This window comes from Microtus pennsylvanicus, chromosome 4 (assembly GCF_037038515.1).
Source record: "Microtus pennsylvanicus isolate mMicPen1 chromosome 4, mMicPen1.hap1, whole genome shotgun sequence".
Lineage (NCBI taxonomy): Eukaryota > Metazoa > Chordata > Mammalia > Rodentia > Cricetidae > Microtus > Microtus pennsylvanicus.
In genome coordinates, this window is record NC_134582.1 from 129,585,265 (window position 1) to 129,697,216 (window position 111,952).

General features: G+C 42.3%; 3 protein-coding genes across 5 annotated transcripts; 2 read left to right on the plus strand and 1 right to left on the minus strand.

Annotated features, from left to right (window-relative positions):
• The first annotated feature begins 4,013 nt into the window (after positions 1 to 4,013).
• Suv39h2 (SUV39H2 histone lysine methyltransferase) lies at positions 4,014 to 19,082 on the plus strand. Its single transcript, XM_075970481.1, has 3 exons — positions 4,014 to 4,351; positions 6,239 to 6,384; positions 18,192 to 19,082. The coding sequence occupies exons 1-3, from the start codon at positions 4,099 to 4,101 to the stop codon at positions 18,870 to 18,872; spliced, it is 1,080 nt and encodes a 359-aa protein (XP_075826596.1). The 5' UTR covers positions 4,014 to 4,098; the 3' UTR covers positions 18,873 to 19,082.
• Positions 19,083 to 23,064: 3,982 nt separating this feature from the next.
• Dclre1c (DNA cross-link repair 1C) lies at positions 23,065 to 66,238 on the minus strand. 3 transcript variants are annotated; one of them, XM_075970479.1, is made up of 15 exons: positions 66,075 to 66,238; positions 64,658 to 64,709; positions 61,481 to 61,565; positions 58,319 to 58,378; positions 54,968 to 55,023; positions 54,385 to 54,486; positions 53,815 to 53,887; positions 53,359 to 53,499; positions 50,277 to 50,378; positions 38,502 to 38,638; positions 37,931 to 37,985; positions 35,071 to 35,159; positions 32,138 to 32,232; positions 29,490 to 30,353; positions 23,065 to 23,376 (listed from the first exon to the last, which is right to left on the minus strand). In XM_075970479.1, the coding sequence occupies exons 1-15, from the start codon at positions 66,181 to 66,183 to the stop codon at positions 23,339 to 23,341; spliced, it is 2,058 nt and encodes a 685-aa protein (XP_075826594.1). In that variant the 5' UTR covers positions 66,184 to 66,238; the 3' UTR covers positions 23,065 to 23,338. The 3 variants fall into 3 exon arrangements, with proteins under 3 accessions (XP_075826594.1, XP_075826593.1, XP_075826595.1); XM_075970478.1 differs by having other exon boundaries at positions 23,065 to 23,401; XM_075970480.1 differs by having other exon boundaries at positions 23,065 to 23,401; positions 58,324 to 58,378; positions 66,075 to 66,235.
• A 4,873-nt stretch (positions 66,239 to 71,111) lies between these two features.
• On the plus strand, positions 71,112 to 89,438 carry Meig1 (meiosis/spermiogenesis associated 1). Its single transcript, XM_075971101.1, has 3 exons — positions 71,112 to 71,175; positions 86,437 to 86,603; positions 89,258 to 89,438. Exons 2-3 carry the CDS (start codon positions 86,466 to 86,468, stop codon positions 89,384 to 89,386), a joined length of 267 nt encoding a protein of 88 aa, XP_075827216.1. The 5' UTR covers positions 71,112 to 71,175; positions 86,437 to 86,465; the 3' UTR covers positions 89,387 to 89,438.
• Positions 89,439 to 111,952: the final 22,514 nt, after the last annotated feature.

The window sequence follows — 111,952 nt, forward strand, 5'->3', positions numbered from 1 at the left end:
AAACCCACCCCTAGTGATACTTCCTCCAACAAAATCACACCTCCTTATCCTTCTAATCCTTTCAAATAATGTCACTTCTCCTCGTTGACTAAGCACGCAAATATATGGGTCTAAAGGAGCCCTTCTTACTCAATCCACCACACAGGTATGAGCTACCAAATGACTCTTTTTTTAAAAAGTGGGTGCTGAAGATCTGATCTCAGATCCTCATAATTGCATAGCAAGAACTTTACTTGCTAAAGCCATGTCTCTAGCCTGTCAAATTATAATTTTGCCAGAGCATATAACACTGTCAAAAGAATACAACCTAATACAGAAATAGGAGAAATACAACTCCTAGTCTTATAATCAAGGGTCCTTTTTATAGGGGTGCTAACTCCACTGAGGCCTTTACTTTTGTGATACAGTTACATCCCAAAGGCTCTGCCTCCTAAGTGGGATTTCAGCATACAACTTAAGAGATGAGGGTATCCAAACATTCAATCCATACTTCATTACATTTTGATAGATTTGATATGTATGAAAATTTCTAGATGTTAGAAAGAAAGTATGCTCACAAAACAGGTCATTTGAAAAAATGTCAGGTTATCTAAAATGACAGAGAGTAACCATGATAACATTTATCCTGCCTTAGTCAGGATTTCTACTGCTGTGACCAAACACCATGACCAAAGAGCTTGGGAGGAAAGGGTTTACTTGGCTTCACTTCCACAGCACTGTTCATCACCAAAGGAAGTCTGATGTGGGCTGCCCCTCTGTATGCTGTGAATATGTTTTATTACCATTGGTTAGTAAGGAAGCTGATTTGGCCAAAGGTTGCTAAGGGATAGACACCACTTCTCAGAAAACATTCAAGTAGGAAAAGATAAACTCCACAGTTCCTTGGAGATTGTGTTTTCAGAGATGGATCCTTCTACCTCAAAGAATGTGGTGTCTATCCCTTAGCAAGTTTTGATTTGCTTCTTCCAAAGCCGTCGCTAGTCAGTGTTTATGAAGATCTTCAGTTTAATCTCAGGACCCTTTCCCCACTTAAAAAATCTTGTCACCAAGCAGTATGGCATTCCCCTGCAGTCCCAGGTATTTAAGAAAATGAGGGAAGAGGAGAGGATCACTTGAACCTAGGAGTTTGGAGACAGCCTGGGAAATATAGTGAGATCCTGTCCTTCAGGAAAATGTACATAAAGTTGATAACCCAGAGAGCTTTTGTTTATAATATATATAACTATGTATACAGTTGAGAAAGATATTTATTTATTTATTTATTATTTATACAGTATTCTGTCTGCTTGTATGCCTGCAGGCCAGAAGAGGGCACCAGACCTCATTGCAGATGGTTGTGAGCCACCATGTGGTTGCTGGGAATTGAACTCAGGACCTTTGGAAGAGCAGGCAATGCTCTTAACTGCTGAGCCATCTCTCCAGCCCCGAGAAAGATTTTTTAAAGTTACTCAATACATTTTAAAAGTAACTTTAAAATGTAAAAAGTAGCCAAACATGTTATTCATGGGAATAACAATTTATGAAAAATAACTTTTGAAACAAAGCTTTAGCTTTTAGTAAGTGTGGTATTGTATATGTTTTCAAGTCTCTTAACATCTGGCTTAACCAGGAGACAGCTATATTTTGATATATGCTTTCCTCTGTCAGTATACGATATAAGTTCTATGAATTCTGGGAAACTCCAGTACACCAATGAGAAAAAAACAAAGAAGGCAAATGACAAGGCCTTCCTGGTATCTTCTTGATGATGCTCAATGCCAATTTGTGAGACAGACATGTCTGAGAATTGTATTTTGTGGCTGGTTACTGTGCATGCATCACAGAACACTTGCGGAGGTGGTTACCATCTCACCAGGGATACAGCCTTGTTTCACAGTTTAAGACTGCAGTTTTGTGCTCATGGGTTTCCTGAAGGGTCTCAGGTCCACTCTTCCACACTCTGAGAGTTGACGTTCTCGAATAGATAACAGACACTGATGAATGTTGAAATGGCTGGGCCTACTCTAGATCTGTTCTGTGCCTCAGAACTGATGGGATTCCTGACAGATAAACAAAGGAAACACTTCATTTATAAAATAGTAATTTATAAAAAAGATTTTTTTTCTCAGGCCAGGTGGTGGTTGGTGCCTGCCTTTAATCCCAGCACTCAGAAGGCAGAGGCAGGCAGATCTTTGTGGGTTTGAGGCCAGCCTGGTCTACAGAATGCGTTCCACGACAGCCAGAACCCTGTCTCAAGAAACAACAAACAAACAAGCAATCTCAGTGTTGTGATCAAACCCAGAGCCTTGGATATATCAGACAAGCACTACGCTACCCAGCTATTGTCCTGCCCTCAGCCTCCTTTTCTAAATTTTCATTGAAACTTAGCAAGACCAAAACTATTCTTTAAATTCTACAGACACACATTTTAATAAATGCTTTAAAGAAAAGATAGAGAGTGCCTAAGACGCCTCTCTGAAGAAGTATCATTTGAGTCCAAACCTAACTAATAAGAAGATAGCCAAATGCAAGGGGGTAGAGTAGGGCCTTTAAACTCGAAAGTGACCTATTAGAGCGGTTTAGAGGGTTTATTAGAGCAGTGAGTGTTGGCTCACATCTGTGGTCCCAGCACACTAAGGAGGAAGCAAGAGGATCAGGAAGTCAAGGCGATTCTCCCATACAAAGCAAGTTTGAGTCCAGCCTCAGCTATGGGAGACCCTGTCCCCCAATTGACAATAGGGTTGCTAGCTTATTGTTCGTTCTTCCCACCAGGAAAGAGGCTCCAAGAGGACAGACGCTGTTTTCCTTTCTTGTCTAGCAGATGCCTAGTAACATAGGAGATACACATGAAGGCACATAGGAGATACACATGAAGGCACATAGGAGATACACATGAAGGCACATAGGAGATACACATGAAAATATTTTTGAATATGCCTATGACATTTGAATTGTATGTCTATTGTATTTGAATTGTATATGTATTGTGGTTGACTATGTACATAAAAATTTGAAAAACCATAGAACATAGTGGGTAAAGGGGAGAATGGTCCAAAGTAAGCGAGGAAAACAGACTTTTCAGGAGGTCTCAGGCACGGGAAGGTGTGCTGTGTGGGGAAGTTTTTAAAGCAGGAGGGCACGCATTTCCTTTGTTTCACTTTAGTTTCAAGGGAGTGGCTGGAAGCTGAACAAAAGAAGAGGTCAAAGCAGTTAGGCTTCTTTGGCTGAGAAATGAAGATGTGGAGAAAGGCCACGGCGGTGGAAATGGAGAGGAGACAGGCAGTGTGCACCTCCTATTAGCACTGACATGACTTGCTAATGGAATTACAGAAAGACTTTTGCGCTCAATGGCTCTCCTTACAAGCTTCCAGATTTACAGTGATGTGAAAACGACAGTCACCCAATTCTCCCTCAGTGTACTTGGCTAAAAACTGAACCCAGTTTAAGGCGGGCAAGAATGTTAAATAAAGTAAATCCTTGTTACAAGCGTACCTTGTAAGTTTGCTTTCACTAAGTGAGCTGTTGGCAGGGTTGGCTGGATTTTGACAATTGTCAGACCCTGCCTTTGAGTTCAATTGCTTGCTACACGGCCATATCAACTCACCAGAATCTCTTTGAGTGATCCAAACAGACCACGTCTCTCCGAGCGAGCCCATGTGCATTCAATTTTGAGATCCTGAGCTGTAGTGACTCGGAGAGAAAGAAAAAATAGGGCATGCTTGGGTTGAAGTGCTGAGGAACAAGAGGTAGTAAAGAAGCTATCGGTGCACACTAAGCCACACAGCACATTTTGCATTTTATAAAGCGCATGCCATGCCTCTGTGAAGAGACTCAAAGCACCCGACCAGGGAGGGTACTCTGGTTTGCAGCCTTTGGCACCAAAGCAGGTGTGGAACCAGCGAGGGGCGGGGCCTCATCAAGCTCCCGCCAACAGACCCCGCCCCCTGCGGGTCGCGCATGCGCGGTGTCTCCAACGGCTGGGGTCGGCCTCCAGTGACGTCAGGACGCCTCGCTCCTTGCAGCCTCCCAGCTCCGGAGTCCCTCGCGAGCCGGGGCGGGGCGTCCGGCCAGCTGAGCTGCTCAGGCTGACCGCGCCAGTTTGAATGAAAGCTCCGCAAGATGGCGGCGGCCGGAGCCGAGGCCCCGAGAGGTGAGGCTGGAGCGCAGTGTCACCGGCCGCCAGGTCCGCTCCCGAGGCCCAAGCCCAGCCGGACGGCGATGTGGGCGGGACGCCTCCGCGCGGACACCCCGAGCGCGGTACCCTCGCGGCCGGCTACGGACCCGGGACACGGCGGCTCCGTGCGAGCGGGGGTCCGAGTCCCGCGGGCCCGGGTCCTGGGTGGCGTGTGTGCACGCGCCGCCTCTTTCAAGGGTGAGCAGGAAAAGGACGCGCGCGCGCTGCCGCAGCGGTGGGAGCGGGGCTGAGGTGCGGTGCCCGCGTCCGGGCCGGCCGGCCTGGCATCGCTGTGAAGTGTTTCCGTGAGAAAGTGGGTGTGTGCAGACACAGCCCTGAGCTCCTGGAAACTTTGGGGGGCCCGGCTGGAACTTGCGGGTTATTTATGTGGATGCTGAAGCCGGGGACACACAGTGCGCGTGCGTGCGCCCGAGTCGCGCGCCCTTTGAAAGTCCCGGGTTTGTAAAGCAGCCTGGAATGAAAAGGTGGTTCTCCAGCTTTCTTTCCTCCGCCTCACTCAGATGGTGACACTTTATTATCCCCCGCAACTCTGCTTCCTTGAAGCGTGGCGGGGGTGGGGTGGTGGAAGGATTTTATAAGCGGGATGTCATAAAATAATCCGGACAATGAAACTTTGTTTCCTCCATCGTTATAGGCTGTGGAATATTGTAAACCAAATGATTGCAGGTTAAAAAAAAAAAACTCGGAAATGCTCAAAGTGTAGCATTTCTATTGAGAGGTGCCTTGTGATATTACACATAATGGTCTTCGTTATGACGTTTTCGTATTCAAAACCACCTTCCATTCATTGTAGAGTTGTGTTTTTGGATTCTCAGCTAGGGATAAAAAATTTTAAAACAACAAACACCTTGGGTACGTAACCAAGAGGATGCCCCTTTGCAGATGATTAGCATAAGGAGATTAGCCTTACACAAAACAACCTTAGGATATTTAGATGGAAGCGACTTATAAGACTTTTTATAGCTGTCTTACTCCCAAACCACCACACCTAAACAATCAATGTATTCTTGCAAATTTGGGGAAAAGACTGCCTTTTGCTTGTGCCAGAAATAGTCTTTTGCAGTGACTGGAGCCGGGAAATGATGCTTAACAGTTTTCTGCAATGAAGTTCTTATGTGGGGGGGAGGGGGATGAGTAAGGGATGTGGGGAAGTTAGAGCAGCTGTGTTCTCCCTTCCTTGACCTTCACCTCAGTACAGAACTGCGGACAGCTTGATTGATGCCTTAGTGATACATTTTGTTTGGTCACCTCTGTTTTCACCACTTTTAATGGCTCTGTACCCAGAAAGATTGGGCCCTTGCTAACGTTAATTTCCGGATGGAGCCCAGTTCATTGCTGGCCTCTGTAAAGTTATTCTTAGTATGTCTGACTTTTAAGTCTTGTTTATGGATTATTTACACTGAGTATAGTTTTGTATGCTGGTTTGAGAACAGGGCAGGAAATAAGCATTACTTACGGTGCTCTCCTTTTCAAGTAGATTTTTCTGGTTTATGAATATTGATGATACATTTTACCATGGGCAAAATAAATGAAGCTCAGATTCCTCTTGTAGTATTCCAAAATGGAAAAGGTAGGGTATGGATTTAATTGCAGAACTATATTTCAGATTTAAAAGCTTACTTTGCTATTAAAAGAGATTGAAAGAAGAAAAGGTTACTTTTAAATTGTAATTGTTTTAGAATATATATTAGATATGTTTCTAAAAATATGTCATAGAGGGCTGTTTATTATTAAGAGAACAATTATATTCTGTGTAGAATATAATATAACAGTAAAAAAATTACTGCTTTTTACTTTTGCCTTTATATGTAGTCCTAAGAAAGCCTAGACATGAAATATTTTAAGTGGTCAAGCAAGAATTAGCCATTGTCAGTAAAACAGTAGGATAGAAGTCCAATTCACCAAAAATAGCTCCTTGTCATGTAACTTTTTCTTAAATACACATAATTGGCTTCTTGTTGTGTGCGTTTCTAGACTATTAAATTGTCAGTTGAGAGGTTTTGATGTTTTTGTTTCCTCCTAGTAGCTATTTTATTAGTAAAGAATTCTATTTTCTTATTGTAGCCTGGTGTGTGCCTTGCCTAGTTTCACTTGATACTCTTCAGGAATTATGTAGAAAAGAAAAGCTCACATGTAAATCGATTGGAATCACCAAAAGGAATCTAAACAATTATGAGGTGGAGTACTTGTGTGACTACAAGGTAGTAAAGGTAAGGCAATATCTAGCCCCTTGACAGAGACCTGTTCATACTCAACTATTTCATGTTTCTCTGACATAAAAATAGCCTGAAAAATAAGCAAAGCTCTTCATACTGTTTAAGGTTGTAAGTCATAGATTTTTGTCAAATAACTCTGAAGGGATTTTGAAGTATAAGTGCTCTTACATTAGAGTATTTAGGGTATTTATATCATTTTACATCCAACTCTTGATTATCTCCTTATGGATTACCAGAGCAAATGTTTTATGTCAGATTGACTTTTCCTGTAATTCATGCTGTTCCTGGATCACATTTCCCATAATCACCTGGAAGGAACCTGAGGTTTCAAGCCAGCTGTAGAATTTACTGACTGTCCTCCGGAAGCATCCCCGTTTACATTTCCTGCCATCCTGTCAAACTGGGTTACAAGTTACGGCGTGATAGAATGGGCAGGCTTTCGTGGTCATTTCAAGCCTTTATTTCATATCTTCAACTTCAGCAACTAATTGTACTGTTGCTTTGTTCTTCCCTTTATTCATCTTAAAATGTGTTATTCCAAGAAGCTCTTTGATCTAAACCCTGTAATTATATTTTTGGTAATTCTTTTGCTTATAGCTTTCTGCTGGCCATTAATCTCAGTTCTTGCAGATAAACAATCAAGAATGTATTTAATGTGATTTTTCCATCTCTGCTGAGCCCCTTGGTAAGTCCATTTCTTCCTTTGAATGCCTGTCTTCCTGTGGTAGCATTGCCTTCCCCATGTAGGGATCTTAGTCAAGCTTCCATCTCTACCAGCACCCTCAGTACCCTACCACTGAAAGAGCCTAGCCATGTGCCATCTTTGTTTAGAAGTCCTAGCCTGATCAGCCTAGCTAGGCATATCATCTGATCATATGCAGTAGCTCCATTAGAACATACTTTTAAGCCATGCCTGGTGGCATAGACCTGTAATCCCAGCTGCTAGCAAGGCTGAAACAGAAGGCTCACAGCGAGTTCAGGCCCATCCTGTACAACTTAGACTCTTTCCAGTCCATTTCTGAAAAGTTGTTAAAGGGAACTAAAGCTCAGTGCAGAGCATGTTCCTGGCATTCATAAAGCTCCAGCAGTCCCCCCACCCTGGGAAGAAATACCAAACAAACCAAACTCCTGCAATTCTCATTGTTTAGTTCTACTTGACAAGATTTTTACATGCTTCTTTGTTTTCTTGTATCAGCGGTTTTCCCAATATTTAGTACTGTTTTGGACCTTTTCCTCTTCCCTTGCTTTCTCCTATTCAACTGAAGACTCCTCGCCTTCTGCCTCTATGAATTTAAGCCTTTAGCATTCGATCTTCGTTCACCATGAGTCATCTCTATCTTTGGTCTTTCAAAGGTGTCACCATGTTTTCCTGGTGACTCCCCCAGGACTTTATCTGAACTTGCGGTTTCTTTTTAATTAATTTAGACTGGTTTTTCTATTTAGTCCCAGGCTGGCCTTGAACTCACAGTCATCATGCTCTGGCCTCTTCAGTGCTGTATAAAATACATTTTCCAGCTTTGTGTCTTTTAAATATTAAGCTCTTCTTTTCACTCATTTGTGTCAGTAATATTCACATCTTCTCTAACCTTTGGCTTCCCCTCTCTACTCAAACAGGTATTTTCTTGTATATTCTTTCTTATTTCATTAAAAAACTTTTATTGTGATAAAATTTGCTTATTTAAAGTGTTCAGTTCAAATCTTAGTATACTCTCAGAGTTAGTTTTAGAACCTTTTTCATTAAATTTTTTCATCTTTATTTTTTATTACTGTTTAAATTTCAACCACCAGCCCTAAGCAACTGCCAAATCTATTTTCTTTTTCTGTTGAGTTATGTGCCCCCTCCTTCTTCCTCCCTCCTTAAGGTCTGTGCACCAGAGAAGGACCTCAGATGTCCTGCTCTGCCACTGTCGGATTGCTTTAGACTGGGTCGCTAGCTAAACTTTGGGCTAGGCTGGTAGGCAGCAAGCCGCAGTGATGAGCTTGTTTCTGACCTCAGTAGCACTGGGGTTACAGGTGCATGTGGTTTTGACGGATGTTTTATGACTGCTGGTACTTGAACTCATGTCCTCCTCCTTGTGGAGCAAGTGCTCTTACCTGGGATCCATCTCATCCCAGTTGTTTCCGTCTGGGGGCTATTATAATTAATACTGTTATGTATGTTCGTATGCTAGTTTTTGTATGGACATCGTTTTCTTTTCTCTTGCAGTGGAATTCCTAGGTCATAAGATATTCTTATTTAACTCTTTTGGGAACTGCCAAGCTTTTCCAGAACTCAGCACCATTTTACTTACATATCAGCAGAGTATAAAAGTTTTAGTTTCTATGTAGCTATCCTTGTGAGAAGTGCATTTCATTGTGGGTTATATTTATATTTCTCTAGAGATTAATGATGTCCAACATCTTTTTATCATGCTCTTACTGGACATTTGTAACTGTTGTGGTGAACTAATTATTCAGATCCTTTGCTCATTCTAAAAATACTCTATTTATTTACTTATTTGTGTGTATGTGTGTGTGTGTGCATACATGTGCATTGGTGTGTAGTGCCTGCACATGAGTGTGAATGCTTCTGTGGGCACATGTGGAAGCCAGAAAAGGTCTGTCCATCTTAGCCTTATTTTTTTTTAAGACAGAATCTCTTATTGAACCAGATACATTTTATTTAGGCTAAGGTGAGTGGTCATTGAACTCCCAGAGTCTACCTCTCTGTTCTTCCAACACTAGAACTGCAGGTCCTTGCAGCAGTGCTCAGGTTTTGTTTTTGGGGAGGTGGGGGACGTACTGGGGATTTGAACTCAAGTCCTTATACTTTGCATGCCAAGTGCTCTTACTTACTGAGCTGTCTCCCATCCCTTACTCAGTTTTTAAAGTTGTATTCTATTAAGTTTTTTAGTTATATATTATACCTACAAATCCCTTGTCAGATATATGATTTGTATTTATTTTATCCTGTTAATTTTCTTTTAACTTTTTGGCCCATTTTATTCCAATTTGTGTGTCCCTATCACTGACCACCTATTGTCAAGTTTGAAGACCTTAAAGTTGTCTGGACTAGTTTGTTACATTTACTGTGGTTGATTTTCTTCTTTGGGACTCTCTTGTCTATGGAAGACTGCCTAGATGTAATCTTTAGCAACTTAGCATCTCTGTCCTCCAGTTTCTTTATGAAATAAGGGTAGTGACAACAACACCAACAATTAATTATAGTGCATAATTAATATTGAATGGATTAATATTAATTTTTTTACAATAGATACTGACCTTTAACAATTCAATGACATCAGTGTTTACGGTTAGAGCTATTTGTTTTTATGCTATGTACTTGTGCCCAAGTGTATGTATGTGCATGATCATGCAGGTGCCTATGGGAGGCAGAGGATGCCAGCTCTCTTGGAAGTGGAGTTCCATGTAGTTGTGAACCACTTGATCTGGGTTCCGGGAACTGAACCCAGATCTTCTGCAAGGGCAGCAAGTGCTCTTGATATATGAGCCATCTCTGTAGCTCCTCATTGTTATTCTTTTCACCAACCCCCCAATCTATTTTTCAATGTTCTTCATACTCTCTTTGCTTCTCATTTTTTTCCTCTAATGTAGATTACTTCTTGGTCCTCTTCTCACTAAGAAGCTGCTCTCTAGGTAACCTTTAGCATTTTTTATTGGGAATATGCTAACTCATAATTAGTGAGATGACTACTCAGGGCAGAGTACTAAGTTCCTGTGCAAAGTACTTAATTACAGTGAAGGTGAGTGTTGGCATAATAGAAGGACCTATTGTGCAGAGACTGGGCAGTTATCTATGGGAAACATGTTTTGAAATGAAAAGATAAGGGGGTGGGATCCTGATACAGAAGACAGCCCAACTCCTTCAAGGAATAGAAAATCTGGATAGAACATTGGCATAGTTAAGATGAGCTAGAAGGAGTGCAACTCTTTACAGGCAAAAGGACTTTAGGATTCATCTTGAGGGAAGCACAGAACCATGGAGTCTTTTAAAGTACAGAAATGGCATGACGAGAACGTTACTCTACTGTCAAGTCTTCAGTGGGTAGAGCAGTCAAAGCAAAACAGATGAAAAAGAGCACAAGGACTGGATGAAGAATCCTGAAGAGTAAGCCTCCTGCCATTAACTGGCAGGAAAGATAATAGGGAATCTGGAGGTGTGACTAATGGGAGCTGAAAGAAGAGATAGTAAAAGAGCACTGAGCAGTTGATAAAAGAAAAATCTGTGAAGAATATACTGAAGTTAGCAGTCAAAGGGCTATTCATGCCCTGCAAGTGGTTTCTGTATTGCCATGAACAGAAGAGCCAAAAGAACAATGTGAAGAATAAGTAGGAGGGATAAAAACACAGAGTCAAGTAGTATGGACTCTCAAAGCAGCCTACTCCTGGAGAGAAAAAAATGGTATAATGGCATTTATAGTTTTAAAGTTGTGTTAAAAATTGAGTCATAGTTGTATGCTTTAAAACTTTTTTAATGTTCTAAAGAGCTATATGCTAAAATATACTCTATGACCTCAGAGATTCCTTAGCTATGCAAACATTTATATGTCCAAGGAAGCTTGGTTTTATGTTGCTTTTGAAAAATGGGAGGTGTTTAAATGTTACTTAGAACTAATAGTGAGGCAGAAACCAAAGAGTTGGACATTAAAGAATAATTGGTAAAGTACATCTCTTGTATTATAGCTACATTGACTTACAGTTTAATATCTGTAGGATACTGGCAGTTAGGAACAAGGGCCATATGCTACTAAAAACGAAGTGGGATAGAAGACCTTGAACCTAGAGCAATATGAAGTAACCAGCTTGAGAAATGGGAAAATGCTATCTGATGTCACTCAGTGGTATAGATGAACTCAATGTAGATTGTAGTTGTTATGATTGTTTGTACAAGCCATGCCTACTCCTTCCTCCATCCGCTGAGGCAGGCTGATCTTCAGCTTCTGGCCTGAGCTCACTCTCTTTTTACGTCTTCCTCTGGGAGAGACAGCTTCGCTTCTGCCTCTCTCTCCACTTCTCTGTTTCCCTCCCTTCTCTGTCTCTCTCTGTCTCTGTCTCTCTTTCCCTCTCCCCACTCACCTCCCCTTTTGCCTTCCCCTCCATAGCTCCCTGAATAAATATTTAACCTCATTCTACATGTCCTGTCTATCCATGTTTATGTCTCCTGCCCACCATGTGTCTCCCTGCCTGGGACCAGTCACCCTTGGGGACCGGCAGCTGCCTGGTACTGGCTGCTCCCAGTGCCTGCTGTGTGCCGCCACATGGCCCGCTACCACCATTTGGGACCTACAGCATTTCTGCTGCCTACTGCTGCTGGGGATCTTGCAGCATTTTTAAAAAATCATAACAATAGCCCCACTCCCAATGATAGGCTTTGTCCCTTGGAAAACTTCTTAAGGTATATCAGTATCTCTGAATATCTAGAAGTACTAGTGTATTTACTACCTGGCTCAAACAGAATAGTCTGTATCTAACAGTAGATTAATATTTTTGAAAGACAGCACATCTGAAGTAATTTTTTAGAAATTAGAACAGCAGAAATCATTAAACTGCAACTACTATTTTTCCTCCCCACGACAGGGTTTCTCTGTAATAACTCTGGTTGTCCTGAAACTCACTGTGTACCAGGCTGGCCTTGAACTCACAGAGATCTCTGCCTCCTGAGAGCTGAAATTAAAGGCATGCACCAGCACTGCCCAGCAACCTCAGTTTTTTTTTTTATTATTTTGTGTATGTGAGTGTTCTGCCTGCATATATATCTGTACCACACATGTGCCTGGTGCCCAAGGAAGTGGTGAGCCACTATATATGGGTGTTGGGGATTGAATCCAGGTCCTTTGCAATAGCAATAAGTGCTCTTAACCACTGAGCCAACTCTTCAACCATATAATCCAAATTTTAAGGACTATAAAAGTAGAGCTTTCAGAAAGGACTTTCCTATGGTTGCATAGATTTTTTTTTTCAAGTTTAGGATCTAACCAGGTGTCAGATTCATTTCAACCAACCACCCATCCATCCGTCCATCCATCAATCATCTGATTTATGTTAAGTGTTTTGCCCCCATGTATGTAAGTGTGACATGTGTGTACAGTGCCTACAGAGGTCAGAAGAGGATGTTGTATCCCTTGAAGTTGGAGTTATAGGTAGTTGTGAGATGCTGTGTGGGTTCTGGGAACTGAACCTGAGTACTCTAGATGAGCAGCCAATGCTGTTAATTGCTGAGCCTACACTGGAGTTCCTTTTCTGTTAGACCTTCTGTTGATAATGCTGGTTCTCAACTATTTATATAATAACACTGGTGTTGTGGTATGATATGGACTATGATGGTTATCACAAAAAATGGCAGAAATAAGGAATAGAAATGTAGAAAATGTTTTTCTGCTGGGCACATACCTTTAATCTCAGCACTCAGGAGGCAGAAGCAGAGGCAGGTAGATCTCTATGAGTTCAAAGTCAGCCTTTTCTACGGAGCCAAGGCTACACAGAGAAATCCTGTCTCGAAAAGCCAAAAAGAAAGAAAGAAAATATTATTTTCCTATATTTTCATGTATACGTAAAAGCTTAGATATTCATTATCATATGTTAGCTATAGTCAGTTAAAATTGATAAACATGCAGGCTGGAGAGATGGCTCAATGGTTAAGAGCATTGCCTGCTCTTCCAAAGGTCCTGAGTTCAATTCCCAGCAACCACATGGTGGCTCACAACCATCTGTAATGAGGTCTGGCACCCTCTTCTGGCCTTCAGGCATACAGACAGAATATTGTATACATAATAAATAAATAAATATTAAAAAAAATTGATAAACATGCTGGGTGGTGGTGGCGCACACCTTTAATCTCAGCACTTGGGAGGCAGAGGCTGGTAGATCTCTGTGAGTTCAAGGCCAGCCTGGTGTACAAGAGCTAGTTCCAGAACAGGGCCTGTTACACAGAGAAACCCTGTCTCAAAAAAAAAAAAAAAAAACCCCAAACAAATGAACAAAACAAAAAACCATGACTGGCTCTCATTTTTTTGAAAGTTCATAATATTGTTTTTATTTTTATATTGCATTAATTCTAGAAATTTTTGTTGCACATATAGAAGTATTCAAATTTTGATAGAAGTATTGTGCGTGTTTTGAGGCTATGAAAAAAAAATTCCGTCCCTTCTCATGAATTGCTCATAGTTTAACTTAGAAATGGAAGCATAGGCAAGTTAGTGCTCAGTTCTTGGGCAAGAGAGGCAGGAAAGATGTCACGAAAGAGTTGTTCTTTGAGCTATTTTAAAAGATGAATGGGGGTTTGGAGAGATGGCTCAGTGGTTAAGAGCACTAGCTGTTCTTGCAGAGCATGTGGATTGGGTTTGCTGCACTCGAATGATGACTCAAAACTGTCTGTATTACCAGTTTCAGGGGATCTGCTGCCTTCTGGCCTGTAAGGGCACTCTACACACATGGTGCATATACATGAACATAGGCTTACACACATGCTCATTTTCTTTTAAGTGAAAAGGTTTCTCTACACATAAGATGAGATTAAAATAAATTCTCTAGGCAATTGTCTTATAGCATTCTAATCATGGAGAACTTCGTGAGCAAGCAGCAGAAAACTGGCTTTCAGGTAAGTTCAGTGTGGTTAGAGAGTAGTTAATGAATGGGTTTATAGTGGGATGTTACAGTGAGAGCTATCAGGAACCAATCTCAAGAATGTTGTGTTATTGTTTTTTACACGTATTTATTTAGCATGCTGTGAGTGGGGAATGTACCCTGGCATGTATGTAGGGGTCAGAGAATAACTTTGAGTTGGTTCTCTCCTTGTACCATCTGAGTCCTGGAGATCAAGCTCAAAGAAAGCATTAGAGCTCAAGTTCCAGTGACCCAAAAAGTTGCCTATATGACATATAGATTCATAGCTTTTCTCAGATTCTCAAAAGGATAAACACCCGTTTATATAAAAAGGGGCCAAGAAGCCATGCCAATAAAGAAAGTAGAAAAGATTAGAGAAAGTCATGCCTTGAGCGCTAAGGAATGTAAGGTCGTGACTACTGTTATAGAAGAGAGGTCAGATTAGCTGAGAACAGAAGACTCAGCTGGTTTGGTAGTTAGGTTGTAAGTGGAGTTAAATGCATATGTACTTAAGCTTCACACAGACCATGGCTTCTAAGAATTGTAAGAAGTACTGGAGTGCCCAACAGTAAATAGGGTTTACTGTTTAGTAAATAGGGTTTAGAGTTGCCCACAGTTACTTGTTAGCATTAGCATTGCAATTTTCCTCTCCCTTCAACATTCTCGACTGCAAACTGAACAGATCCATCTTGTAACTGGTTTTGTTTTTTTGATGCTTTATTACAAACCACAACTTTTGCTTTCATCTTGCCTACTGTGTTCCATACATACACACAAAAAGGCAGCCTTTGATAGTAGTCTTTCTGCTTTCTTTGTTCTCTTTTCTAATTGTCTGACCCCTACTGATTACCATCTTTCTGTTTTAATAGTATTGGTTATGTTATTTTGGCATTTAAAATTGAATTGACCTCCACTGATATTTATTTCACATATTGTCTTTTTATTTGTTTGTTTGTTTATTTCATATATACATCTGAGGTATGCTAAAAGCCAAAAAGGTTTTTGGCTTTATTTTTGAATTATAGGTTATTGAATTAATTAAATTTGCCTTATAAGTCCGTGGTTTTTATAAAGTAATCTTATTTTTCAAAAATAAAGTCTTTTTTTTAGATTTTAAAAATGAGATATGCTTATAAAAGACTACAAACCAGAAATAAAATATTAATATTTTCATACTGTTTTGCCAAAATCAATCTTGTTTTTAAAGTATATTTCCTGTACAGGAATTGATTAGTTACCAATGTGGTTGATATATGTATATAAAAACTTCAGTCATTTTAAATACAAGTGACTTATCTAAGATTAACCATTACAGTTATTTGGGAAGTGAACTTCAATGATGTTTCTTTTCATTCGAGTGGTAATTTAATCATGCAGCCTAGAGCCAGTACTTGTCTTTTATTATTTTCTGCAGTAAAAGTGTTGTGTTGCTTTCTTCTGCTATCAAAAGTCAAAACTTAAGAGTTATAGGGAATAGATGAGTTCAGAAAATGCTAGTTGGATCTCATAACTAGTTTTATGTAGGTAGATCTGGTATCAACAGTACTAAATTATCATTACTTGACTGAAGGAAAAAATCTTTAGGCCTTAGGCCCAATTAGACACACTTTGGTGTATATCCAGGCTTTCTATTTCTCCTTTCTGTAATGACCATACATACATAACATACATACATACATGCATACATGTATTATGATCATATAGTTTGTGTACTATATATCGTCAGATCATAATTAAATACATTTTAATAGAAAAAGCCCAAACATATTTTGAACAGTTTTCAAAATGAAACAGTTCTTTTAATTCATATGAATTATGATAGATGAATAGGACATAAAAAATTAAGGTTCTGATAATGAGGATAAGATAAGCTCACTTGTGGGAGTGCAGCTGTTCTTGAACTGAGTTTGTACTTTAGCAGTATACCAAAGACCCCGAGTCATTTGTGTTGAAGTCATGGGCTAGGGATGGGGTTATAACATGGTGTAATGCTTGTCTGGCACGTGTCAGTCCAGAGTTTGAGCTCTAGTACTGTGTGTGTTTTGGGCAGGGGGATGATTAGTAGGTACTAAAACAACTATTATATTCATTCCTACTTAATAGTAAAAGTTAACTGAAATTTTCATAGGCAAATTTATTGCAATAAATAAGTAATTTTTTTAAATATCCACAAATTAAGAAAACACTGGACAGCAAGATGGCTTAGTGCATAAAGGCACTTGCAATCAAGCTGGACAAGCTGAATTTAATCCTTGGGACCCACCTGGTGGAAGTAGAGAACCTACTCTTGCATGTAGTCATCATTCTGCACACATGTATTATGGTACATGTATATGTACCATACAAATATATACATATACACAAATATATATATGTCGTGGGAACTCCTTTAACCAATAACATTTAAGATACAGGCCCACTTTGGGCATGGTCTATGTGTGGCCCTTTTTCTGCTACATTCAGTTCCAGTTCCCAGCACACACAGAGGACTATGGATTGCTACCCTTACTGCTAGTTTATCCCCAAATAAGCCTTTGTTATACTCCATTCCAGGCTATTGTGGAACTCTTTAGTACAACTACAATTCAGGTCCCACATTGGGCGCAATTTTCAAAATGAAGACTACCTTTGTTTCCTGACTGCCAAGATCCGAATAATCATACATAAACTATATTTATTACAGCCCTGCTTGCCCAGCATCTTAGGAGTATTCCTACCTAGCTCTTATATCTTAAATTAACCCACTTATATTAATCTGTGTATCACCATTAGGCTATGGTTTACCATAAGGTTTCAGTGTCCTCCTTTTGCAGCTACATGGCATCTCCTTGACTCCGCCTACTCTCTGTATCTCTGTTCTGATTTCCCACCTGGCCATATTCTGCCCTGCCATTGGCCAAAGCAGCTTCTTTATTAACTAGTGTAATAAAACATATTCACAGCATACAGAGAGAAATCACATATAAGATGTCATGTAAAAAAGTTAAAAATAACAAATGTTTAATCACCATAGTTATTTATTTTTTTAGTTTTATGTGTGTTGGTGTTTTGCCTATATCTATGTCTGTGTGAGGATGTCAAATAACTAGAGTTATAGGCAATTGTGAATTGCCATGTGGGTGCTGAAAATTGAACCCAGGTCCTCTGGAAGAAGAGCCCTTGCTCTTAACTAGTGAGCCATCTCTCCAGCCTCCCACCCACCTTGATATTTTAGGAGCATTTCTGAGCTTACTTTACCTTAGGGTCCGTGGTTATGTGCTAGCTGTTCTAAGACAAGAAATTACTGAAAGACATCACTTTAGAATTTACTATTATTGTACACGAACTGCCTTTAAATTAGGCCCTTAGCAGAGTCAGCTGACCTTAAGGAAAGAAACAGTCACTGTGTGTAAAAGAGACTTCAGAAACCATGGTGGACAATAACATTCTAGGTGATAAGTGGATCTTTGCTGTCCTTCATGCCTCCTACTTAAGCTACACAGGTTTCTCTAAATGAGGTCTGCATTTATTAAAATGTTAATATCTGGTAGAAACAATGATGTGAACTGCAGTGTTACTTTAATTTCTTGGTAACCACATACAAAGTAGTAATTGGTTTCAATAATATATTTAATTCAATATCTGTAAAATGTTTCAACCTTACAGGCATTTTTAAAGGTATATTTTTGCACCTCCCATTCTTGAAATTCAGTGCAGTATTTATGCTCAAAGAACATCATTTGAGTATAGCCACATTTCAGGTTCTCAGTAGCTACATGTGGCTAACAGTGATTATCCAGCTTATCTTTAGAACATCTAAGGGATGTGTGACCATGACGTTGAGGATATAAATTCCCACATGTCCAGTGAACATTATTATAGCCCTTAGAGAATACATGGTACTATGCTGGCCATATGAGCCACTAGCCTAATGTTTGCTTTGGGACCATCTGTTTCCATGATCAAGGTAAATAATTTTTTGTTTGACCTAATACTGTTTGAAATCATAGGTTTCTGTGCCTTTATCTTTCTCTAGATAGGATGCTTTGGTCTCTTGTCAGATGTTACATCCCATTAAATAGTGTGTTTCAGATAGCATACAAAAGTTCTGTTTATCTGACTTACACTTTACTTGGCTCTTCATATATTTTAAATTATTAAGAGAAATGCCACTATAGAGACTGTCATAATCTGAATTATATTTTCTTTTCTATTTTAAGGATGTAGAATATTACCTTGTAAAATGGAAAGGATGGCCAGAGTCTACGAATACTTGGGAGCCCTTGAGCAACCTCAGGTGTCCACAACTGCTGCAGCAGTTCTCCAGTGACAAGAATAGTTTCTTATCTCGGGTAAAGAAAGGGAAGGCAATCACTCCAAAAAACAGTAGGAAATCCTTGCCACCTGCTGTTGCTGAGTACATTGTAAAGAAAGCCAAGCAAAGAATAGCTCTCCAGAGATGGCAAGATTACCTCAACAGAAGAAAGAACCACAAAGGGATGATATTTGTTGAAAATACTGTTGACTTGGAGGGCCCACCCTTAGACTTTTACTACATTAACGAATACAGGCCAGCTCCAGGAATCACCATAAACAATGAAGCTACCTTCGGATGTTCGTGTACAGACTGCTTCATGGGAAAGTGTTGTCCTGTTGAGGCCGGAGTTGTTTTGGCTTATAATAAGAACCAACAAATTAAAATCAAACCTGGCACTCCCATCTACGAATGTAACTCAAGGTGTCAATGTGGACCTGATTGTCCCAATAGGATTGTACAAAAAGGCACACAGTATTCACTGTGCATCTTTAGAACTAGCAATGGTTGCGGCTGGGGTGTAAAAACCCTTGTGAAGATTAAAAGAATGAGTTTTGTCATGGAATATGTTGGAGAGGTACATTAAATTTCTCCTATGGATATGAGCTATATACTTTCAAAAAGTTACCTTTCTACCTTATTAATGTAAATACGTGATACGTTTTGATGTTATCATTTGCAGATATGTAGAAATTCATTCTCAGGTTTAGGAGAAAGGTTCACTGGTATAGTTAAAAATGTAAAACTTTTTATATGAGCAAATAGATAATAAAATAAGTTAATAGTTGGCATTCATTCATAACCACTGAAGCATATTTTTTTAAATTTTTTTATATGTATGTGTGTGTGTTTAGTTTTTCAAGACAGGGTTTCTCTGTGTAGCCCTGTCTGTCTGGAACTCACTCTGTAGACCAGGCTACCTTGAACTCAGAGATCCGCCTGCCTCTGCCTCCAGAGTGCAGAGTGCTGGGATTAAAGATGTGCACCACCACCACCTGGCGCCCATATTTTTTAAAATTAACTATATTTACACAGAAGTCTTAAGAAGAAAGTCAGGCCTACCTACATAAATGCTGACATTGAAACTTTGAAGTTCCATTTATTTCATTATTTGGTCCAGTATGATTAAATTTCTTTTCTGTTTTGTATCAGTATGAAGGACATTACTGAGCAGAAAATATTTTTAGTATTATCAAATATGTATAAAGCATTTATTGCCAGGCGGTGGTGGTGCATGCCTTTAATCCCAGCACTCGGGAGACAGAGACAGGTGGATTTCTGTGAGTTTGAGGCCAGCTTGGTCTACAAGAGCTAGTTCCAGGGTAGGCTCAAAAGCTACAGAGTAACCCTGTCTCCAAAAACTTTTTTTTAAAAAAAAGCATTTATTATAATAATAACTAAATAAACACTACCCTGAACTGCAGAGCATTCTCTGATTACCAAATCCTAGCATATTTCCTTTGATAACTATCATATGCATAAGTGTTAACATAGTACTCATCATGGGCCACAGCTAAGCACCTTAGTATATTAGCCCCCTAATCTTCAAGTTTCTGAAAGAGGACTTATCTCCACTATTACAAATGAAGAAACAGGCACAGAGAATTTTAGCTAAGAATATACATCACTTTGGCTAGTGTTGATGTCTTCAGCTGAATACTGACCAAGCTGTGACAGATTCCATGGTAACAGGGATGTTTGGAACCTAGCCAGTGCCTGATGCTTGAAGCTGAATTACATCCCCAGCCCTAGGCCATGATTTTGAGCTGAAGCTTCTGTACTGAAAAACAAAGCTTTCCAAATGGCTCATTGCATGTATAACATAAAGCCTGTTGTATAACAAGTTTCCATGTGTTATTCCTCATAGGACATTGGTTCTCAACCTGTGGGCCGCAACACTTTGGGGATCGCAAAGCAGATATTTACATTATAGTTCCTAGCTATAACAAAATTACAATTATGAAGTAGCAATGAAAATAATTTTATGGTTGGGGTGACCTCAGCATGAGGAACTGTATTAAAGGGTCGCAGCACCAAGAAGGTTGAGAGCCATGCTGGAGAGCCTTTTGAGACTGCATACTCTTGTGAAGGTAACCTTGTTCCTCTGTCCTGTCGAGCATAGGTGGGCAGCTCTTTGCACACAGGATTATAATGCAGGTAGTACAGAACCATATATCAGTTTATATCAGATTTCATTTTCAGTAGTCCTCTATACCATCACTTTCCCTCATTTCTATACTGTTTTTCTATCTAGTTTTTAGTTCATATGAATGTTTGTTTTGATGACACTTGAATTTCTTTTTAAATATTTGTATCAATGTTAGTAGCTTAATAATGCTTCTTTGGCTCCACAGTGGCTGTATAATATTCTGTGGTTTTACAGAGCACTGTGTCACCTGTAGTCCAAGCTATGCAAGAAATGGAGGTAGAAAGATCTTTGGAGTTTAGAAGTTTGAGAGAGCCTGTCACAAAAAGAAAAACATAAAACTACAGTTCTGTTGTTTCTCCCCACCTTAGGTGATCACAAGTGAAGAGGCTGAGAAGCGTGGACAGTTATATGACAACCAAGGAATCACCTATCTTTTTGATCTGGACTATGAATCTGATGAATTCACAGTGGATGCAGCGCGATATGGAAATGTGTCCCATTTTGTGAATCATAGTGTAAGGAGCAGTAAGACAAATAGTTCAGTTTAGTGCTGTTTGGATGATTTCTCCTTAACTGGAAGATAACTTTTTATATAGCCATTCATAGTATTTTAATATGAGGGCTTCTATTAAGTCAGGACATTATTGCTATAATATAACATACATATTGAGGTATTTACCAATTACTATGTTCTACTAGTCTTTATATCTCACTTCATTTAAACTTTCCAATAACTTTATAGGGTAGATAGATAACTTCATAGCAGAAGAGAGCAATTAATAAGCAAAGGAGTTAAGCAAAAGTTTTGAAGACTGAACAAAGTTATCTTATAGAAGTTAATACTACTAAATTGTACTGTGTGCAGTAACCCTTTATCTTAGCCACATTTTATTCTCCATATTTTCAGTTTCCTACTTAACTGTAGTCCAGAAATACCCAGTGGGAATTCTAGAGATAATCCATTCTTACTTTTAAGTTGTTTGCTATTCCTATAAGTAGGTGAAATCATCTGCTGGAGACTTGACCCATCCTTTTGTTCAGGGTATATACACTGTAGATGCTACCTCTCTGGGTTATCAGGTCAACCATTACAGTATTATTTGTGTTCAGGTGACCTTATTTTACTCAGGAATTGCCCAGAAGCACAAGATTAGTAATGCTAGCAATTTGGATTTGCCCAAGTGTTTCCTTTAAGCAACAAGGCTAAAGTACAATAAGATAGTTCCATAGAGACACAACAGTCATATAACTTAACATTGTTCCATTTTTGTTATTTGTTAATCTCTTACTGTGTCTGAAAGTTATAAGTATATATGTATAGGACAAACCCCTACAATATAGGGTTTGGTACTATCACCAGTTTCAGTCATCTGAGGATAAGGAAGGACTACTGTACAGTTTAAGGTAACAGAGTTGTTTTGTTTTGTTTTGAATGTCAGTGTGTTAATACTACATTAAAGCATTTAGGATTATTTCCCTAAATTATAAATTAGTATTCTTTAATTTTTAGTTCATGTTTTAAAAAGTTAGATCTGCAGTCTTTTCTTTTTAAGATTTTATTTGTGTATGTGTGTATATATGTGCATAGGTGCCTGTGGAGGTCAGAGGGGCAGGAATCAGACCCCCTGGAGCTGAAGTTACAGGTGTTTGTAAGCCTAATGGGGGTGCTCAAAACTGAACTCAGGTCCTCTGCAAGAGCAACAAGTGAGTGCTCTTAATTGCTGAGCCATCTGGCCAGACCCCTAGAACCACAATTCCAGAATCTTCTACTTTATAAAACTTGTTTCCAAAACTAAGGACAATAATAATTATTGGGCACCTTCTAAGTACCAGACAATAAGCCCAGTGAGGTTAGTACTTTTGGCATTTATATATATGTGGCAGATAATAAAAGAAGTTATGTCTTAGATAGTATGACATGTAGCCAAGTTAAAATGTGTGGTGGATTGCTTACCAAGAATTGTATGTGAATCTCAGTGAAATGTAAGAGACTGTCTAGACTTCCTTTTTGGTTGCCTAATTTGTTTAAATGTTTGTAAAATAATTTCTTAACGACAAATTTGAGATTTAGCCATCCTCAGTATCTTAGGGGATTAGTCACGAGACCCCCTGCAGGTGCCAAAATCCTTATTAGTTCCTTATGTTAAATTTGAGACATATATAATAACTCATAATCCTCTTTTATCCATTAAATCATCTGTAGATTACTTCTAATGCCTATTAGAATATAAATAGTTGTATTCACAGACTGAGGACAAGATCACTCAGCCTGTACATATACAAGACTATGGTAGGATTTTTCTTTTCTAGTTGACTCTGCAGTTGGTTGAGTACAGACGTGGAACCTATGAGTACAGAAGGCCACTCTACCACCAACATATACTTCCTCTTTGGGGAAGATTAAACACCAATTTAAATTTCTTGGTTTGACTCCCTAGATCTTTTTTCTTGCATATTCTCTAGTTTAGTGTTCCCAAAATACTGAACAAGTCCAAATAAAAGTTTAAGCAATGAAACTATGTAATATAAAATTTGAGTTCCATGGTGCTGATTTTATTTTAAAATAGTTATTTAAAGTATCTATACACACATATTATTGAAATAGTTACAAGGAAAATGTTCATGTTATAGATGGATTAAAATTCTCCAGAAAAAAAAAGCTATGACAAAAGTGAAATATTGGATACTTGATTTACCTTTTTCTATGATTGAGAGCTTCTTATATATGAAAAGTGTATTTTGAATGTGCATGCCATCGGGAGCGCTTGGTTGGCAGTTGAGTGTGCATGTGGGAGGCTAGCTCACCCTGTGCTGTGGAGCGCAGACGGCACCTCCATGCCAGTCTCACCTCAGCAGCTTTTCTTCTCTTCAGTGTGACCCCAACCTTCAGGTGTTCAGTGTCTTCATCGATAACCTTGATACTCGGCTTCCCAGGATAGCACTGTTTTCCACGAGAACCATAAAAGCTGGAGAGGAGCTGACTTTTGATTATCAAATGAAAGGTATGGTTTTCAAGAATAATTTCATTGGTATTGGTTTCAGTATGACAATGAAGGCAAGCCAAACTAACGTCGAAGGTAAAAGAAATCGGGCAGGGGGAGGACACACTAAATAAATATAAGTGGAGAAGATGGAACACATTACTCTGTACTAATTTAAAAATCTTTAAAAATGAAAGTAATTGGTGTGTGTCTGTCATCTTAAGGTCCAAAGCCCATCTGACAACTAAAGCTGGCTCACAGTCTGTCCTCTACGTCACTGCAGACTGATTTTCTTAGGACTTCCATTTTGGAAGCTGATTTACAACACCTTTTCTCAATACTATTAATATTAGTAAAAATAAAAAGGTTTTCAATTTTTATTAATAGATAAATATTAACAAGATTAAAAGTATTATTTCAATTACATATGAATTCCTTCTTGAATATAGCTTTTTAAAGTATTTAATTATATTGCCTATATTGTGATTATGAATATTTTCTATGAACAATGTGCTTTATGTGCTATTCCTACTTGGCCTCACTGCCTGTGCTTTTCATGGTGTATAAAAAGAATAATTATATGGGGCTGGAGAGATGGCTCAGAGGTTAAGAGCATTGCCTGCTCTTCCAAAGGTCCTGAGTTCAATTCCCAGCAACCACATAGTGGCTCACAACCATCTGTAATGGGGTCTGGTGCCCTCTTCTGGCCTGTAGGCATACACATAGACAGAATATTGTATACATAATAAATAAATAAATAAATACTTAAAAAAAAAGAAAAAAATGATGCTGCAGGTTAACCTTTAAAAAAAAAGAAAGAATAATTGTACATTGGACTTTCTCTTACACTCTGGTTTCTCTTCGGATTGTATAAATCTTTCACCTTTTTTCACTGAACTTTCTCAGTGAATGTCATCATGGCAGATAATTCACATTAGCCTATCCCATTGTTTCAAGACAACTCAGAACAAATTGTCTTAGGATTTCACAGAAGTACAAAGCTATTTCCTTGAAAGTTAACCAAAGCCTTGAGAAAGTAATCACCATTGCTAGCTTCAGTAAAACCAGGGTTACACAAAGAAACCCTGTCTCAAAAAACCAAAACCAAACAAAACAGAAGATTGAAAGTCTATTCTAAAGTATCTTTTATGGTTGGAACTGGGTCTCACTATACAGCCCTGGCTAGTCTGGAACTCACTGTGTAGACCAGGCTGGCCTCAAACTCAGATCCACCTGCCTCTGCCTACCCAACCATGCCCAGCTAAAATATCTTTTTTAAAATAAAGATTTGTGTGGTATGTTCATGTGAATATGGGTACCCAGAAGGGGGCATGGGATCCCCTGGAGCTGGGGTTTGAGGCAGAAGTAAGCTGCCTGACATGGGTACTAGGAACTAAATGCTGGTCCTCTAGAAGAGCATGGACTACTCTACCTGCTGAGCCATTTTCAAGCCCCTATTCTAAAATGTTTCCCTCTCTTGTGTTTTCAGGTTCTGGAGAATTGTCTTCAGATTCTTTGGACCACAGCCCTCCCAAAAAGAGGGTCAGAACTGAATGTAAATGTGGGGCTGAGACTTGCAGAGGTTACCTCAATTGAAACTTCAGGAAACGGAGCACAGGATTGTGTTTTGTTCTAAGAACTGAAAAGGTATTTTCTATTATCAAGGTTATATGTATGTTAATGTACAACTTGTGTCTCAAGATATTTGCAAAGTACATTACTGTTGCTTTTGAAGAGGACTCCAGGGGCTGGCCACACAAACAGAATATATTTGGTGGTTACATACTAAACATGGAAAGTGAACTACTTCTTAATAGGCAAGTATCCCCTTTAGTGTCTGAAAAGCAATGAGGCAATGGCTGTTGATATAAAACCTTTTACCATGATTCAAATAGATAATTCAGTTTAGGCAAATGTACAAATTTTATTTTATTTTTTTACTATATTGTTCCTGCTTAATATTCACTGATCTTGTATTTGAGACAAGCGGCACTGAATTTTTTTTACTGTATTTTCTACTTTTACATTAAAACATCGACATCTTAATGATATATTTCAGGTATAAAAAGAAATGTGAGAGATACTCTTTTAGCTTGATAACATTCTAAAGCAATAGAGACCATTACAAAGACTGTATGTCTGAACCTGAAAGTCTTAGATTTTTAATCCTGCTGAAGAAAAATCTCTAATCACCTTCTCTAGAAGTCCATAGTGGCTGGCCATTATGCTTCTTTGCAAGGACATAGCAGTGTGGCTAAGAGGACCCGCTGGGAGTGCCAGGCAGGGCAGATGAGTACAGAATGAGCCACAGCGTGAACCGAGGTCACACTAAGTAACTCTCATCTGAACAGAAGTGCAACAGCCTCGGAGAGCACTTGTCCCTAATGGCAGTGTAATTCACATCACATTACTTCCACTGCCTGGCAGTTTTAATAGTTCCTTTCCACTAAATTTAATTATTTTTGCATTTTCTGTATGTCCTTGAAAAATAACCTATATTTGAACAGATATTGTTTTATACAAGAATTTTTAAATGGATAATACTGAGTTTGGCCAAAGTTATGTCTTATTGAACTTTTATTAATCTGTGGGGATTAGATGGGATTTTCCCATGTATACAACACAATAAAGAAAAAACTTACTTTCATCTCTTTGGGTCTGGGAATTCTAATCATGGTGTCCAGTGTGAAGACCAAAAAAGAAAAAAAGAAAGAAATGGCAGCAAATAATCCTTTCAGTGTCCTGATTAAGATTTACCTAAACTCACTGCTCTGGGCCTTAATAGGCTGTAATAAGCTCAAGTAAAATGAACTGAATCCAGGAATTCAGCACTTCCTTTATCTTCTCTTAACCTGTTTTGGGAGAAGCTACAATGTTATTCAGAATATTGCCTTCACAAGGCTACTCGTTCACAATACATAGAATACACTGTTTGCATATTTGAGATCTCATTCTATGTTTGCTACCCAGAATTTTCAGAATGTGTCAAGAAAATATATATATATTTTTTAAATTGCATTTTTTTTTTTTGGTTTTTCTTTGAGAATCTTAAAAGCATTCTAGGTGTGGTTTTCTTCTCCCCGGATACCAAACTCACTTTTGAAGTATTCTCAGGCTTAAAGACCAGATTTTTAAAAAAAAAAAAAATCCAGTGTTTTGATTTCCAAGATATTTGGTCTTATTTACATTCAGGTTAAAAGAAAAGAGAGGACAGAGGGGAAAGGATTATGTTTAATAAACATGTGGCTTTGTTTTGTCCTTACTAATAGAAATTTAATGGGTCCTGATTTTGTGGGTTGGGGGTAGGTCTTGAAGTAGGGTAGCATGTGGCTCAGGCTAGCCCTGAATTTTCTGTGAAGCTGGAGATTATCTTGAACTATTACTCGCCTTCCTCTACCTCCTGCTGCTGAGATTACAGGCATGTGCCACCATGCCCAGTTTAAGATTTTTACCTTAAAAAAAAAAAGACAAAACAAGTACACAGAGGTTTCATTCTAAGTTCCACACGTGTAATGTACTGTGCTTCTATCCACACTGTTCCATTACCTTTTTACCCCCCATTCCTCCACTGTCTTCCTTTTATACCTTCACCTTGTGATAGCTGTTTATCTAAAGAGATGTGTGTATGTAGACACCCTTGTGGCTGTGATAAAGGTCATCAGTTCATCTCCAGCTTGGTTCCTTCATTTCACATGTCCTGAGTGTATAGTGGCTTCAGCAACAGGAACTTGGAAATAGTCCTGACAGGAAGTTAAGCAGGAGCAGAGACTGAACTCTGCTCACTGGCTTTCTTACACAGCCCAGGCACATGGGCCCAGGGATGGGATTGCCCACAGCCTTTAAGAAAATCCTCCACATACCACAGGCCGATTTGATGGACACAGTTCCTTAATTGAGGTTCCCTCTTCCAAGGTGACCCCAGGTTTCTCAAGTTGACAGCTGAAGCAAACTATGATAATGTATTTTGCATATTTGACTCTTCGCTAAAGTCAGTGTGGCTAGCCACTAGATTTCTTGATGTATCTTGGCACTTTAAAGCTCTTTAACCTTCGATACTATATAACCTTTGAAAATGAAGTCAGCACCACACTTTTGTTTTGATGCTGTTGGTAATGAGGTCTCATCATACAGCATCATAGAGTGCTCAAGAGCCCTGACACTGGAAGCCCCCGTTGCTCGTGTGTGAGTCCTGGCTTTATTGCTTACTAGCTTTGTGAACTAATCTGTGTGCCTTAGTCTCATGTCTACCTCAAAGTGTGGCTTCACAGATTAAAGCTTTGTAAAGTGGTTTTTATCACAAAATAAACACCATATATGAATGTTTCCTATTGTTACTCTGTATTCAAAACATAACCTGTAAAAACTGATCATGTAGATTGATCTAAATCTACTCTTTTGTTCTTAGCTCTCTAACTCCTTCAGCCAGTGTTTGTACCAGGCTTAAGACCTAAAACATGAACATTACAGTTATAAAATATTAGACATACATTCAGAACAATGGTGGCATGTTTTGAATGCTTACTTTGGATCAGCCCAAATCTTGGGCTGAGATTTATGGCTCAGTTAAAAAACAAAACAAAAATAAAATTAAAGTATTAGTGAATATATTCAAATGCATAGTTATATATACATATATTCTAAGTCATATACCCACTAGGTTGGGACTAGTAATTCCTGATCTAATTGCCATGTAGCACAGTGATGATCTGTGACATTCAGTTTAATCTGCACATTGTGAGACTCCATTTAAGCTTATTTTAAGTGGTATGCCTATATATATCTTTTTTTTTGACTTGTAAAATGTCAGCATAGTAAAGTGCTTATGAAGATGTTTATAAAGATTTATTAAATTCATATACATCAATACAAAAGCATTGTACTTTAAGGCAATTTCACAATTCACAGAGCATATATATGTTAGCCATTCTAAGCATTTTCCTTTACATTGTAATTGTTGTAGTTTCAGTTGTATCATGGTATTGGTGGCCTTTGTATTTACTAAAACAGTTCTTGAGAAGTTGCCCAGGCTTGACCTCCTGTCTCAGCCTCCAGAACAGTGAGAACACAGCCTTGCCTAGCTCACTGGTGATTTATAAGATTTTTATTTTATGTGTGCTTTGCCTGCCTGTATGTACACACACCACATGTGTGCCTGGGTCCTCCAGGATAGAGTTACAGACAATTTTGAGCCACCATGTAAGTGTTGGAAATAGCAAGTGTTTTGCTGAGCCATCTCTCCAGCCCTGCCTCTGTGCTATCAGTTTACTTTAATAGGGCCGCCTTTTCTTCTAGACTGCTTGTCATGATTTAGGATACAGTGTATCTTGGTAGAATGGTCTGCACATACTTGAAGAGATGTATTCTGCTGTGAAGTAAAAGTTTTATCAGATCTAGTTATCTGGTGGTGGTCAGTTTTTGTATTTTGTATACTGATTTAATGTATATATACCATTTTCTCTAAGAGAAGCATGTTAAAATTTTTATATTTGTGTATTATCTAGTCTCTTTTCTGGAGGGCAGTACTGGTGATTAAACCTAGGACTTCATACATGCTAGGCAAGAGCTCTATCATTCCATTGTCTTGGTGAGTTAGACAATTTGTCTAGGACAGTATCTGCTCTTATTATAGTCTCTCTGGCTTCATACTTACATTGTCCTTTTACTTTTAACTTTACATCACTTGAATTGCGCTTTCTGTAAACAGCATAGTTGACTTATATTTTTCCCTGAGTCTGTGTTTTTATGAATCTCTTTACATCATTTGCATTTATTGTGAGGATTAATGTGTTTAGATTTAGTTCTACAATCTCATGCAACACTGGTTTTGACCCTGTCATTTGAGCATACTTTAGTATTCCATTCTGATCCATTATTATACCAATGTATCGCTTTGTGTAGGTTTTTTAGTGGTTGCTCTAACAAGTGTGTCTAACCTGTAGGCCATATACATCCACAGCTATGAGTGTGGCCCAGAAATTTGTGTATGACATTGTGTTGCAGCATCAAAATTAGGGTTTTAATTCTTAAATATCTAAGAGTGAGCATTTTCTTTTCTCAACAACTATACTCTCACCTGTTGCCAGTTTTCCATATAAATACTGTAAATGCTCTGGTTTAGGAAGCTCAGCCTCTGGAGTTGAGGGGATTTCAAAATCAGAGGAGCTCTGTGAATCCGCCTGTGTGCTGGTTAGTAATGTTTTCTCCTCAGGTGGGGATTTCTTGCCACTCACAGTATCTGGTTCTCCAATGTGAGGACCTCCATTTACTTCATCTCTGCTTTTCGAATCACAGTAAGAATCCTGTGGACCATGTGCATTCTGTTCCATTTGAGAGGCGGAAATATTCTCTCTGCTTTTTGGTGTGTAGGCATCTCTGTTCAAAGATGTGCTATCCCCAGCCCTTCTCTCTTGGGACGATAACAAAACAGTATCACCCTGACTGTCCCAGCCTTGACTTCCTTGATCTGTTATGTGTGTTGACTGAGATGAATTCTGGGAAGAGATGTGAGTGGATTCTCCATCAGAGTCAGTGAGGAGCCTTGGTGACTGAGATTCCCTCGTCTCTATGGAGGAAGGTAAATTTTCCAAACATTCATCTGTGACATCATCTTTTCTTTTGAAGAACACTTCCCACTGTGGTGTGTCTGCATCAGCATTTTGCTGGGGGACTGTTGCAGGGTCCAGACCTCCCTGCAGTGAAGGCGGGGTTTCTAACTCTTCTTCAGTGTCACTGTTAGATTCTTCACAGTCTATGAAGTTGGCCAGAGAAACCTTCTGCATACTGTCTGCTTTGTAGCACCCAGGGCTTTGTTTCAGTTCAGGCTGGTCTTGTGGCAATGCCTTCACTGGAAATACCTCAGGATGAAGAGTTAGCTGGTATGGAACTTTGTGCCTTAACGGTATTGGTAGAGGGTCATCAAAGAGATCATCTTCCTCCTCTGAAAAAAACAAAAACAGGCATGTAGGGAACAAGGGAATGAGACTCCTCAGTGAGAGTTGGAGCTGTACCATTTACCTGTTTCAAATCTTGGAATGGTATAAACACAGGTGCCAGTCTGCAAAGAGGTAATAAAAGGCTGCCATCTGTTGAGAATATAGGTCAGTACTTCTCACACTTGTGGGACCACTTGACTCACAGGGTGACCTTTTTTTTCTTAAAGGATTTTGTTTTCAGTTATATGTATGTGTATCTGTTTGAGTATGTGCCCATGAATGACGTGCCTGAAAACATCAGCAGTGTTAGATCCCTGAAGCTGGAGTTAGAGGCAGTTGTGAGCCAACTATCGTGGATGCTGATTTAATTCTCCTGTGTGTGGACTATCCATGGAACATTTTAAGAACTAAGGGATACAAAGGCTTGGTCAGCAAACTTACAGAAAATGATCTATAAGCCCCCAAATCTAATTCTACGCCTTCTGCCCTTGAGCTGTCTTTGTGAGCCACCTTTCCTGAAAAGGGTAGCTACCACCCCTGAGCAAATAAGCCTCTCTTTCAGAAAATGGAGGCCATCACAGAAAACCACAACTGGACGCAATGCAGAAATCAATGGATAATGTACATCATAGCTCCCGCCTCTATGGCTGAGGGAATACTGTGGAAGAGGCGACAGACTGGAAATAAGTCAAAATACCAAGAAGTCTCCTGTGAAAGTTGAATAATGACAATATCAATTGACACATTAATGTGAAAGGGTGCAATTTTCCAGGGTTACACCCCTAGACAACGTGACTACAGGCAACTAATGACTGCTGGGAGAATTAGCTTCTCCAGGGATGAGCCCCCTTATGAGTCATCAATGCATTGTTATCAGCCCTGATACCATATATACAAACAACAAAAACCAGCACATGTTTCTCTGTGCATATACATAATACATGTGTGTATGCATAATAATAAAAGGTTATTAACTTGAAGGGGGATGTGGAAAGGGCTGGAGGAAGGAAAAGGAGGGAAAGTGATGATCATATTTTAAAACCCACTCAATAAAACCAGTGACATGCATGGACTAAAATATGCATATTGCTTATAAAATAAATCATCCTTTAGTTCCAAGGCCAATGCCTTCTGACTTTGGAGGGCACCAGCTACACATGTGCACAGATATACCTAAGAGCAAAACTCATATATATACATAAAATCTCAAAAGTAATTTAAAATTAGATTCTAAATGAGTAGAAATATGGAAGCTAAAATGGAAAACAGACCTGAGTTCAAATCCTAGCCCTATCACTTCCTGCTAGACTTCAGGGGACTTTCTAAATTGTCTAAATTCCAGTGTTCTCTTTGGCAAAGTCAGACTGACACCACTTGGAAGTTTGTTTACATGTCTAGTTGTAGCGTGTAGAAGATGAGGACTTGCCCTGTAGAAGTGTTCAATACACAGAATCCTTCTCCAGTGAGAATTCACTTCTGGCACTTCACCAAAGGATGCAAATCTGAAGTCGTAACCACCAAGTGTGGCTGCTATAAGCCAACAAGGCTTTGCTCAGAATTTGAAGTTCTCATTTCTAGTCAGATCTTATCTATGTTCTTAATTACAAAACAAAATAGCAGTATAAGAAAGTAGAATGAGTGGAGAAGAACTATTTGTGTAGTACCCCTGCTCTGTCTGATCAGAACCAAAGGAAGCTAAGTCTCTTCAGCATCCTAGCAAAAATTCTCTGGGGTGACAACACAGCCCTCCTGTCACAGGTGCATTTGGGAAGACTAGAACCATTCTTACCTGAGTCTACATAGATTGTTCTGGTTCTCTTCAGTTTTCCAAGTGGTTTGTACTTTGGTTCGGCACTTCGGGAAGATCGGCACAGAGGCTTTAAACTGATATAAATCAGAATATTTGACTTTTCCTTTTGGGAAAGTTGCTGAAGCATAAACATCACTTAGAGAGATTAGAACAAAGCCATAGGGCGACCAAGTGAGCATTTGTGGGAGATAAAGGCAATGTTTAATAAAGGTCTACAACTTAATGAAGTGGCCAGTGGAAGCACTTACATACAACGTTAGTAGATACCAATCATGTACAGCGGGAACCGTCTTAACAGATTAAAGCCAAACTTGAATCTTTGCTCTTAATGAGCTCTATCCCAAGACAAGATAAGTCACCCATTGAAACCTAGCATCCGGAGAGTCTAGGAGAGGTGCTTCTTCTCCGTTTAATGGCATTTATTTACCTCTTGCAAGGATCCCACAAAGTTGATCTGATTCCAGAGTCACAAGCTGAAAGCCAGGTCACAGAAATAAGATCTGCAGGGGGTCCACCCTCACTGAGGGCTACACTACCTACTTTCCTTCTGCCAGCTTGCTCGAAGCCTTGAGGATCAGAGCCAACACAGCAGATGGTGGCAGCCATGAAGCTCCCAACCTGACTACAGCCAGACTTCTATTTGTCATCTATGTTCTCATGTCTGTGATATTCCCTGGCTCAGTACCATGTGGCACCTCCAGAATCTGCTGTTACTGCTTCTCTCTGTAGCCATTTCATGCATTCTCTTTGGGTAACTTTTACCAAGTGAAGGTCACTCTCCACCTACCTACCCACAACAGATTGCCCAATAGAAATGCAAGCTAGGAGTACAAGATAGGATAACAAGCACTCCAAATGATTCTAAGTATATTCCCATTTAAATCTATAAGACAATCTTAAATCTCAGTGATCCGGATTAAGTTCTTAACTCTTGCCTTACTAGCCAGCATGTTGCTTTCTTGACACTACCATGCTTTCTGGCTTTTAACTAACATTTTTAGTCTACTAAAAATGGTGTCAGCTGGCACAAATAACCTTATACCAAGATAATCTAGTCCCTGCACTAGGTCACTCTAAAAAGATTGTGTTTTTATTTCTGTATTCATGTGTCCATCACGTTTGAGGTGAATATGTTCCATGGAGGTTAGAAAGGGCATTGGGTCCGCTGGAGCTGGAATTAGAGCTAGTTGTGCAGCTTTGGATGTGGGTGCTGGGAACCACACTCAGGGCCTCTGGAGAGCTCTTAATCACTCAGCCATCTCTCCAGCTTACCAGTTCACATCTTAAGAATTGGCCACTCAGGGAGGGTAGAGGGAGAGAGGAGGAAGGGAAAGGAGTGGAGAAAAATGTACAGCTCAATAAAAACAATAAAAAAGAATTGGCCACTCATAAGTAGATATTATATGTAAAGCAAAGGAAAACCAGACTACAATCCACAGGTCCACAGAAGCTAGGTAACAAGGAAGACCCTAAGAGGAACACATGGATCTTCCAGGGAAGGGGAGTTAGTTGAGATTTCCTGGGTAAACTGGGGACAAGGAGGGTAAAGGGGAGGGGATGGGAAATGAGAACATGAGGGAATGATGGTCAAAGTGGGTAGGGAGAGCAGTGAAAGAGAGATCTTGATAGAGGGAACCACTATGGGGTTAGAGAAATTCCCCAGAATCCACAAGGATGACCACAGCTAAGTCTCCTGGCAACAGTGGAGAGAGAGCCCAAACTGGCCTTCCCCTGTAATCAGATTGGTGAATACCCCAACTATCATCATAGAGCCTTCATCCAGCAACTGATGGAACCAGATGCAGAGATCCACAACCAAGCACCAGGAATCCAATTGGAGAGAGGGAAGAGAATATATGAGCTAGGGAGGTCAAGATCATGATGGAGACATCTATAGAGGCAGCTGAACCAAGTTTGTGGAAATTCAGGAACTCTAGACTGACAGCTGTGGAGTCTCCATGGGACTGAACTAGGCCCCCCACATGTGGGAGACAGTGGTGAAGCTTGACTGTCTGTAGGGCACCTGGCGGTAGGATCGGGATCTATCCCTGGTGTATGAGTTAGCCTACTGGAGCCCATTTCCTATGGTGGGATGCCCCAACTTAAAGTGCCAGACCTTTTGTTGACTTCCTATGGGAGCCCATACTCGTTGGGAGGAGGGTGGAGGGGAACTGTGGATGGAATGTAAAATGAAATTAAATAATCAAAGAATCATTGCTTTGGAGTGAAGATGTTACAGTTGGAAAATGAATACAAAAGAAAATGTTTAATTACATGTGGGCTTCTAATAAAGCATAAACAAAATTGGCCACCAGTAACTTCCACTTCCACTCCTCCCGCCGTCAGAACATGTATCTTTCTTTCCCATTTGCGGGACTGAGCTCTGGCTCAGTCTAGCTCTTATTCCTCGTGCTTCCCTGGTGATTTTTGTCCTTGACAGCCTCCCACCTGTCTGGTCCCAAGAAATCTTTTTTCCCAAAGTCTGGCATTTGGACAAAACCCAGCATCCTCTTCGAGACTTGAGAAAGTAGCCTGTACCTGCTAAAAGGAAGCATTGTCCTTGTCTCTGGCACAAGGACCCTGGCTCTTCCGTTAACATACGCCTGTGGTGCCTATGGCATATCAAGCTCCTAGACACATTGAATCCCTACACTTCAAAGACCTCCACCTCAGTTTCTATTCCCCTTCTCTCAGGTACCTGTTCCTTTGAAAACCCTGGGCAGTGGTGGCTCACCGCCTAGACTGCTCCATAGCCTGGAGCCTGTTTCCCACTTGTCTCTCAAAGCTCGGTGCTGTATGTGTTCATCAGTCTCAGGCAGATTTTCAAGCATAGCACTCCCATGCCTCCCAGCCAGAGCCACCAATAGCAACCAATAGCACACAAGAAAGACCCACAAACAGAAGCTACTCACACGTCCATGACCTTATCCACGGTGAGGCCTACTGGAATGACGTTTGGATATGCATTCACTGGACAGATGTAGCTCAAAAAATCTTTAATCTAGAAGGAATATAAAATGCATCAGCTATCTCTGATGGGAAATTGAGGTGCCACTCTATTCCCAGTTCCTAGTATACAGACCAGTTGAGAGGCCTCTCCATGGAAATAAATGAAGAGGGGACATACAGACACAATGGAGTTGTGTCCAGCCATAAGGAACAAACTATGTCATTTGCAGAAAAATGGATAAAAACTAGAGATCATTGTGTTAGGCAAAATAAGCCAACTCAGGCAAATAGCGCATTTTGTATCATGTGGATACACACATACATGGTGCATGTACAGATACATGATAGGAAAGCGGGAGAGTAACTATGGGACAGGGACTATCAGGAGAGAAAGAGATAGTCTAGTCTGTTTTCTCTCATTTGTGGAAACTAGGTCTAACAATACATAATGGAAACAGATGGGGGACTGTTTCAGGAGAGGAAGGAGACCAGTGAGAGGGAGAGGAGGGACAAGGGAGGGTAATGGTGGGCAAAAATGAACAAAGTATGAAGATATATTTGTATGAAAATGTTATGATAAAATTCATTATTTTGTATGCTAACTAAAATATTAATTAAAAAAAGAAAACTGAGGGTGTCAGAAAAGAGAGGTATAGGAAAGGGCAGCAGAGCTTCCTTGTGACCCTGCTTCAGTGCTGGCTGCACATGGGGACCACCGAGGGACCTGCCAAACAAGACACACGCACTGGCAATGCCTTGGCCTCATTCCCCTAAACGCTCCCTGTGCTGCGCTACGTGGGAGTCTGGGAACTTGCACAGTTGAACTTTGTTCAGGTTTCTGCTCCACAGAAAGAGCTTGAGTTCCTAATTAATGGAATCTAAAAATGGTGCCTTTGTAAAATTCGACATTCATTTTTTAGTCCAAGGCCAGTTGCCTACACATTTGGCAAACCCTCTTCCATGTGAGTTAGAATACAGCTGAATATTGACCATAATAGATACAAGAAAAGAAGGTCTTGTACCTTTTTCCGCGTATAAATAGTCATTACCAGGGCAACTGCATCTTGGAGATCACTCGATTTGCTCTAATGCCTATTCTTATGGAATCAAATACCACGCAGTGGCTACCACCTTTGAAGACACCAAACTCTTCTGCCCATTACATCTTAGTTTGCAGTTACTAAAGTGAGCAATGCAGTCAAGCCTGAATGCAATAGCACTCAAGGAGTCCAGTATGACTGGGTCCAGTAGTGATCTCCGGTGGCCCAGGGCCTGCAGGTCTCTCCTAGTAGACAACTTAGGACAACCTGCTTCTGTGCACATTTCTCTAGTGCCAGAGAGAGGACCCCTTACTGATGTGGGATGCCCCTTTGTGTGCTGTGAATATGTTTTATTACTATTGGTTAATAAAGAAGCTGCTTTGGCCTATGACAGGGCAGAATAGTGCTAGGTGGGAAATCCAAGCAGAGATAGAGGGGGAAAGAGGGCAGAGTCTGAGAGACGCCAGCAGCCACCAGGGAAGCAAGCTGTGAGATGACAAGCCACAAGCTTTGTGGTAAAATGTAAACTAATAGAAACGGGTTATTTTAAGTTTTAAGAGCTAGTTAATAATAAGCCTGAGTTAACAAGCCAAACAGTATGTAACTAATATTAAGTCTCTGAGTGATTATTGTAAAAGTGGCTGCGGGACCAGGCGGGACAAGAAACCTCCAGTTATACCTTACCACAAAGTCTGAAACACTGGATGTTAAGGTGTCTGAACGCTGTTCACACACAGGTGGATGTGGACAGGGAGCACACACAAGACCGAAGCAGAAGGTGTCCTGAGCAAAGCTGCTAGCCACTGCAGGCTGCATGTACTCTGAGACACACAGCTCGGAGGAAGTGTTCCAGGCCCTTTGTGTGTGTATGACTCAAAAGACTGCACATACAAAGTCCTTTCATACCAATTCGAAACAATTACAGTTTAAAACATTCACAGTATGTTGATATTTTTTTTTTGCCTCTTCAGAATATAAAACAGAATTCTCCTTAAGAGTTCTACCAGGCAAATCTCACTTATTAGATATTGGTGAGCTGTGATCTCAGTAAGTTTAAGGCTCAGATTCTTCATCTACCGTATAAAGAAGATAACACCTGTGAAATGCTAGTGCCAGTACTCGCTGGCCAGTACCAGGTACCCAGTGAAATATCCGCTGCCATTATGCAGGACAGAGTTGGTAATGATAGTACAAAGACTTGGATCCCCTCTTTCCAAAATGGATGGCCAGGGCACAAAGCAATGAGCATCTAACTCTAACGCAAAGGACCAAATGAGGACACAGAGCCCCAGGGATTTCCAGTAACTATGAAAATGGCTACTCTAAACTAAAGGACACCTATTCTTTAGGAACTTTGCACAAACAACTTTTTTTATACCTTTAGGGAGGCATGCACACAAAAACCATTACTTGCCCCTAAAGTGCCCACCTTGCATGTATGAGGATCTGAGTTTGATGCCCAGAACCATGTAACAATGCTCGGTATAGTGGCGCACACTGGTAATCCCAGTGCCAGGAAAGCACAGGAGGGCCCCTGCCAACGGCCAGCCAGCCTAACTGCTGAACTCCATGCTGATGAGAGACCTGGTGTGGAAGAGTATGATGGCCTTCCTGAGGACGACACCTGAAGCTGCCTTCTGGCCTCCACCCAGATACACATCTACACTCGCCCCTTCCCACACGCATGCACACATATATGTACACCCCACAGACATATACCCTGCCCCGTGGTGACCAACCCCAAAGGCTGCAGTCAGCAGTAGGAGCTGATGGATCCTCTTACCTCACTGTAGGAGGAGTGAAAAGAAAAGCATGCTCTGTATGAGCTCTCTCCTGTCCTAGGAAAAAACAGAACACAAAAGGACACTTAGCAAAACTAAGTGGTACTATAGGGTTGAACCCCACTTAGGCTGTTTGGGTGTGAAGCCACGTGGATGTGAGGAACTGCTTCTTGGGACAGGAGGCAACTTCTTCAGACACGGAAACCTTCTGTAGACATTCTAAATAGCCCAAATCAAGGAGGCGTTGCTAAGGTATTGGGGCCGTTTGTGGAGCTGCCTCTACTGTACCGGTGCTTCTATTCTTTCCAATACCTGTCTGTATTGCAAAGCCCTCAGATGCCTTCACAGTTCAACCATCTTGTCTCTCACAGAGGAAGTCCCTGGATATATCAGCAAATGTACTGCCATAGTTTGAAAGCAACATCCCTTCGTTTTAAATAATGTTTAAATGAAAAACATAGTTCTTACAATTGTAACATCCTCTCCCTGGGCTCATGCTGATCTGAGTTTAAACTTCATTAAACACAATACTTCCCCTCTGGGTTTCTGAAGACCAGGCCATCGGTCCCTTACCTCACTATCACGTTGGTTTTTCTGGTTCTCTCTCCGAACCACATGGTGGATGGTTTGATGCTGATGGTATGGAGCGCAGTTTTGTTTTTGGAAGTAATCCCACAGGGTAACTTATTCCATTGAAAATACTCCTCTGCCTGAAAACAAAACAGAAACACATTTGTTTTAAATCCTAGCTACTATTTTCAACAAGGCTATTGTAGACTGGCATTCAAAAGCAATTGCAGGTGAGTTTTTGGATATGAAGAAACTGCAGATGCAAGGAAGGAAACAAGTTATTTTATTTATTTTTTTTTAAATAATTCTCTTTTTTATTTTATTTTATTTATTATGTATGTATACGGTGTTATGCCTGCATGTACACCTGCAGGCCAGAAGAGGGCACCAGATCTCATAGATGGTTGTGAGCCATCATGTGGTTGCTGGGACTTGAACTCAGGACCTCTGGAAGAGCAGTCAGTGCTCTTAACCTCTGAGCCATCTCTCCAGCCCGAAACAAGTTATTTTAGAATAAATAACCTGGGTGCTCCAATAATGCTGGAAAGTAGGTTTGTACTTACAAAGAGGACTCCCTGGCTTAGTGAGGTGCCACATGGCTGGAAGATCATGAGTTTGAGCCCAGCCTGGACTCCAGCAGCCTAGCCCTATCTACAGTGAAGACTCTCACGAAAATCAAAAGCAAGCTACTCTTTGGGCTGTGGAGGTGGCATATGATGGCTGGGGAAACAAGCAGGAAGATGGCAAGTTTGAGCCTAGTCCATGCTACAACAGCCCGAATCCGGGCATAACGGGAGACCTCCCGGTTTATTATTACATTCTTTTCGCCATCCAAGAGTCTACTGGATGGGTAGCTGCGTATGATTAAATAAATGACAAGAGTTAGACTATGTAGCCTACCTATCGCCAGTTATAGTCATGAGTTAGACTGTGTGGCTACCTATCGCCAGGAATAGTTTCTAACATGCAGCTTTCTTACTGAAAAAAAATTCTTTTTATTTGTCTGTATGTGGGTGTGCATGTGTGTGTATATATGTGTGTGTGTGTGTGTATGTGTACATATATATATGGGGTGTCCAAGGAAGCCAAAAGAGGGCATTAGATCCCTGGAGTTGGATTTATAGGCAGTTGTGAGCTGGGAACCAAATTCAGGTCCTCTGAAAGAGCAGTAAGAACTCCTAGGCGTGGAGTTAATGTGCAGTTCTCTTGTAAAGGCTTCTATTAGAACATTACATGTTGTTGATGAGAAAACGTATTTTCATGCATAGTTCTTAAGGGTTTGGGCACATGGAGCAGTGCTATTATGTTCTGCAACAGTGGTCTACATATATATGCATGTTGCTGAGGGTTCTATGCTCAGAGAGCTCAAATTTTAGGGGAAAATTGTGATCAGGCACATAATTGTATTTGAAGGTAACTAATTCAATTGTCCTTTTTTTTTTTTTTTTTTTTTTTTTTTAAGACAGTTTCTCAGTAGCTATAGAGTCAGTCCTGGAACTCACTCTGTAAACTAGGCTGGCCTCAAATTCACAAAAATCCATCTGCCTCTGACTCCCGAGTGCTGAGATTAAAGTGCCACCACCACCTGACTCAGTTGTCTTAATTAAATGTCAAAGACAGTAGTTGAAGCTGGGCAGTGGTGGCGCATGCTTTAATCCCAGCACTCGGAGGCAGAAGCAGATGGATGAACTGTGAGTTCAAGATCAGCCTGATCTATAAAAGTTAGTTCCAGGACAGCTAGGGGTGTTACACAGAGAAACCCTGTCTCAAAAAAAAAAAAAAAAAAAAAAAAAAACATTAGTTGGGAAAAGGATGGAAATCAGGGGGAGGGGGAACAGAGAATATGAAGAGCAAATGTAACTAAAAATATATTGTATAGGGTTGGAGAGATGGCTCAGAGGTTAAGAACACTGGCTTTTCTTCCAGGGGTCCTGAGTTCAATTCCCAGCAACCACATGGTGGCTCACATCCATCTATAATGAGATCTGGTGCCCTCTTCTGGCATCAAAGCATACACACAGACAGACCACTGTGTATATAATAAATAGATAAATAAAGATTTATTTTTTAAAAATATATAGATATAAGGAAGTGCAGGGAAAAGATGTATTATCAAAGGAAAACAAACGTCAAAGGCAAACTCAAAATGGAAGGCTGGTAACTCAAGGGTTCACAGTAGAGGTACAAAGAAAAACTGTGGCTGATCTCTCGGCGCCAGGAGAGCCAGCGTTGGGGTGAGTTTCTGGCCCGGTGGCGCAGCGCCAGCCTGGGACAGGGAGCTCAGAGGTTCCTTGGCCCCCTATCCTTCTTGGGCTCTCTGCAGGGCCTCTACTCCCTGCATACCGCCTCTTTCTTCCTATCCCACCCAGCTTCCATCCAGAACCCTCCCCACTTCGGCCCCACCGCCCTCTTTCGGTACATAACACACACCCAGCCCAGCCTGTCTGGGCACTGGGTCCGAATCCTCGGGGCACCCAAGCGGGTGGGAGTTCCTTTGCTTCTATGGCCTGCCTGCACCAAGCAGGGTAGGTGCTTTTGTTTGCGAGCTGCCCAACCAGCACGCCAGGAGAGCCAGCGTTGGGGTGAGTTTCTGGCCCCGCGGCGCAGCGCCAGCCTGGGACGGGGAGCTCAGAGGTTCCTTGGCCCCCTATCCTTCTTGGGCTCTCTGCAGGGCCTCTACTCCCTGCATACTGCCTCCTTCTTTCTAGCCCACCCAGCTTCCATCCAGAACCCTCCCCACTTCGGCACCACCGCCCTCTTTCGGCACATAACATCACCCAGCCCAGCCTGTCTGGGCACTGGGTCCGAATCCTCGGGGCACCCAAGCGGGTGGGAGTTCCTTTGTTTCTATGGCCTGCCTGCACCAAGCAGGGTAGGCGCTTTGTTTGAGAGCTGCCCAACCAGCACGGAGGCCTGATCTCTTGGCGCCAGGAGAGCCAACATTGGGGAGAGCCAGCGTTGGGTAGGCAAGGAGACCTGATCCGGTAAAAGAAGATCCATAAGGGAGCATTTGGAAGAAGAGATGGGCAGACGCCAAGGCAAGAATTCGCCCAACAAGCTGAAAAGCAACATGAAGCCACCAGAAACCAGTGACCTCACAACGGGAGGACATGAACACCTTAATCAAAAAGAAGTAGAAAAGATTGACTTCGTGAAAGTGATTGACGCCGCCCTTAAACAGCATGTAAAAAATGCCCTTATAGAAATGGATGAGAAATATAACAAAGATTGAAGAATTGAATAAATCAGTGAATGATACCCTAGAAAACCAAGGAAAAACAATCAAACAGATAATGGAAACAGTTCAAGACTTGAAAACTGAAATGGAGGCAAAGAAGAAAACACAAACAGAGGGCCAGCTGGACATGGAGAATTTAAGTAAACAAACAGAGTCTACAAAAACAAGCATAACCAACAGAATACAAGAGTTAGAAGAAAGAATCTCAGATTCTAAAGATACCATAGAGAAAATAAACACTATGATCAAAGAAAACAGCAAGTCCAACAAACTCTCATCACAAAACATTCAGGAAATATGGGACACAATAAAAAGACCAAACCTAATAATAATAGGAGTAGAAGAAGAAGAAGTGCAGTTCAATGGTCCAGAAAATATATTTAATAAAATTATAGAAGAAAACTTTCCCAACCTAAAGAAAGATATACTTATGAAGGTTCAAGAAGCATACAGAACACCGAATAGGCTGGATCAAAAAAAACATCCCCTCGCCATATAATTATCAAAACACAAAGCATACAGAATAAGGAAAGAATATTAAGAGCTGCAAAGGAAAAAGGCCAAATTACTTATAAAGGTAAACCTATCAGACTTACACCTGACTTCTCCATGGAAACCATGAAAGCCAGAAGGTCCTGGATAGATGTACTGCAGAAACTGAGAGACCATGGATGCAAGCCCAGATTAATATACCCAGCCAAGCTTTCGTTCACTATAAATGGAGAAAATAAAATTTTCCAGGATAAAAACAAATTTACACAATACGCAGCCACAAATCCAGCCTTACAGAAAGTAATAGAAGGAAAATCACTAACCAAGGAGTCCAACAATGACCACAATAACTCAGACATCTAGAGACCCTTCACCAACACAAATCAAAGAAGGGAAACACACAAACTCTACGACTAAAAAAAATGACCGGAGTTAACAACCACTGGTCATTAATATCACTTAATGTCAATGGACTCAACTCACCTATAAAAAGGCACAGGCTAAGAGATTGGATACGAAAACAGGATCCAACATTCTGCTGTTTACAAGAAACACACCTCAACCACAAAGACAGGCATCTACTCAGAGTAAAGGGCTGGGAAAAGGCTTATCAAGCAAATGGACCTAAGAAACAAGCAGGTGTGGCCATACTAATCTCTAACAAAGTTGACTTCAAACTTAAATCAATCAGAAGAGATGGAGAGGGGCATTTTATACTCATAACAGGAACAGTTCATCAGGATGAAGTCTCAATCCTGAACATCTATGCCCCTAATATAAAAGCACCCACGTACATAAAAGAAACATTGCTAAAACTCAAGGCAGCCATCAAACCGCACACACTAATAGTAGGAGACTTCAACACTCCTCTCTCACCAATGGACGGGTCAATCAGACAGAAACCTAACAGAGAAATAAGAGAATTAATGGAGGTAATGAATCAAATGGACTTAACAGACATCTATAAAACATTCCACCCAAATAGGAAGGAATATACCTTCTTCTCTGCAGCTCATGGAACCTTCTCAAAAATCGACCACAGATATAGGTATGAATAATTTGCATTGGTGTGGATTTTAAGGTCAATTTTGTTTTATATATATATATATATATATAATTTTTTTTTTTTTGATATTGATATTAAGGTATTGTGATTGTGTAGTTCATTATTAAAATGTAATGTATAATTAGGAAATATAGGTTGTTGATGGATAATCATAAATAATAGTCAAGTTTGTAGTCATGTTAGTTAATATTTTCTAGATGTGCGTAGATATATTTTAGATAGGCATTCTTCATATTTTTCAAAGATTATAGAATATGGCCTTTAATGTTTCAATAACTTAGGACTTTTCATGACAATGAGACACTCTGCTCCTGGCAGCACCAATCTACTTCAAGAAGAAGATGGGCATTAAAGAGGATCCTTCTGGAGTTTGATAGCCATTTGGGCAAGAAACTGTTCTTGCCTGGACTATTGCATAAACTGGACATAGAGAACCCGCAGAGAGAGGACTGCTGAACTTGCCTAAAGGTGAGATGGTCTTTTCAGGGGTCCTGACTCATGAAAGAGTCTGCGAGACATTCTGCAGGACACATCAGAAAGTGACTGAACTGTCTTTGGAATTTCCTGCTTGATGAAAATGTCTGCTGGATACTATGGGCCTGAAGGCTGAAGATGGATGCCCCAACGGTACAAAAGAACTTTGGGTGACTGTCCAGGCAGCGAGATGTCTCTGTCATTTCTAGAGTTTTAAAAGTTGCCTTTTTATTGTTTGCTTAGGTAGTATTGTATCTTTCTGGAGTCTTTGATGGAGTTAAGAATAGTTAGTTATAGTTATAGTTTTCCTTAGTTATGATAAAGATTATTGTAACTTTTACTTGATAACTGTTTTGTTATATGTAATTTTGCTATGTTAAAGCCTTTTTTTTTGTTTAAACCAAAAAAGGGGAAATGATGGAGGAAGGTCATTGGTTAAATAAAAAGAAACTGTTTGGCCCTCATTGGTTAGAAGATAGGTGGGAGGAGTAAACAGAACAGAACGCTGGAAGGAAGAGGAAGTGAGCTCAGACTCCACAGCTCTCCTCTCGGGAGCAGACGACTCAGAAGAGAGGCTATGCTCCGCTCTCCCGAGCAGACACACGCGCGATGAAGCAAGCCGCCAGGTCAGACATGCTGAATCTTTCCCGGTAAGACCGGAGCTACACAAATTATTAGAGATGGGTTGATTGGGATATCAGAAGTAGCCAGTAAGGGCTAGAGCAGAATGGGCCAAGCAGTGATTAAATGAATACAGTTTGTGTGTTGTTATTTCGGGGCATAAGCTAGCCGTGCAGGCGGCTGGGGTGTTGGGGACGCAGCCCCGCCGCTCCTACTACTACAATCCACAGTTACAAAAAAATATTAGTAACCACCTGTGTCTTATCAGATCACCATGGATTAAAGTTAGAATTCAACAACAATGCTACCCCCAGAAAGCCTACAAATTCATGGAAACTGAACAGTCAACTACTGAACCATACCTGGATTAAGGAAGAAATAAAGAAAGAAATTAAAGTCTTCCTGGAATTCAATGCAAATAAAGAAACAACATACTCAAACTTATGGGACACTATGAACGCAGTCCTAAGAGGAAAGTTCATAGCACTAAGTGCCCACTTAAGGAAAACAGAGAAAGCTCACATTGGAGACTTAACAGCCCACCTGAAAGCTCTAGAAAAAAAAGAAGCAGACTCACCTAGGAGGAGTAGAAGATTGGAAATAATCAAACTGAGGGCTGCAATCAACAAAATAGAAACACAGAAAACAATCCAAACCATCAATGAAACAAAAAGCTGATTCCTGGAGAAAATCAACAAGATTGACAAACCCCTATCCAAACTAATCAAACGGCAGAGAGAGAATTTGCAAATTAATAAGACCAGAAATGAAAAGGGGGACATAACCACAGACACAGAGGAAATTCAGAGAATCATTAGATCCTACTACAAAAGCCTATATACCACAACTGGAAAATGTAAAGGAAATGGACACTTTAGGCAAATACCATATACCAAAGTTAAACCAAGACCAGGTGAACAATCTAAATAGACCTGTTAGTCGCGAAGAATTAGAAGAGGTTATCAAAAACCTCCCTACCAAAAAAAGCCCAGGACCAGATGGTTTCAATGCGGAATTCTACCAGAACTTCCAATAAGACCTAATACCTATACTCCTTAATGTATTTCACAATATAGAAACAGAAGAGGCATTGCTAAATTCCTTTTATGAAGCTACAGTTACTCTGATACCAAAACCGCACAAAGACTCAACCAAGAAAGAGAATTATAGACCAATCTCACTCATGAACATCGATGCAAAAATCCTCAACAAAATACTGGCAAACCGAATCCAAGAACACATTAGAAAAATTATCCATTATGATCAAGTAGGCTTCATCCCAGGGATGCAGGGCTGGTTCAACATACAAAAATCTATCAATGTAATCCATCATATAAATAAACTGAAAGAAAAAAACCATATGATCATTTCATTAGATGCTGAAAAAGCATTTGACAAAATTCAACATCCCTTTATGATAAAAGTATTGGAGAGATTAGGGATACAAGGGTCATACCTAAATATAATAAAAGCTATATACAGCAAGCCGATAGCTAACATCAAATTAAATGGAGAGAAACTCAAAGCCATCCCACTAAACTCAGGAACACGACAAGGCTGTCCACTCTCGCCATACCTCTTCAATATAGTGCTTGAAGTTCTAGCAATAGCAATAAGACAACAGAAGGGGATCAAGGGGATTTGAATTGGAAAGAAAGAAGTGAAACTTTCGTTATTTGCAGATGATATGATAGTGTACATAAGCGACCCCCAAAACTCCACCAAAGAACTTTTACAGCTGATAAACAGCTTTAGTAATGTGGCAGGATACAAGATCAACTCCAAAAAATCAGTCGCCCTCTTATACACAAAGGATATGGAAGCAGAGAGGGAAATCAGAGAAGCTTCACCTTTCACGATAGCCACAAACAGCATAAAATATCTTGGGGTAACTCTAACCAAGGATATGAAAGATCTATTTGACAAGAACTTTAAGGCATTGAAGAAAGAAACTGAGGAGTATACCAGAAAATGGAAGGACCTCCCTTGCTCTTGGATTGGAAGGATCAACATAGTAAAAATGGCAATTCTACCAAAGGCAATTTATAGATTCAATGCAATCCCCATCAAGGTCCCATCAAAATTCTTCACAGATCTTGAGAGGACAATAATCAACTTTATATGGAAAAACAAAAAACCCAGGATAGCCAAAACAATCCTATACAATAAAGGATCTTCTGGAAGCATTACCATCCCTGACTTCAAACTCTATTACAGAGCTACAGTGATGAAAACAGTGTGGTACTGGCATAAAAACAGAAGTTGACCAATGGAATCGTATAGAAGACCCGAATTTTAACCCACAAACCTATGAACACCTCATTTTTGATAAAGGAGCCAAAAGTATACAATGGAAGAAAGAAAGCATCTTCAACAAATGGTGCTGGCATACCTGGATGTCAACCTGTAGAAGACTGAAAATAGACCCATATCTATCACCATGCACAAAACTCAAGTCCAAATGGATTAAAGACCTCACTATCAGTCAGAACACATTGAACCTGATAGAAGAGAAAGTGGGAAGTACCCTACAACAGATGGGCACAGGAGATCGCTTCCTATGTGTAACCCCAACAGCACAGACATTAAGGGCAACATTGAATAAATGGGACCTACTAAAACTGAGAAGCTTCTGTAAAGCAAAGGACACTGTCACCAAGACAAAAAGGCAACCTACTGACTGGGAGAAGATCTTCACCAACCCCGCAACAGACAAAGGTCTGATCTCCAAAATATATAGAGAACTCAGGAAACTAGACTTTAAAATGCTAATTAACCCAATTAAAAAATGGGGCACTGAACTGAACAGAGAATTCTCAGCAGAGGAAGTTCAAATGGCCAAAAGACACTTAAGGTCATGCTCAACCTCCTTAGCGATCAGGGAAATGCAAATCAAAACAACTTTGAGATATCATCTTACACCTGTCAGAATGGCTAAAATAAAAAACTCCAATGATAGCCTTTGCTGAAGAGGCTGTGGAGGAAGGGGTACCCTCATCCATTGCTGGTGGGAATGCAATCTTGTGCAACCACTTTGGAAATCAGTGTTTCGGTTTCTCAGGAAATTCGGAATCAACCTACCCCTGGACCCAGCAATACCACTCCTGGGAATATACCCAAGAGATGCCCTATCATATGACAAGAGCATTTGTTCAACTATGTTCATAGCAGTATTATTTGTAATAGCCAGAACCTGGAAACAACCTAGATGCCCTTCAATGGAAGAATGGATGAAGAAAGTGTGGAATATCTACACATTAGAGTACTACGCTGCGGTAAAAAACAATGACTTCTCGAATTTTGCATGCAAATGGATGGAAATAGAAAACACTATCCTGAGTGAGGTAACCCAGACCAAAAAAGATGAATATGGGATGTACTCACTCATAATTGGTTTCTAGCCATAAATAAGGGTCACGGAGTCTACAGTTGGTGATCCTAAAGAAGCTAAGTAAGAAGGTGAACCAAGGGCTGGAGAGATGGCTCAGAGGTTAAGAGCATGGACTGCTCTTCCAAAGGTCCTGAGTTCAATTCCCAGCAACCACATGGTGGCTCACAACCATTTGTAATGGAGTCTGGCGCTCTCTTCTGGCCTACAGGCATATACACAGACAGAATATTGTATACATAATAAATAAATATTTTATAAAAAAAAAAAGAAGGTGAACCAAAGGAAAAACATATAGTTATCCTCTTGGCTATGGGAAGTAGACAAAATTGCCGGGGAGAAAATTGGGATCTTGGGGGTGGGGTGGGATGGGGGTAAGGGGAGATGGGGAGAGAAAAGGGAGAAGGGGAGCATGGGGGGAACTTGGGGAAAAAGGAGGATTGCGATAAAGGAAGGTTGGACGGGGAGCACGGAACCACAATTCTTAGTTAAGGGAGCCACCTTAGGGTTGGAAGAGACTTGAACCTAGAGTGGCTCCCAGGTGCCCAAGCCGAGGTCCCCAGTTAGTTCCTTGGGCAGCTGAGGATAGAGAACCTGAAATGACCCTATCCTATAGCAATACTGACGAATATCTTGCATATCATCATAGAACCTTCATCTGGTGATGGATGGAGATAGAGACAGAGACCCACACTGGAACACTGGACTGAGCTCCCAAGGTCCCAATGAGGAACAGAAGGAGGGAGAACATGAGCAAAGAAGTCGGGACCACGAGGGTTGCGTCCACCCACTGAGACAGTGGAGCTGATCTATTGGGAGCTCACCAAGGCCAGCTGGACTGTTACCGAAAAAGCATGGGATTAACTGGACTCTCTGAACATGCGAACAATGAGGGCTGATGAGAAGCCAAGGACAATGGCACGGGGTTTTGATCCTACGTAATGTGCTGGCTTTGTGGGAGCCTAGCCAGTTTGGATGTTCACCTTCCTAGATATAGATGGAGGGGGGAGGACCTAGGACTTACCACAGGGCAGGGAACTCTGACTGCTCTTTGGACTGGAGAGGAAGGGGGAGAGGAGTGGGGGAAGGGGGAGAAGGGTGGGAGGAGGGGGAGAAGGGTGGGAGGAGGGGGAGGGAAATGGGAGGCTGGGAGGAGGTGGAAACTTTTTTTTTTCTTCTTTTCTCAATAAAAAAAAATGAGAAAAAAAAAAGTAAAAGAAAAACTGACAGTGAGCAGCAAAGACACCTGAGGTGCTTCCTTGGGCTTCCACCACTATGGTTTTGCCTTCAGAGTTGGAAGGAGGTTATGCCTAGATATTTAAGTGAGTAGAAGAAAATTACAGTTTTTTTAATAAAGATTTATTTAATTATGTATACAGCATTCTACCTGCATGTGTCCCTGCAGGCCAGAAGAGGGCACCAGATCTCATTACAGATGGCTGTGAGCCATCATGTTGTTGCTGGGATTTGAACTCAGAACCTCTGGAAGAACAATCAATGCTCTTAACCTCTGAGCCATCTCTCCAGCCCGAAAATTATAGTTTTCAAGCGTACACCTGTCTTAAGTCTCAGAAACAAGTAGCAATACACTGTGAACATGTTTACTTAAATTATAAGCTCGACATAGTATCATCCTGGCCTCCACATTGTATCTCTCTATCCACAGACCAGTATGGCTCTCAGACCTCATCAGAGAAGTTTCTGTGTGCAGTGGATGGTGGCGGACACAAAAACAGCTGGCCGAAATGCAGGGAGTAAGTGTGTGGGTGGTGCCCAGCCACAAGACGTCTCTAACACATCGCCACCCCTGAAGCTCAGAGGCCATCATGGAAGTGGGCACAGAAAGACAGAAGAGCCAGAGGTTATGGGGACAGGAGCCAAACTGTCTTCTAGCCATGACAGAACTGCTGCACACATGAACACAGAGTGGGAAAGTTCCCGAGCAGACCCTGCTCCTGGGGAGCTATGGACAGATGATGCCTTCCGGAAGACAGGGAGTCAGTTTTCTTTAAGGGTGTGGCTTCTGGCAGGTCAGCTGTTTCCAGTGGATGGCCCCACACCCAGGAAAATATGGGCAGCACAAACTGAACTCTATGGGTTATTAAAACTGACCAAAATAACAGAGCACACGCAGGTGGATGAACAGGGAGAAGTGGGTAGATCTGGGAAGAGTAGAGGGGACAAATATGACCAAAATTGATTGCACGCATTTTTCAAAGAATTAATATTTGCTTAAATTACAACTAGCACAGATTAATAACTTCATTACAAATAAATCTCCATCTTCATGTAGAAGAAGCAATTTTCTGTACGAATTTAAGAATCTGTGTGTGTTCTTCATTACGAGGTACGTGCTCATGGAATATAGGTATGTATAACTGCACGACCTCCAGCTAACAGCTTAGGATCATGAAGAGTTCCGAAAGGGAGTTTCTGAGGTGCCTTCTTGATCTCAATCTCTCAGGTCCCACAAAGAACAGGACAGATGTTTCTCAGTACCTTTGGGTGGCGGCAGGCATGGATTTGGGTGTTTCGGTCCGTGGTGAGATGGTGGAGGATATCAGGCATGTTTCTAAACATATCCATCTTGTCCACATGAACCTGTGTAGAAGAGCAGGTAGAAGAAGCACATTGTTTGAAATGCAGAAAGAGGACACACATTCCAGGGGACACTGTCCGGTTAGTGGATGAATCTTTTCTCTTGCAGTCTCGTTCTGAGCTGTGGTGTCCCTAGGCAAAGGACCCATCCCATAGATTGCCCCTGATTGTGTTAATACTGTCCTTCAAGAATCATTTGGTTCCTATTGAATATGCATCTCCAGGATGTCAAACAATTCTAAACTCTAGCACTACAGCAGACGCCAAAGCCAACAAAGACAACCAAGAAGCTCCCACTGGGCTGGTGAGATGGCTCAGTGGGGGCAAGTGTGGGCTAAAGAAGCTGTGGCCCTGAATTCCATCTCCAGAACCCACTTAGAGGAGGGAGAGAAGCAACTGTAACATGTTCTGTGTGGCATGCATGTTACCACTCTAATGGCAAACGACATGCCCCATAGGACAGCTGGTGTGGGGAAAAAAAAAGTAGGACCCAGATTGTCCTACCCCATAGAACTTCACATGGCAAAGAGGAGAGAAAGATCCAGAAAAACAAATACTCAAATGTGGCTGACCTGGAGAAATTTAAGGCTAGTAACAGTTTAAAGTATTAAAACCAATTATGTCACTTTTACTCCAAGCTTGTCTTCTGGGTCTTTCAAAGCAGATGATATTAGTGCCTAAACTGATATTAGGATCATGAAACAAAATTAAAACTGTAACACTCTCATGTTGGTGTGAGACTAACAAACACACAGAAATAATGTCAATTACTGTGCTGGCTGCTGCTAAGGCAGGGTGCAGAAAGAACTTAGGCACAACTGCTTACCCGATTGGCCTGTTGGACTTAGAGCTGATTTACTTATGACCATTGGAAGGAAAGATAAGAGATTGGGGAGAGGGGCAGTCAGGAAACATTGATTTGCAGGTATAAGGAACTAAGTTTGATCCCCAGAACAATGCAAAAAATCTGGCTATGGCGGCCTGAGCTTGTGATCCCAATTGGGAGGTGAGATCCCTGGGGCATACCTCTAGCCAGTCCACCTACTGGGTTCCAGTCCAATGAGAGACTGTCTTTAAATACAGAATCAGACCCATGCACACTGCACCGAGCCAATGAGAGACTGTCTTTAAACACAGAATCAGACCCATGCACACTGCACAGAGCCAATGAGAGACTGTCTTTAAACACAGAATCAGAGCCATGCACTGCACAGACACAGACACAGACACACAGAGAAAACGGAAGTCAGGTATAGTGATGCTTCTGTTATCGTAGCACTCAGAAGACTGAGGCAGGAGGATCATGAGTTTGAAGCCAGTCTGGCTATAGTGTGAGTTTCAGACAGACCTGGGCAATGCACCCCTTTATCCCAGGAAAGATGAAAGAAAATAAGGAAGAAAGAAAATAGTGAATGTGCCGTTCAGGCTCTCTGAGGAGGATGGGGAGGGCTAGAGTGAACCGTGGGAGAGAATCGGAATAGCGGTGACCGGGAAGGCAGACGCATATCATCCCTGAGGCACCTGAGTTGGAAACCTCACCACTTTTTCTTTGTAAACTCCTGATTCTAGGATTATCCCCATCTCTGCCAAAGGGATGTAAGGAAATTCTGGGGCCACCATCAAAAGCTTCTCCCTGAAGCCTCTCTGCCCCCCACTTCTCCCTCCAGGGTTCAGAGCTGTGGCTTCCACTCTTTACATACCCCTGAAATTCCCCCCAAATAACTGCCACCACTACACATCAGAGAGACAGAGTATGAAGAAGAATTTAAAAGACAGGTAATGTAAATGAGTCTGTGTGTGTGTGTGTGTATGCGCGCATACGTGTGAATATTATCACTACCATAATTTTATTTAAAAGCCCATTTTAATATCAAACACATAGGCAGAGTGACCCCCGATAAAACCAAATCTTTCTCAAAATGGATAATTAATGTCTTTACATCAAAATATTTGGTTAGAAGAACTTCCAGAAATAGACCTGGGAACTGGAAAGGAGAGACAGACATTTATAGAGAGTGAAGGTTAGAATTTTATAATTTCAAACAGAAAAACTAGATTCCCCCCACCCCCAGTGCTGGGGATAGAACCCACGGCCTTGTGCATGCCAGGTGAGCGCTCTGCCACTGAGTCACATGCCCAGCAAAACCAGATCATTTTAACAATGCTGAAGTACACTGTGGGTCACTGTTAGGGCCTGGGCACAGATTTGTCATCGGGTGGATCTGTATTTAATAGCACACAACTACAAATGTCCACCTGGTCCCAATGTTTCATTTTGTTCAGTGATTATCTCAAATCCATCTTCTCTCAGGCACAAAAGTTCCAGACACTTTTGAGTGCCCTGGAGGAGGAGGTGCATGCTCAACAGCCACCACACATACCCCAGGCTCTTCTGCCCTGGGTCTGAGCGGCCAGCATCAAACATCTGGGAAAGAGTGGTCGAAATGGACAAGTGGAAACTCCCACCATGCCTAGCACTGACCCATTGACTAGCTCCAAGTCAATGTACTTCATGTGCTGTTGGCCATGAGTCAAAGCAGGAAATACGATTTCCATAGCAACCTGATCAGCACACAATCAAGGAGAAATCCATATTCATGTGTATATGTGTGTTTCCAATCGGTTAAGTAAATGTTCACTGTCAATACCTAAGCTGCAAGCAATACAGCCAGGTATCACTGGATATTACTGGGTTCAAATTTACTTTGATACTGATCACAATTGCTATATTTATTTTATAACCCACACTTTGGGAAAAAATACTTTGCCCCTGGGGCATATTTTTGAGATGTTTTGAGCCTTTTTGCGAGGATATGTACCTATAAAGATGAGGTGACTTCTAAGAGGCAGCTGTGTTTTGGCAAGATGCTCCAACCCCCCACACCCCATCTTCAGTTATTTGGGGAGGAGGAGGGAAAGGAGTAGGGGAAGGGAATAGGGACGGGCAAGGCAAGGAAGGGGGGCTAGGAAAAAAGAGAGGTACCTGGACTCCCAGCTCCTCACTCAGGTTGGTGAACAAATACTCATAGCCATAAGCTGCTTTACAGTTCAGCCACACAGCGTGGTGTGGACTCCTAGTGATCCAGCTCCGAACCAGCTCCAAAATTCCCCTCAAGCACTCCTCCTAGATGGCCAAAGGGGAAAAAAAAGATACTTTGAAGGAACTCATTAACCTTTCTCCTCTTCAACATTCAGAGGCAATTGCTTCCCAAAGGGATAACTGCTGTAATAGCCTACACCAGCCATTCCAACAAGACAGGCGGCTACGTTCCCAGCTCACCACCCCAGGTGCCCCGTCACCCCAGGTGTCCCATCATCCCAGGCAGCCCCGCCACCCCAGGCAGCCCCATCACCCCAGGCAGCCCCATCACCCCAGGTGTCCCATCATCCCAGGCAGCCCCGTCACCCCAGGCAGCCCCGTCACCCCAGGCAGACATACACGACTTGGAATTTGATAAAACCTTGGGTCACAGAATGTGGTGTCTAAATATACACTTTGGATGTCCTTTACTCTGAGAAGAAGAAAAAAATACTGTTAGCTATTTCATGGGACATAATTGTGTATAAAATGATGTAGAACCTGAGTTATTTTCAAGTGTGTGCCACTCCACTTCCAAATCTATTGTCCATCAATTCCACTGGAACAATATTCATCCAATAAAATTCATATTTATGAGCCAGTTGGTGTTGGCACATACTTGTAGTTCCAGCACTCTGGAGGCAGAGGCAGGTGGGTCTCTGTGAGTTCAAGGACAGCCTGGTCTACAGAGCGAGTTCAGATTTTGGAGCAGAGAAACGACTCTGTGGGTAAAGACACCGATCACCAAGCCTGACAGCCTGGGTTCCATTGCCAGGACCCATGTGGTGAAACGGGACCCACTCCCACAAATTATCCTCTGACCTACACACACACACACACACACATAAACATACACATAAACACACACACACACACAAACACACACACTTATTCAACCTGCACAGACAAGAATTTTAGAAGGTCCTCTACCTGCCCCCAGAGTGCAGAAGCTCCATTCTAGAAGCTTCTCCTTTTGCCAGTCTGAAGTCTCCTGTGTATAAGACAGTTCCATTACTGCCCTGGAATAAAAACCTGAAAAATAAATGTATCTCAGTAACTTCCAAATCACAAAGTCCTAAGAAAGCTAACATGGCAGCAAAGGCCTCCTGCCAAACATATGCCTTACAAGGTAGTGTTAGAATTTTGGCAGTGCTAAGTCCTGGTGACTAGCACTTTTCCCCATGAGGAGCAAAAATAAATACGATAAAATACTCTAGCACTTCCTAATACACACTCAAATCATTGCATTCCAGAGAGAGAAACATCCCCGTGATACGACAGAGCTGAGACACAGAGGAAATCCCAATTTAAGGTATGTACACCAAGAAAGCCACATTGCATGGGGTCTTCATCTCGGTTTCCGAAGCTCAATTCTGAAGGAAAGATTAAAGACACTGCCAGAAAAAGGAAATCTATCTCTGTACACATACTACCCTTTAAATGCTAAAAAGTTATCTCTACAAACATAATACATACTTATATAAGAAGAAATGGGAACAGAGGGGCCCCTTACATAACTGATCCTGGGCAGTGACCAGCTGGTAAGAGAGTCACAACAACCTCTTCCTTCTAAAAAAAGAAAAAAGAAAAGAAAACAATAGTACAAAAATAGTACAAAAGTCATCATGGGGAGCAGCCTAATTCATAATTCATAGCGTCGCCTCTTTCAGTCTCTCACTCTTCAAACTGTGGAAGAAGTGGACTTGTCCACTCCCTTACACAGAGCTATGACAGGACTCGGTTCCTTTTCTAGGTACACACACAAAAGAATGGCCGCAAGAGAAAATCTGTGCATGGACATTCATTGCATAAACACTCACACCAGCCCCAAAGTGGAAACACTTCATAATGTCTAGCAACGGATGAATGGATAACCAGCATGAGGTTTGTCCACACCATGGGATACTATTTAGCCATAAAGATAAGATTCTATATATGCATGCCATCCACATACAGGGATGCCTATTGAAAAATGCTCAGAGAAAGAAGTCCCATGATGTATAATAATTCCACAGATAGGCAAGTCCAAAAAGATAGAAAGGAAAACAACAGCCACCAGGAGCTGTGACAGGAAGGGATGGGAGTGGCTGTAACAGGCACAGGGTTTCTGAGTGGTGAAAATATTCTAAAATTGACTACGGTGGTGTACGGATAGTTCTGTGAATGCATTAGAGCTATCAGGTCTTCAAGGGGGTGAATTGTGTGTTGATGAATACTGTAATAATGCTATTATTAACAGAAAAAAGGAGTGGGTGCAGCCCGGTCCCAGCTCATCACATGGCATTGTCCTTTTAAGACAGAGCCTGCCGGGCACCACTGACTCCCCAGCTCTCAAGAGAAGCGGGCAGAGCTCTGTCTGCAATGGTTCACTGCTCAGTAATAATTGCTCAGCCTCTTCTCACAGTACTCATCCTGCAGGCCCCTTTCAACGGGGGTCTCCAGGTTGGGGCTGGGGACACACTGCACAAAAGCCAGGTCACAGACAAGGCGTGTAAGCGGCACAGCACAGACAAGCGGCACAGCAAGACCCCAAGAGCCTGCCCGGTGCTCAGTGCTGGGCTTGGAGGAAGCATCTGCAGGTGGCAAGGCCAATGATAACATCCCTCCCAGGTCATACTTGCAAAATTCAGGCTTGCTCTCCTTCCCTTATTCTCTCCCTCTCCTTCCCTTCTTGTCCCCCCTGCTACCCAAACCTGGCTCTACCAGGATGAAATTGATGAAGAATACACCCTATGTTCTAGCATCTAAATGGTCACCTCCTGAGTTCCACACTGCAGAGCCACATATGATGATGTTATAATAGACTACAGAGCAAATACTAACTTGGTTGCCAGAAAACAGGCAAATCCCCCTAGCCCTTGGTGTCATTTAGATTGGGCTTTGCTTTGTTTTAAGGCCTACAGTTTATTTACTATTAAACAATACATCCATGAAGTACTAGCTCTAAAATTAAGGCTGAAAAGTAAACTTTATCACTTGGGCAGAGACTTTATTTGTAAATAAAAAAAATATTAAAAAAGAAGATAGCCATTGTACTTGAGTTTGCTTCAAAAATATTAACAAACCACTATTTTATATTCCATATATAAGAAACAATAAATATGACAACATTGTGTACTATTAACAAATAACATTCTTGTCATAAACATGGAGAGAGATTTGGCAAAAATTAAAAAAAATAAATATACCATGTTTAGTCCTTCTAATGTTTGAAATAATTCTAACAATCTATGACTGAATGTCTCCATTCCCTGAAGCTGGGGGTTCAAACAGTGACCCCTGGGAATTTGACTAAGAAGCTTTTGACAGGTGATTAGTTCTTGAAGTTAACCCCCAGAAAACAGATTAGTGCCCTTAAGGGGAACTCTTACTTCTCCCTGTGTGAGAAATAATAGCTAAGACTCCACAAAGAGAGAATACCAGGCTACTGTGAAAGAACTGCAGCCCATAGCAAGAGAGCCCACCCCACAGTGAGACAACCCACCCCACAGTGAGAGAACCTACCCCACAGTGAGACAACCTACCCCACAGTGAGAGAACCCACCCCACAGTGAGACAACCTACCCCACAGTGAGAGAACCCACCCCACAGTGAGAGAACCCACCCCACAGTGAGACAACCCACCCCACAGTGAGAGAACCTACCCCACAGTGAGAGAACCCACCCCACAGTGAGACAACCCACCCCACAGTGAGAGAACCCACCCCACAGTGAGACAACCCACCCCACAGTGAGACAACCCACCCCACAGTGAGACAACCCACCCCACAGTGAGACAACCCACCCCACAGTGAGAGAACCCACCCCACAGTGAGACAACCCACCCCACAGTGAGACAACCCACCCCACAGTGAGAGAACCCACCCCACAGTGAGACAACCCACCCCACAGTGAGACAACCTACCCCACAGTGAGAGAACCCACCCCACAGTGAGACAACCCACCCCACAGTGAGACAACCCACCCCACAGTGAGAGAACCCACCCCACAGTGAGAGAACCCACCCCACAGTGAGACAACCCACCCCACAGTGAGACAACCCACCCCACAGTGAGACAACCCACCCCACAGTGAGACAACCTACCCCACAGTGAGACAACCTACCCCACAGTGAGACAACCTACCCCACAGTGAGACAACCCACCCCACAGTGAGACAACCCACCCCAGTGAGACAACCCACCCCACAGTGAGACAACCCACCCCACAGTGAGACAACCCACCCCACAGTGAGACAACCCACCCCACAGTGAGACAACCCACCCCAGTGAGAGAACCCACCCCACAGTGAGACAACCCACCCCACAGTGAGACAACCCACCCCACAGTGAGACAACCCACCCCAGTGAGACAACCCACCCCAGTGAGACAACCTACCCCACAGTGAGAGAACCCACCCCACAGTGAGACAACCCACCCCACAGTGAGAGAACCCACCCCACAGTGAGAGAACCCATCCCACAGTGAGAGAACCCATCCCACAGTGAGAGAACCCCAATCTTCAGTCAGAGAACCCCAGCCCACAGCGAGAGAACCCCAGGCCATGGGTAGAGAACCCCAGGCCACGGGAGAGAACCCCAGGCCACGGGGAGAGAACTCCAGGCCACGGGGAGAGAACCCCAGGCCACAGGGAGAGAACCCCAGGCCACAGGGAGAGAACCCCAGGCCACAGGGAGAGAACCCAGGCCATGGGGAGAGAACCCCAACAAATAGGGATCAAAACACTCACAAATGTTGCGGTTGTTTTTCTAAAAATTTACTTCATTCATAAATTATTGTTTATGAATAAATGAGCATTCTAAATTAAAGAGAAATTTAAAGAATCATTTTAGCACAAAGAAAAAATACAAAATATGTATAGTTACCTCACCTGATGCCTCGTCAACTAAAGCTATCTGGGTAGGAGTTTCAATTTCAATTGCTATCTGGAAAGAGATTAAGTGAGGACGTTATAGACTCCATGTAACCATTTGTGATTTCAGTAAAATCAGTAGTTTAAGAAAATGGCATAACAAAACAAAAATACCTTTAATAGCTCAGTGTTACAGCACTTGCTTAGCGTGTATAGATAGGCCTTAGGCTCCAGGCTCAGCACACGCACACAGAGCACATATACACACACTCAGCACATATACTAAGTACACACACACACATACACTTAGTACATACACACATACAATACGGCGCAATACAGTAATCTCACATATGCACTCTCAGTACACACACACACACACACACACACACACACACACACACACACAGTAACTGGGGACAAATGTTAAAACATCCCATTTACAGATGAAGAGCATCAGCTCATGCTGCATCATGAAACCACTGGGCTGGAGACTGTTTTGAAGAGATTTTGGAGACCTTTCATTTTCTTCACTTTTCCTATCTGCGTGTGCATGGATGTGGGACATTAAGCACGCCACAGCTGAGCTGCAGCACCAGCTCTAGATAGATTTCCCTGTAGGGGACAAATGCGTACAGCCATTGTATCTGGCATGAACAGTCTTGGGATTGTTTCTAGGTGAACCTGAGCCCTGAGGTCATCCTTTGTATTCAGTCAGTGATGGTTTTCAGAGACTTATGATGTTTCTGAAGGAGCATGGTTTTCAGAGACTTACGTTGTTTCTGAAGGAGCTCTACAGCCCCTGCAGTACTTTGGTCACAAGAGGGTCCTGGACGTGCACATGATGAGGACTATGAAGCTGCAGGGGTGTGATATAAATATGCTTCTCCGTGGCTGTTTGAGGTTCAGCTCATTGAGGCTGAGCCTCCCTGCTGCCTCAGAGCCCCATTACATCCTGGAGTGACCCTCTTTCTTTGATCATCCTGGTCCTCAGAACAGCGACACCTCGTTGGTACGTATGTGTTCCTGTGAACATGCATGTGCGTATGGAAGCAGAGGCTGACGTCAGGTGTCTTCCTCCATGACCTTTTCCTCCTTCCAGACAGGGTCTCTCACTAAACCTGCAGTTGGCCAGTGAGCAGCAGCGATCCTCCTCTCTCCAATGCCCTAGCGCTGGGCTCACAGGGTTTATATACTCCCCTGAGTCAAGGGCCAATGTGACCGTAACTCACGCAGTACCAAAGCAGGCGGTCAGCACTAATCGAGGCTGCAAGGAGATGCTGACATGGCTTGGCTGCCCTCCCGGGCCCTAGATGCCTTTGTGAATTCCAGCTTATGTCTTTTCTTCCCCACTTCCTGACTGCCTCAGACTAAGGGCAGCGGTACAGCCTGGTCTAGAGGCGAAGGGAGAGCAGTGCAGCTGCCGCGACACATCTGCAGGGGACACTGACATCCTTCAGTGGGCAGGGGGATAGGCACGCATGATGAAAGGCTACTCCTAGCACGGGATCTCCTGGGTGCAACACCCAAGCAGGGTGAAAGGGGCTGATGTGGCTTTAGAGGCAGCAGATGTTGGCAGCTGTTTTTATTGAAACACAGACTTATTGGGTACAGAACAATAATCTGGTTTGTATGTGTCGTGATCAAATCGAGTTATCAGAGTTCCGTCCCCTTAACTATTTATTCATCATCCCATTCTTTGCGAATCACTGGATTCCTTATTATCACAGACTGTTGGAGGCTCGGTCTGTGCAAAGTTGTTCTTGTCTCGTTTCCTTTTTAAGAGATAATTGTTCACATTTAGTGGATTATTGTGGAGTGGAGGAGAAGTGAGCATACACGCAGAGGTCAGAAGCTCACTTGGAGTTCGATCTCTCTTTCTGCCATAGAGGTCCCGGGGTCAAACTCGGGTCATTAGGCTTGCTGGCAAGTCCTTTCCCTTTGAGCCACCTCACAGGCTCTTGTCTCACGTTCTGTTTTGTAGCACTGGGGACCAAACACACTAGGCATGCACCACCTCTGAGTTGCGCACCTGGCCGCTGTGGTAAAGAAGTTGGCCTGGGCTTGCTTTGATCTGGCCATTTTTGGCAGAGCCTGCCAGGTGTGGGGCAGGGAAGACAGAGGAGGCGGGGCTTGAAAGCTGTCACCTGTCAGACTAGACACTACCCTTTGTGCAGATGTCTGACAGTTACTTAAAGCCTGCCCTCCACAGCAATCCTAACCCCAACCCCACGCTCTACAGTGGACATGACAGATTCCAGCAGGCATCACTTTGAGCGAGAGGTATTTTGTTGACGGCATATATGTTCATGTCCTCTTGAGCTGCAGCTTCTCATCACAGCGGATGATCCTCCGTGGATCTTTCGGTTCTCTGGCCTTTTGTTTGGCTGGCTTCTGTGGCCTTCAGTTCTACTCCATATGATGGAAAACCACTACACTGGCACTTTGGGTTTCTGTTGGGTTTATGCTGTTCCTTCCCTTTCTTTTCTTTTTTCTTTTTAAAATCTATCCTTTTGCTTTATCTAGATCTAGGTTAGTATTGGCCTGTCTTTGAGCTTTCTTAATTTTTCTCACCTCCACTGAGAAATCTGCTCCTCCTTTAGATAATAAGGTTCATAATAGGACTTTGTCTGCCATGTTTACATTTATGTGTGCAGCTTAAAATTTTCTTTTGACTACCTTCTGGAGGAGAGATCCATTTCATTTTTACAGAATAAAAGTTATCCATTCTGGGTCAGACATGGTGGCACATACATTTAATCCCAGCACTCAGGTGGCAGATGCAGTTGGATCTCTGAGTTTGAGGTCAGCCTGGACTATATAGCAAATTCCAGACCAGTTAAAGTTACATAGCGAGATCCCTCCCCCTCCCGCCATTCTCTCTCTCTCAAATTATGCATTCTATATCTCATTCTTTTTTTGTCATGTAGGTCAAGTGTAAGACCTAAAGCACATTCTCGCGGAACAAGAAACAACCAGTTGCTGACTCCTAAACCGCTGAATTACACAGCAAATACCACTGTTCTAACTAATGGTGAATCTATAATGTGTGAAGAAAGGAGTTTTGAATAATTCCAAAGAGTTTTTCAAAAGGATGCCTCTAAAATTCCTCCCCAGGTCTACAACAAAGTAGTGCTATGCAAAAATTACAATTTAAAAATTACAAGCAACTTACAATTCGTTTTTCCCAGAATTTGTACTTTGTGCTAGTTAACAGCAGCTCCTTGGTAACTGGAGAACAGTACAGGAAAACCTTCAAACTGAAAGCAAAAAAAAACCAAAACAGAATGGAAGAAAAGCTGTTTCAGCAGAATTCACAACAAGTCACCTTGGTGGGTCAGCAATGCATTTCACGGGCTATGATCTTTCTTCAGCAAATCACAATCAGTTAACAGGGAAAGTGTGATGGCAGTGGCTGCCATGACTTGGCTATAAAAGCCCCTCTAAAACCCACGTGCTAAGGCTTGGTGTCCAGGACAGTGTTCAGAAAGAGGCGGGGCTTTGGAGGTATGGAAGGCCTCTGACCAAATGCACGGATAAACCCTGAGATGGAGTCATGAACCGATATGACAGCATTACTGGAGGCGGGGCTAATGGGGGAGGACGTCCCTGGGGACACATCCTTGGCAGGTAGACCTTATCCCTGGTCCTCCCTGTCTCTTCCTTTCTGCTTCACGGCAGGAGGGACCAGCTTTCATCTGCCATGTCTTTTGCCACATTTTTGCCTTGCTGGGAGCCTAAGAGCGCTGGAGCCACCAGGAAGCAAAGTAGATCTTCCCTCAGGCGCCTCGCCACAGCGACAAGCTGGCTAACAAAGTACCGGTATACCACCACCCATTTCAGTCCCGTCACCATGCAGGGTCCTCCCCTCCCTAAGAAGCGCATTGCTTCTCTTCTGTTGAAACCATGTGCTGGGGGCTTAATGTGTAGCCTAGCAAATGAGCCCCCATCATGAAAAGAGGAAAAAAAATAAAGCTTGTATGTGGTCAGGTACAACTAGGAAGGATACCACCAAATGTTAAGTTATTCTAGGAAACAGAAAGAGGGTGCTGGGAACAGAGGATTCTGCTTTTTGCTTCATATAAACCTACTTTTCTGTGTATGCTGAAGAGCAAAGCCAGAGCCTTGCGTAGCTGGCCGCGCTCTACTCCTGAGCAGCACCTCCGGTCCTTGTATTTACATTTCTAGTGAACAGATACTAATTTCTATGAAATTCTAAAAATGTCATGGTATAGCTTGGCGATTAGGAATACACTCCATGCTGAATTATATTTCCACACACTGTATACTCCATCTGTTTGCATTCTTTGAGGTACATAAGCCAGGGCTACATGGTGAGACTGTGTCTCGAACACACCTATCCACACCCACACATTTCCACCCTAACAGGAGCGGCTTATGAGCCCTCATTTTGAAATGGGCAGATATCTGTAACTGCCTTGACTACAGAATCTGATGGAAGTAATTGCAGGACTCTTTTTGTTTTTGTTTTAGTACAAAAGTATTTGTATTTAAAATACAAATACTGTATTTTTTTTTTAAATATAAAACCAGCACATGGTTTTAACATAAGAGAAGCGATGGGCTTCTTAGGGAGGGGAGGACCCTGCATGTCCCCTCCTCCTCCTCAATGACAGGTCTGAAATGGCTGATGGTATACTGGTACTTCATTAGCCAGCTTGTCACTGTAGCAAGACACCTGAGAAAAACCACTTCAAAGGGGGAAGATCTACTTTGCTTAAAGTAGATTTTGTTTTAATACCACGATCTACGTTTGAGACAGGGTTTCTCTGTGTAACAGCACTGGCTGTCCTGAAACTCACTATGTAGACCAGGCTGCTCTCAAACTCACATGAATCTGTCTGCCTCTGCCTCTCCAGTGCTGGAATTACAGAGGCATGTCACCACACCTGGCAACTGCAAGACTGTTAAAGCGTGCTCTCCAGACAATATGCCTGCCTCCTGACTCTCCCTTGGGATTTGTTTTGTTTATTTTGACAGGGTCTCACTATGTCTTCCTGGCTAACCCGAAATTACTATGTAGACCAGACTGGCCTCAAACTCACAAAGATTTGTCTGTGCCTCTGCCTTGCGAGTGATTGGACTAAAAGCCTACTTCACCATAGCTCTTCCAGGATGTAAAAACTAGCTATCCCAGGTTAAAGAAGCCTCTCAAGAGACAGACAAGCTCAGAAAGCCAGCTATTCTAGGCTTTGTTGCTGTCACACGCTTCCTTCCAAGTTTTAGACACTCGAGTCTTCAGATTTCAGTCCCACCAGGCAGGCAGAAAGGAGCAATCCCCACTGTACACAATTCCGGATGCAGAGGAACTGAGAGACTGGTGTTATCTTAAAACACTCAGTTACAAGGTAATGCTACAAGGCCATAGATAGCTGATCTGGATAAAAACCTGGTCCTGCCACTCACTGGACCTATGACACTGAGCAACTCATTTAATCTGTTTGGCTTCTTAGTTTCCTCATCTATAAATCAGGAATAACAATAGTACCTATTTAAAGGTTATCAAGAGGTTCTGATGAGCATAACAGCTCCACCTGGACGACTGCAGTCTCAATCTCCACCACACCTGGCCCATCACAGCAGCCGGGGCATCTTGTTAGTCTAGGATTCTCGAACAACCACTCATATACATAATCATACACACAAAAATGAAAGCAACACAGATGGGCCACAGAAATACAATGTTAAGACAAAGTTGGAGCTGGAGAGTTGGCTCAGCAGTTGGGATAGTTGCTTTTCCAGAAGACCCAGGTTCAATTCCTAGCACTCACATAGCCACTACAAATGTCTGTTACCCTGGCACCTGGCTTCTGTGGATACTGCACATATGTGGTATGCATATATACTATATACCCAGGCAAAAACAAGCATTTACATGAAACAAAAATAATGAAGTTTTGAAAAATGTTTAAGAAGAGTTTTTAATCTATAGAGTATATGATCCTATTTACTTATTTTTGTTTGTTTTTGACAAGTTCTTACTATGTAACCCAGGCTGGCCTTGAACTCACAACCCTCTTGTTTCCTCAGTGTGGGGGTTACACTACCACATCAAGTCTTCTACTTATATAAAATTCAAGAATAACCAAAGTTGAACCACCATGACAAAAGGTCAAAATAGGAATTAGTTCTGGGAGAAGAAGCAGCAGTGATAACACAGGGTTCCTGGGATATTGGTAGTAGTGTTCGATTTCTTATTGGTAGGGAAGCTAGATAGTGTTTATACAGGCTTATCAGGCTACCCCTTAAGGTGGAAGTACTGTTCTGTCTAGGTGCTATCTCTTAGTTAAGATGGCTGCTTATATGCAAATAAGTAACAAAAATCAATTACCTGCATTCCAGCCTTCTTTTCATGGAAGGAGCCCTCAATCCTTTCATGTGATCTACAAGGAAAATAATCAGAAATCATAAACACGTTTTGTTTCACTTTTTAAAAAGAGGATTCGTCAGCCCACGACAGCTGGGCTGTCTTTGTGAGCTTCCTATTGAGAGACATTACATAAGGCTCACTGTTATGAGAAAATTGATCCCACAGGTCAAAATGTTTCAGAGTACAGAGCAGGAACCACTAAAAGTTGTCCACCTGAGCAGATGAAAACAAGCCCCACATGGCTGAGGAGACCAAGGCAGGCAAGTGCTAGGAGGAGAACCTATGTGAACTGATTTGATGACACCAAGGATATGAGAACTCTGCCAGATAACCTAAAACAGTGATATAAGAAGAAAAATGAGGGGCTGGAAAGATGGCTCAGAGGTGAAGAGCACTGGCTGCACTTCCAGAGGTCCTGAGTTCAATTCCCAGCAACCACCTGGTAGCTCACAACCATCTATGAGATCTGGTGCCCTCTTCTGGTGGGCAGGCATACATGCAGACAGAACATTATATACATAATAAATAAATTAAATTAAAAAATGCTGTGAAGAAGAAAAAAGAAGGAAGAAGAAGAAGAAGAAGAGGAAAAGAAGAAGAAATGATAAGCTGGGCGGTGGTGGTACATCCTTTAATCCCAGCACTCAGGAGGCAGAGGTAGGCGGATCTCTGTGAGTTTGAGACCAGCCTGGTCTACAGAGTGAGCAGAGTGAGTTCCAGAATAGGATCCAAAGCTACACGAAGAAACCCTGTCTCAAAAAAAAAAAAAAAAAAAAACCCAAAAAAAACCAAAACCAACCAACCAAACAAAAAAACACCTGGGCAGGCCAGGTTGTGTGTGTGTGTGTCAGAGAGAGATAGAGACAGAGAGAGACACACACACAAAGAAATAGACAGATTAGTGTGTGAGATAGTGTGTGTGTGTGTAAGAGAGAGAGAGAGAGAGAGAGAGAGAGAGAGAGAGAGAGAATGACAGATAGGCAGGCAGGCAGGCAGACACAGATCTCAGGCTCTTGCCTAACGTCGCGGGGTGTAGAAGTTTTGAAACATATTTTCTTTACGCGTGACAAACAAGAGTTAGGGAGGTATGGGCAAGAGCTAACTAAACCTTACCAAACCTCTCTTAGGATAGCAACCAGCACTTCTAACAGCTTAGCCTTACCACAGGGTCCTGTCAGATTGCAACCGGAGTTGGGGTTACAGAGGTCGTACTGAACTCAATAAAGCAAAGGCGAGGCTAAGAGCAGACTGGGACCAGGGGTGCTTTCCAGTGCCTCGCTGGGTCTGCGGCCTGCTCTCCCCTTGACCAGGCCCCGACCTTTCGTACCATCTCCAGCCTCAGTGCCCTCGCAGTAGATAGCAAGAGGGGCTCACTCACCCTTGTGACAGTGCGAAAGGAAGTAGGCGCGGGCTTTCAGGTTCTCCCGGTCAAAGCGGTCAATAGAGATGGTTGGATATTCCACCATCTGTCCCTGGAAGGAGCTCATAGCGCCAGGAAGGCTAGCCCCTAAGCCCGCCGCGGAAGCCGAGAGGCACACTGACCCTGGGTGCCGCCACTTCCGGGAACCTGTGCACCGCCTCCCATAGGCCGGTCGAGCCCAGCCACGTCCAATCAAAGGAGCCTTGCGGCTGGGGGCAGAGCTAAAAACATCCAGTCCTGTCCCCGCTACCCAGGACTCTCGGTTTAAATAACTGCAAGAGCTGTGCACTAGCTTAAGTACAACCGTGAACAAGCACCAACAGACTCTATTAACGAAGAGTCAGATAACCTCGTGGTTATCCTGTAAAATACAAACTGGAAGAAGAGGAAAAAAGGAAAAAGAACCCGATCTTCTGTTGACAAGAGGAAATGCAAGGCTCACTGAGCGTGTCGCTATCTCACAGCAGGTCACTGGAGAGTGGCGTTCCTACCAGAAAGCAACAAAGAAAACCAAGTGTTTGGTGCACTGGTGCAGAGCTGCCCGCATCTGTGGAGTAATCGATGCAGGAAATAAAACACAGCTGGAAATAGTGGCCAGGGAGCTTCCCCTTTTCTAATAACACTGCCTTGCATTTCCTCTTGTCAACAGAAGATCGAGTTTTTCCCTTTTTCCCCCTCTTTTCCCAGTTTGTATCTTACAGGATAACCACGAGGGCTGGATGAGAAAACGACCTCTGACTCTTCGTTAATAGAGTCTGTTGGTGCTTATTCACAGTGTGCATAAGCTAAGTATGTCTTGAAGGCTACAATTCAGACGTAGATTCTTAGAGGAAAAGAAAAATAAAAGATCCTGTTGATCTGTTAGCCTCCAGTAATCATTGGAGCTGTATTTTTAGGAAGCCAGAAGGATGTCTATAAAGAAACGGAGGGAAGAGGACGATGTTTGAGAAAGTTCATGGTAACACTAATAAGATCCACCAAAGACTTTTGTCAGTGGTCTTTATTGTCTCCTTCCTAGCAAGTTCTTCTTAGACGCTGTTGTTCACAAACAACCGGAACCTCCAAATCTTGCTATGCTGAACACTTCGACAAGCCTTATGGAAGTGGGAAGGAAAATTCCCAAAAGGGCAGGGAGCTAATTCCCTTATCTGGGGCTACTTCTCACCCTTGGAAATGGCCATTCCTTGTCCACCTCTGTGTTGGAATTAACCTCTTGTGACTAACAGATGAGAACCTTTTGGTTCTATTAATCTAGCGGACCACTAGTTTCCACCAACCCAAAAGCTAAGAATGTTGTCAGACAGCACCTTGGGCCTATACAAGAGCTTCCCCACCTTCTCTGTATCTGCCTCTCTGGTGTGTCCAGAATTTTTGTTGTTGTTGTTTTGTTTTGTTTTAAGAGACGGGTTCTCTGTGAAACAGTCCTGCTGTTCTGGAACTCACTTTGTAGATCAGGCTGTCCTTGAACTCACAGAGATCTGCCTGCCTACTGGGATCAAAGGTATGTACCACCACAGCCCGGCTCAGAAATGCATTTTAAACATACCTTGATTTATGACTTTCTTTGTTATATAATACTTCACAAAGTTGTTTCCACATTGGAAAATAGAATTTAGGGTGACCTAAGTCTGTGTTCCTGGCCCATGGTCACTTAAAAGAACTCCAAATAAATGCTTCTTCCCTGTGAGATGAGAGCTACGGGTCCACAGCGGTTACAGCTGACTAAGATACGCCTTCAGAGTTCAGCACACTCGAAAAACCACGGAAGTGAAGAATATGCCAAACAGTATTTCTCAGAGAGAGAAGTGATCCTGGAATAATGCCAGGAATAAGTTATGAGGAGACAGGCCAGAATGCCACGATCAGATAACATTTGCTTGCTCTTGCAGCCATAACAGTTCCATTCCCATACAGATTTTCATAAAGAGGAATTGGGGGGAAGAGGGAAGGCAGGCAGTGGAGGGAAGTAGTCTAGACATAGTCACTGATGTACACATTTTACCACAGCAGAACTGACAAAGCCTTGGTTTTGTATGAGATGGTCTGTCTTAGGATAACGGGGACTATTGCTGTGGCTGGGTTGCCCATACAGAATAATAAATTCTGCATTGAGTTCTGGTTATCTGCAGAATTGTTCCTAAGTTGAAAATCCTCAAGAGGAAAGGCAAAATAAGGTTCTTATTCTTGTTTATTTGTTCACTTCTTTCCTCTTTATCATGTATACAGTAGGAAATAATGGTGAGACTCAAGTTATCAATGTAAGTTATCAATGTAAGTTATCAATGTAAGCAACATGTACACTTAGACTCTTACAGCTTAACTTTTCCACTCAAGAATCTTTCCTTTTACAAGTTTTTACACAACACCGAACACATATGACACAGGCAATCAAACCCAACATTCGCTTATAATAAATCATAAAGAGATCTATTTGAAAGCAATTCTTTGGTATGGCGTGGCGTGGCATGATAGCGTGTGTTATGCAGAGTGTGTGTGTTTTATGTTTAAAATTGAGACTGCTGGGTATAGCGGCACAAAGCAGAGGCAGGTGGATCTTTGTGTAATTGGAGCCGGCCTGGTCTCCATAGCAAGATCCAGGTCAGTCAGAACTACACAGTGAGACCCTGTCTCGAAACGACAACCAACTCTAGAACCGAGACTTTGGGAAATTAGGCAATTTGACACAGATGCACCTTGGTACAATCACCTGGAATTGATCATGTATTTGCTTTTGAGCTTATTTTCGGCCATCGTGGGCTCAGATTTTTTTTCCTTTTTTTACAAAAACAAGGCAGGGAGAAAAGGCATGAAGGGTGGAAGTGAATTGCTGGGATGTCTGTGGAGCATGGGAGGAAGGGCTGGATGTGGATATAATCAAAATATGTTGTCCATGGCTGGAGGAACAGCTGAGACATTGAGACTTCATACTGCTCCCGCAGGGAGATCAAGTTCAGTTCTCATGTCTCATATTGGGTGTCTCAAAAATCACCTGTCATTCTAATTCCAGGGATCCAATGCCCCAGGCTTCCAGAAGTATCCACATTCAGATACACACACACACACACACACACACACACACACACAGAGAGAGAGAGAGAGAGAGAGAGAGAGAGAGAGAGAGAGAGAGAGAGAGAGACTTAAAAATACTGTTTACATGTACGAAATCTATATGAAATAATACACAGCTCTCAGGAAAGGAACCAAAGAAGCTACTGTCATATTCCAGGAAATCTGATGGTCAAAATTTATTCATTTCTTCAACAAACAGTGACTCACTCTCTATCATGTTACAGACCCTGAGCTAAACACTAAGGCACGGTGTTGGCAAGTAAAGTAGTCAAAAAAACCTTTGTTTGTAGACTGCAGTAGTTTCTCACTGTCCCTTGTGTGGGTCCAGATGCCGTCAGTCTTCTGTATTTCACTTTCATAGCAACCCTAGCAGAGAGGTTCATTTTTGTTATTTAAGGTTGTGGAGGTTGTTATGGAAATTGTACAAGGTCGTTCTCAATAAGCGGAGTCCAGATTTACATTCAAGGCCACTGTGTTCTGAAGAACCTCCCGCAGAACTCCCTTGTTATCCTGCTTCCTTCATTGCGTCAGAGCGGAACCAGCAGCAGTGCGGTGGTGAAATGCATGTATTCATCCTAAGCATCCTCTGTTTGCATCTACTGCACGCTAGGAGCTGTTAGGCCATCTGTGATGCAGGACTACAGAGGAAGACAGCAAATCTGAATGGGTAATATGCAAATTCCTAAGTCTTTACTGGACTTGTAAATCTCTGAGAGGTTTCTTGTTGTTTTGTTTTTACTGAGAATAAAATAGAAAGCTATTGCAGGGACCCAAGCCAAGCCCAAGACTGACATAATCTGACTTAGGTTTTAAGTGGGTTGTGCTGACTATTGTGTTGAGTGGAGGTGAGGAGAGATGCTGGGGATTACTGTAATCACAAGAGAAACTGCAAAGATATGGCTTTTTGGACTTACATGGAGATCTCAAAGCCAACAGGTCTCAGTGATGGGTGGACTAAGAGAAACAGAGAGCACCGGGCAACAGCTATTCAAAGTGGAAGATGTGGAAGCAGCAGAATTTCCTTTGTTTGGGGGAAGAGGTTGGCTCTGGATGTAGAGTACAAATTATACAGATAAATCTAAAATTCAGAGATATATCTTGGCTAAGGAAATTAATCTGGGAGTTATATATAGATCCTTTTTATTTTTAGTATTTAGTGACTCCTTAAAAAGAATTTTGCAGAATTTAACCCGTGGGGGAAAAAAAAACAAGGCTTGTGTTTACCTGGCTCACAAAATTCTTACATTCTGGGAATTTTCAGTGAACTGGCTCTCACTCATCGTCCTTTTCCCTTTCACCCTCTACTTATTAGCAAATCATCATGGCTCTCCACTCAAAAATACCGACCTTGAATCACTTTTCACCGAAATAGGTGATATATTAAGTGTTAGTGAAGATGCTGTTGGGAAAATAAAGCTATAGACGTTAGTTAACTTTTATTTAGTCATTACCAGACACCATGGCGGATGGATTACTTGAATCTATACACATTGACAGTTATCTTTTATCAGGATCCAGAACCTCTGCGATCTCTACTCAATCAAAGGCTTTCATATAACGCCTCTGAGTCTCCGCCTCATCGCAGCAGTGAACAGTTCCCAGCTGGTGCATTCCACTGTACAGAACACAGATCTCCTCTCCCAGTCTAGTCCTTAAAGTGCACACAAACCCCAAGAGCAGGGGGCGGGGCCTGAAGGAGCTGGGCGTGGCCTACGCGAGCCGGCGGGGTGGCGTCACTGCGTTGCTAGGAGGCGAGCCGGCGGCAGCGGCCGCAACAGTTGGCCCCTGGCTGACTCAGCCCACAGATCCCGAGTAGAGAACGCGAGCACCGCAGCACCCTCCAGCGAGGCCGGCTGAACCAGGGTAACCGCGGATAGCGGGAGCCGGGCCTGAGCGGATGGGCAGCGAGGACCCGGGCCCTGACCACCGTGCCCCTGGCTCCGTCCCGCCCCGGGAGCGCAAGCCCCGCCCCTTCCGCCCGGCCACCCTGGTACCTGGGTTTTCTGTCTTTTAGGGCGGGTCTTTATTTGGCCCTTCCTACATCTTCGGATAGGCTCCCCAGCTAAACTCTTCTGCTTCCCGAGGCAGCTCAAGTAATGGCTTTTCCATGTAATGCCCGGGTTCAGAGGACTGTCTCTAGCCCTGCTTCTTCTGGGCAAATTATACCTTACAGAAATAGTGATTTATGGCAAAAAGAAAGTGGTTTCTGGCAGACAGAACGCTAACTGTGGGAACGCTCTTAAGGGTGGCTTTATGCTCCACAATCGCTAATTTGCACACCTGGGCTGTGGATCGACCATTGGGGAGTGCTTGGGGTTGGGGGGTGGCACTTTGACTGGGTTCAGAAAATGGTGTTCTGTTTCGGACACAGTGTGAGAACTGAGTTCAGATTAACAGTCACGTTCATTATCTTGGCCAAGGTTTACGTATAGTTTAAAGGGATCCTCAGTTATATTCTCCCACCTGCTTGGAGCACAGATAATGAATTAATGTGAGGAGAGTTGGGGCCCTTAGATTAGGCATGTTGTCATGTTGTGTTATTAGCGTTAAGGGACAGTAGCTTCAGCGACAGTAGGCAGGATCGATCCCTAAAACACTCATCAAAGAGACGCTCAACGTGAAAAGTAGAAAAAGATGTAATTAAGGTGGCACACGGCCAAGAGCGATAAGGAAAAAGGTCCTGGGATCCAGGTTTGTGAACATAAGCTTTAGGGTTAAGGAGAGGAAGAAACTAAGTAGGTCATAAGAGGGGGATGCATAACAAACCGTCTCATTTAAGTTGTGGGTTTCCTGTTGTAGAACTTGCGGTGACTGCTACATCGCAGGTGTCTGCTTTTACATTAGAGCCTTCATTTCTCAGGGACTTGGGTTTGGTGGCATTTTTTCCCCTCCCAGTACACATATAGCCCTTAATAGTGCTTAATGAAATTCAGTTTCTAAAACGTAGACACTCAAGCATTGCCACTTCCTGTTTGTAGTGATACATATATGTATTATAGAAAATATGTATTATATAATATTTTTTTATTCACTATTTTAAAATGCTATGCATAAGTGTTCTTATGTGAGCAAAACTAGAAAACGACTGTTTTTACACAGCCTTACAAAAACAGAAATATATACATACATACATACATATATATATATATAGTTATATATATAGTTATTGTGGTAGTGTCTTCACAGAGTAAAAATTAATGAAAAAGTATTCCTTTCACAAAAGATTGAGGATTCTTTTTTCCTGGCAACAAGTCTAATATTGAAGCATTGATATTTGTATATCCTTTACATCTGATGACATTGTTAGTCTTGCTTTGCAGTTATGAATTTTAAAACAACTTTGTGCTATTTCAAAGACTCACCCATTCTTTATGAAAGGCAGTAGAATAAAATGGACAAAAAAACCCCCAACATGCTTCACCAAAAATATTTGGGAGAATAGCCGTTTTTAAAGAAACATCAGGCCTGAACATCACCATTAATCAGGGGAGAAGACAGCTAAATAATATCCTCAATTTATTAGCACACATTTATAACAGCATTCCATAAAACTAGGTGTGATACAAATGCCTGAAATCCCATCTCTTGGGATGTGAAGCCAGGAGGATCAGAAGTTCAAGATCATCCTCAGGAGTTCGAGCCCGCCTTGGACAATATGAGACCCAGTGTCAAAGATAAAATAAGTGTCTTCTGGTTACAAACAAATTTATATACAAACCTCTTGCCTGGAATTTTACAAATCTCATCTCTAGCATAATAATAATGCCCACAGGTAAATTTCTCGCACTTCCATGTAGGCACTGTTTTCTCATTCTCCTTACTTTTGTGCACCCGGTTAGACTATGAGCTTAAGTTCCCCTGCATCAATCAATCCAAAAGTAGCAGTGAGCATCCTTACCCAAGAGAAGGTCCAGCAGCAGCGCCGCATTTGGATTTGCTCGTGGGTTCCTGGCTGTTCCCAGGTCAGCTCTTTGCATGTTGACTTCCTTCATACTACTATGTACGGCTTTAGCAGGAGCTGGGGTCGCAGACTGCAGGGATTCTGAGGTCATCTGCACTGTGCGTCAGCTGTGAGTTTCTTACTCATCTGTTCTTGCCTTGACAATGAAATATTTTGAAGGAACTCCAGAAGATTACACTGAACTTCCTCAGAAAAAGACCTGCTCAAAAAAATACGTTGATGGAGACTCCAAACCCTCTTCTTGAAGCGTTGAGTGTGGTGGGATGCACACTGGTCATGCTGAATGCTTTTTTTCCCAGACTACCCAATGTAGACCTTGCTCTGTGGACCACGGTAAGGACCATAGATTATCCCATGGCCATCTTACTCACGTCCCTAACCCTCCAGGGCTGCAGCCTGGTGTCTTTCTCAGGTTTTATCTGGAATGGTTGTGATATATTTTATCATCCGGACTTCAACAAGATGTACTTGTGTCCTAGCATGTTAAGTCTGGTCAGTAATTCCTCCAACGGTTTCTGTAGTTTTAACTGTTTCATGGAAGCTCGGGTTTGCCTCAATTCCCGGGAAAGAAGTTTCCTGTATGCTAAACTGCACTTCCATCTATGTTTCCTCCTTGGCCAAATAAGCCGCTTCTGGATCTAGCTATATATCTTTCTGGTAAACTTCATAATCAACCAAGGAACACTTGGGTGCCATAGTTTCTTCCACCTTCTGATTTGTTGATCTGTATCGCTTGGTTTACAAGTTCATTCGGGGCCCTCCCATCCCTCCTGGTCTTCTAGAAGCGGAAGTAAAGGTCTTCAGTTCAAGCTTTATCATGACAAGTTCCTGACTGGACAGAAATACTTGCTGAATTGACTAATTTGGATCCACGAAGAGAAACACCACAGCATTTCCTAAGAAGAGATGTGGAACTTTCTTTAGAAGTTGAGAAAAAGGGAAGAAAATCTGAAATCCCTATCACTAACCTAAAAGGTAAGGCTCCTCACTGGATAAATTGAATACTCCATGAGTACAAGGCTACATCTCCACAGGAGCAGGTACAAGGGAGCGACCACCGAGGGAGCAGGCCTGAGCCAGAGACCTCTTTGGGGCTGGGCCCAAGCCAAGGGCCTCCGTGGGAGAAGGCCCGAGCCAGGGATATCTGTGGGAACAGGTATGAGCTAGTAACCTCAGCCAGAGCAGGCTTGAGCCAGCTACATCAGCAGGAACAGCCTCAAGCAAGCAACTTCCATGGGAGCAGGCCAGAATGATCCTCGAAGAGCACGGAGACCAGGAACACCGAGTGACCTCTCAGGTGACTAGACCCGTGGCCTGACCTCTGGGGTGACTGGAACTGTGGCCCTGACTGCACCACAAGGAGCAACCATCTGAGTCTTGGATACCCTGGCACTTGGAAGATTGATCACCAGAGACACAGCCCAACTATATCAATTAGAGGAAAAGATTGATAGACAAGGTAGGAATATTCTCAAGACCACAAATAGCAACATGACACCAATGAAAACTAGTGACCCTACAACAGCAAGACTTGAACACCCCAATAAAGATGGAGCAGAAAAAAAATGACCTAAAAATAACTTTAGAAGAATATTTGAGGCCCTTAAAGAGGAAATGACAAATCCTTCAAAGAAATGGAGGAAAAGACAAACAAACAATTGGAAGAAATCAACAAATCCATTAAAGAAAACCAAGAAAAAGCAATCAAACCGATGAAAGAAACTATTTAGGACTAGAAAACAGAAATAGAGACAATAAAGAAAATACAAACCGAGGGAATTATAGAAAGAGAAATCATGAGAAAATGATCAAGAACCACAAATGCAAGCATGAACAGCAGAACACAAGAGATGGAAGAGAGAATCTCAAGCACTGAAGATACAATAGAAGAAACAGACTCGTTGGTCAAATAAAAAATTAAATCTAATAAAAGCTTAACACAAAATATGCAGGAAATATGATACATGAAGAAAAGACAAAGCCTAAGAATAATAAAGGATAGAAGAAGAAAAGTATAGTTCAAAAGTACAGAAAATATATTCAACAAAATCATAGAAGGAAACTTTCCTAACCTAAAGAAAGATATGCATATGAAGATACAAGAAGATTACAGAACACCAAATAGACTGGATCAATAAAAAAAAGCTCCCCTCACCACATAATAATCAACACACTAAACATATAGATTAAAGAAAGAATATTAAGAGCAGCAATGGAAAAAGGCCAAGTACCATATAATTGCAGACCTATCAGAATTATACCTGACTTCTCAATAGAAACAATGAAAGGTCCTTGTCAAGTGTTATGCAGACATTAAGAGACCAAGGATGCCAGCACAGACTACTATATCCAGCAAAACTTTCAATCACCATAGACAGACAAAACAAGGTATTCCATGGCAGAACCAGATTTAACCAAAACCTAGACACAAACCCAGCCCTACACAAAGTACTAAAAGGAAAACTCCAACCCAAGAAAGTTGACTACATCCACAAAAACACAGACAACAGATGATCTCACAGCAGCAAATCCCAAAAATGGGAAACACACACAATAACATCACCACCAACAAAAACTAAACAGGAACGAGCAATTACTGGCCACTAATATCCCTTACTATGAATGGGCTCACTCACCTATAAAAAGACACAGGCTAACAGATTGCATACGAAATCAGAATCCATCTTTCTGCTACACACAAGAAACACATCTCAACCTCAAAAACAGACATCATCTCAGAGTAAAGGGTTAGAAAAAATGGACCAATCAAATGGACCTAAGAAACAAGCTGGTGTAGCTATCCTAATATCTAGTAAAATAGATTTCAAACTAAAATCAACCAAAAGAGACAAAGAAGTACATTTCATATTAGTCATAGGAACAATCTATCAAGAGGAAATCTCAATACTGAACATCTATGCCCCAAATACAAAGGCACATTCATATGTAAAAGAAACACTTCTAAAGCTTAAATCACACATTAAAACCCACACACTAATAGTGGAAGACTTTAATACTCCCTTCTCACCACTGGACAGGTCAGTCAGACAAAAAATGAACAGAGAAATAAGGGAACTAACAGATGTTATGACACAAATGGACTTAACAGACATCTATAGAACATTCCATCCAAACATAAAAGAATATATCTTCTTTTCAGCACCTCATGGATCCTTCTCAAAAATTGACCACATACTCGGTAACAAAGCAAACCTCAACAGAAACAAAAACATTGGAACAACCCCATGTATCTTATCAGATCACCATGGCTTAAAATTAGAATTCAACATCAACACTAATTCCAGAAAACCCACAAACACATGGAATTAAACAATGATCACCTGAATCATCAATGGGTCAAGGAAGAAATAAAGAATGAGGTGAAAGACTTCCTAAAATTCAGTGAAAATGATCATACAGCATACCCAAATTTATGGGACACAATGAAATCAGTGTTAAGAGGAAAGTTCACAGCACTAAATGCTTATTTAAAGAAGTTGGAAAAATCCCACATTAGTGAGTTAACAGAGCACCTGAAAACTCTAGAACAAAAAGAAGCAAACTCACCCAGGAGAACTAGATGGCAGGAAACAATCAAAGTGAGAGCTGAAATCAACAAAAAGGAAACAAAGAAGACAATACAAAGAATCAATGAGACAAGGAGTTGATTCTTCGAGAAAAATCAACAAAATAGACAAACCTTTATCCAAACTAAACAAAAGGCAGAGAGGGAATATCCAAATTTAAAAAATTAGAAGTGAAAGGGGGACATAACAACAGACATGGAGGAAATCCAGAGAATCATTAGGTTATATTTCAAAAACCAGTACTCCACAAAATTGGAAAACTTAAAGGAAATGAGCAATTTTCTGGATAAAAATCACTTACCAAAATGAAATCAAGACCAGATAAGCAAATTAAGTAGAACTATACTGCTAAAGAAATAGAAACAGTCACCAAAGTCTCAAAATAAAAAAATCCAGAATCAGATAGTTTCAGTGAAGAATTATACAAAATTTTCAAAGAACTAATACCAATACCCCTTAAATGTTCCATGAAATAGAAACAGAAGGAACATTGTCAAACTCTTTTTATGAAGCTACAATTACCCTGATACCCAAACCACACAAAAACATTGCTAAGAAAAAGAATTACCAGACCAATCTCACTTATATACATTGATGGAAAATTACTCATTAAAATATTGGCAAACCAAGTCCAAGATCACATCAGAAAAATCATCCACCATGATCAAGTTGACTTCATCCCAGAGATGCAGGGATGCTTCAGCATACCAACATCTGTCAATGTAATTCACCATATAAACAGAATGGAAAAAAAATCCCACATGATCATCTCATTAGATGCTGAAAAAGCCTTCAACAAAATACAACATCCCTTCATGATAAAGGTGTTGGAGAGAGCAGGGATACAAGGGACATACCTAAACATAATAAAGGCAATATGCAGCCAACAGCCAACATCAGACTAAATGGAGAGGAACTCACAGTGATCCCACTGAAATCAGTAACAAAACAAAGTTTTCTACTCTCTCCATATCTATTCAATATAGTACTTCAGGTCCTAGCTAGACAATAAGACAACAATAGGAGATCAAGGGTATACAAATTGGAAAAGAAGAAGTCAAACTCTCGCTGTTTGTTGATGATATGATAGTTTACATAACTGACCACAAAAATTGTATCAAGGAACTTCTACAACTCATAAACATCTTCAATAATGTAGCAGGATACAAGATTAACTCGGAAAAAAATCAGTAGTCCTCCTGTACACAGATGATAAATAGACTGAGAATGAAATCAGAGAAACATCACCCTTCACAATAGCCACAAACAGCATAAAATATCTTGGAGTAACACCAACCAAACAAGTGGAAGACCTGAACATTAAATCTTTGAAGAAAGAAATTGAAGAAGACACTAGAAATTGGAAAGACCTCCCATGCTCTTGGATAAGTAGAATTAACATAGTAAAAATGGCAATCTTATCAAAAGCAATCTACAGATTCAATGCAATGCCCATCAAAATCCCAACAAAATTCTTCACAGACCTCAAAAGAACAATACTCAACTTCATATGGAAAAGCAAAAAATCCAGGATAGCCAAAACAATCTTGTACAATAAAATAACTTCTGGAGGCATCACAATCCCCGACTTCAAGCTCTGCTACAGAATTACAGTACAGAAAACAGCTTGGTATTGACATAAAAACAGACAGGAGGACCATGGAACCGAGCTGAAGACCCGGATTTCAGTCCAAGAACCTATGAAAACCTAATTTTTCACAAAGAAGCAAAAAAATATACAATGGATAAAAAAGCATATTCAACAAATGGTGCTGGCATAACTAGATATCAACATGTAGAAGAATAAAAACAGATCCATATTTATCACCATGCACAAAAGTCAAGTCCAAATGGATCAAAGACCTCAACATAAAACCAACCACACTGAACCTCATAGAAGAGAAAATGGAAAGTATACTTGAACACACTGGCACAGGATACCATTTCCTAAAACCTCAGTAGCACAGACACTGAGAAAAAAATTAATAAATGGGACCTCCTGAAACTAACTGAGAAGCTTCTGTAAAGCAAAGGACAGTCAACAAGACAAAACAACAGCCTACAAAATGGGAGAAGATCTTCACCAACCCACATTGGACAGAGGGCTGATCTCCAAAATATACAAAGAACTCAAGAAAATGGAGTACAGACCTAAACAGAGAACTCTCAGCAGAGGAATCTAATATGGCTGAAAGACATTTAAGAAAATGCTCAACATCTTTACCCATCAAAGAAATGTAAATCAAAACAACTCCAAGATCCCACCTTTCACCTGGAAGAATGACCACAATCAAAAACACTGATGACAACTTATGCTGGAGAGGTTGTGGGGGAACCTGCATTGCTGGTCGGAGTGCAAACTGCTACAGCCACTTTGGATATCAGTATGGCAATTTCTCAGAAAATTAGGAACCAACCTTCCTCAAGACCCAGCAATACCACTTTTGGGTATATATCCAAAGGATACTCAATCATACCACAAGGTCATGTGCTCAGCTATGTTCATAGCAACCTTTTTTGTCATAGTCAGAACCTGTAAACAACCTAAATGTCCCTCGACTGAATAATGGATAAGGATAATGGAGACTGTTGTTCCCACAACATTCCCAGGTCTTCCTTATAATTAAAAGCAGGTGACCAGGCACCACAGCCCAAAGGAACTGGGGCGGCGAACTCTCAAGACTGCTTCCGGCTGATTGTGGGCGTCGTCTTTGGGGGGGCACGAGAGAAGGCTGGGTGCTGGTCACATCCTGGCATAGCTGGTCTCTTTGCTTCTGACCGATGTCTGTGGCATGGGAATGTCTGGTGTCCCTAAGGTATTGGCAGAACAAAGAACAAAGTTAAATTAAGGTAAAAAAAAAATTTAGGACCAGGGAATTGAGAGGGATGTATCTGACCTGTTTAAGGTGGATTCTTTAATTCAGCTCCCTGGAACTCACAAGAACTCCTTGGGTTTGTGAAAACAGAAGTTTTAGACATGTAGTGACTGTAGCATAAGAGATAAATTTGGTTTGAAATTTGTTTGGTGAGGTCACCTTGCAAAACCTCTCACCAGTTTAAAATATATGTATTATTATGTATAAAAAGAACAAACAGAAATTGGGCGATGTGGACGACTCTGATGGGCCCTATCAGAGACATGCCATTGCTCAAAACACATTTAACAGAGTTAGCATGAGGAGTTTAGTGAAAACCAAGTGAAGAGGCAGGGTAAAACCAGGAGAGTGTGGTCATGTGATCTGGCCCTCAGCCAAGATGGCGGAGAAAGTCACCTGACCCATCTGGCCCTCAGCCAAGATGGCGATCGCCACATGTTGTCTGCTCTGTGGTGAGCCGCCATGCCATAACAAAAAGCCGCAGAGGGGAGGGGCAAAAGGCTGGAACCGAAAAAACGGCCGTTTAAATTTTTTTTAAGGTAGTTGGGGCCATTTTGGACAAAAACTGAGTAAGTGTAAGGCATTAAAGCATGAGGCCGGAGTGATAGGTCTGGATGGCTTGGCTCCCATGGTCAAGGCAGTGAAAACACCCACAAAAACCGTGGCACCTCAAGCCTACAACGAGAACGGCTCCCCGTTAAGGCAAGATGCAGATGGCACGAACACCCAGGCCCTGTGAACAGGCATCTGAGCTCACAGAAGGGGTGTTATAACCTGGCTGAATCAACTCAAGCCTCCAATGGGAGAGGAATTCCCGGGCAGGAGGGATTCAGCCGAGGTCAGGCCGCACCATAGCGGACGAACACCCAGGCCCTGTGAACAGGCGTCCGAGCTCACAGGGGGGGTGCTATAACCTGGCTGAATCGACTCGAGCCTCCAACGGGAGAGGGATTCCCAGGCAGGAGGGATTCAGCCAAGGTCAGGCCACACCGTAGCGGCGTGCTGCACCGTAGCAGCAGTTATGACAAAAAGAAGGAAGAAAAGGAATGAAAAAAGAAAAAGAGGGAGAACTGGAGACCCTGGGCCTCCAGGCACGGGTGAGCTGAGGGGCTGGCTAAGGCCACACCATCCCAGGCACGGGCTTAGCACAGGAGACAAGCCGAATTGAATGCCAGTGAAGGGAACAACCGAGGCCCTGAAAGCCCGCGGTTGGAGGTCCCCCATCCCTAGAAACCGTGAAGGGTTGCCGGGATCTCAACGGTCAATCCCTTGGGTTAAAAGAGATGGTTAAGCTGGCCGAGATGGGGACACTCATGATTAGTTGATTTGTTGTTTGGAGGAGCTGCGTCCAGGCAGATGGAACACGTGGGTCATTGTAGAGAAGGTCCTCGAGTCCTGATTCTGCCCCAGGAGGGAGCTCAGAGTCCCGGACAGCGCCTACAGCCAGCAAGTGGAAGTCTGGGGCGGGCGAATCATCCGAGTCACGCGGCTCCAAAATGTTGTTCTTTTTTTAAAAAATGCTCCAAGATCCCCATGGCAGTAGGCAGCAGAAATGGCTGCCGGTCCCAGAGCGGCGGCCCGAGCGGTGGCGGGAGGCCATGTGGCGGCAGACAGCGGCTGGTCTCAGAGCAGTGGTGGTGGGCCATGTGGCAGCAGGCAGTGGGCCCCAGGAAGAGATGGCTGCTGGTCCCTGAGCAATGGCTGGTTCCAGGCAGGGAGACACATGGCGGGTGGGCAGAAGACAGAAACATGGATAGACACGACATGCAGGGTGAGGTTGAATGTTTATTCAGGGGGTTATGGAGGAGGAAGGGTAAAGGGGGGACAGAGAGAGAGGGAGGAGAGAGAGAGAGAGAAGAGGAGAAAGAGACAGAGAAGGGGGGAAGCAGAGAAGTGGGGAGAGAGGCAGAAGTGAAGCTGCCTCTCCGAGAGGAAGATGGAAAAGAGAGCGAGCTCAGGCTGGAAGCTGAAGATCAGTCTGCCTCAGCGGATGGGGGAGGGAGTGGGCGTGGCTTGTCTCTTAAAGGGACCAAAACCATAACATTCCCAGGTCTTCCTTATAATGAAAAGCATGCACGTCAAGGAAGCAGAAAAGGAAGGGCCCAAGATGGTGGCGGGCAGGTCAGAGGTAATGGGAGTGGGCGTGGCTTGTCCCTTAAAGCAACAGGAAAAGCACAACAGAGACAGCAGAAAAAAAAATGACATCTTGAAATTTGTGGACAAATGGATGGATCTAGAGAACATCATACTGAGTGAGGTAACCCAGACCCAGAAAGACAAATATCATATGTACTCATTCGTAAGTGACTTTTAGACATAAAGCAAAGAAAATACAGCCTACAATTCACAATCCCAGAGAACCTAGACAACAATGAGGACCCTAAGAGAGCCATATGTGCATCTATTCTACATGGGGAGCAGAAAAAGACAAGATCTTCTGAGTAAATTGGGAGCATGGGGACATTGGCAGAGGATAGAAGGGGAGGGGACAGGAAAGGAGGGGAGCAGAGAAAAATATATAGCTCAATAAAAACAAAACAAAATAAAAGGGTCACATATCTTTTTTTTTTTTAATATCAAGTTCAGTCAGATGTGGGTTTTTCCACAATGTTTTTTGTTTGTTTGTTTTTGTTTGTTTTCTGGGTACTTTGGTTTCTTGTTTCTCTCAGTTTAATGTCTACCAGCTTTTATGATTTCCCTTTAGTCATGACTGAAGTTTTACAAAAGCCCTGTTCTCCTTTTCACTCCTGTTTGACTTCTTTCCCACCTAGAGATGTCAGGTCACAGTGTCTGAGACACTTCTTGTCAGAAAGACAAATGCATTTTTATTAGTCCCCCTGCCCCAATGGCCAAAGTAAAGCACTGCATTTTAAAGTCCCGAGTGTCACTATCAGAAGTAGCAATGGCATTGTATTTTCCCATAGTCACTGAAGTATTTAAGCAAGGAATGTTTATCTCTTCAAAACGTACCTCCCATTCCAAAGATAGTAAGTTTATCTCTTCAAAACGTACCTCCCATCCCAAAGATAGTAAGGGATAGTTAATTCTAGATAAATGTGAGCGTGGCCATGGCATGAGAACATGGATTCAGGTTCCTCTGCTTGCTATCTTCCACCACGGAAGAGAATAAATGAAGTTTGTTACCATAGAGCAAAAGTCAGGCGAAAAAATAATGCATTTGTCAATTACATTGACATAATTACGGACATAAGAGGGGCAGGTTGGAACAGAGCAAGGGAATAGCTTCTGTCGATTTTTGTTATTATAAAATTCTTACCTAGTGGTCTGCTAAGTAACAAATCTGTTTTCCTCACAGTCATAGATACGTTAGCTCAGAGCCGGAGGTTGAAAGTAAATGCTGTTCAGCACCCGAGGAAGTTCCTGCTGATGTTGTTTGAACTGCAGCACCTGCTCTGGGCAGGTGGTCTGTCTGTGCGATCCCGAGCACAGAATGCTTCACAGAGCTTCACGAGGCTCACTTTCCGTTTGCTTTTTCCTAAACTAGACACGAAATAGTCTCGTTCTGTTATGATGAAATTGGCGTTACATTTCCAGATGTCTGATAGATAATGTCTTTAAGATGGGCATTCCCGCTGAGAAAAACTTCCCTTCCTGAAGCTTTGCCTGGGTGTGGCACCCTTTTCCTCCTCCCGTAGCCTGCAGAAGTTTCATGTGTGTTGCTTACACTGAAAGTGGCAAAAGACGTGGCACTCAGGAAAATATCTTTTTATCTTCAAGGTTATTACTTTTTTTTTTTAAAAGATTTATTTATTAAGCATACAATGTACTGCTGGCAAGGAAGGCACCAGATCTCATTACAGATGGTTGTGAGCCACCATGTGGTTGCTGGGAATTGAACTCGGGACCTCTGGAAGAGCAGCCAGTGCTCTTACCCTCTGAGCCATCTCTCCAGCCCCAAGGTTATTACTTTTAATTAAGAATTTTTAAATACAATATTTTCTTATTTTACATCTATCCCTGTTCCCACTCCCTCCCCTCCTCCTGCTCCACCCCCATCCACTCCTCAGAAAGGGTAAGGCTTCCCATGGGGAGTCAACAAAAGTGTATGATTCTTGCTTAAGGCAGATATTTTTGAATGATACAAGCAAATCAAAGCATCCTATTGTCAAACAGCTAAGCCTAGAGTAAAAATGATGGGGAAACAAAACTAACCCCAAACCACAAACCTAAGAAAACAAGATTTGTCTATAGACACAGTAAAGTGATTCAGCCACTAACTTCATAGAAAATATGACTAATTTTGAATATTTTAAAAGTTTTTTTTATTATTTTAGAATTATTTTTATGACATGTATTCATGTCTTAAGAAGCCGTGTACACATGGGTGCAGTGCCCATGGAGGCCAGTAGAGGGTGCTGATGGGCCTCCTAGGGGTTGGAGGTTCTGGTGGCTGTGCGTGCTTGAGTTGGTGCTGAGATTAAACTTTGGAAGCTGTAGCCACTGTGCAATCTCTCTAGCCACTCGAGTGGGTTTACTTTGTTTGTTTGTTGTCTGAGACAGTCTCGCTGTGTAGCTTTGGCTGTCCTGGAACAAGCAGCTGGTCTCAAACTCACAGAAACTCAATTGTCTCTGTATGGATTAAACATGCGCACCACTACACCTGGCTTGAATGTATCTTTAATAAATGAATTCACATTTTTCCCTCTCTTGATTCTTCAAATCATATTTGTGTGTGTGTGTGTGTGTGTGTGTCAGCTTCCCTACACGAGTGGACTGCCAAGCTCTGCTACATCTTTTCAACTCACTTGTTAGTCATCGCTAGTGAATGGTGCCTTGGGGATGTAATGAACTTCACAGTGAAATGAATGGAATTATAAAATAAGAAACCTTTTTGCTTTGTCAGGCTTTCCCTATTTTAAAAAGACTCTCACAATACTGTAACAATGAAGTCAATAAGAGGCAGCATGAACCTAAATCTAAAAACACACACTCTAACAAAGGCCTAATCTTCTCTAGTCTAACCAACGTGCATGTCAGTTTGCACACTGGAAAAAATGCACAAAGCAGTCCCGATTCTTTATCCAGTGTGTGGTTGCTATTTTCATCAGAAGTAGAGCTATACTAGTCCAGTGATTTCATTTACATTAGTTTAACTCTGGAGCTAAACCGAACAAAGGTGGGACTGTGATTTCCAAAGAGAATGTAAACAGCCTTCTATTTAGAATGTGATAATGTAAGCAATGGGGCAAAAAATCTAGAGGACGCAGGGGGAGCGTAGACAAGCTCCTGTCTGTCCCAGGCCAGCCCCTTAGTACTCAAACCAGAAGCTAAACCAAGGCCTCAGTCTCCTGATAGCCTCCCTTTTACTAACCGTGAGAAGAGACTTGAAGGCTACATTTTCCACACTGAGGAAATAGTCAAGGAAATCCAGCAAGTCTGTCTTTCCCTTTTCCTGCTTTTCCCTTTTTAAAGCCAAATGTATTCCATTTGTAAAGGCATTTGCTGTGAGTCTGCTCATATGCTCCTGATTCATCCTATGTTTGGGATGCTGTTCACCCAGTGGCAAGGAGGGATATCTCTAATTGATATGAGGATAGTTTTTCCTTTCCTATCATTGTACTTTAATGTGTTTCTTGGCCTTTAAAATAATAACCTAATGAGAATTTGTTGCAGTGATCAAAAATACATAAATTCCCTTAAGGATCTTCTTTATGAATTATGTCAATGAATTTTAGACAAAATAAAATTTTTTTAATAGAATGGATTCAAGGAATCATGGTGAAAATTTTGGGTACTTAGTGTCAGCTAAATAATCTTTTGTAACAAAATAAGTATTTGAGAAAAACAAATACAAGGCAATGCCTTTGAAAAACTGACTGTGGTGTTGGGGTGTGTAGCTCAGTGGTAGAATGCTTGCCTAGGACTCATGAGGTCCTGAGTTCAGTCCCAGTAACCGGGGAAAAGCTCAGCAATAGAAGTTTGCTTTATAGACAGTTAATATGAATCAAGCTTGGATAGCTGAATGACCAGTAGTAACCCTGGAAGCCGTAGCATGGAATTGGTCCAGTTGTCCTCCCACGCTAGTCTACCAGAGGGCGGTGTGACACTGTGACCCAAGAAGATAGATTACGATGTCTTCAGAAATTAATGGAAGGTGCATCTCGGGAACAAGAAGGGGAGAGAAAGAAGAGTGATTTGTAGGCAGCGCAGAGCGGCCTCACCCCAGGTCCTCCTGCCTTGGCCTCCCAAGTCCGTCACCGTGCCTTGCTAAGAATGATTGTCCCGAGGTTCCTTTTTTAAAAGAGGGAGGAGGAAGAGAGCGAGACTATAAACCAATGGAATAGTGGTGGGATATTTTGACGATATATTGAGCAGATACAACTGACAGTGTGTTTTCGTAAATGTACACTATCTAGTGTCCAGAAACCAAGAATGGCTATTTTGGAACATTACTTAGCAACTCCAAATACGATCTTGATGGTGAAATTAGTTATTCTCTGCGTGTCTTCCAGGGCTTAAGAGTATTTTGGGTGCATTGTTTTGTTTTCCCAAAAATAACAGTCTTGGAAATGAATGTTAAAGTGTGAAATTTTACTGAGGTATTTTGTTTTATTTTATTATTATTTTTTTGAGAAAGGGTTTCTCTGTAACTTTGGTGCCTGTCCTGGAACTAGCTCTTGTAGACCAGGTTGGTCTTGAACTCACAGAGATCCGCCTGTCTTCGCCTCCCAAGTGCTGGGATTAAAGGCGTGTGCCACCACCGCCCAGCAAGGTTCTCTTTTTTTTTTTCTTGTTATTGTTCATTCTAAATGTTTTGAAAATTGCAGTCAGCATGTTACCTACTAAATTGTTCTAACCTCTTTCAGAAATAATTGCTAGGAAGGCCTCCGTAGCCATGGCGAGTTCTGACGTGAAACCGAAATCCATAAGTCGCGCCAAGAAATGGTCAGAAGAAATAGAGAACCTGTACAGATTCCAGCAAGCAGGGTATCGGGACGAGATCGAGTACAGACAAGTGAAGCAAGGTGCTATGGTAAGATTGATGGCTCTTCAAGCTTGCTAAAAAACCAGCTTCACAGAGGAGGAAAAGTATCTTAATAACAGAGTAACAAAACACCACTGAAAGGAATTCTCTGAAACTCCCGTCTCAAGAGAGGGAGACAAAAGCCCCTGAAGGTGGTCTATAAGTTGGGGGCCAGTGTGCTCCTTTGGCTAGGCACATTCACTTTCTGAACTACTGCGCTCTCTAATACAGGAGTCTTCAAACGGTCATTTTCCTTACTCTGGTAACTCTATTATCATATATTCAGTTGTGGTCAAACATTATTTCCCCTCTGCTTATTTTGACAGTAAATTAGAAAGGAGTTGTATATATTAGCTTCTTCTTTTCTTGTTTTTTTTTTTCTTGAGATAAGATCTCACTCGAAACTAGGCTAACCTTGAATTCCCTAGTGAGCACTTCAGATAAGCATCAGTCCTCCTACTAGTGCTTCCCAGGCTCTGGGATTACAGGAGCAAACATCACATCTGTGTAGCTACACTCTACAATTAACAACTAATTTAACATTAATGGATAGCAAGCTAAATAACTCACACCATTGGGTGCCTCCCGATTTGACCATTTACCTGACCGTGGAGTTTTCCCTCCTGCAATTCTTATAGTTGATGCTGACAGAGCGACCTGGAGTTCTCTGAAGAGCCAGTAGGTGTGTATACACTAACAAGGGTGTCTTTGGAACCTGGTGAAGGGATAAGAATTTGTCCCAGCATCTTGGGAACACCCCCTTTCCCTGTTGGTGGCAGCTCTGACTTAAGCGTTAGAAACAAGCTTTGTAGCTATTTTCCTACAAAGCAAATGCAGCTGGACCTGCCACGCTGACCAGATGTGTGGGGTCTGTTTCTACTGTCACATAATCAAAGCAGGCAAGAGAAGACACAAGGTCCGGGCATTGTGACACATGCCTGAGATCCCAGCTCTCAGAAGACTCGGGATCTTAAGCTTGGGCTACATTGGGAGAGTTTGTCTCAAGCAAAACAGGTGAAAGAGTTGGAAAGGAAAAGCGGGCAAATTTACCAGAAAATAGTAGACACGGTTCACCAAATAGTGCACTCATTTTTCCTTCCAGTTGCAGGCTGTGATTTATAGGAGGGCTGGGAAAGGGAAGGGCTGCCTGTATCGGCCCTCTTAAAGAAAAGGGTTTGATTTTCCAAAACTTGAACTTTTGATAATGATAAAGTGTATCTCACAAAATTTAGAAGGATCATTTTTATCAATAAAAAGAACACATTGGGTCCCAGAATGCACTGTGATGAGTTATGGACCAAAGAAAAGTTATTACTTGAGACTTAACAAGTTCCTAGAACACATATGTGTGTGCAAGCACACACACACACACACACACACACACACACACACACACACACACACTGTGGCTGGACATGTAGCTTTGTTAGTAGAGTGCTTGCCTCGTATGCATGAAGCCACCCTGGGCTCCATTTCTAACACCACATAAACCGAGCACGGTTGTAATTACACGCCTGTAATCCTCAGGTGGATGCAAAAGATCAGAAGTTCAAGGTCATCCTTGGGCTACTTGCCACAGACAGAAAATTACATGAAATATTGTCTGAAACTAACAACAAAGCCACCACTTACTAACCTGCTCAAGAAAGCATAATATTGAAGCTGGAGAGAAAGAAGAAAGCATGCAAACCAGATCAAGGCAAACGATAAACAAATGAGACAGAACAGGGACTAGTGGGGAGAAGAAAGGATTGCTGAGGGCTCTATAGGTTCAAGTTCTATTAAAAATTGGACTTGATCATCAACTTGAAGCTTGGGTAGAAGTGCATAGGTGCCTTCCGTTAGTCCAGAGGTTCTCAACCTTTCTAATTCTGTGATATTTAATACAGTTCCTTATGTTGTGGTGACCCCAACCATAAAGTACTTCATTGTTATCTCATAACTATAATTTTGCTACCGTTATGTATGAATTGTAATACAAATATATGATATGCAGGATATCTGATAAGCGATCTCTGTAAGGGTCCTTTAACCCCAAAGGGTTGTGACCCACAGGTTGAGAACCACTGCTTAATTCCTAGACTAAAGCCTGTGATCAGCATAGCTGTTAGCGCAGGGGCCTGGGCTCCCCCAATTTCCTCCAGCAGCACTCATTGTTGAACTTGCAATGCTTCCAATCACTCAGAAACCTAAAAACAACGCATTTTAAATTATTTGGCATGTATCTCCAATCTTGGCGGTGGTGTAGACGCTGAAACCTCGAACCTGGCCTGTAAAGAGAAGCACATTTCAGTGTTGTGTCCTCCAGAGTAAGGCCGGAAACTGACGTTTGCTTCATGTGAGCACACAGTGCTCTCCCCAAAAGCAGAAGGATCTTAAAACTTTACGTCAGCCTTTAATTGATCATTTATTTATTGTCTATCTAGTGTTCTGCCTGCCTACATGCCTGCACGGCACACAGATCTCATTAGGGGGTGATTGTGAGCCACCATGTGGCTGCTGGGAATTGAACTCAGGACCTCTGGAAGAGCAACCAGTGCTCTTAACCTCTGAGCCATCTCCCCAACCCCCAGACTTTAATTTTTGATACAAGTGTTTGATGGTAAAATGATATGAAATAAAACTGGCGTGACCACATTCTCATTCTCGCCCTTCCTGTGCAGGTAGACCGCTGGCCAGAGACAGGCTATGTGAAGAAGCTTCAACGGAGGGACAATACTTTCTACTACTATGACAAGCAGAGGGAATGCGAGGACAAGGAAGTCCATAAAGTGAAAGTTTACGCCTACTGACCTTCTCATTCCTTTGGCTTGTCAATCTTATTTTAAGAATTCATTGTTAACACTTTCCATCATGTAAATGTCATTTTACAAAACAATTCAAAATGCTGTCTTTAATTCAGTGTCTTACAACATAAACACCATGGAACCTGGTACTGGCCAGACTGGTCATCCTTGCTGGTTCTGAACAGTTCTGCAGTTGCACAAAGTCTTAGCTTTGGGCCCTGCCCCTCAACCTCCTTCTGAGCATTTTAGTGGCTCCATTGGGAATCCAACCCTTTGGAAGCCACTCCAAGGGTTAGACTATGTATTTATTTATTTTAGTGGCTCCATTGGGAATCCAACCCTTTGGAAGCTGCTCCAAGGGTTAGACTATATATTTATTTCCTTACAGCAGATCAATACTTCACTTAGAGCTTGCTCCTAGCCTTTCTCTGTCTACAATAGCACTTGCATTTTCTAACCTGAGGGTTTTGTTTTTCCTCTTGCATCTTTTGCCTCTTGCAGAACATAGTGGAAATACAAAGTATGATACCTACCCTGGAGGAGCCCTCCACAAATGTAGAAACGTGCAAATGTAGACATGTATCTAACGTGCATGTGACTGTACGTAGGGTTAGTCCAGCATCACAAGAAGAGCGAGAACACACACACACACACACACACACACACACAGAGGGAAGGAGGGAAAGACAGAGGAAGAGGGAGGGGCCCTGAGAAATTACACATCAGGCCTGTAATCTAGAAGGAGGAAGATTTATTCTGGCTCATAGTTTCCAAGATTTTGGTTTGATGTTAAATGGCTTCGTTGCTTCTGGGCATGAATGTCATGATGGGAAGTGCATGTTGGAACAACACAGCTCACCTCATGACAGCCAGAACACAGACAGGAGCCAAGGACAAGGTAGATCCCCCAAAGGCAGACTTCCTCCAACAAGTCCCCCCGCCTTTTAGTCATCTTCCCATAATGCCATATTACAAATCTATCATGGGATTAATTCATTGATTAGGACAGAGCCTTCAGGACCCGGTTACTTCTGGAAGTCCAGCAGACAACCAAACCCCTTGCATATGGACCTGTGAGGGATGTTTCACATTCAAGCCATATTGTGCATCTAGTGATGCCAGGGGATGTGACAATGGTTTGGTGGCTTTCTCACCCCACATCTAACCCATCAGTGGGAATGATAACACTTCTCTTACCCAGTTATCGCAGTTTTTGGATGTCACAGCAACTGATTTAATTATGTGGACCATATGGCTAGTGGGAATTACCCCCTGTGGGCCCCAGTATTTGCATACTTGGTTCTCAGCTGGAGGTCCTGTTTGGGAGATTAGAAAGCCTACTTCTGCTTTGTGTGTTTTTGAAGATGTGAGCTCCTAGTTTCCTGCTGTGGTCTCTTGTTGCCATGCCTTCCCCATCATTATGAACCACTTCCTTCCTCCTTGAACCAAAAGCCAAAATAGGCTCTTCTGTAAGTTCCTCTTGGCTATGATATTTTACCACAACAATGGAAAAGTAAATCATACAGATCACCACACATTGGTGCATGGATTCAACTCCTGATCTGACATTCAAATCACTCAGGCAGGCTTTAACAAGGATAGCCATCTCCTCACTCTGTTTACCAGTCAACCTCCTAGGCCTCACCTAAATCCATTAAAACACTAATCCCGCTTTCCCTCCCTCCCTCCCTATCTTTCTGGCCTGCTGGATTTTTGTTTTGTTTTGTTTTCCACACTGATAGTCAATTCAAGGAAAGTTTTGCTTTTGTTTCTCTCATGATGGATCTATTAGTTAGTGATTCCACTGCTTGCTCTGTCAGTGCGTGCTTTTTGCTGCTTGCTACACAGTTCTGTTGCTGACGTTATGATCATCCCATTCAGCTTGGGTGAAGTGCCAGCTCCACGGCAAAAGGGACCACAATTTCGTTGTGACCCAGTGTCCTTAAGAGCTCTCAACAAAAGTACTTGTCAGAGGCTTCCACCCACTTCTTGAAGTATGTCACAATACATCGGTGCCTCTCCCAGAAAGTGCTGGGAATCAATGGGCCCCTTTGTCACTGGAAAAAAGTCGAGTCAGGAGAATAAGTTCAGTCAGGTGACTCGAAGGTCTCCCGCCCAACTTGCATCCACATCACAGAATCCATGCCTGTGCCTTCTCCTATTATTCCTAATTGTCTGCTATCTGCCTGGCTAGCTATCATTTAACTATTCAAAGACTTCAGAAAGATACCAAAGAAAGAGCTAGGGAGTCTCTACGGGGTTTGGACGGTTTACTTAGTGCTTGGCTGTGGACACTCGATGGACAAGGACGTGCATGAGCAGGATGGGGGGTGTGTGGAGTGCTAGCGCCCAGAGTCATATTAACTAGTTCCAAATGGGTCTTCTCTGCTTGTCCGTTAGAAGTTATCCTCCTATGTTTCACCAGCTTCATAGAAAAGAAGTGGCTGGGAATGCGCTTCCCATGCTAGCCCCTATTATTCCAGTCGCTGACTTCATAGGACAAGGCCCCTGTGACTTCAGACCCTGACATGTTTCCTATGTTCCCCTTCAAAGGCGGAGGCCTTTCTTGTGCCTTCTGTTCTTACCTTACTCTGAATCTTCCGTATGTCCCTGAGACAAAGCACCAGGCACTGTATCTGGTTGCTACAGCAGCGCTATAACTCATCACCCAAGAAAAGTACGGTTAAATTTATTAGGGGAAAGGGAAATGATACCATAGGGAGGTGTCACTGTCACGTTATTATAAATGTCTCTTTAGGAATGATTCCCTCCCAAATGCCTGAACCTCGCTAGACCATGTTCACAACATGTAAATGTCTAACCTGGTCCTCCCCTCGTGGAGCTGATACTGTGAACTATCCGTGGCTGGTTCAGGCTTCCCAGGGCCACATCAGGCACCGGTGTCTACTGTTCTATTGGCTGTATCCGTACACGATGAATTGCTGTCATGTCCCTGCTCTGGCTTGAGGGGGTCTGCCCATTCTAATTTGTAGTTTCAGAGCAGGGAGCTGCAGGTGGCCGACTGTGGCATCGCTACTAGCTTGTCTTTTTGAAGCGTTTCTATGGAGACTTCTCAAGCCATAGTCCCCCTTACATAGAGTAGGAGTGGGTCTGTAAAGCCTGCAGTGATTCTCCCCTGGGTGAGGCCTGCAGGTAGAAGGTCTGTAGTATGTCTCGGTCATTTATTAGCTCTTTGTTACCCTTTGTGACTCGTGAAGTGTAGGTACTTTGGTCACTTTCTACCATTTGAGGGGGTTTATACCTCAAGTTCAGCCTAGTAAGTTCTGGTTTTGTCATCTTCTAGGTGGCGCTTTACTGGGAAAATCATGACAAGGATTTGACATCTGGTGGCAGGGTCACGTCAGCATCTGCCAAAGCACACCAGGTTTCCCTGAGCTTGGTACAGGACTGGCGTGGTCTCTCTGCCACCTCCGAAAGGGTGGATTCCCTCTCCCAATGGCACTCTCTGCAACCCCCAGGCACTTTGGGTACTCCTGAACACACATTGCTCGCAAGAGCATGTGATGTCTATCACCCTGACATGAACCCCTGATGCAGAGCGTGAGCCCATGTGGTTCTCTAGCTTCTGTGGTATAGTCAGCTTTACAGCTAGGAGGCTACATCTTCAGGTAGGATTCTTCAGACCATTTGATTTTGGCAACTTGATCAACTTCGTTGCTTTTAGGGGACTAAGGATTGGTAAGCCACAGAACACCCAAGTGTTTCCACACATCCCGCCCCACCCATCGTTGAGTCTGCCACTGAGGAAGCTATAGTGTAGGGCTCTTGGAAATGACCCACTGTCAATGCATTGAATTAGGATTTTCTGCCCTTGTTACTAAGATTCATATTGACAGGAATTTGGCCCCTGACTGCTGGAACCTTAGCTCTTATCATTGCAGACATTCCCTGTCTTTGGAAGGTAGGTTAATGCCTTCCACTGCAAAGGGTTTTCTTTTACCTACCCATCAATGTACAGTGCTTCCTTGAGGATCAGGGGCTCCCCTTCCTTCACCGGTGTGTACAACCTGGAAGTTCATGGAGAAAACAACCCCATCTTCTGCCTCATATGTAACGGGACCCAAAGTATTACAGCTCTCTACCCATCATTGTCAAAGATACTTTATTGGACCAAGGTACTCATCTGGGCAGTGCCTATCCATGGATGAGTTTGCAGTTGCTGTATCTAGCCTTCGAGAAAGAGTCAGGTCCTTCTCATTCCCATAAAAATTGCACACTGGAACTGGGCAGAGCAACTTTTTCAAGTATCTATGAATGGGCCAGTTCCATTCAAATTAGGAAAATAGAAACTTTTTTTTAAAAAGTAAGTTCATGTGGCCTTCTGACTTGAAGATGTGTCCTAAGGGAGCAGCCTTCCAGTTGGATCATTCCATCTGGGACCACCTCTCATCACATTTATAAGGTTCTCTTTATATAGGGTCTATATAGGGTTTATTTAAGAACTCCATATGATGTCGTAGTGTGGACAATTTCCCACACAACATTGGAAGACTCTCAGGGGTAGTTATCCCTTGTGAAGCTGATGCAACTTAATAAAAAGTTAACAATTAGAGGATTTGGTAGGATTTAAACAGGTCAACACCCTGTTTAAGGTGGGAGCCAGCAGATGCTTATTCCTCAAAAGAGCAAAGAAGAGAACCTTCGTCCAATGACAGATGGAGATAGAGACAGAGACCCACATGGGAGCACTAGACGGGGCTCCCAAGGTCCAGATGAAGAGCAGAAGAAGGGAGAATATGAACAAGAAAGTCAGCACCATGAGGGGTTGATCCACCCACTGAGACAGTGTGCCTGAGCTAATGGGAACTCACCAAATCCAGCTGGAATGGGACTGAATGAGCATGTGATCAAACTGGACCCTCTGAATGTGACTGACAATTGGGGCAAACTGAGAAGCCAATGATAATGGCACTGGGACTTGTCTCTACTGCATGTACTGACTTTTTTGGATCTTATTCTATTTGGATGCACACCTTCCTAAGCCTGGATGGAGGGGGGAGGGCCTTGGACTTCCCACAGGGCAGCACACCCTGCCCTCTCTTAGGACTGGTAGGGGAGAGGGAACGGGAGTGGAGGAGCAAGAGGGAAGTGGGAGGAGGGGAGGAAGTGGAAATTTTCAATGGTATTATTTAAAAAGTAATAAAAAATTATTAGAAAAAAAGAGTAAAGAAGAAGACAAAAGCAGGAGAAACATCATTATGGGTGATGTTTTGCTTTGAGGAGAAAAGGTTCCATTCTGCCGTGAGCACACAACTCTCCATGCTTAAGCGCAGGACTCTGGTTCCGGGAGAGAGAAACAGGAAGAGCCAGAGCAGGACAGGGTTCAGAACAGCCGTAGCCAACAGTCATCAGGATGTTACATTGTTTTGTCAAGGGAAGTTCAAGAGCTTTCAGGGGTGCACAGGTGTAGCCGTTCTCTTGTGGGTCTTCACGTGCAGGGTATCATTTGGCTCTACTTTGGAGGGGTTTGAACACATCTGTCAATTGCCAGCAGTTTGGTAACTATGGAGGGTACTTAGGACCACTTGGAAGGGCCCATTCCATTGAGGACCCAAATGTTCTGCGGGTCCATCTTTCTAGGTTTTAAGGAGGAACCCAGTCTCCAGGGTTCACAGTCTTTCAGGTTCCACCCTTTGGTTTGAGTATAACCTTGTTTCCATTTTTGTATAGGGCTTGTTGGGTTTGCCTTAGGTCTATTCTGTACCTGGTCATATGAGAAAGGGTCTGCTCTACAGTAACTCTAGAATCTGATCCCAGCATTAGACATTGGAGCTGTTTTAACTCTCATGAGGGTGATAGGTAATCCTCAGAGGATTCCTGGCGAGGTTTTCCTAGAACATAGTTAATGGTTTGGCTAGTCATTTCAGTTTTGCCTGAAGGCAGCGCTCTCTGAGCAGTGTGTAGATAATATTTTTTTCCCAGAGCTCTAGATATAGACTGAGTCCCCTGTGAAGTAAATGATGATCCCCTGTCACCCCGGGATGAGTGGGTGAGGTCAGACCCTGGTATAATTCCTTTTAGGGTAGCCCTTGCCACTGTGGTCATCTTCTCAGTCTGCATCCAGCCAGTAACGGTGTCTACCAACACCAACTTGAAGCTGGCACAAGAGGGCATATGAATAAAGTCTGCCTGCCAATCCTCATGCGGCAAGGGGCCTTTCCTCTGAACTGGCTCAAGGCTTGGTGGAGGAGTAGGGTGACTGGAGCTGTTCTGAATGCAGGGTATACAGGCCTGACATACATTTTTCACTGTGCCAGTCAATTTTGTTGGAAGAACAGTTGAGATATCACTTAGAGTGATGTCTTTTCCCATGTGAAATGAGTCGTGTGTTCCTTAATTATTCTCCTCCATTGTAGAGCTTGGGATTGCAAGTGTTACAGCTCTGGAGGGAAAGCTGTCCTGACTGTTGGAAGTTGCGCCATTCCTACAGCTGTGAAGGGAAGGTATCCTGAATACCTACAGCTGTGAAGAGAAAGAAGTCCTGACTGCTGCATGTCAGACTATACCTACAGCTGTGAAGGGAGGTTTCTTGGATACCTACAGCTCTATACCTGACTGCTTCATGTCAGACTATACCTACAGCTGTTAGAGAAAAGTTTCCTGTTGGGAAGTCAGACTATACCTATAGCTGTGCTTCAGTGTGTGTGTGTGTGTGTGGGGGTGCTCTCCCTGCAGGAGGTGGCAATCCTGCTCCTCTCTTAGACAGCCTTTACAGCTCAGCTCTGCTCCACTCTGCTAAGAATGTTTCCCAGCAGAGATGTCTGTTGCTTCTCTGCTCTTCTCTGGCAAAAGAAGATCTCCACCCAAAATTCATTCAAGAGATTTATTGGGAGGGAGGAATCCAGGGGAATGGCTGCCTCTGCCAGGGAAGAAAAGGGCAGCTGCCAACTGAACAGGCACAGGGTTTATATAGGGCTTCTTAGGGGCAGAGTTTTTCCAGATTTTCAGGTCAGATTTCAGTCCCTCAGCTTAGATAAGCTCAGAAATTGGCTGGTTTTCCTGCTCAGGGACTGGTTGGTTTTGTGCTCAGTTGGTCAAGGGCAGAGTGTGTTTCTTTGGTTCTGGTTTCAGGACCAAAGTGTATTTATTTCACTGGCCTTTTTTTATTTTAACTTTTGCCTCTAGTTTCAGGGCTAGGGTGCATTCCTTTCACTGGCTCTGGTTTCAGAGTCAATGTATATTTCTTTGGCTCTGGTTTTAGGGTCAGGGTGTGTTTCTTTGGCTGGCTCTAGTTCTAGGTCAGGGTGTGTTTCTTTGGCTGGCCATTTTACCCTACAGGGGTAATAGTACTTTATTATTAACAAAGACTGATGATTATCTTTGGTTGGATGTCCCCTTGATCTTGAGCCCATTCCTTCTCCAGGAGTAAACAGTCAAAGGACTTGTAGAACTTCATTTTATTTTTTTGAGACAGGGTCTCACTATGTAATTCTGGCTGTCCTAGAACTCTCTATGTAGACTAGGTTGACCTTGAATTCACAGATCTGTTAGCCTCCTATTTCCAAGTGTTTATCCCAGCTAACACTGCTTTTTTTTTCTATTTCTCTGTCTGCAGGTGGTGGTGCATACCTTTAATCCTAGCACTTGGGAGGCAGAGGCAGGCAGATCTCTGTGAGTTCTAGGCTAGCCTGGTCTAAAAAGTGAGTTCCAGGATAGCTAAGGCTACACAGAGCACTGCCCATGGCCTAAGTGCCAAACTGCCAATTGGGATGCAAGGTATAGTCAGGCTGTGACAATGTCCTCCCTCTGCATCAAGTCTAGCTAACTTTTCTCTCCTGCTATGCTCTGTTTCCTTAGACCACCTATCCTAATTGATTGTAAATTCTTCCCATTTGTTCATTGTAGTCCCATTCTGAGAGTATGAATTTAGTTCTCCAGATAATGAGACTGTACTAATGAGGTGAGCAGGCCTGCTTTTCGTCCCACCTAGCTCCCGCACAGCTAGCTTTATACCTGAAATAACAACACACAAAATTGCATTCATTTAAACACTGCCTGGCCCATTAGCTCTAGCCTCTTACTGGCTAACTTCACATCTTGATTAACCCATTTCTATTAATGTGTATCGGCACTTGACTGTGGCTTACCAGCATGAGTCTAACCACTGTCCGTCCTGGGTAGGAGAAACATGGCGTCTGCCTGACTCTGCTTTCTTCTTCCCAGAATTCTGTTTGGTCTCCTACACCTACCTAAGGGATAGCCTATCAAAAGGCTAGGGCAGCTTCTTTATTAACCAATGAAAGTAACACATAAACAGATGACCCTCCTACATCATGAGACATTCTCTTGAGCATGAATTCCAGAAAACAAGAAAACAAATAATAAAACCATTCACCCACATACACTTTTAACCTGAATGACAATCTAAACAAAGGCTAGAACCATTCATACAAGCAACTTCATCTGAACTAACCAACCTGAAATTTTTTCTTTTAAGGAGAGGTCTTATCCCACACAAACAGAGGCAATAACCTCAGAGATGCTCATAGCAGATACTTGCATCTCAATATTGTGGGACTTAGTCCTGAGAGGACAGCAACTCGAGCTGAAAAGTTTACCTTCAGTTCCCTTGGACGCTGCTGCAGTGTACCCTCAAGAACGGGAACAAGTCCAGTCCAGGAACCTAAGAAAGATGCCAGAGTTCTATTTCAACACAGTCTGGCTTCATTATAATCTGGATGATGACGTTTGGTCAAAAGCTGAAAGGCGCCTTATGCAGCTGGACTTAGCTTGTAAGATTCAGAGGAAATGGTCTGCAGTACCTTATGCGCAGGCCTTCATGGCCGCCTACAAGGACAGGATACAGAGCAAAGACGAAAGGGAGCAGCTCTGACGTCTTGGATGATCCCTGTTTGTAGTCCTGATTTATAAACAACAACAACAAACACCAAGACTCAGATGAAGTATCCTTTCCTGCTACGGAACTCCACGCTACCTCCATAGTCTCTCATTTACTCAGGCTAGCAGAGGAAAGTCCTTAGCAGGCTGCATACATTCTGCCCAGCACCTGAGGATCTGTGTGAGTTTCCCTGCTCAATGCAGATGTTCCAGCTGCTGGTGCACAGGCTTCTTTGCCCCAGCACAAGGCCAGACCTGAGCTGAGCAAGGCAGGTCAAAGTATCTATTGCCATAGGGCACCCTTAGCTGAGGAGGTAAGAGGGGGAGGAAGGCACAGCTTGGGTCTGGGGCCCAAAGGCTAAATCTGGCTTCCTGTTGTGTTTAGATTTCTGTTGCTGCGATAAAACGCCCTAGCAAAACAACTTAAGTGGTGGGGGGAGGGTTTATCTGGCTTCCATTTTCAGGTCACAGTCCATCATCAAAGAAAGTCAGAGCAAGCAGTCATGCAAGAACTTGAGGAGCGATGCCTGCTGGCTCACTCTCTGGCTTTCTTTTGGACATACTAGATATTATATAGAAGACCACTTGCCTCAGGGAAGGGTGCCAATCACAGTGAGATGGGTGCTCCTGAATTAACTAATAATCAACAACCCCCCACACACGTGCACACATGTAGACAGACATGCAGGCTCATCTGATCTGGGCAATTCTTCAATAGAATGTAGTATCAAATGACTCTAGGTTTAAAGCCGATTAGGACACCTTCCTGGGAGCTCGTCCACCATTTACCACAGCCCTGGGAGAAAATGAAAGGAGGGGGAGAAGGAAAAGAAGAAATGGATTGGCTGGTGATATGGGTGCCTTTCTTAAGGAAGATGGAGAAGTTTGAAAGCATTTCCTACTCCCCTGCAACTTGTTCTTAAGAGATTACAGATGTAAGTCTTCCCACATGGCGGGCACCTTGGCCACCGCTATAAGCATGGATCTGAGTTTGGAAGGCACCTGCAGTGATTGCAAGAGTCTTGAGTCCTGGAATAAAAATATGGACAGAGACACATGGTTAGTAACAGGGAAGGAGACAGTTTATTAGGGAAAGGATGCCTGAGCTTCAGAATGGGCCAGAATTGGAGACAGATAAAGGCTTCCAAAAGAATAAGCCTAGGGCTCTGAAACCGTTTTGTGAGTCATTTAAATATGTGAACATTTTTGCACGTGTTCTATTTTATTACATGTTGTGGTGGTGGAGGTGGTGGTGTTGGTGGAGGAGGAGATGGTGGTGTCAAGTTGGGAGCTATAAGCATGGATCTGAGTTTGGAAGGCACCTGCAGTGATTGCAAGAGTCTTGAGTCCTGGAATAAAAATATGGACAGAGACACATGGTTAGTAACAGGGAAGGAGACAGTTTATTAGGGAAAGGATGCCTGAGCTTCAGAATGGGCCAGAATTGGAGACAGATAAAGGCTTCCAAAAGAATAAGCCTAGGGCTCTGAAACCGTTTTGTGAGTCATTTAAATATGTGAACATTTAAAAAAAAATATGTGAACATTTTTGCACGTGTTCTATTTTATTACATGTTGTGGTGGTGGAGGTGGTGGTGTTGGTGGAGGAGGAGATGGTGGTGTCAAGTTGGGAGCGTAGGCCCCAGCCCCTCACATCTATCCCAGCCCCCAGGCCTGGTCTGGATTCCAAATCCCAGCAGGCCAGGTCAGGACCACTTTCCCCAGGGTATTTAAATGAGTTCCCAAAAAAAGGAACACTTGGTCCCTTTTCCTTTCTCCTAGGGATCAGGTTTGCAGGCCACCTGAGAGCACAGAACTCCCATTAAACCTGGATATTTCTTAATTTGGCTTGTTTTGATTTGGCTTGATTGGGAATTGTGCGTCTGCAGGGAGCTTGTGTTAGGAAATATTCCTAACAGGTGGTGGAAGAGGAGAAAGAGGAGGTGGTGGTGTTGGTGGAAGAGGAGGAAGTGGAGCTGGTGGTGGTGGAGAGGGAGGTGGTGGTGATGGTGGAGATGATGGCAGTGGGAGTAGGGAAGGAGGTGGCAGCCGTGGCAGTGGTGTGGTGGGGGGTTGGGTGTTTAATTAGGACCATCTTTCTCTGCCATCAGTTTCTTTCATATGTTAATCACGATGCCTCTGGAATCTCACTATTCAATCTATTCCCTTACATTAATATTACCTTGTTTTTTATATTTTATGTATTTCTGTATGGTCTTTGTGCATCTGCCAGAGAGACAGCTCTGGTGACTCTCTTGGGGAGACCTCCTCCTCCTCCTCCTTCTTCTTCTTGATACCTGTTTTGTTTTATTTATTTATTTATTTATTTATTTATTTATTTATTTATTTATTCATACTGTTGAACATACTTTATTCATCTGTTTCCTTATTAAAACAGTTGTCAAAAGCCTGTGTCTTCATACTTATGGTCTCCTTTAAATGTTGATGTAAGATCTTGAAAATCTCAACATTTTTACTGATTTTTATTGAGTTCTACATTTTTCTCTGCTCCCCTCCTTGCTTCTTCTTTCCCCTTTAACCCTCTCCCAAGGCCCCCATGATCCCAATCTACTCAGGGGATCTTTTCTTTTTCTACTTCCCATGTAGATTAGATCCATATATGTCTCTCTTAGTGTCCTCTTTGTTGTCTAGGTTCTCTGGGATTGCGCTTTGTAGGCTGGTTTTCTTTGCTTTATATCTAGAAACCACTTATGAGTGAGTACATATGATAATTGTTTATCTGGGTCTGGGTTACCTCACTAAAAATGATGTTTTCTAGCTCAACACATTGGCCTGCAAATTTCAAGATGTTATTATTTTTTTCGGCTGTGTAGTACTTTATTGTGTAAATATACCATATTTTCCCTATCCATTCTTTAGTCGAGGGGCATTTAGGTTGTTTTCAGGTTCTAGCTATGACAAACAATGCTGCTATGAACATAGTCGAACACATGTCCTTGTGGCATGGCTGAGCCTCCTTTGGATATATACCTAAAAGGTATTTCTGGGTCTTTAGGAAGGTTGTTTTCTAATTTTCTGAGAGATCAGTAAACTGATTTCCAAATGGGCTGTACCAGCTTGCACTCCCATGAGCAATGGAAGAGTGTTCCATTTACCCCACATCCTCTCCAGCATAAGTTATCATCAGTGTGGTTTTGATCATGGCCATTCTTACAGGTGTAAGATGGAATCTCAGAGATGTTTTGATTTGTATTTCTCTGATGACTAAAAATGTTGAACATTTCCTTAAGTGTCTTTCAACCATTTTAGATTCCTCTGTTGAGAGTTCTCTGTTTAGGTCTGTACTCCATTTTTTTTATTGGATTATTTGTTCTTTTGATGACCAATTTCTTGAGTTCTTTGTATATTTTGGAGATCAGCCGTCTGTCTGATGTGGGGCTGGTGAAGATCTTTTTCCATTCTGTAGGCTGCTGTTTGGTCTTGTTGACCGTGTCCTTTGCTTTACAGAATCTTTTTAGTTTCAGGAGGTCCCATTTATTAATTGTTTCTCTCAGTGTCTGTGCTGCTGGGGTTAAATTTAAAAAGTGGTCTCCTGTGCCAATGTGTTTAAGTGTACTTCCCACTTTCTCTTCTATGAGGATCATTGTGGCTGGCTTTATGTTGAGGTCTTTGATCCATTTGGACTTGAGTTTTGTGCATGGTGATAGATATGGGTCTATTTTCATTCTCCTAATGTTGATATCAAGTTATGCCAGAACCATCTGTTAAATATGCTTTCTTTTTTTCCATTTGATATTTTTTTACTTCTTTGTCAAAATTCATGTGTTCAAAAGTATATGGATTAATATTTGGGTCTTCCATTCGGTTCCATTGGTCCTCCTGTCTGTTTTTATGCTAATACCAGACTATTTTCAGTACTGTAGCTCTGTAGTAGAGTTTGAAGTCAGGGATTGTGATGCCTCCAGAAGTTTCTTTATTGTACAGGATTGTTTGGTCTATCCTGGGTTTTTTGCTTTTCCATATAAAGTTGAGTACCATTCTTTCGAGGTCTGTGAAGAATTTTTCTGGAATTTTGATGGGCATTGCATTGAATCTGTAGATTGCTTTTGGTAAGATTGCCATTTTTACTATGTTAGTTCTACCTACCCAAGATCAAGGGAGATCTTTCCATTTTATGGTATCTTCTTCAATTTTTTTCTTCAAAGATTTAAAGTTCTTGTCATACAGGTCTTCCACTTGTTTGGTTAGAGTTACTCCAAGATATTTTATGCTATTTGTGGCTATTGTGAAAGATGATGTTTCTCTGATTTCTTTCTTATCATCTGTGTAAAAGAAGGCTAGTGATTTTTTTTAGTTAATCTTGTATCCTGCTATATTACTGAAAGTGTTTATGAGTTGTAAAAGTTGCTTGGTAGAATTTTTGGAGTTGCTTATGTAAAGTATCATATCATCACCAAATAGTGAGAGTTTGCCTTCTTTTCTGATTTGTATCCCTTTTATCTTCTTTTGTTGTCTTGTTGCTCTAGCTAGGACCTCAAGAACTATATTGAATAGATATGGAGAGAGTGGATAACCTTGTCTTATTCCTGATTTCAGTGTAATTGCTGTGAGTTTCTCTCCATTTAGTTTGATGTTGGTCATTGGCTTGCGGTATATTGCCTTAATTATATTTAGGTATGTTCCTTGTATCCCTGCTCTCTCCAAGACCTTTATCATGAAGGGATTCTTGAAGAATCAACTCTTTGTCTCATTGATTTTTTTTGTATTTTTTTGTTTCTATTTTGTTGATTTCACCTCTCAATTTGATTATTTCCTGCCGTCTAGCTCTCTTAGGTGAGTTTGCTTCTTTTTGTTCTAAAGTTTTCAAATGTTCTGTTAATTCACTAGTGTGGGATTTTTCCAGCTGCTTTATGTAGGCATCTAGTGCTATGAACTTTCTTAACACTGCCTTCATTGTGTCCCACAAATTTGGGTATGTTGTGTGGTCATTTTCACTGAATTTTAGGAAGTCTTTAATATCTTCTGTTATTTCTTCCTTGACCCATTGATGACTCAGGTAAGCATTGCTTAATTTCCATGTGTTTGTGGGCTTTCTGGAATTAGTAATGCTGTTGAATTTTAGTGTTAAGTCATGGTGATCTGATAAGATTCACGGGGTTATTCCAAATTTTTCTATCTGTTGAGATTTGCTTTGTTACATTACTGAGTATGTGGTCAATTTTTGAGAAGGTTCCATGGGGTGCTGAGAAGAAGGTATATTCTTTTATGTTTGGATGGAATGTTCTATAGATGTCTGTTAAGTCCATTTGAGTCATAACATCTGTTAGTTCCCTTATTTCTCTGTTCATTTTTTTTGTCTGACTGACCTTTCCAATGGTGAGAGTGGAGTGTTGAAGTCTCCCACTAATAGTGTGAGGGGTTTAATGTGTGATTTAAACTTTAGAAGTTTTTCTTTTATATATGAGGGTATCCTTGTTTTGGGGCACAGATGTTCAGTATTGAGATTTCTTCTTGATGGATTTTTCCTGTGACTAATATGAAATATCCTTCTTTGTCTCTTTTGGTTGATTTTTGTTTGAAGCCTATTTTGTTAGATATTAGGGTAGTTACACAAGCTTGTTTCTTAGGTCCATTTGATTGGAAATTTTTCCCAACCCTTTACTCTGAGGTAATGCCTGTCTTTGAGGTTGAGGTGTGTTTCTTGTGTGCAGCAGGATAGATTCTGTTTCCGTATCCAATCTGTTAGCCTGTGTCTTTTTATAGGTGAGTTGAGTCCATTTATATTAAGGGATATAATGACCAGTGATTGCTATCTCCTATTAATTTAGTTTTTATTGTTAGTGATGTTAATTTCTGTGTTTTCCCCTTTTTTGGGATTTGTTGCTATGAGATCATCAATTGTCTGTGTTTTTGTGGATGTAGCCAACTTTCTTGGGTTGGAGTTTTTCTTCTAGTACTTTGTGTAGTCCTGGGTTTGTGGTTAAATCTGATTTTGTCATGGAATATCTTGTTTTGTTTTGGGGACCTTCTTACTAAATAGCCAGGTCTTTCAGAACTCAGTGCCCAGTGTTACCTGAGAGTGGACAAACCACTTCTGGATGGGGCTTCTATCTCTCTCCTTCCTCAAACTAGAGAGTCACACCTGGGGCTGTGTTAGTGTGTGTGTGTTTTCAATGCTGTAGATTGAATGTAGGCCCTCACACATGCAAGACAATAGCTCTACCACTGAGCTAAAGTTCCCTAGTTACTCAGGCTGTCCTTAAACTCATAATTTTTCTACCTCAGCCTCCCATGAAGCAGGCAGGAATCACAGTCCTGTCCTGACAGACTTTGCTATGCTTATTCCCTACCAATGCAGTTCTGTTTTCCTGCACTTTTCAGCTATTGGAATTTCTGGTAATCTTGTAATTTGTCTGTCTTTAGAATAGTATCCATTTGTAATCTTGGCTCTTCCCACTCTTGGTGTCACACAGAATCAGATTCTGATCTGCAAGACGCACATAGGAAACCTGAATTCCTATCCAGAACTCACAGATTGCCTTGAAGTTACCACCCAGTGCTCCTCGCTTTGAGAGGAATGCAGACACAATTGCTGCTGGAAACTTTCAGAGAAATTGTTCTGTGTTTACTTCTGGTTAGAAGAGATGTCAGCAGGAAACATGTGACACTCATGGTGGAGATTAGGGGGAAGGTCTGTCCTCCCACCGTGAAGGACTTTTAAAATTCATCCTCTGATAAGTTCCCGCACAGGAACAACACATTCTGATCTTCTCACCACCCTCTTCCCCTCTCTGGTCTTCCTAGGTCCCCTCCCAACTTCATACCCTCTAAGTCCCATCACTGTTGCCCTTCAGTGTGCCCTAACAGGAGCCACTTCCTTTAAGAACCTGACGGTCCCTATCCCAGAAGCCCCAAGTTTGCAAAAACTTCTCAGCTAGTCATGGAACTCTATAATTCCCTGAGGCAGGGCAAGAGCACAAGCACAAGCAAGCTCGGGCTTCTGATCAAAAGCATGGTAACTAATGACGCACACTCTTAGCCAATCACAACATGCCAGCAATGACTGCTAGTTTCAAAAGGACCAATCAGTATCGTTCCTGCAGCAGCTTAATTTCCCTAACCCCATAAAATCTCCCAACCTGTTTACAATAAAGAGCTTCTGTACTGGAATTCCTGGACTATGCCACTGCCTCCAAATCTCTTACCTCCACCCAGGAAACTGGGACCACAGAACAGGCAGCAGCAACAAGCCCACAAAAACTGCAATTCTCTTTCCCTTCTGTGCTGGCAATGTTGACTGGTTTGATATTGCATAGGTCTTGTGTAGGCAACCACAGCCACCATGACTTCACTAGCACAATGGTCTGGATTTGTCCAGAAGACAGTGTTTTGCATCAATCCTCTTCAACTTCCAGCTCTTAAATCCTTTGTCTCCTCTTCCTCAGGGTTCTCTGAGCCAATGAGGAAGGAGTATAATATCCATGGCTCACTTAGGACTGCTCACAGTTATTCACCGACAAGGACATTTTTATGAAAGCCAAATAATATCATAGGAGAAGACTCTGTTCTATATGAATTTCACCATCTTTGGAGTTTTTTCTGATGAGCAAGAAAAGAAACCAAGGAGCTCCAAAAGGAAAGGCAGCAGAAGAGAAGACTAAGACCCTACTAACCTTGGTTTTATAGTAGGGTACTACTGATGGTGAGAGAAGTCTAACTATATGTAGGTTGTGATGAAGGTGGCAGCTATCTTGTTTTAGCACATATATTCCAGAATAAACTAAAGAATAATTACCTTAGGAGCCCACACTTTTGCAAAAATCAGAGTATATCCTAACCAAACCATAAAGAAGCAGCTGAGTATGTTTGGTCTTCCAAAATGAACTATCAGGAATGTAGAAGATGATGAGGGTGAGAGCTAGTGGTATTGCTCAGTGGGTAAAGGCCTCTGCTGCTGAGCCTGACAACCTGGCTGTGATGTCCAGGACACCACGAGGATAGAAAACCCAGTTCCTGCAAGCTCCATCCCTCCTCCGACTAAATTCAAATGTAATAAAATATTCTTAAAGATGATGGAGATGAGAACTGTTATCTGTACCTCCTAGGGGAGAAAGCAGGTGTTCAGTAGAAACATGGGAAAAACAAAGCTAGAGCAAAGGAGAGCACAAAATAGAGAAAGGAGGTGAACTTTGAGCTGTGGCATTCACAATCCTTGGGATACTACAAAGAGCATCGTGTCCCTTGTCTTAGCTGTAATTTTGAGCGAAGAGCTTCTCATACTTTCTGATTGAATGCAATGAAGAGACACAGAGGAAAGATTCTTACTCTCATGAATGTTGTGGTTTGAGTGAAAACAGTTTCCATAGACCCATAAGGAGGGACACTATTGGGAGGTGTGGTCTTGTTGAAGGAATTGAGTCTCTGGAGGTAGGCTTTGAGGTTTCAGAAGCTCAAGCCAGGCCCGGCGTCACTCTCTCTTCCTACTGCCTGCTGGTCCAAATGTAGAACACTCAGCTACTTCTCCAGCACCATGTCTGCCTGCATGCTGCCATGCTCCTGCCATGATGGTAATGGACTGAACCCCTGAAGTGTGAGCCATCCCCAATGAAATGCTTTCCTTTATAGGAGTTGCTGTGGCCATGGTGTCTCTTCACAGCAATAGAAATCCTAAGACAGGAGTTGGTACTATGATACAAATTTTGTCCGTCGCCAAATAAAAAGTGCAAAAAATATTTGCCCCTTGCTAGAATTATCAGCCATAAAACAGATAGAAATGACTGTTCTCTATCAAGGATTTGAAAGACCCACAAGACAAGAGGAGAATGATGGACCAACCTGTCTCCATCTTAAGATTAAAAGCCATCTTGTTACAAGGTCAAAGTAAGTCCATTCCTGTTTTACATAAAACTCAGGTTTGATCATGTCTTTTTTTTTTGGTAATTTATTTATTTATTTTACAGCCTGGTCAGTTTTCCCCCCTCCTCTCCCAGTCCCTCTCTCCCATCTGCCTCTGTTCCCAACCGCCAATCCACTCCTCACTTTCTGATTAGAAAAAGGAAAGTCTCCCATGAATATCAACAAAACATAGCAAGCATATCAAGTTGCGGTAAAACTAAGCACATCCCCATTATGAAGGCTGAACAAGGAGACCCAGTATGAGGAGCAAGGTCCCAAAAGCCAGTAAAAGAGTCAAAGACAGCTCCTGTTTCCACTTTTAGGAGTCCCAAAGAGGACCAAGCTACACAACTGTTAACGTGTATGCAGAGTGCCTACTTAGGTCAGTCCCATGCAGATTCCCTGGTTGTCAGTTCAGTCTCTGTGAGCACCTATGAGCCCTGGTTAGTTGATTCTGTGAATTTTCTTGTTGTGTCCTTGACCCCTCTGGCTCCTACAATCCCTTTCCCCCATCTTCTGAAGGATCCCCCAAGCTCTGCCTGATGTTTAGTTGTGGCTCTGAATCTATTTCCATCCATTGCTGGATGAAACATTTCTGATGACAATTGGGTTAGGCACCAATCCAAACACATCCCATAGTTAGGACAGACTGTAGGTCAAAGGTTATGTGATGGATTGATTTCCCACTTCCTCCACTTGAAGACTTGCCTGGTCACCTGTTTTCTGGAATTTGACATGTCCCACACCCTATAGGATAGATTTAGGGCCTATATCCTGAACCTCTACCCTGATAACATATTCTGTCAAATAATGTTCTGCCAAATTCCTTTGTGACCAAAATCCCTTGCCTTGCAGGTTTTTTTTTTGTTTTTGTTTTGGATGACAGTTAAGAGACTGCCATGAATCACAAAAGAGACTTTGAACTTTTGACTTTTAAACAGAGTTGAAACTGATAGACTATGGGACTTTTGACTGAATGCTTTTTTCATTATTATTATATGGCTACAAGCCCATGAGCTCCAGGGAGTGGAATGTTGTGTTTTGAATGAAAATGTACCCCATAGGATCATAAGGAGTGACACTATTGGGAGGTGTGGCCTTGCTGAAGTGGGTATGACCTTACTGGAGTAATGTGGCCTTGTTGGAGGAAGTGTATCACTGGGGGTAGACTTTTAGGTTTCAAAAGCTCAAACCAGGCCCAGCATCTCTCTTTTCCTGCTGCCTGGTGCTCCAAATGTAGAGCTCTCAGCTGCCTCTCCAGCACCCTGTCTGTCTGTCTGCTGCCATGCTTCCTGCCACGAGGATAATGGACTGAACTTCTGAACTATAAATGAGCCAATGAGCCACCACAATGAAATATTTTTTGTATATAAAAGTGGCCATGGTATCTCTTCACATCAAAACCCTAACCAAGACAAGGAAGGGGAACAAAAGAATGATATGCCATTTCCCAACTTAGAAGGTCACTAACCACATTGTATAACGCACATCTCTCCAGCCCCCTAAATTGGACTTCTAAACTCACACATCGATCATTTTCAAAGTAAGGACTTAGTGAGATCATTGGCATTAGTAGATCGATCAGGCTGATTCCAGAGAAACCCACGGTGACCTATGATTGTTCCGCTTTGCCACATTCTGCCTTTTTATGATGCTGAGAGAAACCTTTCCAGACAAACGAGCTAAAGAAGCCTCTGTTCTTCATAAGTTACTCAACCCGGTAAGTTAGTGTGAGAGACAACGCCTAAAGTGGGAGGCCCCACGTCTGCAGTGAGCAGACACAGTCTTACAGCTCGGTTTGCACTGAGTTGTAAGCAGAAGGGTGGTGTCCTTCAGTATGCCGTGTTTAGCAGAATTGCCCCTTAGCTCTGGAGAAACTGAGATACCTCAGTGTTTTAAGTGTCGTCTGTTGTCTTTAGCTCACTTTGATCAATCCATAAACTTCCAAAGCTTCATACGGTACCAGCTTTGATCTCACCTCTGAGTCTAAAATCTGAGATTTTATCTTTTTCTTGCAGGTGCCTCAAGACAGCTTCTTCGCCCTTCTGTCCTTCCTACCCACCTTCCTTCCACCTGAAACTTGCTGTCTTTTCCGTGACAGGCTCCAGATGACACCTTCCAGTCTCGCTGTTATACGTCCTCTCTAGTACTTGTCGCGGTCTTCTGTCCTCACAGGGCATCCTTAATTCTTGCTCCTCTTTGGCTCTCTGACCTTCCTACCCGCCAGTTTTCAGGCTCAGACACATGCTCCATGGCTTCCTACAGACGCTCTAGAAACCTGATCAGTTGGAAAAGGTTCAACCCTGTAATCCTAGGGTATTGGTGACTCTGAGCTTTATTAGCCCTCCTCAAGGAAGAATGTTAGGAAAAGAAAAAAATTTAGGGGACATGAAAAGGTCAAGAAGGTTCTTCCTTTATCTGGTTACCTCCCAAACTGGCTGGAAACCAAGGAAAGCAGTTTAAGAACCTGTCTCAAGTGTAGCTTGGTGTGGGATTTTAGCCAGCACGTGCAAGGCCTTTGGTTGAATGCTCAGTACTTTTTAAAAAAACCTTCAACACAATTGCTAAGATAAATAAAGATTTCCTACCTAAAGTCAATGTTTATTTTTCTAAAGACAATTAAGGATGATAAAAAGGGCAAACGGGCCTGGCGAGATAGGTCAGTTGGTAAATGTATTTGTTGTACAAGCCTGATGACCTGAGTTCCATCCCTGGGACCCATGTAAAGATAAGAGGAGAGACTGATTTCATAGAGGTGCTCTTCATTGCTCCCCCCCCCCGTGTCTTTATACACGCGCATGTGCACACATACACACACACACACACACACACAACAAACAAATAGAACAAACAATTCTCCAATGGTGCTGCCACTGGTAAATTGCCTATATTCCAGTAAATAATCTCCCACCCATGTCTTCCAAGCAACTCTTATTAAACTCAGTGTCTTCCCACCTCCACACACGCATGCACATACATACACACATACATGCATCCAAAAACTAAACTAAAACAAACTAAGGACATGAAAGCAGGAAGGGGCTGGTTGAGGAGAAGAGGGATTCAGTGGAGGTAGAAGGGGGTAAAAGGGTAATGGGGACATAAAATGACAAAAACACACTGTACACATGTATGTCAATGAGTTAAAAAAAGAAACCAGAAACAAACAAACTATGCTTACTTAGGGACAGAATATGTATGACCTTTGATCCATTCTTCTTGTATCCCTGAATGATGTACTTCCTAAAACTACCTGACAGTCATATTTAGAAAAAGAAATTATTTAGGGTAAGGGAAATTAGTAAACTAGTATGTATATTCTATGCTTATTTTTTAAGTTATTCTTGTACCTTTATTTTTTATTAATAAGTTTTTCTTTTAACCTGATTGTAAATTGTAGCACGACTAATAAAAACCCAGAGACAGATATTGGGTTTCCACCTGAAGGTCAGAAAAACAAAACAACCAGCCACCAGCTCTTTTCTTCCTCAGTCTGAAATGGCGATCCTAACTCCAGGAATCCTCGGAATATGATTGAATCTGAGAGCTGTCTCCTCCTGTCTTATATTCTTCTCTAGTGCTGGGATTAAAGGCGTGCACTGTCCGGTTTCTATGGCAAACTAGTGTGGCTACTAGGATTAAAGGTGTGTCACCACTGCCTGGTCTATGAGGCTGATCAGTGTGGCTGTTTTACTCTCTGACCTTCAGGCAAACTTTATTTATTAAAATACAAATGAAATACCATGACAGTAAATTATATCCTTTAAGTGGTGTAACTTCAAAAGCCACAAAGTTGTGTAGAAAGCTCTTGCTAAGTCGTATAAAGTGTGACCCTTTTTCTCTTGATTAACCCATACCCATGCTGTGGATGTACACTGTGTGCCCTTTCTTAATGTGTTCTTTCTGTCTCTGTCTCTTTCTCTCTCTTACATACACACACACACACACACACACACATACACACAAACACAAACAAATCTAAAGCACAACTTTATCCCCTGTCTCCCTCTGAAAACTCACTAACTTGGCTTCAGTTGAATGTAACATGAAGTTCTTTTCTGTGTTGTAGTCCAGGGCCTGGCTTTACCTGATCAGTCTCTAAGGTGGGAACTCTCCAGGTACAGGCAGCAACACCTTGCCACTGAAGCTGTTGTTAACATCCCTAACTCATCGTAAATGTCCACCTCTTTACAGCTCCTGTGCTTTCTTCAGCTTCACTTTCTTTTCTCCAACCTCAAAATGTATGCTTCCATTTCCCTTCTTCTTCTTCTTCTTCTTCTTCTTCTTCTTCTTCTTCTTCTTCTTCTTCTTCTTCTTCTTCTTCTTCTTCTTCTTCTTCTTCTTCTTCTTCTTCTTCTCCTTCTCCTTCTCCTCCTCCTCCTTCTCCTCCTTCTCCTTCTTCTTTTCTTCTTCTATGGTTTTTTGAGACAGGGTTTCTCTGTAGCTTTTGGTTCCTGTCCTGAAACTAGCTCTTGTAGACCAGGCTGGCCTCAAACTCACAGAGATCCACCTGACTCTGCCTCCTGAGTGCTGGGATTAAAGGTGTGAGCCATCGCCCTGCTCCTTCTTTCTTTTCTTAGAGAAGTAGACATCTGTGCACTTCTCATGACAACCGTGAAGGCTACTTCCTAACCTACTTTTCATTGTTCATTCAATTGATTGCACAACTCCATGGTAGAAGGCAGTGAAGAATACCATGGGAAGTATAGTAATAGAGACTACAAAATTCTCCCTTTATTCAGGGACTTTCCTTCATCGATTAATTCCTCTTGATCTCAAACCATGGTTTTTTTTTAAATCCTGCCTCCTCCTTAAATACCATCTCCTTCCATGGGTCATCAATTGACTGTAGGCTTCT

Bases quoted from the DNA above. Each gene is read 5' to 3' on its own strand.
- Meig1 (XM_075971101.1), top strand. From the start codon at position 86,466: ATGGCGAGTTCTGACGTGAAACCGAAATCCATAAGTCGCGCCAAGAAA. The intron at 86,604-89,257 runs GTAAGATTGATG...CTTCCTGTGCAG, and splicing joins AAGTGAAGCAAGGTGCTATG to GTAGACCGCTGGCCAGAGAC.
- Dclre1c (XM_075970478.1), bottom strand. From the start codon at position 66,183: ATGAGCTCCTTCCAGGGACAGATGGTGGAATATCCAACCATCTCTATT. The intron at 55,024-58,318 runs GTAACTATACAT...TTCTTTTTTTAG, and splicing joins TTGACGAGGCATCAGGTGAG to AAGGAAGAGGTTGTTGTGAC. The intron at 32,233-35,070 runs GTGAGTAGCTTC...GATTTATATCAG, and splicing joins GTGGATAAGGTCATGGACGT to TTTAAAGCCTCTGTGCCGAT.
- Suv39h2 (XM_075970481.1), top strand. From the start codon at position 4,099: ATGGCGGCGGCCGGAGCCGAGGCCCCGAGAGGTGAGGCTGGAGCGCAG. The intron at 4,352-6,238 runs GTGAGCAGGAAA...TTCTTATTGTAG, and splicing joins ACGCGCCGCCTCTTTCAAGG to CCTGGTGTGTGCCTTGCCTA. The intron at 6,385-18,191 runs GTAAGGCAATAT...TTCTATTTTAAG, and splicing joins GTGACTACAAGGTAGTAAAG to GATGTAGAATATTACCTTGT.